The sequence below is a fragment of the Vitis riparia genome, chromosome 9, assembly GCF_004353265.1.
Source record: "Vitis riparia cultivar Riparia Gloire de Montpellier isolate 1030 chromosome 9, EGFV_Vit.rip_1.0, whole genome shotgun sequence".
NCBI classification, from domain to species: Eukaryota; Viridiplantae; Streptophyta; class Magnoliopsida; order Vitales; family Vitaceae; genus Vitis; species Vitis riparia.
Window position 1 is genome coordinate 5,799,627 of NC_048439.1, and position 141,391 is coordinate 5,941,017.

Genomic DNA, 141,391 nt, shown 5'->3' on the forward strand with positions numbered 1-141,391 from the left:
ATACATCATAATAATGGTATGTAAATTCCGTATATGCAGTATTCATGGGCAATGTGCCATAATAATGTTTGACGTCACTGCTCGATTGACCTACAAGAATGTTCCCACATGGCATAGGGATCTCTGCAGGTTCTTTTTTGTGTGCCCTTGTTTATTCATTATATTGTATCATATAGTAAGGATATTTCACTGGTAAATTTAAATTGATTTTCTGTCATAATGTCAGGGTGTGTGAGAATATCCCAATTGTTCTATGCGGAAATAAGGTTGATGTTAAGAACAGGCAGGTGAAAGCGAAGCAGGTCACATTTCACAGGAAGAAGAATCTTCAGTACTATGAGATTTCTGCAAAGAGCAACTACAACTTTGAGAAGCCTTTCTTGTATCTTGCCAGGAAGCTTGCTGGGTAATTGACAAATTGTTAAGAAGTCATTAATTTCCCTTTGTTATTTGTCCTGTTTCATTGTTCTACACTATGTAATTCTTTGTTATTTATGGTTAATCATTCACTACATGCTGCAGGGACGCAAACCTCCACTTTGTTGAGTCACCTGCTCTTGCTCCACCAGAAGTGCAAATTGACATGGCTGCACAACAACAGTAAGTGATAACATTATTTTATATATTGATTTGTGATACTTGTGATCATTGCACTCTCTTTGCAATATTTACCATATCCTTGCTTCTGTTGTTAGGTGTTTCGGAATAGAGTTCACTGTTCTTAGAATTACAAGAACATCTGTGATCAATTAAAACTAAATGTTTATATTCTTTTAAACTGAAGTGAGAAACCATTACCTCATTTTACTTAATGATGCCAATGCCAATGAAGTCTTTTTAGTTTTTCCTTATCTTATCTCTATTTCTATAGAATATATAATCATATAATTTAAGCTTTTAATCTCTACTGGCTCATATTTGTCTATAAACGACCTTGGTTCTGTAGTTCACAATTAGAATTCTGTAATTTATTCTGATTCACAATACTAGAAAGAGGTATTTGTATATTGAACAAAAGCTTACATGTAGTTAAATCAGATATTTGCCGTCAATTATTTGATTAGTCGGTAAGTTAGCACCCTGTGATGGATGTTTTCAGTGCTGTTTACATTGATTGTTATAGGGTAGTTGTGTATTGTGTATTCTTCGAATACAAATGTGATGGTACAAACATTTATTTATTTGTTTTTCTATAATATTAAATTGATTGAGAAAAAAAGGTTGTTTTTCAGAATTGATACAGGATTTTGATTATATGTGCAAACAATATTTGTGGAAGAACATATTTTGAATATACAAAGATGAGAAATCACATTGAACTGTATTTCCTCCAAGATAATTAGTTGTAACATTTGGTATTTTTTGCAGGCATGAAGCTGAATTAATGGCAGCTGCAGCACAGCCCCTTCCTGATGATGATGATGATGCATTTGATTAAGTGACTGTAGAGAAGCTTTATCCAAATTGATTCTTTCAGAAAGTTAGAAGTAGGTTTTGGTCCTGGGGAATTCTCTACAATGTATGCTGCCTGCTGCTGTTGCTTATTGTTTGGATTGGTTGGCCTTTGGTGGTTCAGAACACTGGGGAATAGTGCCTCTGCTTTGGTCCCTTAGAGTGTTGTGTTTTACAGATTGATATATAAGTATCTTTGCTTCTTTCATGTCCCTTCTACTTGGAGGGAACCATTTGATTAAAAAATTTTGCTCTGATTATATTTACCTTTTTATTTTAGCCAAATTTGTTCAAAGCTAAAAATTATGTTGCTACGAGTTACTTGACTAAAATCACCAAAAACACTTGGGAGAGGTTAATATTTCCTGCAATTCTCAATTTTGGGGAAGTTCTTAGATAAGCTGATAGTGGAAAGACAGCAACCTTATATGGCGTTCATTTGAGGCAACCCGAATGAGTGTCCATAATGGGTGCTCATTTTTTAACCGGACGAGTGGGGTTTGGTTTGGTGACTGTTCTTGAAAATTCAAGAGAATACTTTTTTAACTCGGAAACATACTGGGCAGATCTTTGACAAAATATTTTTCAGAATTATTCCTTAATAAAGTTTTGTTTTCAATTTTTTTGAAAACAATTGAAGATTATGTTTAAGAATTAAAAACTGTTTTAGAAAAACGTTGTGAAACAGGCTCTTGGGTGTCCGAGGCAAACTATTTGTTTAAGCACTTGAGTTAGGTACTTTCGGCCTTTTTTTCAGACAAACGGAATCAGGTATTAGGAAAAGCAGCTTGAGTGATTCATCATTCATCCCCATATCAACCCTTTTTGAGTCAATAGGCACAAACAAGAGTTCATTAGAAGTCACCAAGAGGGCCCTAAACAAACCAGGCTATGGATCAGAAGATTCACAACTTCATTCCAATTTTACTAAATGCATCAGAAGATTCACAACTCCACTAAGAATATACTTATCCTTCACTCGTCTTGCTTAATTTTTTCTTTTTAAAATAATAATAATAACCCAAAGACCAACCCCTTACTCATACATGGACAAAGTTGTAAAGGCGTATACCCCTTCAAATAATTGCAACCCTCAGACTGCCCCTTCAATTCCAGTAGAGTTTTCAGGGAAAGGATCATACATACAGCAAGTACCCAGATCATTGAGATACTTGCCAAATCAATAGTGAGAAGAATCCTTGGTAATTGCCAGTTAAACCCATGTCAAGATTTTGGGCAAAAGGGGCTCTGCTACAGAGCCTACGATTGAGAACACCCATTGCATTGCCTCGACTACACAACTTTCTTGGAGCACGTAGTGAGACAAATTATTGAGACAGCAAATATGCTGTAAGCACTGCCAAGACCGCCTGGTAACAGAACCTCCGCTGCCACCTACTACACCATCAATACCACTCAACCCACCACACCATCAATACCACTCAACCCACCCTACTCCTCAACCCCACCACCACCCCACCCCCCCCCCCCCCCCCCCCCCCCCCACACACACATTACTCTTGTCGCTTCTCCAAGGAAGCGCTTTTCATATGCTTAACTAATTGCTGCACATGGTGGATGAAAGGATGAACTGACTTTTGTGATGGCAACTAGTTAAAAGAGATGATGACCCAGATAAATCAAAGTGACATAGAATCTACCTTTGTTATTTGCTTTAATCTGGTAAGAGAGCAGCTTCTGGTAGGAATAAAACCTTAGAGATAAGCATCTTCTCTAAAATTAAGAATTCAAGCAAAGATTTGGGTCAAAATTTCAAAATATTTTCAGGACTACCAATATTTCACATATGGCAGCAACTTCTTCTTTCCTCAAAAAGTATTAGTTGCAGCAGAAACTAATTTCCATAGCCATTCACTGTCTAGATCATTTTAACTTGAATGAAAAATAAAAACCTAGATCATCTACTAGAGTCATTATTACAAATTCCAATTCTCTCAAATACATACATAAATTAAACAAAATAGAGAGGAGATCAGTTGACAACATCGACAATCAGCTTACGGGACTTGAAGATTGACCATTTTAGGCGTCGGTAGTAAGCTGCTTGGAGAAGTGCAAGTGACAACACAAATATCCATTTAAATCCCATCTGCATTTTTTAAAAGCCAAATTTGGTTAGAAATAGTTATTGTTACTTGGAAAAAAATGCTCTTTTTCACAAATAATCCATCTCGATTCCCATTTCTAATAATTGATAGATGGCAACTCCAAGATTATGTTACCATTTTTCTTGGAGATAAGGAAAGTGATAAGTCACACAGTTTGAGATGGATGGTTAGGGATGCATAAATAGAACAGCTCTTTTATTTGAAGAATGTCTTGAGTCCAAGACATGGACCTGAAAAGTTGGCCTAAGAAAATATAAAGTGCATCTAATGGTCTGACCTACTTTTCTAAGGGACCCTTTCTCTGAGGATCCAATTAAGATCATTGGAGTAACTCATTTGATGACTGCAAAACTTTTGTAACATCCTTTTTTTTTTTTTTTTTTTACCTTTTTTGGAAAGGTTAATACTTTTATAACATCTTAACCAAACCAAAAAAAAGAAAAGGAAATGAAAACCAGGTGAACCAAAATCATAATATTCTCTTATCTCTATATATGAGAGGTTTCAGGTTCAATTCCTAACAGAGACAAAAAGGAGAAAATAGTCCCCCTATATATATATATATTATTGTGTACAAATATTTTTTAGTATAATGTACTAGTAAAAATAAGAATTCAGATATAAGATCTTTTCTTTGTGCATAAACTGTTGATTGATAGAGATATAACATTACCAGTTTTCTCTCTTCCATTTCTGGCTCTGCAGCCCATGATAAAAATGTGACAACATCTTTCCCCATCTGTGCCAACGTTAAGATGAGAATATCAGTTTTTCCATACCTTCAGTATGAAATTTGCAAAATAAAATACATTGAAAGCACAGGATGTTACTTGTGCTTCTGTGGCAGGGGTACCATCTTCATACTCAACAGCACCATCGATGAGCATTTTGGGCATAGCTATTGCCCCACCAGGGAAATAAGGATTATAGTGCAGCCCGTCTCGAATCTACAGAAAGAGTTCAATGACATCAGGATGGAACATTCATTAAAAGAATGCAGAAAGAGCAATCAAATGATGACAAAACCCAAGTCAAGATGATTATCAGTTAGAAATAAAATAATTCCTCGCCCTTTTGCAAAGTTAGAAGTTAATGTTGCTTACCATAAGAAGCTACAAGATTATTTTACATTCAATAGCATGCAATAACATTTGTATGTTGCTCTCTGTTGTAGCAATAGAATAGATATTGATTAACATCTAATGCAAAAATCTTACAAGTGATCTTGTATGGCATTTGGTGTGTTTGCTTCTCAGCTATAGTGCAGTTTCAGGATTAAAAAATCAAATATATTTTCTTTTTCCTTTTCCTTCATTGCTATCTCCTGAACTACAGGACCAACCAGGCGTGGTTTTAAGTGTTTCAGTGCCATCCAGAAACTAACAGATGACAGCTGATATGAAGAGAGCCATTTTCTTAACTCCACTGTTTAAGTTCTTCAGTGACTCGAGATTTTCAAGAGACCAAAGAAACCAAAAGGGAAAAAAAAAAATTTTTAAAAAAATTGTTCCAAAGGGCTGTCTGTAGTTTCTTCTATCAGAATGAATGACATGGGTATACGACTTTCAAATCCATGGCAATATCCATGAACCTGGACATCATCACATAACTGAAAATATGTTCTATTACATGTTTATATATAATCTGAGATAAAGAACTTACTGAAACACCAGCTGGAGGATCACGGTAACCAGTTAAAAGAGCAAATACATAATTCTGACCATTGTGGCGGGCCTGAGAGGACAAAGAGTCAGTTATTGTAGGGGTGGACAGCCATTCACTTCTATCAAGGGATCTATAACAAAATTAATACCTTGGTGATGAGACTTAGATCTGGAGGATATGCTCCTCCATTAGCAAATCTAGCTGCTTGTTCATTTGCATAAGGCTGAGGAAAACGATCACTTAGCTTTCCAGGGCGAGTAAACATCTCACCCTCATCATTAGGCCCATCATCCACTTCAATCTCAGCTGCCATAGCCTTTGTCTCTTCTTCAGTGTATGCCACACCCACAAGATCACGAAATGAAATTAAAGACATTGAATGGCAAGAAGCACAAACTTGCTGGTAAACCTGGTGACCCCGCCGAATCCTGTTCTTGTAAAATCAGCATAAATGTATCAAGTAAAACTGAGAGAATGGGAAAAATTAAGATGGAATTTTTGCATAAATGTGTTCCTCCATAGAGGAACCTGAGCTTAACCACTGAGATCAGGAAATCGGAAGGTTTAGACATTTCCTAGTGACTACTGGGAAAACCAGAAAATCTGGCCAACTGCATCTAGCTTGCACCTGACTCAATGCAATAAGTTCTCCTAAGTCTGAATGTATTATCAGAACCATAGTTCAATTTGTTCACTCCTCAAGACTGAAAAAACTGTATTGGATATATTTTTCCAGAACAAAGTTGATAGGGCAGAGCTAGAAAGCCCAAGGGAAGGCCTTTGAACTGATGTTTAGTTTCTCAAAGTCCTATCAAGACACTTTTCTATAGATTGCGTAATAGATAACATAAGATGTAATCTGCTTACGAAGCATGGTCATATGAACTGAGAATGCCGCTGTGAGGCCATGGATAGTTTGGACATTCCAGGCCATGTTCAGCCTCATCTGAAGAAGCTATTGTTGCAAAGCTCAAAAGGCCTGAAACACCTGCCCCAAGTAGTGCAAGCACTCTTAGGGATTTAATGCCAGCAACTCCAGGTCCATTTTGGTCCTGCTTCAGAATAAGTAATGGTGGGGCTGGAAGAGCCTACAAATGATGCTACAGCCCTGTTAAATAAAAAAAGAAAGAAGGAAAAAAAGAGGAAGAAAGATATATCCAAGAGTAACAAGATTTATAAAATTGTCATATATCAACTGAAATGAAGATCACCATTAGGAACAAAACCAGGGCCAGTTCAACCTAACTAGACCTCGTGCTGGGATGGTTTGGCAAATTTTATTATCCTGACAATGGTTTAACGGCTCATTTAAAGGCAGCAGACGGTCAACCAACTCATGACAGAACCAAGCCAAAACACTAAACTTATTATTTTCCAATGACTAATTGGGAACCCATACATTGTTCAACCACTTCTTCCATCCAAAATATCAAAGCCCTGGCAAGTCCAAGCTATGGCTGGTCAAACACACACCAACCAATTGACATGGATGGTCACCCACACAACAAATGATTGACACACCTAGTCAACCACACACTTGGTGGACCTAATGAACTAAGGTGTCATCTATGTTTACAATAAATAATTTAATATGATTCTACAAATGGAAAATGTATGATAAAACATGGACATGCAACCAACCCAAGTCTGTCAGAACTCAGAAGCATGAAAATATCTCCAAAATTCCATCCTTCTAAATCCAAATCCTCAAGAATGATCCAATAAACTTGTGTCCATCAAATGTGCAGATCTATCTCCCCCATGATGCTTCGAGGAAGATAACACACTCTTCCATGATCAACACTCTAGTCCTATCAATGTCAACATTTTATCACCCTGTACCTTATGAGGACTATTTTCTCATCTAGAGTCTAGACACCCAGTTAAATCACATTTTCTTATCAAATGTTTAATTCTTAGCTCTTTTTATTAATTAAACATAAAGATAATGATCAAGCTATGCAATGCTATCAATAGATATCTGTTGACACCTTGTTGCCTTTCAAAAAGAAGGAAGATATATATATATGTGTATATATATATAGTCCTTTGTCAGATAAGCATGTTTTAAACTTCCCTATTTTTCCCCTTTGAATGGCTACAGTCATTAATAGTTATCTTAACCCAAAATATACCATGAACATGTGCATAAATCCCTTTGTTTTTCAGTCTATATTTCTCTTTCTTTTTCATTTTGCCCCAATTTAAATCCACCAACCATTCCTTTTCCCCCTTTTGTTCAGGATGAACTTGTTATCCTAACATAAAGCCTGCAGAGAGCTCAGGTATCAGTTGATTCCTGAATGTATTATGATTAATTATAAATATCACTAATGTCATTATGGAGCAGAGGTTTTCAAAATGTCCAGCCTTGAGGGCATTACTGTGTTTTTTAATGCTAGTTCCTGCTAAGCATTTTAATATACAGTGTCACCAAGGAATTGATATCAATATCTAATTATCTTCTCCACTTTGAGGATGACTTACAAATTATTATACTTTTAAAGGCTCCTGGCTGGGCAATGGATAAACGAATTTGGGGATCCTTAAATTACACACCTTTTTTTTAATAGGTACCTCAAATTACACACATTTCTCATCCTTTTCCTCTCTTATCACTGATTTCTTCTATCCTTTATCCTTTACAATTAGATGAATCAGGTACACTAATGAGTTGGTTCCCGCAAAGCAAACATCATTCTTTAATATTTCTGAGGGAGCTAACTTTTAGGATGCAGCTTTTTCATCAACCTTAATTGTGAAAAGGAGTAAAGAGTCAATCGGTGCACATTACAAACCCAATAATATCTATATTATCCTATTAAGGGAGCCAGGTAGAGGAAACAATGTCTTGAATAATTGAGAAGGCCTTTCATTCTCCAAGGGTAACCAATAACAAAACATCAATTTTTTTATTTTTATTTTATCAGAAATAACAAAATATCAAAATTATCACTTTAGTTTGCACTTTGTCTATTGATCGCTTTCAAACATACTCTAAGGCTCCATTTGATTCTTGGAAAGTTTGAAGAAAAGTTACGAGAAAGAAAGTAAAGAGGAAAAATGGAAGGAAAGGAAAAGCGAAGGAAAATTAAAAAAGCAAGAAAGTTTTAAAGTTGATAAATTATTTTTGCATGCTTCTCCAAATCCATTTCTCTTATTTTCCCTTCTGTATAAAAAATAAAGAATTTGAGAATGCATAAGTTTTTAACTAATTGCTTGTTTGGATATATCTATATTTTTTCTTATAAAAATAGAAAATGGTGGTAGATTCTATATAAGATATAGAAACTCTTATATAACAAGTATGAATTTACTTTTTGTCCTTAAAAATTACTTTTAAAAACTTAAAAGTTGAGGTAGTAAAAAATTTTTAATACATCAATTTTTTTAAACAGTTTTCATAAGTTACTGTCTTTTCAAAGTAAGTCTCAAAGAGTTCTTGCATTTTTATATAGGAGTTTCTATCATTTTCTGCTTTTAAAACTGGAAAACAAGAAATGCATCCTTACGACACCTAAACTTTATTACATTTGATTTTCACTTATAACCTCCATGGTAAACCAAACATGAGATTTTGGATTCCTTCCTTTTTTTTCTCCTTTACCTAATACTTTCCATGTTCCGAAGAAAACCTAAAAGAATGGCCTGAACTTACTGTACTCCTATTATCTTGGAATCTAAACAAAAATTAAACTGAGAAAGGAGCTCCTAATCATACTTAAAAATGTCAAAGTGGAACTGCCCAATCACATGATTTTTACCTTTCATCACATGGGATATTTGACGTATCATAGTGAACATAACTATACATACAAGTATACAACATAGACCCCAGCTGCCTTCCAGTTATCCATCCACAGCCTCTGACTTTCCCTTATTTTATCATGTCAGCAAGACAAATGATAACAAAATTTGACTTATTAAACTTGCTAATATTAGCTTGTTTTGTTATCAAATTCCTCAAAAAATTGAAATGAAAATTTCTCACTATTAACTCATCCCATCAAACTGACTTTTGGCCAATTTAAAGTACTAAATTGAAGGCATATGTTATAAGGTACCAATCCGTTTTTCACACTGATACGACAATGTCAGAAACCAAACACAACTGGAGACAACAAAACTAAGAGATAACGTGAACCCTAAAGTGCAAATATCAATTCATAAAGCACCAACTGAGATTCAATCATCAAACCAACAACATTAAGATAGGTAGAAAAAAGAAAATTATTTACAGCGGAGACGTCAGAATCATATCTGCGGCGACTGAGCCTCGAGAAAAAACGGTTGATTCCTGAAAAACCTGAATTGGGTCCAATTTTCACATAAAAAAATATTGAAAAAAAGGCCGAATTAAGAAAGCAATCAAATTAGATTTCGAAAAAAGAAAAAAACGAAAAAAAATTAGATGAGTACCATCGCCTCCGATCCTGATCTTCCTCCCAAAACCTGGGATAAAAAGAAAAAAAAAAGTTTAAAATTGGAAATAAAAGATGAAATCGAAGCAACATTCAGAGAGTGAAGAGAGAAAGAACTACTTACCCATGATTCAGATTGAGAGAGAAACGGTGACGGTGATCAGTGAGCAGAGATTAGAGAGAATTTTTGAGAGAGGAAGCAATGAGGGTTGAGTGGATTAATCAACGCCCTCGAAAATGAGCGGCTCTCGATTCGTCCAGTCACTCGGTGGGGCTGCTCCCACTCCCTGCCGCCATTTTTTAATGGAATTTCATTAATATATGTGCCAATATTTATTTATTTAAAATCGTTTTTAATATAAAATTATAGAATTAGTATTAACGTTAAATCCGAAAGCTTCCATGCTGGCAATTCGTAATATTTGACGATGCTAACGTTAATAATTAATTCTATTTATTTCAAAATTTATGATTTTCCCTTTCACTTGGAGTTTTAAAGTAAAATTACAATAATAAATTATTTAGATCAATACTAAATATGAAAAAGTTATGGAAGGCATTGATTGAAATCATTTTTAAGAATAATTTTTTATTTTTTAAAATAAAAAATATTTGATAATCAAAATATATTTTTTATTTTTTATTCTTAAAAATAAAAAATAAAAAATTTTAGATAATATTTTTTAATTATTTTCTACTATTTTTATTTATTTTTTAAGAATTATTTTAAAAGATAATTATATAAACATATAAAATAATTAAAAATAAAACATTAAATATAAAAATTTATTTAAAAAATATTAAAAACATTTTAAATTTTTAAACAAACATTTGTTTTACAAATATCATAAATAATTTTTAAAAATTATTTTTTAGAATTGTTTTTAAAAATAATTACCAAAAAAACCAATTTGTTTTAGAATTTTAAAAACAATCCTAAAAAATAATATTTTAATATGGTTTTAAAAATTATCCTGCAATATTTTATAAAATGAAAGTCAAATTTAAAAAAATGTATTTTTTATATAGTTTTAAATGACTTAAAATAGTTTTTATTTATAGTATTTTTTTTAATCATTCCCAAGATTTTAATAATTATTTTTTTAAACTAAAAATAATTCAAACAAATGTTTTTTGAAAATATTTTGTTTTCTACATATTTTTTTTTTCTGTTTTTTAGTTACTTAATTTATTTTTCTATTTTTTAAAACAATTTTATAGGATCGAGTTTTGTTTAAGAAGATATTTCGATGTGGAAACAAAAGGGCTACTGAAATCTATATAAAAGGTTAAAACTAGCCACGCCTGACGCCCATACCTTGTGCCCAGGCCCTGCTCATGGGAGGGACCTATTATTTGATCTTAGTAAGTGACATTTGTTTTAGGTTATGCTTGGAGCTCCGCCAATAACAATATTTTATTTTTTGAGGAAAAAAAAAAACCTTGGACAAAGGTTATTTTTAAAATAGTTTTTTTTTTATATAATTATTCTCAATATAAGGTATTTTTATATTATAATTTAATTATTTTAAAGTATCTATACTCATTTTCTAAGATTTGAGTTTTTTTTTTTTTTTGTTCAAAAGCAAAGACATTTTGATAAAAACATAAAGTTACGTCCAATAATATTAATTAATTAATTAGGATTTAAGTTGGTTGGATTAAGTAATTTAAGCTCAATTTGGATTTAAGCCCACAAAAAGCCCTATATAAATTACTCTCTTAGTTGTTTAGGGTTCAAACTTTTATCATTTTTTATTTTCTAGGGAGCCACCAAAGATAACCCTAACCACTCTCAAGGAAGAAAAGAAGAGTCTACACTTTTAGTGTACTTATACCCATGTATAAAGAGGTCGTGTGGAAGAACATCGAGTAGATGAGTTATGCGATGTTTAATATCTTCATTGGCTTGGAAATGATCTAGAAACATCCATATTGTAGGTATGTGGTCTAACCTCTAGATTTAATGCTTATTTTGATTTTTGTAGTCATAATTTTCTATTGCATTAGATTTAGAGAACCTAAAGATAGATAGCATATACCTTACAAGATCTAGGACCAAGAAATGGAATAATCCAAAGTTCCTACCAATTGGTATCAGAGCCCTATGGTGGGTTCTAACATGTTGGATCCATATAGGATATGCTCACTTTATTTTGCAAGTTGTGATTATTCATGGCCTAAAGGATGAATGAATGAATTTGATGGTCATATTTGTGATTTAATATTATGAATGTGGTTGTGATTGAAATATTCCTTCTCTAGATGGGTTGTAAGCCACATAAGTGTACACGATTTTTATTTTATTATAAAAATATATTTTTTTAATAGATGGGTTATAAGCTCCTTTATTGGAACATAGAAATTTTTATTATTGTAAAAATTTTATTTTTTATATCTATCTATGGAGAAAAAAGAAGGGTTCTTAAAGTTTTTCTTTTGAAATCCTCTTGTAACTTCAAGAGATAATAAAAATTCTTGAAATTTCTTTTTTGAGATCTTATGGTCACCTAAGAGAAAAGGATCCTTAAAAGTTCTCATTTTTTTAGATCCATGGTTGCACATTAACCTGATTTTTTTTTACTCAAGATCAAGGATGTCTCCCATAAGTTTCTTAGGGCAAACCGTACATGGTTTTGAAGCTTAAAAAGTAAAAAAATTAAATACTTCAAATGGTTTACAAATCAAATTTAAAATGAGGGATGACCAATCAAAGTAAGACTGCGCAAGGGCATGTAGTATTGGGGTTGAGTTTGGGCCAAGATCTTTTTGGTTGTTTGAACTCAGTTTGGGCCTTTTTTTGGGCTCAATTTTTGACAATAATATTGTTTTTTAAGGTTTTTCAATTTTCACTAACTCTAATATTTGGTTGTATAATTATTTTGATTTTATTTAAATTTTAATTGTCAAATATACAACAGAATCCCTTAAGGCCATGGGAAAATTTTAATTATTTCCTTGATTTTATTTTTATGTTATTTTTTGGCACGTATTATAGCATAGAGTAATATATTTTGTTAACATGAAATAATTTTTTTATAGATTTTTCAAAATTGGAAAACTTATTTAAATTGGAATGTGATTAGAAAATTTTATTTTAAGAAAAAAAAATTAGTTGAAAAAATATTAGGAACTCTCTTTCTTTTTAAAATTATTTTTTAGAGATTTTATTTTATTTAAAATCTTCTCTTTTTGAGATCAATAAGAATAATTTTTTTTTAAGAGCTCTTCCTTTTCTAAATCTTTATAAAATAATATTTTTTTCTTTTTACATAAGATTCGAATTAAAGAAAATAAGTTAATTTAGGAAAATTCATGATAGATGATTTATAATTAAGAAGGTTACCAAATAAGTGTTATAAAATAAAGTATTTTGATATTCTTAATAAATTTTCATGAGAAATATCTTTCCAAATATTATTTATTTAGAATTGGATGGTTCAATTTTTAGTTGTTCTTTCCCTTTGGAACTTTCCTTTTGATTTAGGATAGGTGGTACTCCATGTTCTCATAACACCTATGGTGCGTTTTAATTCAAGTAATAAATAAAGATTTTGAAAAATCTCATGATAGAAAATTTATGATAAGAAAAGTTACCAAAATATTTTTTAAAAGTTAAAATAATTTAATGAGAATAAAATATTTTAAAAACTTTCTTGATACCAACTAATGCTTTTTGTACACAAGTGTCTCAGCATAGGAAGAGATTTGTATCCTTTGGATTATGATAAAGTAATGAGTTGTGTTGGTGCTCATTCTCGAAAACGAAATAAAACTAACATGTGTAAATTGATATATAAGAGGAAGAAATGAGTAGATAGAAATGTTGAGTTTTATATTTTGGTAATACCCTTTAAGATCTAATGAAAATTTTTATAATATTTATTTTCTAAATTGGAAACTCTAGTGTTATAAGGAAATTATTAATTTATCGGATTTTGAAAACTTTGAGAGCACCTTATTCAAGAAGGAACTTTAGCTCTCTTATTCAAAATTCCTCATAACATTTACTTTCCTTATTCCTTATACTTTTCCAATTTAATAAATATTATCATGAAATCTAATTTTCATAACAATTTATTCCTTTAAAATTACCAAAATCTTTACTTTTAGTAATTTTTTAATTGATAAAATATTTTATGAAAAACTTTCAAAAAATATTTATTTTTTAAAAGGAATCAAACACTCAATTTTAGAAAGTACCTTCAAAATATTTTATTTTCATTAAATTACTAAAACTTCTAAAAAAATATTGTGGTAACCATTTTTATCATAAATTTTGTATCGTAAGATTTTTCATCCATAATTTTCTTTTCCTGAAGGATCACTATAGGTATGTTTTCTAGGTACTTTTTCTCTCACGATGGGAGAATTTGGAGAACCACCTCTCTCAAATCAAGAAGAAAGCTCTAAAAGAAAATAGCAACCCAAAAATAGCAACATTCAATTCTAAATAAATAATATTTACAAATATATTTATCATGAAAATTTATTAAGAATACTAAAATACTTTATTTTATAACACTTATTTTAGTAACCTTCTTAATTATAAATTATTTATCATGAATTTCCTAAAATCAACTTATTTTTGTATAAAAAGAAAAAAAAATTATAAAGATTTGAAAAAATAACAGCAATTCCAAGAAGAAAATTTTTTACTTTAAGATATTTCAAAAAGAGAAGATTTTAAATAAAATAAAATCTTTAAGAATTAATTTTAAAAAGAAAGAGAGTTCTTAATCTTTTTCCAATTAATATTTTTCTTAAAATAAAATTTTATAACCATGCACATTCTAATTTAAATAAGTTTTTCAATTTTGAAAAATATATGAAAATTTACTTCAAATTAAGAATACCAAAATATATTATTAATTTCTATAAGACATGACAAAATATAGCATAAAAATATAGTCAAGGAAGTAATTAAAATTTTCTCATGACTTTTAGGGATCTTGTTGCATATTTGGAAATTAAAATTTAAATAAAATCAAAATGATCAAAATAGCCCTACAACTAAATATTAATGTTAGTGAAAATTGAAAAACCCTAAAAAAAGCCAACTTGCCACAAAAATTTAAGCCCAACAAAAGGCCCAAAACAAAGCCCAAACAATAAGAAAGAACTTGGCTCAAACTCAATCCCGAAATAACATACCTTTTGTGCAACCTTACTTTAATTGATCATATCTCTCTCATTTCAACTCTAATTTGTGAACCATTTAAAGTTTTGGGTTCCTAACTTCTTAAACTTCAAAACTATACGTGGCTTGCCCTAAGAAACTTATGGGAGGCAACCCCAATTTTTAGTCAAAGTCAGGGTTAATATGCTACCGTGGATCTAAAAAAAAAAAAACTTCCAAGAATCCTTATTTTTTCTTAAGTCATCATAAGATCTTAAAAAAGAAACTCCAATAATTCTTCTTTTCTCTAGGGTCACCATAGGATCTCAAATAAAAAATAAAAAAATTCAAGGATCTTTATTTTCTCTTAGGTCACCATAGATGGATAAAAAACAAAAGTTTTACAACAATAAAAATTTCTACACTCCTATAATGGAGCTTACAACCCATCTATTGAAAAGAAAATATTTTATAATAAAATAAAAATTTTATACCCCTTATGGCCTTACAACCCATCTAAAGAAGAAGTATTTCAATCACAACCATATTTATAATATTAAACAACATATATGGCCATTATATTCATTTATTCAACCCTTTGGACCATGGAATGAATAAACACACCCTATAAAACAATGTGAGCACCCTATAAAGGATCTAACATGCTAGAACTTACCTTAAGGGTCTGATACCAGTTGCTAGGAACCCAAATTACTTTGTTACCTAACTTAGATCTCATACCGTGCATGTTATGTATCCTTAACCTCTCTAGATCTAATGCAATAGAAAACCATTACTATAAAAACTAAAATAAACATTAGATCTAGAGGTTAGAACACATACATGCAATCTATATGTTCTATATCGTTCTCAAGCTAATGTCGAAAAATGCCATAGAACTCATCTACCCAATGTTCTTCCACTTGATCTCTCCTCATATGTTAGACATGAGAAAAGTGTGGGTTTTTCTCTTTTTTCATTGAGGTGGCTAGTTTTTCTCTTTGGTGGTTCTCTAGAAGACATAAAATGACAAAAGTCTAAACCCTAAACCCCTAAAGGTATTATATAAGGCTCCTTGTGGGTTTAAGTGACTTAAGCCTAGATTGGGTTTGGATTACTTAATTATTTATCTTCTCTTTCATTGTATTTCATCATTTTTGTGTGGATAAATTATTCTTTTACTGGAAAGATTAATTTTTGGCTGCTCACATTATTGGACTAAGCTCCTATTGATAGTCCAACTAGTCAAACCAATTGATCCAGTATGGCATTTAAAACAATTGAAACAATGAGGACTATGTGATGATTTCTTTGTGTCAATTTGATCACTTAAGTATAATTTACAAAATAATACATTTATGTGCTACAATTTATGCAAACTATTCATATAAAATTCAATCAAGATGCATTTTTAATCAAATAGTTGACAAAAGTAAAAATTAATGGCAACCAATGTAATAAAATTGTCCAATTATATTGTAATTAAGTCTAATTCCCTCGTAATTCAATGAATCTATCCTCACTAAAGGGTTTGGTGAAAATGATCGCTAATTAATCTGTAATACTTACAAACTCTATCTAATTCCTATACGCTTTCTTTCGAAGTGTTGAATGTTATTTTTAGGTATATTAATGGCTCTAATATTATCATATTTAATAGGAACATGATCATAGAGTATCCCAAAATTTAACAAGGTTTGTTTCATGTATAGAATTTGTGCTTAATGGAAAAAAATTAATGTAATATTTTAAAACCAAATCTTATTCTTATTATGATTTCATTTCAAAATCAAATAATTTGTGCTTTAGATAAATCTTATTCTTATTCTTATTTTAAAAAATTAATGAATGACAATAAAATTGATCAAGCAGGCCCAGTCAACTAGTCCAACCCAGATAAGCTCATTATAGGTTTGGACAAATCCTGACCCAGTTAGGGGGCAGGGAATCTTTGTTTAGGTAAATTGGGCCCCAAAACGATCTAACATTTGGGTCACTGAGCCCAAAATAGGAAGGGTTGTAGAACCCACTGATCAATAGACGCTCCTCCCGTCTAGTAGTTGCGGATCAAGCAGGCCCAGTCAACTAGTCCAACCCAGATAAGTTGATTATAGGTTTGAACAAATCCTGACCCAGTTAGGGGGCACGGAATCTTTGTTTAGGTAAATTGGGCCCCAAAACAATCCAACATTTGGGCCACTGAGCCCAAAATAGGAAGAGTAGTAGAACCCACTCGAAACATTTGGAATCGAGCCACGTGACCAGTGGCTGCATGGAAGTGATGGAAGTGATCATGGTACACGATTATGACTAATTATTACTAAATGTAATTTTAATAGAAAACGTTACAATATTCCACCAATGTTTATTGAAATTTAAAAATATCTCAAATAAATTATATCTTGTAATTTTTCTTTTTTGATTTGGTCAAACCATAATATGGATCTCCTTATTTAAATTCTATCTCAACCCGAAAAAGGTTGAAAAATAAAAATAATTAAGAATTTGTTTGGAAGTGATTCCATTTAAAACATTTTTGTTTATAGTGTTTTTGAAAACATTTTTATTACCCGAACTATTTTTTTTTTAAAATTGATTAGTGTTTGGATATAAATTAAAAAAAAAGAGTATTTTCATAATGTTTTTAATGATACAATATACAACAAAAAATAATTTTTAAAAGAATTACTTATCAGATGATTGCTGAAGAATCATTTTCAATGACGCTTTTAAATTTATTTTTAGAAGTATTTTTAAACATTAGAAAATGTTTTTAATTTCTTTTAAAGTTACTACCAAATTTATTGAAAGCAATGTATATATATATATACTAAACCAAAACTAGACCCAAAGAAAATGAAAAAATGAATCATAAACATAGAAAAGGGGATTGTAATGTGAATGCATCATAAGGTAGCAAGTTGCAGGCAAGGGACCAAAAACTTCTCTTTCTCTGTCACAAAGAATATGGATTCTCTGGTCATTTGGTTAGGTCTTTATCATTCCCATGAGGATAAGGGACATCCCCCTGCAATAACCTACCCTCTCACCCTCTCACAATATCTTTTGCCTAAGAGAATGGAAAAAAGGGAAAAGAATGAGAAAGAGCAAGGGAAGTAGCAGCATATATGTTGAGAGAAACAAAAGATGGGGAATTTTGAGTAGTTTGGTTGCTTGGAAACCAACCATTTAGTAGATACATAAGAGGATGTTTTATCAACCTACCAAGACACATGACATGTGGGGAGGAATCTTTGGGATATATAAAGATTAGGGCACTTCCATAGGGCATGGGGAATAATAATCCATAGATAGAGTCAACTTTATCAAGTGGCAAATTTGTGAACTCAAAATATGGGCACCTTCCAAGATGAACAAGAGTTGGGACCCCACCACCCTCCACCCAAAAAGAGGCCTTTGATTTTGATATTTAGGTATCTCCATATTCTTTTAGTGTTAGTCGCCCCAAATTTGGATTTCAAACATCCATCCAATTGTAGTTAGACTTGGGGTCAAAAAAGTTAAAAAGGGAAAAAGAAAAAAGAGAGATAAATAAAAAAGATTGACTAAGTAGCTTAGCTGGTTAATACTTTGGATTAAGAATCAGATCCCAAGTTTGACATTAAGTTCAGATTTTAGCTTTTCATAATGAGATCTTCTAAAAGCTTTGGACAAAGATTTTCAAGAAATCATGGCTAATAATTAAAATTACTCAACTTATGCTATAACTTTTTGACAACATGATCCAATTAAACTTTGGGAAAAATAACTTTTTGGGCAAAATAATTGCGTTCATACATATATCATAACACGAATTTCACGAGGTCTCCTGAAAAGAAAAAAAAAAAAACCCGATGAGGTAATCATTGGACTTCAAATTTGGTATCATACTTGAAAGTGTACAAAAATAAAATAAAATCTAGGTCGTTGAATAAAAGTATAAATAATGAAATCCAAGTACAAAGAATGACATAAAATACGATTGAATGACAGCAAGACACAAAACAACAAATACATAAAATAATAGAACTTAAATGTATATATGTGACATGAACAATAGGTACGAACGAGAAAATTGATCCAATTTTTTAAAAAAACATTTTGATGCTATAAACAGAAAAGATTGATGAGATGTAATGAGAAGTAAATGATTTAGGGGTTAGCGGAATTCAAGTAACCTAGACATTGAATTCTAAAAGTCATCTCATTATCAGCTCAGAAGGGATGAATATAGAAGGCTAGGCTACAAAGTAGGTTTATAAATCATAGGAAAATGACAAGTTTAGAGCATGGAATTGTGATGAATATGAGAGCTTAGACCATTGAATAGGCCTATAAAATCATGGGAAACAAACAAATTTAGAACATAGACTTGTCAACTTCATTAAAAAAGTGAACCTCCCCATCCTCATTAACTCCCATCAATCTCATGCTCCATACAAGACACTTGGAAAAAAAATAAAAAAGAAGAAACAAAGAAGAAAAAAATCAAACATTACCTTCTAAGCTTCAACAAGTGGGAATTCAACATTTGCTTAACCAAAGATGTAAGTCAATTTTCAAGAAAAAATACTATTTGAAAATGAAAGGAAACCCAATAGTTGTTTTTCATGAGGTTAACAGAAACAGTGAGACAAGAATTGTTTTGAAGAGACAAAACATAGATGCGGCAGCTTCTTGTTTTTACAAATTTATGTCAACTTCAAGCAATTTTAAATATTGAGTGCATGCATGGAGGGTGGTAAAATAGTATTCACATTTAAAAACCAGTGGAAACTCAGCCCATGGATTCATGAGAGGGGCAAAATGGTCACAAAAAATGGTTTTCAACATATTCTAGGGTTTCATAGGCCTCAGTGCCACACGGATTTTCTTAGGGAAATCTAATGTTGGGAAGTCTTAATTTTAATTCGAACACTTTTGATAATTCCACAATTTTCACATGTGAATGCTGAAAATTATTACAAAGCATTGTGAAAACAGCATGGACAGCTTTGAAAATGTCATTGTTTACCTAGTGTTTGGCAGGAGGGATTAATGACAAGAAAATGAAAGAAAATGAAAGGATTTGTCTCTTCTTTTCCCTTGTCTGCCATGCCAAATAAATAAATGAGAGGAAATTGTCCATTGTCATCTTTTGGTCTCCCATTCACCAAAAAAAAAAAAAAAAAAAAGGAAAAAGGAATTAATTGATAAATAATAATTTCTTAAAATTTCTATTTTCTTCTTGAACTGTTGTTGTCACCTCATGATGCCTTCTATTTTAATAAGCTATTTGAGCACATTGAATGAAATGAGAGACCATTGTTAATTATTTTTGCTAAATAATTATTGGGTATTTTTTTTATTTATTTATTTTTTCTTTGAAGCTTTGTATATTAACCCCTAAATAAAATATGAAATTAGCTTCAAACTAGGGCAACTGTCCCTAACCTTAGAGATGATTTGTCACGTCAATAGCTGGCCAATTGGATAAGTTTGCCAAAAATAGAACAATGACATTTTGGATCCATCTCTTATTTTTAAAAATTAAAAAAAAAAAGGAAAAATAAATAAAAATAAATAAAAAAAAAGGTCATATGGAACATAAAAGATGTGGGGCTGGAGCAAACCCTTATTTGTAGGATGAATTTGGGGACAGATGTTCCAGAGGCAATAATCACTGCATTGAAGATTCTGATTAGAGTGTGAATTTGTTGGTTTCTCACATGGGCATGCCTCCCCCCCTTTTTCTTTGGGTTCTTCTCATTTGTCTTGTTATCCCCCTAAACATGCATACATTTTCCCTTTTATCACTTTCCCAATTTTCTTCAATGCCAAACAAGAATTTTGCATTCATATATTGTCAATTCTCAATTATTGCATACCAAATGGGTCAATTTCTATCATTGAATCTGAATAATTTGTTTCCATGATATTGGTCCAATTCCCTTTTGTTTATTCTTTTATTGTTTCTCATAATTAGGTTTAATGAGTTGAAGTTCAATAATACCTATCGAAGTTTGAAGATGAATCGTTCAAATGATTATAATAGTAAATGTCATAAAAAGATATGACATATTCTCATTGTACATTAATTTGTTTTTAAATGAGATGATATAAGTTTTATTCAATAATTGGTGTTAGAGTTTAGGGTTGTCGGCCAAACTTTTTAACTTAAAAGATAGATCATTGATGATGATAATGTTGATTATCTTAAAAACATTTGATCTATCCTTATAGAACTCAAATGATTTATTTTGAAATTATAAAAAATATATAATTTTATGTATCAAATGAAATTATTGAAAAGTGTCTTAAATTCTTAATTAATGTAGATTTTTTTTGTAAAGAATATTTGTATATAATATTTTTTATATTGATGTTGTAATATTAGATTTTCTTATAAAATAAAGAAAATTATTAGGAATATCTTTATAAATATTTTAAGTCATACAGGAAAAAGTTATAAGACGGAGATGTGTTTTGACACTTGATGGAACGATGAGACTTGTGATTCATGATGTGAATACAAAGAGTGAAAAAACATGAAATGTTTCGAGAACCCAATAATTGTATTTGGTTATATCATCTATAATATTCTTTATGATATAATTGATTATTTTATCTTTATATTATTAAATTAACATTATTTACATTAAAACTTCCACTAACGCAACAGATATCATATTAAGATTTTAAACCTTATTAATCGTTTTATTCATGTTTTGATCATATTTTTCATACTTATTTATGTTTTAGTTATTTTTCTATGTATTAACCACATTGTTTTTATCTTACATGTGTTCAACGATACACCAAAAATCAACTATGAAATCAATGTAGTATTGACTAAGACTAGATCTCATAAGAAGTATTGTAAAACCATGTGTTTACATGGTTAACCAAAGTCATCAACTAACATTAGAATTTATGTAAAACGTGACCCGCTACCTTAGGTGCCTCCACCATGTGCATAACAATTATTGATTAAACTAGATTTGATGTAAAAATGTTTTTACTTGTTTTTTTAATATATTTTAAAGCGACATGAAAAATTATTTATATTGTAGTAATAGTCAAAAGTATTGATTAGAAAGTGTCGTTAATTTTTCAAATAACATATTAGTAACTGCTACTGATGCATTTTAAAAATGAGAAAAAAATACTTTCAAATATTAGGAATCGATACTTTTAACTCTTTTCAAAATCATTCTCAAATATGCTCTTACCAATACCATAGAATCAAATAAGATTTGGTATGTTTTGTCATTTACGAGTCATTACATTATAACTATTTAACTGTAATTCCACAATAAGAAAAACACAAAGCATGTATGCTCTTGCTATTATATTTTAATTTTCCAATAATTAAAAAGAAGAAAAATTTTGTAATTCATGAGTCTGGCCAAGTGGAAGACAGACACCAAAATGGTCCAAAACCTAAATCCCAATACCAAAACCAAAGAGTTTGGTGTAAAATTGGAGGACCAATGGCCCCAACATGTCTTGGGATTATTAAGGCAGGATTAGGGATGGTGTCCTAGAGTGGGGCACCTATGGCTGGGACAACAAAAACAAAATCTCTCCTCTTAACAAAGGAAAAGGAGAAATAAAACCCTTGTCCATGTGCAGATATTAAAGGGCAACCTTCAAAAAGACCAACCCTCCAATATAATTTCTTTGGAACCACAACCCTTCTCATCAATTCTATTAATTATTGCCCATCCTCTATACTTCTTGCTGTTAATTATTTCAGTGACTGCTTTTTAGAATTTAACTTTTTCTGTGTCTTCAATTAAATAATTGAAATAAAATCATAAAATAAATATATGGTATGGGATAACTTTATGTGTGTCCAAATTTGTTTCACATGAACATCTCTAGTGGGGTTTTTCTTCTACTACAGTTTGGAGTAGTGTGTGGTGGGACAATGTTTGTGTCTGTGAAAGAGTGAGATTGATGAATGGAAAATGATTATGTCATGAAATGGTAAAAAAAGGAAAAGGAAGAGGAAAAAAAATCCATAGTACAATCTGAATCTTTTGGGATGATGATGGATACATCACCTTCATATAGGCCTATTTCCCACTCCCAAAGGCCCCATACTCAAATTCATGGTTAATTTAAGCCTAATTCGATTACATGGTAAGTATTAAGCTCTAAATATAAATTTTCAATTATTTTCAAATATTTCAATCCAATTGAACTACTGAGCTACACCTCAAGCTTGACCTCATAAATGGATGAGAATTTTAGGCTGATTCTCCATTGACATTCTTGTATGACAAAAATTGTCCAAATAAATATTTTAAAAAATGGTAAAAAAGAATGTACTTTATTGAACATTAATTCACTTACTGCAAACTTGAAAATGGATTTTCTATTTGGCTTGAAGGGGTCAAAGTAGTTAGTTGAGAGTTAGGTTTAATTAAGGGTTTACGTGAGGGATTTCGGAAAATTTTTAGACTTTTTGTCAGAATGCAAATCTTAAATAGGATAAGAAAAAAACAAAACAAAATCTGGGAACATCCTTATGATAAACTAATGAGGGTGTGATACTCTCTTCAAATGATTGAAATTTACTAAGCCCACTTCAAAAGTTGACCCTCAAAACTCCATGGCACCACCCCTATATGGCCTTGTGCATATCTCCTCGCTTCTCTCCCTATATAACAAAGCACAAAGCCACGCCTCTCTCTGTCTATCTCTCTCTCTCTCTCTCTTTCTCATTGAAAGATAAACAAAGAAGCAAGTATGGAGGAATACTTCTTGCAGTGGTTTTGGCCTCTCTTCTCATTCATGGCTCTAGTGTTTGTGTTGAAGGTTGTGGATTATCTTTGGTGGAGACCCAAGAGAATTGAGAAACACTTCTCCAAGCAAGGTATCAGAGGACCCCCATATCAGTTCTTCATAGGCAACATAAAGGAGATTGTGGGGTTGACCTTGAAGACTTCATCTCAGCCCATGCCTCTCTCTGATCACAACATCCTCCCCAGAGTTCTTTCCTTCTATCATCACTGGAAGAAAATCTATGGTATTTTCTGTTACCCTTTTATTATATATGGCTTCTTGGTTTTCAATTTTTAGGCCATTCTGCTACCATCCCCATCATGATTTTCAGAATCTGTGAGCTTCCCTTGACTCTCTGTATTTGAGTTGTTTCAGACTGAAATTAATTCTCCAATATATTCCCAAGTCATTTTCTCAGTGTTATCATCTTTGGATAACTCTAGAGAGGTATTTCTCTAGTTTAAATGATACCTAGCTAGCCTTTTTGTTTTCTTTCTCTCTCTGATTTCAATACCATAGCTTGCTGATGATGGAAGTTGTAGGCTTTTGGTGTCTTTTTCTTCCTTCTTGTTTTTATTTTTCCCTTGTTTTCATCTGGGTTTCAATGCAGATCATTATTATGAAGTTGTAGGGCATTTGGGTGTTGTGTAGTGCCCTAGTTTAGGGCACTGTCCTCTCCTCCATTCCAACAAATCTCTCTACACTTTGCTCCATCCACTGTCCTTTGTAAAGTTGTGGTTCTGATATTGTTTCCTTTTCTCTTTCCTCCCTCAGCAAACTTGTTATGTATCCATTATTTAGGGTTAGCTTCTCTTTCACCAGTTACTTTCTGTTATTTTTTTTTGACATGAGACCATGACCATTTGCAGGTGCAACCTTCCTGGTATGGTTTGGACCGACATCTCGCGTCACCATCTCAGATCCAGTACTCATTCGAGAAATATTTATCTCCAAAGCAGAATTCTATGAGAAAAATGAGTCACACCCTCTTGTCAGAAAGCTTGAAGGCGATGGTTTGTTGACCCTCCAAGGAGAAAAATGGGCTCACCATAGAAAGATCATCTCACCAACCTTTCACATGGAGAATGTCAAAGTAAGCTCCACAAATCAATTCAAAAGAAAAAGAAAAAAAAACAAAAAAGGGTATTTCTCCTTTAAATTATTTTAATTTATTTTACCTTTGCTTTGGATGCTAGCTAATGATTCCAACCATGGGAAAAACCATGGCGGCAATGTTGGACAAGTGGTCAACAATGGCGAATTCAGACGAGGTGGAGATCGAAGTCTCAGAATGGTTTCAAAGATTGACTGAAGAGGTGGTTACCAGAACAGTGTTTGGGACCAGCTATGAAGATGGAAAATCAATTTTCCAGTTGCAAGCCCAACAAATGGTATCTGCCATAGAGTCCTTTCAAAAGGTCTTCATCTCTACGTACAGGTAATAATCATTATTATCCTCCTTTAACCCAAATATGCTCTACTATTAAAAAAAAAAAAGGGAATGACTTTTAATTTTCTATCTTTTTAGATTCCTTCCCACCAAAAAGAACAGAGATTCTTGGAAATTGGATAAAGAAATCTCAAAATCTTTAGTAGAACTCATAGAGAGGAGGAGAAAATATCCAGTGGCAAATTCATGCTCGGAAGATTTGTTGGAGGTGATGATCAGGGCAAGTATAATGGAAGATAATATTGAAACAATAAGTTCGAATTCTTCGGTTTCTTCTTCTTCTTCTTCGTCTTCGTCATCTCGGATCTCAGTTTATGACATTGTTGAAGAATGCAAGAGCTTTTTCTTCGCCGGAAAACATACGACGGCGAATTTGTTGACATGGACAACAATTCTCCTAGCAATGCACCCTCAATGGCAAAAATTGGCTAGGGAAGAGGTCTTGAGAGTGTGTGGGGCACGTGACATCCCAAGCAAAGATGATTTTTCAAAGCTTAAGACGGTACGTTATCTCATTTTGTTTTACCTTTTTGTCTTTACTTGTGGATTATTAAATTATCAAAACAACCCAAAAAAATTTGGAAAAAAAAAAAAAAAAAAAGGAAAATCAATTTTTTTTTTTTTTTTTTAAAGACTATGTGATAGGTATTCAAATAGGTGAGGTAATGGAAGGATTTTTCTGCTGTCGTTTCACTAAGTATAGTACTGTGGCATATCTTTTTGGTCCCACCCACCTATTTGAATTGATAAAAAACGAAATCATTTCATTGAATTTAAGATCATTTCCAATGGTTTTTCATTTTTCAGCTGGGTATGATCCTGAACGAGTCACTGAGACTGTACCCACCAGCAGTGGCCACGATCAGACGGGCCAAAGCTGATGTTCATCTTGGAGGGTGTATGATGATCCCTCGTGGGACCGAGCTCCTCATCCCCATCTTAGCCGTCCATCACGACCCAGGACTGTGGGGCCAAGATGCCAATGAATTCAACCCCGCTCGATTCTCGCAAGGTGTGGCCCACGCTGCCAAGCATCCCATGGCATTCCTACCCTTCGGGCTTGGTGCCCGCAGGTGCATCGGCCAAAACCTAGCCATTTTGCAGACGAAATTGGCCATAGCTATGATCCTGCAACGCTTCTCTTTCAGCCTGGCTCCGACCTACCAACATGCACCAATGGTTCTAATGCTCCTACATCCACAGTCTGGTGCACCCATAATTTTTCGTGAATTATCAGACACCATGAACTATTCATAGCCATGGATCATATATATATATATATTCGTATTAACAAGCTTTTAGATGAAGAATTAATAATTTATGTTTTGATCATGTGAGTGGATAGGATTGTTGAGTGGTTTAATACATTTGGTTTATTTTTACCATAGGATTAAATTTAATGTTATTGTCTCCTTGATTGACCCATGTTTTCATCCTTGGCTACTGACCACAAACCAGGAATTTTAACCAATGGTGGTGTTAAAATTAGGTGGTTTGGTTTTACCTTTGTGCTCTATCCTTCATTTCTTCTCTTTGTATAATGTATGGATTTCCAATTCAATATCCATTTTTGTATAATTTTATATTCAATGTTATATGATAGTTTTATGACTTTTAACTATTGATAGACTTTATTTTTGTTTTTGCAACTATATGATTTGCCGAGTTCTTTAAGATTTTGGTATATTTGATTTAAGATTTAGTGTATAGCGCCAAATTCGGATTAGCTTTCGAGTATAAATTCTAAATATGAACAAATTTTAGGGTTTGAAATTCCATCATCCTAACCAAAAGTTGACTTAAAAAACCACAAATTTAGGTGATTCTTACTTTGACGCAAGGCCAAGCCCCACTTGGGTTAAAGAGTTAATAACCTAAACTCGATTCAAATATTAATTTATTTTTCATATTTTATATATTTTATGTCAATGTAACTTATAGAGTTTAGATTGTTGTATAATTCTAAAAGTAGAAAGTTACAATTTGAATCCACCTACCCCGGCCATAGTTGTCTAAATAGATTTGAAAAACAAATGAAGTTTTGATCCTCTTGCTTAGTCCTCTTTAAAGTCTTAAGAGATGGAAATATAGAGGCATTTTTAATTTATGTCAAACTAAGGTAGGGACCCTTAATATTTATAGACATACTTTATGACTATATCCCATCAAGAAAGTGATTAGATAGTAGTGGACAACAAAATATAGGTAAGATTTTTCAGCCTCCATTAGATGATATTACATTATTTGGTAGTCACCAGGACTTCACCCATCATTTATTTAAAATTTAAATCTAAGTAAAATCTCTTGATATGTGGACCATTAAAAGTATATCACATCACATATTTCTAAACTTCTCCCACTTGATCCGCATATCAAAAGAGTTAGCTTAAGAATGATAAATTATTATAGCCATAAGATATCGAAAGGCAACGGGCTAAATCAATTCATAAAACAACTTCATTTACCCAAATAGAAAATCTCAATGCATGAATCATGGTGGTTATGTCCTTTTCTTGATAGATATTTCCCTCTATATTAAGCACAACATTTTCTAAATGAATACTATATTGCTTTATAAATGAACTTCTATAAGTCGATTTAGGTGCTATTTAAATAATCCCAATGGATTAATAATTAATCATCATAAACTTTTGTGTGCACAAAAATAAATAAAAATTGCTTCACTAATTGAAATAATCAAAATAAATATTTTAAAAAGTTAGAGAATAAAAGCAATATTATTGTGAAGTCATATGAAGTAACAATATCGTAAAACTTCAAATGTCATTGACGGGAAGTTTATAGAAGTTGCAAACCAAGTGATTGTTATCATCATCACTAAACCTTTCATGCTCTTTCATGTATATCTTTTCTTCAAGATTCACATTTAAGAATGACGTTTTCAAATTCATTTAATATAACCCTATATCAAAATAACTACTAAATTCGTAACTATTCTAAAAGAATCTTTCTTGGAAACTAGAGAAAATGTTTTATGATATCGATAATCAAGCTTGGCTTTATATCATTTTATGTTTCCATATGTATTCTTTTGTCTTGTCAACCCATTTACAACCTATGGTTGTACGATCAAATTGCAACCCAATTAGATTACAACCTTGGTTTTTAGGAATAGATCCATCTCTTTTGTCATGGCATCGTACCAAGACAAATAACTTTCTCCATTAATGGCTTGTAAAAATGAACTTGGATCATTATCAAGTCTAACATTAAAGTCAAATTTTTGAAAGTATACAATAACTAGAAATTGTTGATTTCCCTATTCTTAAGAATCTTCTTAATTCTATTGTCTTGTTCTCATCTAGTAGAGTTTGAGTTATAGGTTCTACATGCTCTTGATTTAGTGGTTGTAATTGAATTGGTTGCTCCTCAATAGTTTCTAAAGTATTGATTTGGTAAGAAATAATATCTTCTTGAGGACATGATTCAATAATTTCCCTTTCTCCATGAAGTTCTATGTTAATTTCTAGGATATTCACTTCCACTTGATCTATGGTCCTTTAGAAATTTAGCATATCTAGCTTCAATAATTCTTAGGAGTATGAAAGACAATAGAATGTATACTCCTTGAAGTTCACCTGACAGCCTATGAAATAATCACTAATTATATATTCTTGGGTTAAACTTCTTTAATTGAGGATTATAAACCCTCACTTCAACTAGACAACCTCGTTTGTGTAAATGACTTAAACTTAGTTTCCATCCATTCCAAAATGCAAAAGGTGTTTTAGGAACTACTTCAGAGTGAACTCAATTCAAAATTTATACTCGGCTATTGACCAAAAATCAGGGACTTTAACCAATAGTACTATTAAAATTGGGGGTTTTTACCTTGTACTTTATCCTTGATTTGTTCTCTTTCTAAGGTATGCATTTCCAAACTCAATATATATTTTTGTATAATTTTATATTAGCTTGGTGAATCATGACCACTCGATAGCTAATGTCATGATTCATCCTAGGTCTTATATAATTTATAATCATACGCACTAGTATACTCACAATGGAAAACCATCTTGATGATTAAGATAATTTATCTCTCCAATTAGGAGGTAGTGCACTACTTATCATCTTACAATAAACCTAGAGACCCAAAATATACTCAAAGAAATTAATGTTAGATAGATAGGGAAAACTTTATATGTCATATGCAAATCAGATAATTATGATACAAAGCTAATTCACAAGTATCACCATAGTTCTCATACATACGACAATCAATGGAAAATTGATATCATCATAAAAACATCGATCTCCGTGTTAACTATTCAAAACAATAATATAGTATTGCGAAATAATGGACAACAAGATCTGAAGGTGGTTCTGGTACCACATGTTGTACAATTCTAAAGATTTAGAATAACTCAAATTTACTTTACCTCTAGCCATAATAATCCAAGTAGATTTGAAGAGTAAAAGAACTTTGTATTTTCTACTATATTCGTCTTTAAAACCTTAAGAAATGAAAATATATAAGCAAAACTTATTTTTCATATACATTTGGATAGGTTAAAGAACCTCAATATTTATAAGTAATCACCTAATCAGTTTTCCCCATCAATTAGAGTGGATAACAAAATATCCCTATTTTTCAAGCTCCACTTTGATGTTATGTTATTTAGTAGTTACCACTTCACCAACCATTTATTTAAAATTTAAACTTAAATAAAATCTCATAACACATTAACCTTTAAAATATAAAGTAAGACATTTTCAACATAGATATCAAAATTTGATATTTATTAAATATAATAAAGTTCTTCATTTACAATATTTATTTTGAGATGGTAAGTTCATATTATTAGAAGTTATTAATACATTTAATTTTTATATTAGAATTATATATTTAGTTACTATATATTTATTTTTTCAGTTACTATATTATAATTATTTTCTTTCTTTTTAGAAATAAGGTGTAAATTTGTGTTTATTTCATTTTACTCCATTTATTTAAATTCTAATGGTATTGTACCTATTTTTAAAAGAATTCATAATAAGAAATCTTAGATTTTCTTTTCTCTTTTTCTCTTTGAATCCTTTTTTTAATTTCAGCATGGTATTAGAGCAAAATTGATCTTTAATGGGACTTTTGATTTGTGATCTCATGGAATAGAGTTTAATCTCATACACTGCCCTTGTATCGATTTGATTGGGGAATTCTTATATATATATAGTGGGATATTATAGTAGGTGATCATATTGTTCAATCTTTTTTTTTTTTTTTATCCTAGTATTTGATTTTGTATTTGTTTTCTTCAATTCTATATACTTTCTTTTGTTTAATGGTTATTTGTTGTTTATTCATCATGATTGGTGAACAAGATGATTCTCTTCAATGTATTAGTGTGAGATTGAATGGAAAAAATTATTCCTATTAAAGTTATGTGATGAAAAATTTTATAAAGGGTAAAAAGATGTGGAGTTATATTATTAGCACTCTGCATAAACTTATGAATTAAAAAAATGTAGAATAGTTAGATGTTTAGGTAGTAAGTAATTCGAAAATTAACATTTGGATCAACAACTTCATTGATAATTTGATAAACATACAGTTGGTGAAATATGAAACGACTAAGGAGATCTATAAACATTTGGAAAAATTGTATATGCAATCTAATTTTGCATTTCCTCTATTTGTTTGCTGGATATAAATCCAAATTTTATATATTTCTATTTGTTTGATATAAATCCAAATTCTATTTGTCTATGTCTATTGGATATGAATCCAAATTCTGTTTATCTCTTCTTTTTCTATGGTTTTATGGCTTCTTTTGTCTATCTCATTTGATATTTCATTCCTTAATTGATAGTTTTATGTCAACTTTCATCTCTCTTTCATTTATGACTTTAGTTTTATGTCTTCTTTTTTTCTTTTCCTTTTTTTGCTCTATTTCCTTGATAATTACTTCTTCTTTTTCTATGGTTTCTGCTAGCTTGTACTCCAAACCTTTCTTTTCTAGTTATATTTTCTTCCTTGAGTATATACCTTTTTCATTTCTATTGAGTCTCATAATGTCTCTAAGTCTAAACTTGTTCATTTAGATCATTTCTTAGATGATATATATATATATATATATATATATATATATATATATATATATATATATATATATATATATATATATATATATAATTTTTCTACAAATACTAGTACTTTGGTTCTTGATTATAATGTTTCTTCCTCTCCTCCTACGACTACTTTTATATCTTCTGAGACTATGGATCCTCTTCTCTCACATTTTTCTCAGCATCTTCCAAGCTATGATTGAGAAATTTCTTGCTTTGTATAAGATTAATACTTAGGATTTGGTAACTTTACCATCTGTATGGTATGGATTATAATGAGACTTTTGCTTTTATTATCAAGATGACTATTGCTTGTACTCTTATTGTAATTGTTTTTTTTTTTTCTTCTCCCACTCATATGTATTGTGACAACATGAGTGCTATTCAATTGCTCACAACTCTATATTTTATGAAAGGACCAAGCATATTAAGATTGACTGTTACAACCAATGTTTTTAGAATCAGATCGATCATTGAACCAGAAAAACTACCAGTTCACGGTTCACTGGTCGGATTGACAATCGAACTAATAACGTCATAAATATATATTTTATATATTATTAAAATTAAAAATAATTTTAAAAATAAAAATGATAAATTATGAGTAACCGAATATTTTCATAAATTTATTTAAAATCATAATATTTTCATTAATTTGAATTAAAATTATAATTTTAGAAACCATAAAGTTAAAAAAATCACAATTGTAAATTAAAATAAATAATAATGGAAATAAACTAATAAAATAAATAAAATATATATATAAAGAAAATATGAAAATGTGAGTAAAGACTCATAATCTTGTGTTTTTATATTTAAATATTATGTTTTGACATTTTTATTTTATAATTCATATTTAACAACACATATGAAATGTTAAGATTGAAATATTGATATGTTATTGAATCATTAATTCACTATTTTTTTAAAATTTAATTATAATACCAAAAAAAAGTAAAATTCTATCACATCTAATTTTCATCAAATGACAAACTTCTATGTATATAATTGGTATTTTCAACCAATAACAGATTTATATGTATATAATGGATATTTTAAAAAATTTCTCTTTGAAGATAATCAATTCAAATATCAAGATTTTTTTACTTATTTAATAATTAAATTTAAAATTTACTAAATTAGTAAATTAGAGCCACAAATTAAGTCATTTTGACATTTCTATATTAAAACTTTAAAATTTTCAAAATTTATTGAATTATTACTTATGGAATGAGTCAATGTTATGACTGTTTGAATGCGTCATCGTGGAGATGGTGTTCAATATTACTTCGCAGTCGGGATGGTGCGATTGTTGGGTCGGGGGGGGGGGGGGGGCGGGCGGGCGGGCGGCGACAGTGACACAGAGCGCTTCACAGTCATGATAGGTCACCGTCAGGATGGTATCACCATCAAGATGGGTCATCGTTAGGATGACATCCCCATCATGATGGTGCAGTTGTCAGGCCGATGACAACGTTGGACTAGAGTTAGGGGGTAACAACGACACAAAGCAGAAAGTAAAGGGAATGAATTTGAAGGACAAAACAACGTCGTTTTAAAATAGAGAGAAAGGGAGAGAGAGAGAAAAAAAAAAAAAAAAAAAAACCTTTTGAACCGTTTAGTTCGCCCAAAATCGGTCAGGTTAGTAGGTTCACCAGTCTGACCGTTGCTTCTAACTATTTGAGGTAGATTCAAAAATTGTTCGGCTCAAAGGTGCGAATCGTACTGGAACGGTGATTGACCGATCCGGTTTGGTTTTAAAATCATGGTCACCGCACTCGTCATCACCTTAAGTATAAGACTCTTACTTTGCCTTTTGTTCCTTCTTTCAAACATATTGCAGTTATTTACCAAGTCCTACCTACTTCCGTGTTTCCAATTTTTGGTTGGCAAACTCTCAATGCTTCTTACAATTTATAAGAAGATGTTAGAAGTTATTAATATATTTAGTTACTATATTAGAATTATTTTCTTTCGTTTTAGAAATAAGGGTAAATTAGTGTTTATTTCCTTTTATCGGGTCTATTTAAATTCTAATGATTTTATGCTTATAATTTTCAAAAGAAATCATAATAAGAAATTCTAGATTTTTTTTTTCTCTTTTTTTCTCTTTGAATCTTTTTTAGATTTCATCACATATCATCTTCAAATTCTATCATGTCAAAACAAAATAAATAGAGCTAAATATGAAGCAAAAATAAAAAATTGACGCTCTCCGTAATAATTATGTATGATATGAATCATGTAGATGTTATTTATTTATTTGTAAGATCATAATTTTGTTAATTTTATATCCATTGCAAATTTTATCTTCTCCTATAACATATTTATTCTAAGTATAATTGCACCATTTTGTAAAAAAAAAAAAAATATTATCTATATTTAGTTAAATGGCTGCCTAATTGATATTTATAATGAAATATATACAACCATCCACTTGGTCAGCTAAGAGAACTTGCTTTAAATCTAATCAAATAATACTTCAGTGGAAAATTCCCAATGGAATGTGACATTAGGTTGACTTCTAAATCAACCATGCCACCAAAGTCTACCCTCGATTCAAATTGGTCTACTAAATTAGAACCAATAAGAAGTCAGTGGGAATTTTTCTTGAGCAAACATTTTAAGTGTATAGGATCAGACTATACGATTTCTGGGCCTTGGTTGCAACTTAACTTTGGGCTGGGCCCAAACGTGAATCACAACTGGCCCATTCAGTTTGGGTTCAATCAGGCCCGGCCCGGGCCTGTTCTCTCAACTACTGATCCCAACGGCTCCTACGTCGTGCCTACGTGGCTTCTTATGGGACCAATCATATCACTTCCCCGACTTGACATCTCTAACATATGCCATTTGCGCACTGCGCAGTGTAGCAGCTCATCCCACGACTAAAAACTTGAGATGTCACCCCAACTCGCCCCTTCCGCGCACGTTAGACAGTACCCCTTCGACCCATTTAACGCGGGAAACACGTAAACCACCTGAAAACCATCACATGCGAGTCTCACTCTGTCTCTCCTCACCCAACCGTTTTCTCCAATTTTGTCATCGACCCAATTCTCCGAACCCGTCAATGGCATCAGGGTCGGGCTCTCTGATGTGGTTCCGGAAAGGGCTTCGAATCCACGACAACCCGGCTCTGCAGCACGCAGCTAAGGAGTCGAATTGCGTGTACCCTGTGTTTGTGATAGACCCCTATTTCATGGAGCCTGACCCGAATGCATTCTCTCCGGGGTCGTCGCGGGCTGGCCTGAACCGAATCCGGTTCTTACTGGAGAGTTTGGTGGATCTTGATTCTAGTCTCCGGCAGCTGGGTTCGCGCTTGTTGGTTCTGAAGGGAGACCCCGGCGAGGTTATAATTCGGTGTTTGAAGGAGGTAAGCCTTTCTCAGTAAGCCTTTCTCTCCCCCTCCCTATACATATATAATTGTATAATTGTATTTTCTCACAACGTTTAGTTTGATTTTCTTGATATAATGAAAAAAGACTTTGGCTTAATCGCCTCAAGTTACCCAGCTTGATATACAGAAAAGCAAGTGTGGTGGTTTACCATGATTGTTCATGAAGTTGTTTGGACCTCTTTCTTTCTTTGTTCCCCTACTTGATGAACCCTTGTGCAAGAGGAGGTGATTGGCTAAAGCCCAAATTTAGTAATGAGATTCCTTAGATTTGATTGATGGGTTTTTTTTTCCACCATGGGGAAATTTGACCAAACTTGGATAAAATTAATCACTAGAATCTTAGAGTTGGTTTAATTTTTGTTAAAAATAATGTAATAAACGAGACCTATAATATGTATAAATGTATATTTGGAACAGAGTGGATTCAATTTCAAATTAATATTTCAGCTTAAACTTGGAATACCTTACACAAAGTTATGGTTAAACTCCAAAATTGTCAATTCAAGCATTTTGAATGCTTGTTTATGGTTTTTTTTGGTTGTAATGTTGTTAAGTGAGTGCATTTTAATTGCAATCATCTTATTAGTAAAGCTTATGGATATTCACCTATATATTTTCATGACTTTTGGCTCTGCAGTGGGAGGTGAAAAGGCTTTGCTTTGAGTATGACACAGATCCGTACTACCAAGCTTTAGACATTAAAGTTAAGGTAAGAATTTTCTTTAAGAATCAGAAGTAATTGTCTTCCAATGGCCAAAAAATGATACGAATTTGTGAATTTGGTTGGTTTGTGGTAGTGTCTCAAAAGGTAATTTAGTACTGTACTGATGTGCATCAATTGTAGATATTAGGTGACAAACTTTTATGCTTGTTTCATCAGAATTATGCTTCTGCAGCTGGAATTGAGGTTTTCTCTCCTGTGAGTCATACTCTCTTCGATTCTGCAGATATCATACAAAAGGTAAGCTTGCACTACAATATTGCTTGGGTTTTTTGGTTAGACCTGCAAAGTTCTTTTAATGATAATTCTTTCAAGTGGAATTATGCTGTATGACTGAAAGCTTGTGTTTGATTTGTTTGGGTTCTCTACTAACGCAAGGTTATTTTCTGTCTGCTCTGACTAATTTATGAAAAGAATGGGGGAAGGCCACCATTGAGTTATCAATCATTTTTGAAGCTTGCCGGGCAACCCTCATGGGCATCATCCCCACTCTCAACCACACTTTCCTGGCTTCCACCAGTAGGAGATGTTGGAACTTGTGAAATTTCAAATGTTCCAACAGTTAAAGAACTTGGCTATGAAGAGATTGGACAGGTTTGAAGTTACTAATTTGTTAAGCAAGTGCCATCTCTAAGAAATCTTCATGAGAAGAATTTTTTTTTTGCAGGATGAATTGACTCCTTTCAAAGGTGGTGAATCAGAAGCATTGAAGAGATTGAGAGAGTCAATCCGTGACAAGGTATATTTAATGTATTGTAAAGAATCCCTATTTAACCTTGCACATCTTGCTTAAGAGAAAAGTTAAAGTGACATACCCGGGGATAATATGGTAGACAAAATTAAGATCATTTCAGAAACTAGCTAAATTCTTAAGGGGATTTTTTTTTTTTCTATATTTGATGCTTGATCTACATATTGAAGCCTTCTGACATCAAGTCACAGGGTGCTTACGTGATTGAAGTAAATTTATTGGAAATTTTTTATTAATTCAGTATCAACTTTATATTCTTTAACATTAAATTTTACCAATGAAAAGTTTTTCAAATTTATTGAAGTTGTTTATATCTGAGTATTGGCTCTGAATATAATGCAATTTACCAGATTTGATTGAAAAGAATAGGCATCCAAACAATGGTTGTGCGTGTTTCAGTAATAGAAAATATTTTGACCTTTGTCAATCCTCAGAATGAAGTCTCCACTTATGCATTATTTTCAAAACCCTACATGCTTGGAAACCATTCAGCTCACATTCAATCAATAGTGTTTGGAATATCCTTTTGTTGCTCATAAATATATAATGGTATGTTGAGTGAAAGTAAAAATGCAAATAATGGGATTACTCACGTTGCACTTTTTGGTAGCTCAACTAATGATTAATATAAGTTGGCTGATAATGTTAACCTCACTGTAGACAGTCTTTCTGGCTTTCTGGCCTAAAGAGGCACAAAGCTGATAGTGTCTCATTACTCCAAGAGCATCTACATAATTTCCTTTTACAGTTTCAATTACTATGTAAAAGCTTTTTGGAACCTATGAATTTCCCTTGATTTTTCATTGAGTTAACCTTATTTTTGACTAAATACATTACTTTTGTTATCATAAACATAATGTTCATGTGATGTTTCAAATCAGATAGAGGAGAAAGTTTCATGTGTTATGTATGTAGAGGTTTTTCTTAACCCTGTAGACGCGTTTTAAAGTAGTGAGGGCCCGTTTTTGTCTAGAGCAAACAATATCTACATGGTTGGGTGCAGGTCATTACAAATGGTATCAAAGTTAATCCCCAACCCTGGTGTAGGGGTATGTTTGGCTCCATAGGGGATGTTTGTCTGTTTGGCCCTACAATCCCATAGAACATAACGAGGACGTTGTGTTTGCATGGGGTGGGAGGGGGGTGGTTGTTTATGATGTCTCACATTGGATAGAAGAGAAGGTTCCTAACTCTATATATGTAAAGGCTCCTCTTAACTCTATAGATGCGTTTTAAAGTCATAAGGGCCCTTTTGGTTTTAAAGCGAACAATATCTACATGGTTGGGTGCGGGTCATTACAGTTCAAGTTTTTGCCTCTCATTTTCTACTAAGAAGCATGTAGTAGTGACACTGATATGACTTTGTCTCATCTTTCTAATATAGGAATGGGTGGCCAACTTTGAGAAACCAAAGGGCGACCCATCTGCATTTTTGAAACCGGCTACAACTGTTCTATCACCTTATCTGAAAGTGAGTTATAAATAGAAAGAGTTATCTTGATGATTGTCATTTCTTTTTCTTCTCACTAGGATCATAATTTTGAGACCCAAAAGAATTCAAAAGAAATTCATAGTTTCACTCGCATTTCTTTCCTTTTCTCCCACCTTTTTCATCTATTTGGCAGTTTGGTTGTCTATCTTCCAGATACTTTTATCAGTGCCTTACAGATGTTTACAAGAATGTGAAACGGCAGACATCACCTCCAGTTTCACTTGTTGGACAGGTAAGTTACCATCAATTCAGTATTCCTGGTTTCTGATGCAGCAATCTAAAAGCACCTTCAACCGGTATAGTTGTTATGGCGAGATTTCTTCTACACCGTGGGTTTTGGTACTCCTAATTTTGATCACATGAAGGGCAACAGAATATGCAAGCAGGTAATTACAACACACTTTACACTAAAGTTCCTCTGTGCTAGGTGCTAAATATGCATGGATTTTTGTTACTTTTCTCATATCTTAATCTTAAGTGTGTCCTCAGTTGTAATTATAATTTTCCAATTGGTTATGAGTTATCCTGGGTTGTTACATTAGACTAGGTAAGGTTCAAAAGAAAAATATCTTCTTGTAATCATAGCATAGGATGAGTAAGATACTTATAATTGAAACAAAATCTCTTCAAGAAAAAATTCTCCTTAATCAGGAGGACAAAGGGTAACTTGAAGCTTGCTAACAGAATTAATTGTAATTGTTTAGTTTGAACAAATTTTGATATCTTTCTAGAATCTTCTACAATTCAGCTCCCTATCTCAATGAGTTTTTTTACAAGAATCATAATCTCTTACCTATTAGCAGGAAAAAAAAAATGCTTTCTTTTAAGATTCTTGAACATTATGCATTTGTGAGATTCCATATTTAGCACAAAGTCTTGATGAACAACTATATGGAAATGTAGATACCTTGGAATGATGATGATGAACTGCTGGCAGCATGGAGAGAAGCCAGGACAGGATATCCTTGGATTGATGCTATCATGGTCCAGGTTAGGTCTGTTGCATCCCTTTGAAATGTAAAGTTAGTAGTTTGAATGATCGTCCAACCAAGGTATACGCTTCCTTTATATCACAATTGCCATGTTCTGGCATTGTTTGAAGTCAATTGTGTGTTTGCTGTTGCAGCTGAGGAAGTGGGGTTGGATGCACCATCTTGCACGGCATTGTGTTGCATGTTTTCTAACTCGTGGGGACCTGGTGAATGACTTTTACTCTCGTCACATCATTTTCATATTCTCCTTCTATTTCCTGACATGAATTATTTTGTTGTTAGTTCGTTCATTGGGAAAAAGGACGAGATGTTTTTGAGAGGCTCCTGATTGATTCAGATTGGGCGATTAATAATGGGAACTGGCTATGGCTATCATGCTCCTCATTTTTCTACCAGGTGCCAAACATATTTTATATTACATCATTTACAAGTGCTCATGATAGTGTTTCTCATTAATAAGTAGTGACTTGCACCTGAACCTCAGATCCAAAACATGGATTCTTAGCCCTTGTTGTGGGATTCTTGAAGCATATTTAGCGGTACATGTCAATGCAAAATGAACCCCTATGAGCATAAATGCTAAAAATGAATGTGATTGGATGACTTTGGATAATCTGATTCAGAAACTTTCTGTGGCATTTTCCAAAACTAAATAAAGTTTCATGTTAAAAACCCTAAATCTTGTTATGTCCTTTCTTTTACCATGAATAATGTTCAAGGCAGAAGTAGTTTATCGAGTTTACAGTCCTTCAGTTGGGAGCCACATGTACAAAAAGTAAAGCGTCTGGGACCATATATGTGCTTAAATTCACGATTTTCCCTTATGGATTTTATTGTTTATATTATGCAATCAAATGAAGATGTTCTGAAGTTTTTCATATTTCAATGATTTCCATGTCAACCAGTATAATCGTATCTACTCCCCAATCTCTTTTGGAAAGAAATATGATCCCAATGGTAATTATATAAGGCATTTTCTCCCCATTCTGAAAGGTATGTTGAAGTTCCTTTTGCTTCCATCACATTCATCTGGCTGTCATCATCTACTGTAAGGAATTCATAATTGAAAATCAATAACCAGATATGCCAAAGGAGTATATTTATGAGCCGTGGACAGCTCCACCAAGCATCCAAGCCAAAGCAAAGTGCATAATTGGAAAAGATTATCCAAAACCAGGTCAGTTATCATGGTGGTCTTTGTTAAATGCTTCCTATACCCTATATTTAGGCTCAACTGCAGTTCATTTCAAAACAAACTATACATGGATTATGAATTATGTAACTGTGATATGCTCACTCATAAAGCTAATTTCAAAGGAAATAGTGGTGTCATTCTGCATGTTTTGCAGGGATTTTTGTAAAAAAGGTAAAAGAAATAAAATAAAGTCGTGATCCCTTACTGTTATCACACCTTTCGGGTCATTCAGGGACATAGATGAAATCCTTATTTGGTTTGAAATTCCAGCAATTTGAATGCCGCTCATGCTAAAGCAAGTCTGTTCTTGAGAATTGGGCATGGAAATCTTCTTGTTTGTTTAAAGCTTGATGCTAGTTGTTGTTTTATTGTGATGAATCTCAAAGAGATGCCCACTATATAGTCATATATTTTAGTTATTCATCTAGAACTGTTTAGTGTTTACTAATTCTCTTTATGCCTTAAAGACTTCTTCTCCCCATTTGATCCTGGTTGGACTCCACTTATTCTGTAGATGTGATCTTTGTGCTTACCGTCTCTATATTCTGTTTCAGTGGTTTGCCATGATTCTGCAATCAAAGAGTGCAAGAGAAAGTTGGCAGAAGCCTATGCATTGAACAAAAGGTTAGACGGCTCGGTGACCGAAGAAGATCTGAAAAAGTTGAGGAGAAAATTGGGGGACGATGAGAACCCAGAATCCAACACTAGCAGGACAAGACAAAAGTTAATTGGCTGAACTCCTGGTTATTGTTTTCTCAGCTGGCAAGCCTGACACAATGCGGGACGGACTATGACATGCACCATCACTAGAGTGGGAACAATGGGTAATAACCATCTGACTTACGAACTTAGCAACAGACTCAAGGTACCTTCTCTCCATGAGAAACCCTCACTTGACTCAGTCGTCCATTTTGTCATGAAAATGCTCTCTATGCGGTATATACAGAGCCCTGTGTCGGTAAGAACAGTTGTTTAGCATCAATTTTATGGTTTTTGGGACTTGGTTAGTGTAGATTCAGCGAACAGCTAAAAGAAAATTCAGTGTTTGCATCATGTGACTTTTGATATCTTCTTGATCAGAAAAGAAAAACAAGTTGATATTTCTAAGAAGAAATGTTTCTGCTATGAAATGATATCGGCAACAATAATTTGAAAATAAAATAATAAAACAGTAGATAAAACAATGGGCAAAATTACTTACGTGTTAAAACCTCTTAATTTAAAACCCTCTTAATTACGGGGGATTTCAACACTTAAGACAAAATTTCAACCTTTCTCTCAATTATGAGGAGAGAACATAAAAACCTATAAAATGATGAAAGCTTTTAGTATAAATAGTGTAGAGGGTGGAGGCTTTATTTTATAACACAAGGAAGTTCCCTCTTTTTGTCTCCTTTCGATGTGGGATGACTTCAACATTAACAACTTACACTTGGGGATGTTTGCACTTTCATTCATTGTAATGATCTGTTCTCGCTCATGTATATAGTGTTTGCTCAAAGTATAAAGGATTCCCATTATTTTAAAAGGAGAAGTTTACTACTTCCCCTAATCAATGAGAAATATCATACAATCACCTTTACCCATAATGTCATCGTTATATCCCTTAAAATTGTAACCCTGAGGGATAGCTTAGTTGGTTCGGCCTTAGGTTTGTTCCCCAATGGTCACCAGTTCGAGTCCCCTCAAGGCCACTGAAGGTTTACCCGATCGTTAACTTTAGAGCCCCATGGGATTAGTCTGGCTCAGACATCCATGGTTATAAAAATAAAAAATAAAAATCTCTTAGAATTGTAGACAACCCTCAAATGTCAAATAGGATCAAGGTTGGTTATAGTAACATTTTGTAATAACTCACTCCTTTTTGTATAGATGTTAGCTACCCAGCCCTATAGGGTTTGTTTATCTTTAGAAAATGTCTACCACCATTTAAAAACTCCTTTCCTTTATTGACATAATATGACATCTATTTAAATTTTCTTATTTGTCTTTTAGAAAAAAATTGAATAATAAAAATTAATTAAGATTTTGTACATTTTTTAGTTTTTCATTGAAGAATAAATTGAGGATGAAAAAAAAACAATATATATGGAGTTTAGACTTATTTTTAATTTCCTTAAATATCTAATTTAGACTTATTTTTAATATCCAATTTTTCTCTTCGTCTTGTTGAATTTGTCATTTCCATTCATTTTTCTAAGATTCAATGGATGGTTGGACATGGATTTACTTTAAACCGTGAAATTTTTTTGAAAGAAAGCAAAGAGTGGAACAAAGTGCGACAGAGTAAATTAAGATTTTAAATAGTCTTCATATTTTAAATTTTCTTTATAGTTCATGAAAAATCAATATATATGAGGATGTGCTTGTGAATTATTTTTCAGAATAGTTTTTTGTTCCAAAAAAAATACACATGAAATATGTTTAGAAATAAAAAACTAGTTTCTATTTTTTGTTTTTAAGAATAAAAAACAAGATATTTTCAAATAATATATTTTAATTATTTATATTGTTTTCTAAGAACTGTTTTAAGAAGTAATTATACAAACAAGTAGAATAATTAAAAAAAAACACTACATATAAAAAAATATTTTTAAAACATATTTAAAAAAATTAAAAATAAGTAAAAAAACATTTTAGGTTATCCAACTTTTGTTCTAAAACTATTTTCAAAAGCTATTTTTAAGAATTGTTTTTTAAAACATTCACCAAATGAACTCTGTTTTTTTTTTTTTTTTTTTTTTTTTTTTTAATTCAAGCAATAATTTTGTATTTACAATATGAAACTTTTTGTAATGAAAAGTTAAAGAGGTTAATTTGAAGAACAATTCTAAACCAACTTCTTGGGATATTTTGGCTTTAAAACAGTTATCTTATTTTTAAATATTATATTACAAGGGTTAGAAAAAAAAAAAAAACCTTGAGACTCTTTTTGAAGGGAGTATTGGGATAAAATGATGTTTGATAGAAGTGACAAAATAATTATAAGCGAAAAAAATTAACTCATATTTTGTTGAGAGACTTTAGACAATAATTATGACACTTTTTGTTTTTACAAAAATATTCTTCTTTCTATTTTAATTATTTAAGAAATGATAAAAAAGTAAAATACGATGATGAAAACATTTATATTTGATGGATATTATTTTAGGATAGAAGGTCATTTTTAGAATGGATGATTGTTATCCCTTTTTAACCAAATATTTTAAAAAAAAATTAAAAATTTTGAATTTTTAAGAAAGAGAATAAATTAAAGCTATTTCAAAATCTTCGAAGAGAATAAATTTCTAGAGAATTCTTTTTTAATAAAATATTTTTAAAATTAAATAAATTATAAAAATGTATAATTTTATAAAAACCTGAGGTGTCATTAAATGTATATAAAAAAAATTCAAATCTTAATTATTTTATGATTACTCAATCAAAAAGCTCATTAAAAACCCAGTTTTAAAAATCTAACATTTTATCCGTATTTTTTTTATTATGATAAAAATATCCTTATTTTTTTCTCATAATAATAATAATTTTTTTTAAGAAAAACCTACATGTAAATTCTTGAAATAATTAAAAAAATTTATATTAAAATCGAGTCTTTCTTTTAAATAAAAACATAAAATGAGTTAAATTTACAGGGATTATTTCATACTTTTAAATAATTGAGTCTTAATTTTAATAAATAAAATATTTTTGAACATACCTGATTTAAAAATTATGGATTTATTTTGTTTTAAGGAATAACATGATGAAATTCAGTTTTTGAAAAATACTTTATTTAAAAATTATGAATTTATTTTGAAAAGAAAATAAAAAGGGTAAAAACTCTCATTTTCTGTCCTTGGCACGTGGGAACGCTAGGTCAACCCCAGACTTGGCTCCACCCCTAGCCATCAGCCACCACACTAGTTCTCCATCACGCCTCGCTCTCCAAAACATTTCACATTCCCGTTTTGCCATTCCCAAACACAATCAATAGAGTCCGAGAAAGTGTGGAAATAGTAGTGAGAACGTCTGATTCTTCCTCATCTCCAAGGGGGCGACCTGAGATCAATCCATACACTACCGCTCAAAACACCATGTGGAGGGGAAGGCTCTCTGCTCAGCTCCAAACCCTAGCTCGTTCCCGATCCGCTGCCAATCTCACCCGCTTGGTCACCGGGGACATCAACCGATCCTTCATTTCTCCGTCTCCCGCGCCGTTTCGGCGAACCGCTTCTCTCTTTTCTCGCCAGTTCAGCGCCGAATCCGGTAATTTCTCATCTCAAATCCCGAATTGGTCCGGTCGGTTGCCGAGAAATCGCAGGAAAACTTCTGGAAAAGAAAATTTTAAATCTGAGAACGATTTCTTGGCAGCTGAACTGAGTGTGAATTTTTCGCAGATGTTTGGATTGTCATGTGATTTATTTCTTATCATGATTTGTAGCTGACAATGCTGTTTCCAAGGAAAAGAAGAGAGTTGAAGATGTAATGCCTATTGCGACCGGGCATGAGCGTGAAGAACTTGAAGCTGCGCTTGATGTGATTTTCTTTTTTGTGTTATTGCTTTTTCTTGATCTTGGATTTTTTTTATTTGTTTGGTTGTGATGGAGAGATGATTATGGTTTTGATTGGCTTGTTTCATTTAGGGAAAGGACATTCTGGATGCAGACCATCCTGTTGGTCCGTTTGGTACAAAGGTTAGTATTATTTGCATTTTTCAGGATTCATCCAATTGCTTTAACTGACTCAAGGTCAAAGTCAAATCTGTTATTATTGATTCTCAATGTGTGGCTTCACATTTGATTCCTTGAGTACTATTTGGATGGGAAATAAATGCTTAATGGTTTTTATTATGATCGATTCCTATATTGGATTGCTAGCGCGGAATTAGATCATAAAATATACCGGTTTACTAAGGTGTCATTTGGATACACTTACTGAAATTTTAAAAAGAAAAATTAGTAGGAACTTCTATATGAAATGTAGGAAATCTTTTACAAAAAGTATAAACTTATTTTATGTTCTTAAAAGTTATTTTGAAAAATTAATATCTCAATTTTCTTAAATAGTTTTTAGAAACCACTGTCTTTTTAAACTGAGTTCCTATGTTTTAGATAGGAGTTACTACTATTTCCTATCTTTAGAAACAAAAAACAGGAAGTGTATTCAAACGACACCTAAATTATTGATTGGATATGAAATGATTTTATTTCTTTTGGTTACTGCCATTGACATGCATGTATTTGTTATTCTTTATGAGTGTTCAAGAAAAGACCATTTTAGGATTTCAATATGTGGCCTCATCTTTTAAGTTATTGGGTTAGTATGTTAAGTCTTATGTTGTCAAAAGAAAAAGGCAATGTTAAGGTGATAGGGACTTCTATTAGTCTAAGGCAAAATGCGAAAAACAAGGTGATATCTAGATTATAGTAGGTTATAAAGAGTATACATATGTTTACTTATTCGATACTTAATTGGTATAAACGTGGTCTTCAACCGTCAACACTATTAAATTTCCATCCCTTATTTTTTGATGAGTAAAGCAAGCATGTATTATGAACAAAAAGCACCAAAACAACGTTCTGAAGTACACAAGAAGTATACAACAACCCGCTCAAAAGCGAAAACAAGAGGAGAGGGACCAAGAAAAAACTACGCCTCCCTGAAAAAGAACCCACCCAATCCACAAAATCTAAAATCGAAGAAGGACCAGAACTTAAAAACAACCTAGACCAATTCCATAGGTTACAAAGAAAAACGTATTTTAGACGTTGAATGGATTGTTCCTCATTCTTGAAAGCTCTTCTATTTCTTTCCTTCCATATGGTCCAAAATAAACAAAGAGGAGCTGTCCGCCACACATTTTTTCGCCTTTTACCCACAAAAGAACTATGTCATCCTAAGAGCGTGTCTCCAACTGAAAAAGAAAGAACCCAAAGCACACCAAACAAGGAGAACAAAAAATTTCATAACACTCTTGTCTTGACACAGTGGATAAGAATGTGGTCAATGGTTTCTTCCTCTTCAAGTCAAAAGAAACATCTATTTGCCAAAAACCACCCTATCCTCTTTACACAGTCCAACATTAACACATTTGCCCAAGAAGCCTGCCAAGCGAAAAAAAAAACCCACCTTTGGGGGAACCCATGATTTCCAAATCATCGTAGCTTGAAATGGCATTGTACTTTCTGTCTCCAAAGTTGAGTATAGGGCTTTAATAGAGAACTTATCATCCTTCGATCGTAGTCAAATCACTTTATCTTCCTTTTCCCCACACACGCTACTCCCTTGCAAACTCGGAAGAAACCACTCCTCCAATACCCCCCAATCATTTAAGGCCCTAGAAAAATGAAGGGCCCAACATCCCCCCTTCAATTGGCAAGTAGGAGAGCGGAGTCTTTCCTACACAATACAATGTGGAATTCTTGGGCCCCTATAAGAGCTAGCTTTTTTGTTTGGGAGGCAACTTGGGCTAAAATATTGACACATGACCAACTTAGAAGGAGGGGATGGAGGATGCTAAATAGATGCTACACGTGTAAGGCTGCAGAGGGAATGAGAGATCATATTATGTTGCACTGTCCGAAGGCAAGCCTATTGTGGCAATTGGTCTTTGCTCTATTTCATGTACAATGGGTGATGCATTCATTTGTGAGATGGGTTCTCTTAAGTTGGAATAATTGCTCAATTTGTAAAAAAAGGAAAAAGGCTTGGAAAGTTGCTCCACTTTGCATTTTTTGGTCTATTTGGAAGGAAAGGAGTTTTGAGGATAAAGAAAGTTCAAATCAAACAATCAAAAGTTCTTTTTTGTATATAACCCTGAGGGGTAGCTTAGTTGGTCCAGCCTTGGGTTTGCTCCCCAATGGTCACCAGTTCGAGTCCCCTTAGGGCCACTGGAGGTTTACTCGGTTGTTAACTTCAGGGCCTCGTGGGATTAGTCGAGGTGCGCATAAGCTCGCCCGGACATCCACGGTTATAAAAAAAAAAAAGTTCTTTTTTGTATATCTTTTGGGATTGGGTTAGAGTGTACATGGGGTATAGTGTTATTTCTTTGTTAGAATTTGTGGATTGGTTAGGCTCACTGTAGGATGCGGTCGGCGTTCTTGCTCCTATTGGTTTTTTGTATATGTATACATCGTGTATACTTTTTTTAATCCATTGCTCCTTTACTTTAAAAAAAAAAAATCCCCTTTCAACTATTGGGTGCCAAACATCCGCCACCCAATCCTCCTTAGAATTAGAAATAGCATAAAAATTAAATTTTCATCCCTTATGGTGTGATAAAATTAACACCATTGAGGCTTGACTTAAGCGGTGATGGGTTGACAAGGTATGTGGGGACAAAAATTTAACTATAAAAAAAATAGTGTCTTATAAAATTAACAAATGGTAGTAATTATTCAAAAGTGTTAAATATTATACCGCACATCATAAGAAACATCATTTTGTTTAGAGAAATTCATCGTTTCTATTCTAAATTCCCAAACATTTAAAAATCAAAATAAAAAAAATAAATAACAGAATAAACATCCTAGAGAAGCTTTAGGCATCATAAACATGGTCATCATTGAAATTAAAAAAATTGTCATCACTCCCATCAAGACTAGATTGATAGCCATCCATCTCATTAGCACTACAATTGAATTAAATTATAATCTAAGTATGTTTACAAAGGCAGTTGGCTCTACTCCTTGAGCCTTATGGGCATTCGCTATGCCAACTCTGATGTGGAACCTAGGATATTTCATCATAGCTTTGGATTCTACAACTAGCTAGGACTTTACGAAGATGTTGCACAAGCACAAGTGATGTCAAGTTTTTTTGGTTTGAAAACAAACTATTTGAAGTGGTCTAACAACTTTGTCTAAGAAGGTAAGGTGATGGCCTAGGCCTCATCACCTTGCCTAGGTCTTCAAGAGGCAATTTTTATTTTTCGGGTCTCGCATGGTGGCCTAGGTGATCTAGGAGGCTGCCTTTGATAACTTTGGTTAAGTCTTGGTACAACCAAGCCAACTATGTTTAAATTGATATGTAAAATGTAAAATTGAATCTTCACCATGTCTCCAACTTCTTTGGGGATATAACAAGATTGGTAAAACAAAGGATGTCTCAAAGTGATTTAAATGTTTTTGGACATGTCAATATATTCATTGATAGACATGATGATGGGCTAAGGAGTAAAGATAGACCATTGAAGTGATGTTTTAAAATACCAAAATGTTTGTTCACGCAATGGATGCACACACACAATCACAGGAAAACATGTGTAAGAGTGTGCTTGGTGGTTGATACTATTTTCAATATCCTTGATATGTCTTTTGACATGTCTTATTGTTCATTGATATGATTGTTGCTACTATGATTTGATTTGCTATGTTATATAGTTGTTGCTATTAGTGTTTTAAAAGGCTATCGAGGCTTATGCCTTGAGGCTCGCCTAGAATTATTAATGTCACTTTTTAGTTCTTTTTGGGGCATCAGTATTACTTTCTTATTTTGGTATAGCTCTTTATCTGAATTTCTGCTGCCTAATTTATTATTTTGTCACTCGTGTTTTGTTACTTTATTGAAATTAGAGTTAAGTATAGATGTTAACTATAATTAGGATAATTGTGATGGAAAATTAATATTTTATTTTAAATGTTCATGTCTATGCTGAATTATCTTATTTTAACCCATAGAATCAATCAACTTATCAAAAACTTGGAAAGAATTTCATAGTTTTATTTATATCAAGAATCTTAAAAGCTTTTGCTCAGGTATTAAACAGAATGTGTTGAATCTGTGTATTATCTGTATCCCTTTGTCAAAATTCAATTGTTAAAAACAACATATATAAAGATTGATGGGTCTCTAACTTGGAAACATGTTCCATAAGCTTGTCAGTGGGTTGCTTTTCCTTTTAAAAAAGGTAGATGTACATGATTGAATTTTCATACCCAATAATTTGGGCCTTTCTATAAATTTTTAACATGTAGGAAACTTGGAAATTTTTTTGCAAAAGTACATATTTTCACAAATTCAAGATCAGTATTCAGTTCAATTTTATACTTCCTGTATGTTGAAGATTTTACCCCTTTTTTTCCTTGGTGCCTATTTTGCCCATTAAAAAAATGGAAGTAAACTTTAATGCATGAAGATAAAAAAAAACTATATTTTGGTATCTTGATATGTTGGTAGATGCCAAAATTCAAAGGGGTTTGTGTGTGTGTGTGCGTGTATAGATATTAAGAAAAATCAAGATGCAAGATTTGCATGTTATGCTTCATTGAAATTTTTTTGCAAAGTCACCAATTTCCCCAGTCAAGATTGATATTTGGTTCACTTTGTATATTTCCCATATACTAAGATTATCCCCCCTTATTTCCTTGGCACCTATTAATATGGATCACTAACTTGCCTGTAAAAGATTTTTTGATGTATCAAAGTGATAATGCTATGTGCTGGTATCTCTAAATGTTGGTGAATGCCAAAATTTAATGTGTATATTTTTAAATATTGTATTTAAAGGAAGATACAAGATTTGGATGAAATGCTTCATTTGCGGATACCAGCTTAGATTAGTTTTATTTATTTATTTATTTTAATAGGCAAATAAGAATAGATATGTATATAAATATGTAAGAAAAGCGTTAATCTAAAGTGGCAAACACAGTACACAGGAAGCATACATGTAACACAAAACATTCAAACTACAGCAGCTACAACCCTCACTTTAGAACTTGGAAGACAACCATTCTATAAAATCTAACAAAGAACATGGACCGGCTTGACCGTCAACTAAAAGATATCCATGAGACCACATGTACAGATTAGTATCACTCTGTTAGTATCATTTCCCATCTTAGGTTAGTATCACTGTTATCCTGAACCAAGCCTCATCTTGATCTCCATTTTCTCTCCTTGCACAAAGTTTTAAAAATTGACTCAGACCCATTTTAGTTTGATTTAGTTCCATTTCATACCGGCCGAATATAATCTTCCTATTAGTTGATATAATTTTGTTGATAACAATTAAGTAACCAACATCAGCTCCCATGGCTGGTTTCATGGCAGTCCCATAGCCATCTCTTCTCTCACTAACACACTCATTTTGAATTCAATCTTTTCTTTATGCTCATTTTCTGGTTTTTTCACTTCGACAATCCCATGGGTGGTCCCTCACTCCCCCCCCCCTCTTCTCTCTCTAACACACTCATTTTTTATTCAATCTTTACACTCATTTTCTGGTTTCTCACCATGACAATCCCATGGGTAGTTTCTCTGAAGTCCCTTTGCAATTGTCTGAGCTTATAAAACCATCTTACGCAACAGTCCAAAATTTTGTCCATTATCATTAACACATTAATTTTTGTTTCAATCTTGTCCTTATGCTCATTTGTTGTTCATTATCTCTCCCTCCCTTTTCTCTCTGGTTTCTCACCATGCAGATCCATGGGCATTGCTCTTCTACTGTTTTATGCTCAACACACACACACACACACAATCTTCTAAGATCTTGTCAATTACCACAAACACATTGATTTTTCTTCAATCTTTCCTTTATGTTCATTTTCTGTTCATTGTTTTTCTCGATTGTCTAAAAATATAAACCATGCAGCACAGTTCACCTATGCCATTTAATAAAATAAAATTTTGCATTCAGTATCATAGTTATTCCTCCACCTTTTGGATTACTGATCCAAGATAATGAAGGTGATCGCTTTTTGGTATCTCAGCCTTCAAATTTCCATGTTATGCTATTTTTCACTTCTAGCTTTCCTAAGGTTGCATTTTGGAACATTGGATTTTAGTAGATTCTTGAATCATTCTCTCTACTAGGGGATAAGGAAAGATATTTTATACTTCTAACTTAGGGATTTCTGGATCATTCTTTTGTAATAAAAGAATAGCCTATTTTGGTTTTTTCAATTAAATATATATTATCAGAAGCCACATTTTCGGTGGTCCACTCTTTAAATATGCAAACTGTCACTTGTAGGCTCATAGCTAGTGGAAATAGTGAAGGTCCAGTGCCCAACACTCCAGCAACATTGTTCATGCTAAAATTCTTTTGGCCTTTGTTCATGTTTGCTTGTAGGTACATAATTTACTTTTGGTCTTTGGTCATGTTTAGTCTTAATTTCCCAAAAATTTATAGTTTTGACATATATGTTTGATGCCCTGATTGTTAGTGCAACTTCAATACCATGCTTGAATATAATAAGTTTTCCTCTATATATTAGGATGCTTCTAATAATCATTTTCTGATAAGCATATGTTCTTTATTTATCTTCTAAAAATAATGGGTTTTGGCAGAGGTGAAGGTAGATTGAGTGGTATATTTCAGCAGCATCCTAATCCATTATGATGAACAGAACTCGATGGGATTTCGTTCAACACTAAAGATGGCTTAGGCAATCCCATCACCCCATTATCTATCATGACAGTGGAAGCTCTTTGTATGCTAATTCATGGGGTGTCTGAAAATGCATTGTTTAAGGGTTTAAGGTGGAAGGAGGGTGGAAGTGATGATTTATGAAAGGATTTTTTTCCCCCTAACAGCACCGGGAGGGAGGAATTACTTCACCTAGGAACCATCTTACTTTTCTTTGGAGTGGTTTTTTGGTTGAAAGTTAATTTGAGTAAGGCAGACTTGATTTCATGGGTATAGGGGTTAATCGATTTTGTGGGGGATCTTGATTATGGGGAAGACAAATCCATAACTGGGAGCTTAGTGAAATGGAGACTTTTTTATAAACACTGCAAACAAAGGCAACATGAAGGGATGAAGGATAGTATTAAGTGAAAGGAGGAGGTTAGGGGAGTAGGGTGGGGGGAAGGTGGTGATGGTGATTATTGGGGTAGGTAGATCCATAACTAGGAGCTTAATGGGATGGAGGCCTTCTTTTGAAGATTCCAAGCGAAGGCAACATGAAGAGATGAAGAGAGAATGGTTTAGTTGGAATAGAAGTGTGGTAAATTCATAGTTAAATCTTTTTACTTCTCTTTGTCCATGAGAAGAATAGAGACTTTCCCAACAAGCACATCTAAAACCCATGGATATCAACAAGGGTTGGCTTCTTTGCATGGGAAGCAGTCTGGGGGAAGATCTTGATATTAGATCAACTTAGAAAGAGGGGATGGATATTATTGAACAGATGTTATATGTGTAAAGGAGAAGTAATGATTAATCATATGTCCCATCGTTGCTCAATGGCAATAATCCTGTAGTTGGTTAATTCTTTGGTATGGTTTGGGTGACGCACTCTTTAGTAAGTGTAGCTCTCTTGAGTTGACATGGTTCGTTTGTTGATAAAAAGCAGAAGAAAGCTTGGATAGATAGTCGCTCCTTTGTGCTTATCTTGAATTATTTGGAAAACATGGGTCATTTGACAATATTGAATAGATGGATCAAGCAACCAAATTGTCCTTTGTATATAATTTTTTAGAGTGGGTTAGGATATATATGAGTTTTTTCAATGTCCATAGTAAACTTTGTTGATTGAATAAGCTTTAAGGGGAGAGTTTTGTTTTTTGTTTCTCTCCTTTTTGTTTGCCTTTGGCTCCTTTGTATACACTGTATATATTTTAATGCGCTTGTTTGCTAGGCACTATTAATATTTTTGTTTTTTGCCAATAAAAAAAGTGAATAAATAACTTTTGCAGCTTGGGGATACAACGGACCTTTTTGTTCAAAGGTTAGTTATGCTAGACTGGTTCAGAAATGAAGTGTATTGGCTCTCTAAAAAGATGCAGAACTAGGGGTTCCCTTTCTAGGTGAATTTCCATAATACGAATGGTACTTCTTCATAACTCTCTGATGAAGGATTTGATTAGTAGAAATTGGTACTTTCATAAGCTTCTGATGTGTGAAAAGAGATGAGGAACCGATATATCTTCTTATGCATGGTGGGGCCTCTTTGGAGTTTCAGGCTTTTGTCTTCTCTCTGGTCAGGATTGTGTGGATGATACGTTGGTGTACTAGAAGAGAGATGATACTGGGTTGGCTTGTTATGGGAAAGGGCAAGAGGAAGAAAAAGTTGTAAATTAGGCTTCTGTCTTCTATCTGGTCAGGATCATGTGGATGATACACTGGTGTATTAAAAGAGAGATGATGCTGGGTTGGCATGTTATGGGAAAGAGCAAGAGGAAGAAAAAGTTGTAAATTAGTGTTTCATATTATGTTCCATGGGTTTGGGAGGGAGAGAAAAAAGAAGAATATTTTTAAGATGAGAAAAGGTTGGACTTGAAGTTGATAATTGCGAGGTTCCTATTCCTGTGGCTTAGTAATGGTGGGATTGGATCTAATTATTTTCTTCCCTCTTCCCTTTTTGCTCAGGGTATACCTCTGTGTACAGGACCTTTACCTTCTTTTGTTTCTTTTCTATAAATGGTTTGTTCATCAACGTACAAAACTCTTGGGTAATACTTGCAAATTTTACAAGTTAAATTTTTAGGCTCTAAGCCTTAATCTGTAAAAGAAAATGGTCTGCCTTAGCCCCTCCGACTCTCACCTTCAATGCATTTAATCCAATTTGAGTCTTGTATTTCCCTTAACTCCTCTAATTCTCACCATCAATGCATTTAACAACTTCCTATCTTCTAAAGCTTCCCTCTTACCAGGATTTGTGATTAGGGTAAAACTCTTAATGTATGTCGTTAGAACCTTATATTCCCCCTCCACATGGTTGAACTTGCTCTACTGCGTTTCTTTTGGTGTTTCATCTGAGTTGTTTCTCAGCTTCCTTTGTACTTGTATTCATTATTCATTGTCTTGGTGCAAAATTGATGGAATTCTATGGTCATATCTTCCAGATTGGATGCAGATTGACTAATTTATTCTTGTAAGTTACTGCTGACTAGGGGATCCTGTTTATACGGTATTTATATTTTAATTTGGTCTAAACTCTTCACTTCACTTCACTTAAAAACTTCCTGAACTTGTTCAAACCATGCCTCTTGAATGGTATGATTCTTTTTGCTAGCTGATGATTAAGATGATGCCTGTTCTTTTTAGTTCATGCCTTGGTGCCAATGATTTTGGAAGTAGTATTTTGTTAGTCCATAATTTATTCATTTTGTTTGCTTACAGGAAGCACCTGCTGTGGTTCAGTCTTACTATGATAAAAGAATAGTTGGGTGCCCTGGAGGTGAAGGAGGTAAGCCTCTGTCACTTACTCTCTTTAATTATTATTTTCCATTTATTTATTTCTTACAATTAATTAATTTGCATCCCATTAAATTCTTTCTAATTTTGGTTGCTCTGTTATTTATTTATTTGTTTTTCGTCTGCAGAGGATGAGCATGATGTTGTCTGGTTTTGGCTGGAGAAAGGCAAGTCACATGAATGCCCTGTGTGCTCACAGTATTTCACGGTAAGTTGAGGATAACACCTGAACTGATCACTAATTATTTAGTCCTGTTCTGGCATAGATGAAGGTGACTCTGGATTTGGATATGAAGCTTTATGTCTATGCTAGCATCCAAATTTGTTTATGTAACCCGGACCTCTATATGAAATATATAGGATTAGATTTGAGCAAGGATTCATATAATGATATGAATTGAATCCAGTCAAACTTGAGCTGAATTTTAAAACTATTTTGCAACTATTAAGCTATTTTTCCAGTCCTTGGGAAATGAATTATTGAGATAACGAGTTTAATTCTGACAGTATCTGAATCTAACCTCATTCAGTTCTTAGTTTTAATATATCCTTTCTGGACCTGTAAGATACTGATTTACATTCAAATGTTCTCTGATATCCTCTAGGTGTGCAATAAGTTGACTAGAGAACCAAAGTAAATTCTTGTCTCATTTCTTGTTCTTTGAATATGGGATAAGAAAAGACCAGAAAACTTGTGTCACAAGGCTGTATTTAACACTGTACAGTACAAATACCCAGCTTTTTAACTTTAGTGAGAAATTTCCTAATTATTTCATTCATGTTTCACAGCTGGAAGTCATAGGCCCAGGAGGACCACCACCACATTGGGATGGTGATGATGATGATCATCACTGATCACTGCTTTTGCCATTTTCATACCAGAATAAAATCTGGTGAGATGTTGAGACGGTTTCTAGTATACTCTGCAGCTTCAGAATTGGAAAGCATTGTGTTTTGTTTGTTTTTGGTTGGCCCCTAATTCTCATGGCAGTTGCTTTGGCAACAATTGGATCATTTTTGTGGTTTTTAGACATGAGGTAGTCATCTATTAGAACTATGAATACTCTTAGTGTTCTTGGATGCATTACCAAAATAATCGATGGCTACTCCTTAATTCTTTTATGGAGCTTCTTGATGTAGAGCAAGCAAGGGAACTATAAAATCTTTTGCCCTGTGTTCTTCATGTTACTCTTTATCTCCCCCCTCATGTTTTGCCACCTGAGCAATGGTTCCGTACATCATGAGTACTGACAGCTCTATTCCACATTTAGCAAAATCCCATTGGTTCTACCAAACATATATGCGTTACATCTGAGCATGACACCTGAAATATTGGTCTGGTAGTACACCATGAGTGAGAACCGAGTCATGATCCATGTGCCGTGTCTGGTGAAGTACACTCCTTGCTAGCTGGCCATCTTGTTGGAGATTCCATTGCAATACCTGAGGGATGAATAATGGATGTACCATAGGCACGAGCATGGAATGAGATGGTCAGAAACCATTGTAGGTTGGAACATTTAGTCATGTAGATCCACGGAGTGTCCGGCTGCTAACTGCCAGGCCAAGTGTGCAAGAGAAATAAGTACCTGTGGAATTCCCAGTATTTGGAATTTTATCATATCCCCATCCCTCTCTGGCACGTTCCATTACCACAGTCCTGAACTTGTGTCAGGAATTTATCTTGGTTTTCTGTGCGAACAGATGTAGAGAGTGTAGAAGACAAAACTATAGTCTGAACTCGGTATTTCCAAGTTGGTCTGTGAGGGTCCGCTTGAGTTCATCAAGGTTGTAGAGTGTAAGGCTTGATCTAATCTGATTAGCTCAGCCAATGAGGCTGGTTAGGAGATTGTCTTCATAAAATGAGCTCTTAAAAAGGAAATGGAATTTCATGGTTTGTTGAAGCAAGAGAGAAACAGTTGAAAATGACTCTTTGCCAAATGTGGCTTACAAAATGGGAAATCAGTGGGGTTTGTATCCTCTCTCAGAAAAGAAAGATAAAATAAAATAAAAACAAAAGCAATGACATGGTGTCGGCATAAGTTCCAAAGAGAGGAAGAAAGTTTAAAAATGAAGCAAGCGAAGAGGATGATGGAGGTAATTGTTGAAGAATGTGATGGGAATGAAAGCGGAATTGATTCAAAGCTACCATCACAATCTTACCAATAATGAGAAAGGAACAATATTTACTTTTTATATGGGAATAATGGAGAGAGACAAATGCATGGAGATGTAATGCCACACATGCCCACCATTATTCCCTCTTTCTGGAGTTTCCTCCATCAAGATTTGCCACATTTTCTTTCAGTCTCCAGTATCATTCTCTCTCTCACCAAACACCCCTCTCCCCACACCCATTAGATTTATGACTCATGTAGGGAAAAGCTTCTTTCAAGAAACTCCTAGGGTTTAAACAAAAGATAATTGGTGGGTAAAAGTTGGTATGATTTTGATTCCCCTCAGGATCAGTGGACAGGGAAATGGGAACAGACGTAGAGATTTTGTTCTTTTCATATATTTTTAAGCCTTTTTTTTCTTTTTTCCATCTATGTCTTTTCGGCATTTGTTCCTCTTCCTTCCTACTTCCTACTTCACCCTTCCCAAGCGGGAGGGGGAATTTCATTAATAAATTAATGGATTCTTTCTTATTCAAGTATTCAATACATTAAAATTAACGAATCTACCAGGGTTTCAACTCCCAAGGTTTGGTCTCTGAAATATGTTGGAAGAACTCCACATTACCCAATACATTTTGCCTTAAATCTAGCCAGTTTCTGCCCCTTTTTTTACAGGATTTTAGGGTTAAGTCACTCTCAAAATGCTGTTTTTTCTATGTGCCCAAACAGACCTTACAACCAAGAAAATGACTCTACCTCTCTCTCTCTTTCAAGGAAGGGAAATTTCCTCATAAGATCACCAGTCTCTGCTCACCCACTTTCATCCAAAATTTTCTTCTGTCTAAAAGGACCACCCTACCCCTATGTTCTCCCATCATATAGCCCCCATCTTTTAAATTACCATACATCATTATTAATCCCTGATATGACCAGATTCTCTTTACATTTATTTTTGTTAAAAAAAATACATCTATACTCTGCCCTCAAAAATTCCAAAAACAGGGCCATCACTTTACAAACTGAAGTTGACAGATGAATCATCATGTCTTCCAAAATATTTTGAAAATCTAACCCTTCATTTATTTTTACTTTCATTTTTTATTTAAAAATAAATATAAATACTTGAAATAATTAAGGGTATTTATGTCAAAAATAAATTAATTTCATAAATATAAAAATTATTTAGAAAAAAAAGATATAAAAATATTACCCAAACTTCATGTTTATAAATTATTTTAAAATAAACATATTCAAAAATAAAAAGTAAAAAAACATTTAAATTTATATATATGTAAAAAATGAAATGCTTTTGGTTTAGGGTATGGGAAAGAGATGGCTGCCTTGCTCCACTAACAAAAGGGTAGCTGTTTGATCAAAAGATGAAGTAAAAAATAAGAGCAAATAGGAAATGTGAAGACAAAATGATTATGGAATTGAAAAATGGCTCCAATTTCTTGAACAAGTAATGAAAGCCACATTGAAATTTTATAATCTCCAAAAGCAAAGTAGTGCCAACAGCATATCATGTCTCTCTTAAACAAACCACCACAATTGCAGAATCAACCATTTTTCTTACTTACATTTGATTCTTGTCTTTGCTTGTGGGGTAGGGGGTTTGGGAAAGGGGTTGACAAACCCTACATTTCTTCCAAATTTTAATTTTTCCCTCCCCCCAAAAGGAGGGAAAAAAGAGCCCTAAAGTTGACCTAGGAAGGAAGTAGTATGCGATTCCAAGCAGGATGGAATAATAATGTACCACATTTGTGTTTTAGTCAAACACTTAAAATATACACTTACACTTTTGGAACAATATAAGGATGATACATAAAGTTTTTTTTTTCTAAAAAAAAAAAACCCTAAAAATATTATTGGTAAATTAGGAACTTTAACACTCTTGTTCGCATTAGGGTTATGTTATAAACTTAAAATATTTAAGTGGATGTGTCCCTGAGGTCGGGTTCAAGTGGTGAAGGGATGATGAGGGTTTGTGGGAGATTCCAAGTTCAAGTCTTCGATCGGAACAAAAAATTACTTATGAATAAAAGATTGAAGAGGATATTGTGTGTTATGTAGAATTTTTCTTGTGGGGTAAGACCAATTTTCACAAATCGTAGAAAGAGAAAAAGGGAGGAAAAAAACCTAATTACACTATGGTGCATAAAGGACTAAAGCTCACCGACCCATCTGAAATGGGGCCACTGATTGGTAAGATTGCACTTCAAAATCCAACTTGTTGATGGAAGGATTTTTATCAATGGGCATGTTCCATTGTGGCTATTGACTAGAACTATGGTGATTATCACATATATCTGGTGAAATTAGGATCATATGTTCTGACCAATTTGAGTTGACTTCAACTTTAAGTTGATCTTCTTTTTAAGTAGCATTTTTGAAAATTGTGTTCAAAGAACAATTATTAACAACAATTCTCAATTATTTTGAGGAACGAAAAATTGTCGGGAACTCAAATGTGAAATAAGTTTATCAATTCTTTCTCAATAAAAGTATTACATATTTAGATACAATATAAAAGTTTTTAAAGTATTCTTCATATTTTCAAAGTATTACTCAGAATAATACACAAAAGAAAAAACTTAAAATTTTATTTTAAAAAATAGTTTATTTTATAAAAAAATTTCAAACACATTTTCTTAATTAAAAAATTATATTTTTTTTAGTTCTACAAAACATAATTAATTGTTTTGGAGAACAGTTTTCAAACCATTCTAAGTATATTAAACAACATTTCATTGAGGTTTTTCCTAATTCTTTTTCAAAATTTTAAATTCATTAACTATTTAAATAGTCATCTCTTAAAATCAAGTCCTATCAATAAAATCAAAGAAAATCTAATTGGATCATGACTGATAGTCCACTAAAATGGATAAATTCTACAAGTTCATCTGCTTATAAGAAAGATATTGACTAAATCCTCTTTACCAAAACTAAGTTGGGTGGTCCATGCCCTCTGCAATCACCAAGAAGATCTTTTCACATTCATCATTTGGAGGAAAGGACTAAACTTGAATTTTTGTGGATGCAGAAAATGCATGAGTAAGTGGTATTGAAGTTATTGGTGGAAATGATGAATGGAGGAAAGGTGGTGGCTTATTCAGACTCCCATGAATCTAGTTTTTGAATCATTTGTATTGTAAATGGAAAATATTTAATATTGGGGGCCTAGAATGATTGCCAATCATGCATCCAATAAAGGCAACATGGTGCATCATTATTTGGCAAATTTAGATGATTTGATCAACACAAAGTAAAAATTTTGTAGATTGATTTCCATGCAAAGTTGTTGAGAATAATTGGAATGGGTTTTGCCTAATTTTATCACCTTCATTCGTAAACCAAACAAGTAAATTAAGTTGGTAAGACCCCTACAGTATTATTAAAAATCGAAAAACTGCTAAAATTGATCCAACTCAACTAAAACTAATTATATCAGTTCGATTTAGTTTACGAATTTTAAATTTTGACTTTATCGATTTGGTTTTTGGATTTTTGTGAATTTTTTAACAAATAAAAACTAAGTCAGACTACCACTTCAAAACTTTCGTCTCTTTTAATTTACTAATTTTTAATATTAGATAAGTGTTTTATATTTATTGTTATATATATATGGTTGGTTTTATTAAAATAATCATTATTGTAAGACTATGATTAAATTAATTTTTAAATACTTTCATTATATTATGGGTTAGAGATTCTAAATAATTTTGAAATTTAAATGAGATTAATTTTAATTACTTTTAAAGACAAGTTGAATTTAAAAACTAAATTAACTTGTATTCAATCAATCATCTCAATCAAATCGATGTTAATTTGATTTGATTTGATTTTCCATCACTAAAAAGATTCATTCTATTTTTATTTAAAAATAAATAGATTATACCAATTTAATTAATTTTTCTTCAAAAGATCAATTAAATAATAGAAAATCTATACTTTGAATCCTTGAGTTGATTGTATCTCCTACATGTTTTATTTTATTTTTAAAAGAAAAATAGTAAGAAGTGGAAAAAGGGTTTTTGGACAAGTTTCAAATATAACTTTTATTTTGATTATAAAAAAAAAAATCAGAGAAAGGGCAATTTAGGGTTAAAAATTTGTTCACATTATGAAAGGATGGAAAGGGTAGTATAGTCAATGAAAAATATTGGAAGAGAAAGGGGAAGTTTCGGACTCACCCTCGGCTCAGCATATTAGAGATGTCTGTGAGGAGTAATTAGTAATGAGCATTAGCGAACAGAGCAGGAGGGGAGAGGAGAGGGAAGGAGGGTATAGAAGAACCATATAAACAAAGGAAGTGGGAAGCCAGAAAGCATGAAAGGAAGGGAAGCAGAGAAAAGTTGATATGCTTTTTATTGTGTCCTTACCACATTAGAAATCAAGGTTGGTGGCCCAAATGATGATTTCAGTATTAATGAGAATTTATCCATTAATTTCTGGTGTTGGTGCAAAGTTTTATGCCATTTCTCATTGAAAAATTGGAACTTTCTGGTTAATGGGTATCCATCAATCATCACAAATGCATAAACAAATGATTGAAACACGATATTTTTATTTTCCTTTTACAAATTGGATTATTCTTGCTTGTTTTGAGTAATATTCTTGAGTTGCTGTTGGGGTTGCTTTAGTTTTTGGCCATTGCCCACAAGCATAGATTCGCTCTATGTTGCAAATCCAAGAGCCTTCCTAGCTGGTGGCTCAGGAATGCATGAATGTGCTCTGCTCTGCTTTGATTCTCTCTGCTCAAAAGATTGTCTGCTTTTGTCCTTGTCTTTACCTCTCCTTTTCATGGATGCTCTCTCTTTTTGAGTTTCTAGGCGGTTTCAGGCACAATGTGTAGCTGGTGCACACAAGCATAGTGTTGCATATTCATATGTTTTATTCCATTTTCACCCTACCCATTTGTGTATAAATACAGTTTCTCATTTTGGGTTTTCTCCATTGCAGTACCTCTTCATATTCATTACAATAGGTGGCCTCTTTACTGCACTTGCCCGGTCCGTGAGGATGAGCTACTCTAATCATTCTATGGGTTCTGGTTTGTTCCTTTTCCTCCTTCCATTCCAAATCTTTTCATCTCAATTATGCATGTGGTTTTGCTATTATTAATGGGAGCCCTTGTGTGGGTTCTGTTTGGTTGTCCTTTTTCTTTCATTGTGTTTTCTTTTATATGGTATGTATCAGATATGATGAATGATGATTTTTTTTCCCCTTTTTGGGATCATCTGTGGAATTTGAATTATTTTTCTCTTATTTAAAAATTATTATGGTTTTGAGCTGACTTTCTTGCTAAAAATTTCAGGTAGTAGAACTGCAAGAAGGACCTTTGAGTTTGGAAGGACACATGTGGTGAGGCCCAAGGGAAAACACCAGGCCACAATAGTTTGGCTACATGGCCTTGGTGACAATGGCTCAAGGTATTGTTGCTGTTTTTTACCATTGCTTGCATTCTTTCGAACATTTTCTATGATTTCTTTGTAGCATTCTTGTAATTAGAAGTTCAATGGGTACCATATTTATTTTCATATTTTGTTTATCTTCTCTATTTTTTCGTTTCTTTCTTAAGCGGCATGTATCTAAGAATCCTGCTGAAAATTCAGTTGCTGCATCCCTCCCTTTAAAATCCTTGTTTGAGCTTCTAAAGCCCTTCTTCCAATGACGCATGGAAAGACTTGGTTCCGTTTATTTTTCTCTAATAAGATGGATTTCATACCAAATTGGTTGACAGTATCGGTCTTCATCATTGAATTCATCTTGCTATTTGTCTGTGACTCCAAAATTTGTTAATACAACCACCATGTTCTCTGCTTATAGTTTCTGTGAACTTGCATGAATGAAAAGAAGTCTAAGATGAGAACTAAGATTTTTTTTTTTTTTTCTGTATTTATTGTTTATTCCCCAAAGTATCATAATATAGTTGAAGCACTTCTATGGTTTTATTCCCTTTCCTTTCATACTTAGTATGCATCTCATATTTGAAGGGTGGACTTTTTTGTCCCAAAGACAAGAATAAAAAGGAGTTTGAGAATGTCAATATCTTGGCATGTTTTTTGTGTGGGTTCCATGTGATGTTAAACTTTTTTAAATCTTGAGCTCTGCATTCTTTTCTTTGAGATTCTCATTCTGAATGATACAATGGGAGAAAGCAGCAGCGCCGTGAAATAGGAAAAAACCTGATCTTTTGGCCTGTCTTTTTCTTGTCTCATTTGATGCTGAGCTTAATTGGGGAAGGCTTAAATAGGAAAAAGAATATATGCCAGATGCTTCATCGAGGGACCCCTAATTCACTAACTCTGTTTTCCTACCAACTGATCAACCAGAGATAACCTTTTGATACAGGATATCCATACATGTATTTTTATACAACCTTTTTTAAAATCCCTAAGTATGTCATGCTTACATAAATTCAAGGTACTACTAGCTCTGATCCATTGTTGAGCACTTTGTGTTTATTAACTTGACCGTATTTGTGATTTTCTGCCGATGGGATTCTCTCTTGGCGCAACTAGCATGGTCCTAATGTTATTTTATATTTAACATGATGAAGTGTGTATTTCTTAAATTTTTCCATATCGATTATCTACCTGTTGAGAATTTGAAAAGCTTCATCTGCAATTGGACTTGTCATGCTTTATGGATTGATTTTCTAAGTCTTATGACTAGCTTAAGAATGTTTCACAAATGTACATGCTTCCTCACTTTGTGCTGTGTTTACTCTTTCAGTTGGTCCCAGCTCTTGGAAAACCTTCCACTTCCAAATGTAAGGATTTGTTTTTTTAAATTGCTTTTGGGCTTATAAAACCACAAATCTTACTGTTCAAATTCTATGATGCAGATAAAATGGATTTGTCCAACTGCTCCTACTCGTCCAGTTGCAGTACTCGGTGGATTTCCTTGCACTGCATGTAAGATTAATTTCCATTTGCTTTTAGATGAAGGGTTGATACTAATTCTTTTTTATCCATCTCAAAGCCATAATTACAGCCAGCTTCTTTTGCTTACTATAATACTGTGAATTGATAAGCATCATCTCAACTGCTCATGTGATGATATCAGGGTTTGATGTGGGAGAGCTTTCAGATGATGGTCCAGACGATTTGGATGGTTTAGATGCATCAGCAGCACACATTGCAAACTTGTTGTCAACTGAACCTGCTGATGGTAGGCCATTCCCTAGTTACTCCCAAGTCTAATCTTAATACACAATGAAGATCTTCTTGTGTAAAAACTTCCTTCAATTTTTGTAAAATAATTTCAAAAATCATTTTGATTTCCACAATTTAATTCCATTTTTATGACTGCAGTTTAACCCAAAGAAATAGTTCAAAACCTAAGTCCATAGTTTAGAACCTTGGTCTTAGTGGAGTAGGTGATGCCATTTTTAGGGTGAACTTCTTTAATCTTTTGTCATTTTCGTAATTATGTATATCATGTTATAGAATATCCTGTTGTGTGGTAAATTTGTTGACTTTTAGGTTGTTTAGGGCATTATAATGGATTTGTCTTCTTACAACAACTTCAGCATCATTACTTATCAAAAAAAAAAAACAACTTCAGCATCATTAAATTATATTCTTTGACAGTTAAACTTGGTGTTGGGGGCTTCAGTATGGGTGCTGCAACTGCCCTCTACTCTGCCACTTGTTATGCACAGGGGAAATACGGAAATAACAGCCCATACCCTGTCAATTTAAAGGCAGTTGTTGGCTTAAGTGGCTGGCTTCCAGGTTCAAGGTATGACTTCATTCAGCACATTCCTTCTCAAGCCAAACCCATCTATGCTCCCTCTCTCATATGATTCCAAATAATTTTGTTGCTAGTGGATGGTTCAAAATAATCTAACCACTGAAGTTTTCTGACTTATAATATAATTTTGATGGACATTTTCATGGTCAGGACCCAATGTTTTCTTTCTTTTGTTTATTTTAAACCACATTTAGTACAGAAAGGATGGCAATAGGGATGAGGAATCAGATTTTAAATATTCCCATATTTAACAATTAATGGTTATTATAATCCAGGAGCTTGAGGAATAAGATAGAAGGATCACATGAGGCTGCAAGGCGTGCTGCATCTTTGCCAATTATGCTCTGTCATGGAATGAGTATGTTTTCTTACGGTCTTCACTTTTAAGTCTTTACTTTGCTGATTGTATGGCCTCAGAATCAACCTCTAACATTAGAAAGCCTGCATCAGGCATTAGATGACACTATATTTCCCCTTTCATGACTGGTAATTCGTAGCAATTTGACTTTTATATTTAGTTTCATGCTAAATTCCTGAAGCTGACCTTGGCTTATCCCAAAAAAAAAAAAAATAGTATCTGAATAAACGGGACCAAGCTGCTTCCATCATCATTACTATACCTGTGATTGGGATAGGCTACCCCATCCTGTTCCACTGTCTACTCTGCCAGTGGCCTCATAATATTCATGAAAATGAGCTACACAATAGGCTTGGTACTGCACCTTGGTGATCCAGCTAGCAGTATTGGCATGTAGTCATGCACTATCACACATGTGTTCAACTTGTCCAATTATAGTGCATAGGGGCCTACTTCTAGGAAAAATCAAGTGCAAGCATTCATGCACCTCGAGCTTGTTGCGTCTGGTAGATTTTGCCTCTGATGATAGAAATGGGGATCCAATGTTAAAGGGGTCCCACCAAGGCACTAAAAACACTAGGCTAGTCATCTTTCATTGATTTTGTTGGAGATAATCCATTGCTAATTCATTGCACCTGACATCAATTGATGAGTTCATAAAACTGTTACTTCAATCATTACAAGATACATTGCATAAATAACTTATAAAGCATGTTTCGTTGTCAAAGAACCTTACGTCAGAAATGAAGTTCTCCATTACTTCATTATGAGTTGTCTTCAAAGTCCAGATTACATCCCATAAAATCTTTTAGAAAATTGTTATATTCTTTCTTTTTACTTCTATTTGGTGAAATGTTCATCTATCCCCATTCTAAAAAGATCATATTAAATTAAATAAAAATAATAAATAAATAAATAAATAAATAATTCCATTAAGAAGCAAACGTTTGTTTTAAAAGCAAAAGAATGCAAATAAGAGCGAAGGATAAGCAAAATAAAAGATCCTTCAATGAAAAACAGAAAAGAGAAGAATAGAAAGGAGAGACATACACCAAAACTCAGGACATAAAACAAACAAACAACAAGCCCAATAACACCAAGAACAACTTAACAAGTATAGTGACCTTAAAATACGGGCAGCACTGCTACAACAATAAAATATGGCAAGAAAAAAAAAACACAGGTCCTCTTGTGGTTAATTTACAATCCATGTTTGTATACTACCTTATCAAAATGTTATGATGTGTATGCCCCAATAGTAATAGGTGTTTGGGAATTCTATCTGCTACAAAGAACAGATTAACTGTTTTAAAGTCTTTGCTAGCAAAGTGAAGAGGGAATCTCAATGGCCACGTATTTGTGAAGATCATGTTACGGATCTACCATAGAATAGGGCTTTCCTAAAATTTTTGGAGAACAAGATTGTCATTTGTACAACTATATATCCTGTTAGTCTAAGCATTCTTACTCTTTCCTTCAATCTACCTTGCAGATGATGATGTAGTGGCCTATAATTATGGAGAGAGATCCGCCCACTGCTTAAGTTCTGCTGGATTTCGATATCTTACATTCAAAGCCTATGATGGGTATCTAATTGACTTCCTCCATTGGCAAGATCTAACTTGTTTTGATGATTGGTAAATTGAAGATGAAGTGTTTTCTAAATGTTTGGTTTGACCGTGCAGACTTGGTCATTATACAGTTCCCAAAGAGATGGATGAGGTCTGCACTTGGCTAACTGCAAGGCTGGGGCTTGAGGGGTGCCACTCATAATCACAATTATGACATGGAATGAAATTTTCAAACTGCAGCTAGCAAGGAGAAAGAACGGGGAAACAATAACAGGGAAAAAGCATACACATCAGCGGAGTAGTTACAGATGCGGGGTGTGGGGGTATATGGTATAGTTACATTGACCTTAATTCCCTTTGGTCATGTCTATCATAAAATAAAGTTTTGGATATGCATTTTCATTTGGCTTGTAGGCACCTAGATGGGTTTTTCTGTTCATTAATGTTATTCAATCTAGTGGGTTGTGGTTTCTGATTCTTATGTGAATAGAGCTGTGAGGTGCTATTATGGATCCAAAAATCAAATGAACCTTTTTGCTGCTTGACCTCCTTACTAAATTACCATGCAAGTTGGTAGGAATGCCCTAAAATGGGTTGATATACCCTAGCAATCATACTGGCATTTACTAGGGATACCCATCATTGATGTTAGCAGTTAGAGGATACTGAAAATTGACCCATTACTAGCACAACATAGAAGATTATTTACCTAATAGCAACTGTATCCTTAAGGAAATTTGCTTCCTTTTTTGAGCGTGGTGGAGGAAACTTGAGGAAGTGATTAAAACTTGGGGAAAAATAAAACAGAATTATTCTCCAAAAAAACAATGTAAAAACTGCAAGTTAATTTTATGCCCATTTCAAGAAGTCCCTGACTTGGTGCTGAACCTATGAGCTACAAAGTAGTAGAAGCCAGCTTCATGTTCCAAGGGAAAGAGCTTGCCAACTGGGTATGTTAAGGTAACTTAAAAATTGGTAACAGATTGTCTACTTGAATACTGATGAGCATAAAAACATCCTCCAGTCAAGAGACTTAAACAAAAGTACGTTTAGTTTTGTGAGATTTCAACATCCATTTTCTGAATATAATCTACCAAAAGTGTCAATATTATTCGTTTCAATAAGATGTCTACCCACTTGTTATTCACTTTCTATATCCTCAACACACAATCCTCTTCAACAAGAGCACTCCCATACTAAGAGGCTCATTGGTTCAAGGATTGCTCCGAGTTTCCATTCTTCTTACTGTTCCCTCTCTTTTATATGAAACCGGTTTATAAGATCAAGAAAACTTTCTTCAAATGGCTTGTATTGTATAACAATTAACAACCAGGACCCAGCTGCAAATCAAGTATAAGTCTAAAAGGACTAGCTCTTGAGGGACTGAACCATCAAAGGAGCTGAAAAATGCCATTCACTTTTATTTGAGAGAAGTAATAGAATTCCATTATATAGAAAGGTAAGCTGGGATCAAAGCACCAGCAAACGTTATTAACAAGTCCAATCTCCTTGTCAGATGAGTAAATTAGAAAACCGTCAATGACTATAAATCTGTAGTATCCACATGAAATAACAGATGAAGTGAATTGATGATACTAATGACTACCAAGAAATGGTACCAAATTAGTCTGCCAAGTTTGCACCTGCCCCATCAGAGAAGGTTCCTATTCTGACTTTCCAACTCCCACCAAAAACGGGATGATCCTAAGAGCCATAAAAGCACTGATAGGTACTTCAATTATGCACAGAATTGTGGTTGGCCACAATTACATAAACCTGGAAAATTGTTATTGAGCTGTAAGTCCATATTGTTTGTAAACATCCTATCCATGTAGGCCAACCGCATATCATTAGCCCTACAATAGTAACAGAAAAAGAACCAAAAATTAGGACCTTCATTGGCAATGATGCTTAAGAGCCATGTGTGTTGATTTCTGTGGAATATCAGAACTGTTTTTAGCCTACCTCATGATAAGTCGTAATCAGCTTAACATACTCATGTTCCCCAGAAAGCACTTTCCAGCATAGAATATCTAGTGCAATTTGGGGAAGAAGCATGTAAGCTTCTTATCAATTGCAACATTAAACCAAAGTTAGTATTGTCGCTAATTACCTCACTCCATGCACGCAGTCACTGATTGCTGGTGCTGTCATTGGGATGACTTTTGACTTGAGGAATACCATATGTAGAATTACTACACCAGCTAAAAGGACGGACAGAAGGTGTACCCAGCCTTATGATTGTCTGTTCATTTGTCAAGCTTGGTGAAGGTCTTAAACTCATATCCTTCAATTGAATTTGTGGAGGAGACAAGCACTTCTGATTTGATGAGCAAGCTTGCATTGGTCCGTTGGGGGAAGAGCTGAGTATCTTTGGTGTATCATCCTTTGTCAAGGCATGTTGCGCACTGTCAGAACTGAGTTCTTGTGGGGCCTCATTCCCATGTCGCAGAGGCACAAGAGTGTTGGATGAACTGCTCCAATGAAGGGCACCAGCTGATGTCTGACTGTTATTTCCTCGATATAATTCAGCATGCAGAACTTCAGGGAAGTCTCTTGGATTGGGTGAAGCTGAGGAAGCTCCTGCCCCTGAGTGAGGATGAGACAATGGAGTAATTTGGTTGATATCAGTAATTCCTTCCCATTCTGGGGAGAATTGATCTGCTCCCCTCATGTTCAGCTCCCCATGACTTTGAACCCCCCATCTTTCAGCCCTTCTATCTGTGATTCAAACATTATAGATAGTAGGTCTGTTACTAACTTCAAAGGAAACTAAGAAGATGAAGAAAAATATTCCCATTTCCATTCAAATTTGAATTTTTAGTTTACTCCTAAATAACAAATTCCATCTTAAAGTTCATGTGCATCCAGTTCCAGTGACAACTGTTAGCCATCATTTACATATATGAAGACGGCCAAAACTGGTAGCATGTAATTCAACCATCCAGATAAAATTCCATGGTATCAAAGCATGTGGGTCTAATCAGAACTTCTGCTAGAAAATTCCAATATTAAGATCTACATTTATCACAACCTGGTTTTCAGGAAAAAAAAAATGTCGAGTGATCTAACTTTACCCAGTTAATATGAGGTTCCTCATGACATAGATATCAAGAATGATACCAAGCCAGTATCATCTGCACCTACATTTTTTAGCAAGAAATTAAATTAACAAGCATGTCCTCTCAGCCACCATAGCCGAAGGTCATCCATCAATAATGCCCAATTACAGACAAAAACAAAGATGAGCTTAAATTCACTATACGCCCTCATATAGACTTCGGCTATCTCCGAAATCTGAACTATATCTACTTCATATTTCAAAGGCCAGCATTTTTTAATTAATTAGAATTTTTTCATTTTATCTGATGAATTTCATTATATGAGCAATAATCTAAAAGAAATTGGAGAATAGAGAGATGAGTCTAATTCTAACCTGCCTTTATGCCGAAGGAATTTCTACAATCCTCACATCGGCATCCATCAGAGCATCCAACTCCAGCCTTGAAGTAGAGGGAAAGACAAAAATTTCCAGTCAGAATGGATCAAAGCAATCTGATTTCAATTGATTTCTTACATGGCCTTCACATCATCCTTCCCTTTCATTTGAAAACAAAATGACTATATTATGGGACTAGTTTAAAAAATGTCATGCCACAACTTTGGGATGAGGAGCCAGTAGAACTGAGTCTGCAATAACATCATACTTCTGGGTTTAAAAGCTTGAGACTTCAATCAACAGAAATATAAACCTGATAGCATTCACAATATTTTTTCTGACACATTGACTTCTTGCAATTGCATCCTCTCTTATGCCTGGCTGATGATGGGGTCGTCCAGTTCACATCTTCCTGCAGGACATTGTCAGCTCATGAGATTTCCAATTCCTCAAGTCAAAAGAACAACACAGAAACTTAGAGAAAGGGGCTTGCCACACTAGTGTCAGTGTCAGGGTTTACAATCCTTGGAGCAAATGCAAGTGGATCACGGGATTCAATTTTCTCCCGAATGAGTTGTACCACGCCTTCATTTGCAGACTTGTTCAAGCAGTTAGAGCATGCACAAGAATCTGTACAATACACTCCTGCTGCAAGGCAGTCACAGTAACTGCTAAGAACAAAAACTAGGGTTGGCACAAACTATAACAATATAAAAATAGTTGGATGTACCATTTTCTAACCTGTTACTTTAGGAATTAATTTAATTTTCATGTGAAATAAGATATATGTTATATTACAGAATAATGTTTGTTTAACAGAAATTGAAGTAGAGGCATATTTCATTAGTTTATGGTCACCTAACATTAATGACACTGAAATTTTTCCTAGCATCAAGATGACAAGAATAGAAGGTTCCCTGGGGCTTTTTTCAAATTGCATAACCACATCTGTTGTTGGAAGAACATTAGATCAAAAAAGAATGCAGCATGCAATACTATTATTTATACAAGAAGAGAAATTCTAAGATGCAATCCATACACGAATCTTACTTACAGTTTCAAGCATTGGGTCCTCTTACAATTGCAATGCTTGCGATCACTCTCAGTGGTGTGTGTTGCTGTCTTCCTGGACATATCACAAATCCTATGTTCAGCAAGCAATATGAAAAAGATAATGAGATATCAAAATATATAATAAGATGAACACTAGCCTCATCTTTCTTGGACTAATTTGGTTTAAATCCTCGGTCATATCATTAACTTCTGAAGTAAACAAGTTCCCTGCACATAGAGCCATCCACTGTTCAGTAAATTTCATCAAAAGAGACCAGTCTGGAGTTCTCATACCAATCAATGGTTGAAAAATGACAGAACTAGATGCCACTACAGCTTTTCTTTCGTGCCAACATTCATTGGCCCGAACTAAGATTTCCCTAGATTCACTAGATGAACAAGAGCCACTAACTGAGTCATCTGGTAAATCATGGCTCCCTAACTTCTCATGTACTCAGAAATCCAGGCAGCTTTCACATCTGCAATCATATCAGAGCCTACTAATGCAGTTCTTCCAATGCTATTTAAGTGCAGGCCAAAATTACCTGGAGCTAAAATGGCTGAGTTTCCAGCCATTCCAGTGAGAATTTCTGGTATTCTTGCCGGGCATAGAGACCAGTGGGAAAGCAATGGTGTGCGACTAACTGGTGTCTGGTTTCTGAAGATTCCTCCTTGTTGAGATGAAAGCAGACTCTCAGGTAACCTTGAACTAGCATAATTATTTTCCAGTCTCCAAGAATTGTGACTGTTACCAGTCGTGACAGAATTGCAAGCACCTGCAATCTCAAACTCAAGATGTCTATGCATGCCTTGGTGCTGACCAGCCTCCTGCATTTAACAACAGCAATTATTCCACTAAATGAAATCTAATGGGTGGTGTACAGAAACATATGAAGTAATAATTCTTTTTTTACAATTGTATTCTTTACTGAAGCTTCAAAAAGTAAGTGATATGCATTTGTCCAATACCATAGACAGGATTCCTTAACAAAGTAAAAACAATATACTAGAAAAAGAGTGCCCCATACTCTATAGAGCCTGTAGAATTTTCCTCTTAAATAAACCTTTCAAGGGTAAAGTCACATCTTCCTCCAAAGTTATGCATACTAAGCCATTGAAATTTGAATGGAATGCTTTCAAAATGAGGGTCTTTCCATATGCACAACAACTTTTTAAGGTGGAACACTTCAGTTACAAAACTTGAAATCTAGAGATACTAAGAATGGTAAACTAATACACTTCATCTTGAGAACTTCACAAATTGTAGATTAGGAGAAAAAATTATCATAGTCACATTGTACCTCAAAAGATCCTTTGAATACTACTCTTGAACTTCTGAGACAATCTTCATATGCCACAAAAGTCTGCAAAGGTTTAACAAATGACTGATAAGTACAATAACATTTATCCTGCTGTTCCCCTGCATTCTGCAACATATTGTGATTAACAATGTAAAAACTCTCAACATAAACACACCTCTACTATCAAAATCAACTATGATAATCATATTCTATTTAGAGAAACAGAGGACAAAACCCGTCTTAACCTGAGACCCATATTGTTCACAATGTTGTAGTCCTGAAGAAGGGTCCCAAAAGTTATCAGAAGCAACAAGTCCATTTACTTTTCTAGTTGGTACATCTGGTAGATTATTCAACCTTCCATCAACCCCCTGATGACCTGTGGGTGCAACCAGTGTATTCAAAACCCCATCTGCTGCAATTATGTTTCCACTGCCAACACACATGAAGAACTTTCAATAGATGCTTGAAACATTAGGACATATGATCTGTTGCTGAATTATATACCCAAGTAATAGCCATTGAAAATCAAGTGGTTTACAAAAATTTAAGATATAAAACACCTTGTCAGAAGACTGCTTTCCCACTGCATATCTATATGGGGTGATGCAAACACAGGTGGTGGAGGTGGCAAATTAGATTCGGAAAACTTTTGTGGGTGCCACACTCTGTTGGTTGAATTTTTTGGAGGAAGACTGCTGATGAAATTGAAATTGACAAAGGCCTCCTACAATTGAACAAGAACAGGAGACATGTCAATCGAAAGTTGCATTCTTGCATTAAAACATGAGCCTTCAGTATCATTTATTCTAAAATTCTATACTCATATTTCCATGATCAAGTCTGCAACACATTCAATTATAAGAACCAAACCTCAAATGCCATTGATGCACTATAAACCCTAGACCTTCTTCTCCAATCAATCTTCCAAAATAAAATTCAAAACCATGCATTTTGTCAAGGAAAAAATAATTCTTAACACACTCAACTGTCAACACTCCCTAAAGCAATATCCTTTAAGAAAAGCACACAAACAAAGATTCAGAATTTTCATAAAAAAAACACTCGACAAAGAAATTCACTTATAATCACAAATCAAAACTTAAAAATGAAAGAAAAAAAAAAAAAAAAAAAGTTACTCCGGGGGGACGAGACGAAGGTGGGGAAGGAATTGGACGACGTCTAGGAGGAGAGTCCATGAAAGGCAGGTGAAAAGTGAAACCCTGCAGTGATCTGGGAAACAAATTCTTGAATTTTCTTGGGAGAAAGAAAATGAGAGAAAATTCGAAGAAACTGTGACGCAGTTGTATAGTTTTTAAACTAAGCGGGAAGTGCCGCGCCGTACTATGCTGTGATCTTGCGGTTATAACGTATATCACATATGCCACGTGCGTTAGTTTCTTTCATTTCTTTAGATTTGATTTGGGTTGAAACATGATTAGAGATTTTTATTTTTTTTACTTGGATTAATAACAGATTTTATCTTTTATTTGGATATCAAAATTTCTCATCTGGAATATCGGAAAAAAATTATCATTTAAATTATAGGATGTCTAAGATGAAATTTAGGTAGTTGGATGAGAGTTATCTAATCGGACAAAGTTTCTTATCTATATTATCGGATGCATGTGATAAAATTTAGTCATTGAATAAAAATACAAATGAATAGAATTAGAATAATATTACAAATTTACATAAGGTTAACCCTGGAGGAAATAAATGAAACTGAAATATATACGTGAGATATCACTTGATTATGACTCATTGTTAATCTTCGAAAATATCGGATTTTATGACTTATTGTTAATCTTCGAAAATATCGGGTTTTGAGCCAAAACAACGCTTTTATAGGAAATAAATAAATAAATTTAATAACTTTGCTCCACTTATGTCTAAAATGACCCTTTTTTGTCATGTACAAATCACATCATTAATATATATATTAAATTTAAGTTAAAGTCTATCAATTGAGGTTTCATTTTTATGAGAAAATGATGTGGCACTCACCTAAAAGAAATCACATTGAGTATAAAATTTAAAAGGAGCCTAAGAGTTATACTTTTATGGTCAAATTATTTTGACCCAAAATTTAAAAATATCTTTCATTAAGTTTGATTATTTTATAAACTATAAGAATATATTTGAATGTTACAATGATTATATAAAAAATATTTTTCAAGAAGAATAAAAAATCAAGATTAATGTTTTGGTATTTTCTATTTATATTTTTGGAATGATTTATGTATTTATTTATTTATTTCAAAAGTGAAAGAATAGCTCTTATTTTTATCGGAGAGAAGCATTTTTTTTTTAATTTATTGAAGGTTCAATTGTCAATTGATACTTTATTTTTGTGGAAAGATGACTTGGCACTCACGTGACTAAAAAGAGGTTATATTGAATATAAGTTTTGAAAGGGATCTAAGAGGTATATTTTTGTGGTCAATTAAACCATTTTGACTCAAAATTCAAAATTATCTTTCATCAAGTTTGATTATTTTATAAACTATAAGAGTATATTTAAATGTTACAATGATTATATAAAAAATATTTTTCAAGAAGAATAAAAAATCAAGATTAATGTTTTGGTATTTTCTATTTATATTTTTGGAATGATTTATTTATTTATTTTATTTCAAAAGTGAAAGAATATCTCTTATTTTTAGTGCAAGAGAAGCATATAAAGATTTTTTTTTTTTAAATTTATTGATTTTGTTATATATTTTTTTTTCATATCTAATTTTATTATGAAAAATAGTAAATAAAATAAAATAAAATATAATTAAATTATTAGAAACTTGTACATTCTCACCTTATTTAACTTATTACTTTTAAATCTTTTTTTCATTCGAATACAATTTTTTTAAACCATAATTTTTAATGAATTAAATTATGGGATAAAATTTCTCATTTAGATCATAGGATGTCTAAGATGAAATTTAGGTCGTTGGATGAGAATGATCTAATTCAACAAAATTTTTTATCTAGATCTTTAGATATATATGATAAAATTTGAGTTGTTAAATAAAGGTATAAATGTACATAAACTTTGGTAGAATCAAATAGAAGTGAAATGCACACGTGCTATCACTTCATTGATGACTCATGGTTAATGTTTGATATTTACAACAAAAATATCCAGTTTTGGGCCAAAATAGGGAAAAAAATTTGAATTTAACCACTTTGTTAGGCATATGTTTAAAATGACTTTTTTAGTTTCATGTAGGAGCCTTATCATTAAAAAAAATATATTTTTAAAAAAAATTGAAGCTTCAATTGCTGATTAAGGCTTCATTTTTGTGGAAGGACGATGTGACCAAAATAGACCACATTGAATATAAGTTTTAAAATGAACCTAAAAAGTATATTTTTGTAACCAAATGACTCAAAATTCAAAAATATCTTTCATCAGGTTTGATTATTTTATAAACTATAAGAGTATATTTGAATGTTACAATGATTATATAAAAAATATTTGTCAAGAAGAATAAAAAATTTCTATTTATATTTTTGGAATGATTTATTTATTTATTTATTTCAAAAATGAAATAACAACTCTTATTTTTACCGCCAGAGAAGAGTTTAAAGATTTTTTTTTAATTTATTGATTTTGTTTATATTAAAAAATTAATTTTTTCATGTTTAATTTTATTATGAAAAATAGTAAATAAAATCAAATATAATTAAAATTATTAGAAACTTATACCATCTCAACTTATTTAATCTTTATATTAAAAAATTAAAATAAATCAAATAAATTTCAAGTCATATATAAAAATAACTTATTAATTTTAAATATATATTTTTCGTTCAAATACAATTTTTTAAAACCATTATTCTTAATGAATTAAACTAATTGACCCAATGATACGTAGGAATATACAATTATGACATAAACATTGAATCACACAATGGACACAAGACATACCTAGGAAGCCTCCTACAAAGTTTCAATCAAAATATTTATAGAAGCAAAACCTAGGAACCTATCAATGACAAATATAACCTACTAAATATGAAAGAGTTATATAGTATGAATGTTATCTACTCCCATGAAACTTATAGATAAAATAGCATACTCTCAAGTTCTCATTTTTTTAAAGGTTTATTGAAAAGTTATTTTTATTTTTATTTTTATTTTTTACACCCAAACCTTAATTTTTAGTCACTTCATATTAAGAATTTTTTTTACAAATTTTAGAAAAATTTAAGAGCAAATATATATTGGGGCTTAAACGCCCTTTAACACGATGCTTGAGCATCCTCTTTTGGACATTTGGACATCTTACTGTATTTTTTCTTATTTTATTGACAAATTGCACCCTGTTAATCATAATTGTTTTTAAGCTTCACTTTTTGTTTTTTTTTACTCAAATGTGATTAAATTACGTGCACTTTTGAAATTATTATTACTAGCAAAATTGTTAACTTAATTGTTACATTAACAATAAATAATACAAATAGCTACTATGATATACTTTCTTTAGTTTTTTTTTTTTTTTTTTTTTAACGAAAATCATAACATAATTCGGTTATTTAAAATCTTAAAACGGTATTGTTTGTTGGAAAGTGTTTTAAATGAAATAGGTTATGAGATGGAGAATAAAAAAAACAATATATGTATTTGTAGACCACAAAAATTGTGGTGACCTCATTTTTAACTTTGATTTGAGTCTAGTTCATCTTCCATATTTTTTGGGCCTTTTTTAATTTAAATTTGAGCCTAAATTCCAAGCTTATTTCTTACTCATTCTAATCTGAATAAATTCTAACCCTTCATTTTCACTTTGATATCTATCATCCATTTCAAAGTGAATATCAATGACTTCATTTTCACCTTTACAATCGCCTAAGCCATTTCTTCTTCTTCTTCTTTTATATTTCTTTTTTATTCATTTCTTCTTCCTTTTGTTTCTCATACCCATGGTCGCCTCACACACACACACACACACACCATTCTCACTATTGATTATACATTTATACCATTCCCACTGGCATCACTCCCCCATGACCCCTCATCTTTTTTTTCTTTTTTTTCTTTTTCTCTCTCTCTCTCTCTCTTTTTCTCTCTTTTGCCCCTTCTTCTCTATCCCTCTCATTCTCACCCATACTATCCCTTACTACTACCATCGTCTCTCCTTGCTGGCACGACCCACTACTGGTGGCCACTATCCCCCCAACGAGATGTCCCCACTCCGATTGACACCTCTCTCTCTCCCTTCCCTCTCCTTTCCCTTTATTCCTCTTTTTTCTCCTTCTATTTCTCTTTTCCTTTCTTTCTTTTTTCATCTCTTTCTTCATCTTACCCACCATACCCATTTTTTCTCTAATTTCCCATGTCACCAAGACCCACACTCCCATAGTTGTCATCACACTGCAAACCATATCGTCTTCATGCGCCACTCCATTCCACCACTCTTCTCCCACATCGATCACCATAGGTAGAAAACCTCACCACCGCATGGATTACCACCATCTTCATGCTCATAGTTGCTTCATTACAACATTTCATCTTAGGCTTGGTTCAAAGTTACAGTATTGGTCACTAACTCAGAGGGTCCTAAGGTATATATGTCGTCATATATGGGCTCGGACAATATGTAAAATAAGATAATTAGAAAGTTCAACAAATTATAAAAATATTATGTAAATTATAAATAAATAAATAAATAAAATAGGTACAATTAAATAAGGTCAAAAAATTTAACAAAACAAAATTAACTCATATTTAACACTATTTAAATAGTTATAAAGACATCTATTGAAAGTTATTTGTGATAATGCTAAGAATATAAATTATTTTATTTCAAATATAATAATATATTTACCAAATTAGGTACTTAATTCTCATTTTACCAATAAATGTATTTTATATTTTATTTCATAAATGATATAACCATTAATCATATCATATCAACCACCCAAATGTATAAAATATAACCATATAAAATCATACCAGCCACCAACATAACCATTAAATATAAATATAAAGGCATTTGACATTAATTTTTTTTTTTTTTACTTTACCAATTTCTCTTCCCACCCATAGTCCACAATACCCACGCAATACCCATGACTGCAAAATTCTAACTCCACAACCCATATTAGACAGGAGAAATGGAGATGAATCTGATTGTGAGGGAAGATTGCCAGATCAATGAAAGACCAAAGGTTTCAATCCACTTGATGAGCACCATTGCGACACTATCAACACCACATCAAATATTAGGATAGAGCCTTAAAAATATGATATGATGTAATAGGCTCTTGAACTTTATTATTCATTTAATAAAGTCCCAATTCACTTTTATCTATCATATTTCCATGCACTATACCTTATAAGCACTCTAGCTTGCATTTTTTGCATTATATGTAACTTGGGTGCATTAGAGGTTTCATGGAAGATCCAAGTCATAAGTTACTTGCAAATAGATGACTTATTCACAATCAATTCGTGGGTCTAAGCAACCCATTAGAGGTTGTAGTGCACCATATCCTAATTGGAAAGATAACTAGTCTTAGTTATTAAGATAGGTTTCCCATGGTAAGTGCACTAATGTGTATGGTTACACATTAGACAATATTTATGGTAAGTCATGACTTAAGACTATCAAGAAGTCATAACCTCGCCAAGTTGGTTCATTGTATTATCTCTCAAACTTAAGAGAATATTGACTTTGTGCAAAAGTTAGTAGTGGTTTTGACCTATGGGTGAGATCGTAAGTTGATCATATATTCCCTATGGATTAGGTTACTATTATTGAAAATTGATAGCAATAGGTTTTCTCAATAGAAACATCATGATATCTCTTGAGATTAAGATAGTGTGTCTCATTGGGTGACTCTAAGGAAGTTTGTTCATAGAAACTATGGTCGTAATAGTTCCTTAAGTGGAACTTGACATAGGTTCTTTAAGAGCTAAGTGAGAAAACAAAGGTTATGCTTAATTAAGAAAAACACTCAAAAGAGGGGGGAGGGGGGTTGAATTGGGTTTTTCAAAACTTTTTAATCACAACAAATTCAAACACGATATAAGCAAAATAAAGAGATAGAGTTAGAGAATTCAAACTCGGGTTTATAGTGGTTCGACACTTCCTTGCCTATGTCCACTCTCCTCAATTTCCTAACCAAGTGAGAGTTCCACTAACTTGAAGCTTCAACCAAGCTTCCAATCTTCTTACACTTGGATTCCGGCTCCAATGGGCTCTTACACAATCTCTTCAAGATTCAAATCTCTTGAAGGTTTTAACACTAAAAATTTTACAAGAAATAATCCCTCAACCTAGCTTAAGAATAGCTCAAATACAAGACAAGACTAGGATAACACACAAGAGTGCACTAAAGGATATGCAAGTGGTGATTTAATGCACTATGAAGGAAATGAGAGCTTTTTGATCAAGAACAAGTAGGTAGACTATTGAATGCAAGTGTTCTCTTATCAATAAATGAAGTGGAGCTCTCAATTTATAAGCTTCTAAGCTTGGGAGGCAAAAACAATAAAAGGTAACCTCGTCCGGTCGAGCTAAGGGTCGACCGGTTCACTAGCCGTTGGAGCATTTAATGCTTGACAGGTTACCATTGCCTCGACCAGACCTCGATCGGAAAAAGAAGACTAATGTGAGAAAGAGAAACTTTTTGGCATCCCTCGACCGGTCCTCGACCGAACGAGTACAACCGGTCGACCAGTTCCTCAATCAGTTGAGCCGATTGGCCATAACCTCGACCAGTTGAGCTTTTTTTGCCCTGAAAACCTATTTTTTTAATTCCTTTCTTTTCTAACACTTAGGCAAGGTCTTTAGGTGAATTATTAAGCCAATTATAAAACATTTTGCCTAAGGTACATTAGTTAAAAACTCGGGTTTTAATGAAATCAAAGTTTTAAAGAATAAACCGAGTTTTTTAAGATGCATGAAACGTATGAAAATCCTAAGTGCACTCATGCACTCATGCATTCATCTTACATTAGTTTCCTATGATCACAAGTCTTCCAAGCGTCTCGATCTTATATCAATTTGGTCCTTTGATGAATTTTCGAGTTTATGCTTGAGATTCTTAATCATTAAACCAATTAGTCACTTAATCATGGTTTGTTATCATCAAAACCCGATTAGGATAACCCTTGGGCTAATACTAAGATATGTCATTGAACACATAATAAGATTATTTATAACTCAAGGACAGTAGAGATAGTCTTGAAAGGCTACTAGCTTTCACCTTATTAGACTACAAACACCAATTCACGGAGATACTAGATGCAATGAATAGTAGGTCATGAACTTGAGCACATGGTGTCTCACTATTATTTACATAAGATACTATGAGTTCAGTTGTTTTTTTGTAGTGGGATGTTGAATCAACTTCAAAATTGAATTATGAAGGAATCGGTACTCATATGGGTCTTACTGATCCCCACTCTGAGCTTATATATCTTATTGGCATGAGTTATGAGGGTCAGATTGACTCAAGGTTCACTTTTTGTGCATAATGTCATTTTGGTAATTAGGTAAGGTTGCATAGGAGTAAATGAACAAGGTTTTTGAATTTAGCTAATTGATTAATTAGTAAGTCATGTTGGGTTAATTAATCAATCAGGACCGGTTTTAATCTAAATTAAGTGACCTAAGCCCTTAGTTGGCTCAAGTCATTTAAATCAAGTGAGGAACCTTATAAATACCCCCATAAGGGTTAGGGTTTCTATATTTTTTTTTTCTTTCTAAATAGTCATTTTCCACTTCTAAAAAAGAGAGAAAGAGTTATAGTCTCTACCCTCCCTTTTATCATCATCGAAAGTATGATAAGATTAAGGTTCAAGACATCAGGTGGAAAACTCCAGATTAACGAGACTTACTATGACTTCGTTCTTCATTTTCATTTCGTGGAATCGATTCAGAAGCATCTGAATCTCAAGTATGGTTTTCGTTATCATATTATAAATCTATATAAAGCTTTTAAAATGTTTTTTTTTTTTTCGTTGTGCATAGGATTTAGAAAAGCCTAGGATGGTTATACATGTTCCTAACTTGATCCAAGCTTAAAAACTAGAGAGATCCAAGATTTTCCCATCACCAAAGCTCCTACACTCTAGCAATGCTCGATTTTCAAAAAATCAGGTAAGTCCTAAATCGTTTGTGTTTTCATCATTTGGTTGATTCTCTTCTTATAGTCTTCCAAAAGGGTCACATGTTGGGTTAAATTTGTTTTTTCTTCTTTTTCTTCTTTCATTTTCTCATTAATGCATTGAAAGATTCAATTTCAGAATCATGGGTATTTGATTTTGGGGAATCCCTGGTTTTTATTAAAAATTTCTAAATTTTTCTTATGATTGAAAAGAAAGGAGAATCTTCGTATTATGTTAGAAAATTTTGTGTAACTTAACCGAGTCGACCGAGTTAACTCAAAATCTTAGTCGAGTCAATCGAGTCACACTGAGTCTCACCAGTTCAATGTCAAGTTCATGCATTATATGGTATCTAGTATCAAATTCATAATGGTAGTTATCGAGGCATATACGACTCGGCTGAGTCTTACCAGACTCGACTAGTACTTTAAACCCTCATCTTAGGGTTTCAAAATGGGTGAGTTTCCTTGATCTTAATAGTGTATGTATGTGAATTTGGATATTGTTTCAAGGCTTTGAATTGAGTTTCTTTTTATTTATTTGTATTTTAGCCTTTGTATGTTTGGATATCTATTTGGGTTTGGATATTTCTATTGGGCCTTTTGGTATTAGATTTAAGGTAATTTTTTTAGATGTTGTCTTGGCATATTGATTTTAGGCTCTGGTTTGGGCTTCATTTAGTGAGTTTAGGCTTGAGACATTAATTAGTTTCTTGGGGATTTTTAATTTGGGCTTGCATATGTGTTTTGGGCCTAATTAAATTTTTTTGGCATTGTGTTGGGATTGGATTATGGGATATTTTTGTTGGGCTATTGATTTATTGGTTCGGACCCTTAGATATTTGATTCACTATTTTGGGCTTGATCATGTTATTGCCTTCTCATTTTGGGCCTTATTTTCTATTATGCATGAGCCTATCTTTGGACACTTCTGCTGGAGCATGGATGCTGAGCATGTGGAGGCCAGATTTTGCTAAAGAAAATGAGGCTTGGGAAGCTTATAAAAGGCCACAAAAACCCTAGGCTAGTAAATTTTTTGTTTATTATATATATATATATATATATATATTAAAAAATCTAACTAAAAATTATTAAAATTTTTATTACCAATCTATTTTTTTTTTATTAAAATTATCATAAATTCCTTTAATATATATTTATATTCATTTGTTTAAAAAAAATCGGAAATAACTACTAAAATTATTAATTTTATTGAAATATTTTTATCACATTTTGATAAAAAAAAAATGAAATAAAATAGATCATTCAAAAATTTTAAATAAGTTTTCATATAAAATATTTTATTTGAAAGTTTATATGGAAAGTTTCATTAACAAATTTGTTTGAAATTTTTTGGGTTTAGAATATATTTAAATTATTAAAATTATTTTATTTATCTTGTAAAATTAATTTTGTTTGATATTTATATTTTATGAAATATTAAAAAACCTAAATTTTTAATTCTTTAAATATTTTAGTGATTTTTCTATGTATGAGATGTAAATTGATTAGTAAAAGATTTTAATGAAATGGATATTAAATTTATATCATAATTATTATTTTTTTAGGTGAATTATAATATATTTTCAATGAATTTTTATTATCCATTTTTTCAGAAAATTTATTTATTAACTTCAAATGATTTCGTCTTAATGCATCTTAGATTCTTAAACCAAGGCCTTCAAAATTTGGAAGAAACGTGACTAGGGAGAGCTATTTCCAGGATTATTTCCTATCCGAGCCATGTCGGGACTAGCACGGATTTGCAGCCAAACAAGGACCTTAGGGTTTTACAAGGGTTTTACTCACAGGATGCGCCATTGCTACTGCCGGTGACCTCTTCTACCAAAAACCATGAATTTCAGGTTTCAAAACCTCCTGGGAGCTCCGTACAGAGGTGGAAACGTCGTCGTTTCGAACAACACTCTCCTCATCTCTTCCGTTGGCAACCGTATCTCCGTCACCGATCTCCTAAAATCCCAAACCCAAACTCTCCCTACACAGTCCTCCTCCAACATCGCCCGCATCGCCGTCTCTCCTGACGGCAATTTCCTCCTCGCCGTCGACGACCGCAACCGCTGCCTGTTCATCAACCTCCCCCGCCGCATCGTCCTGCACCGCATCTCCTTTAAAAAGCCCGTCTCCGCCATCCGGTTCAGCCCCGACGCTGCCCTCATCGCCGTCGCCACCGGAAAATTGCTCCAAATTTGGCGCTCTCCCGGGTTCAAGAAGGACTTTTTCGCATTTGAATTGGTTCGGACTTTTGCTGACTGTGATGATAAGGTCACTGCGCTGGATTGGAGCCCTGATTCGAATTACGTGCTCGCTGGCTCGAAAGATTTGACAGTGAGGTTATTTTGTTTGAAGAAATTTGATAAAGAATTGACTGCTTTGAATAAGCCTTTCTTGTTTTTAGGGCATAGAGATTCAATAGTTGGTGCATTTTTTGGCGTGGATAATAAAACGAATAGGGTTTGTAAGGCTTATACGATTACAAGAGATTGCTATATATTTAGTTGGGGTTATAGCGACAATGAAGGTAAGGTTGAGGAATTGGGTGGGGAAGATTCAGAGCCCCCCTCTCCAGGTACCCCGGAGAAGGGGTCGGATAGGGATGGGAAAGGTGGTTTGGTGCCAAATGTTGGAATGAGGGTGAAGAAAAGGAAGGGTTTTGATGATATTGGTGGTGATTTGGTAGAAGAGTGTGGTAATTTGTTGCATAAAGGAAAATGGGAGCTGTTGAGGAAGGATAATTTTAGTCAGGCGCCTGCTAAGTTGACCACCTGTGATTATCATCGGGGGCTTGATCTTGTGGTTGTGGGGTTCTCAAATGGTGTGTTTGGGCTGTATCAGATGCCTGATTTTGTGTGCATTCATTTGTTGTCAATATCCAGAGAGAAGATCACAACGGCAGTTTTTAATGACCTTGGAAATTGGTTGACATTTGGATGTGCAAAGCTTGGGCAATTGCTTGTGTGGGAATGGCGATCAGAGAGTTATATACTAAAACAGCAAGGACATTACTTTGATGTGAATTGTCTTGCATATTCTCCGGATTCGCAGCTCTTGGCAACCGGAGCAGATGATAATAAAGTCAAGGTGAAACAAATATGGGGGATGCTTAAGGACATTAATCTTGTTTTTATATCATATGGGTTATTTGTCTTGTTTGTACCTCAAAATGTCATTTTCAGCTATTTGCTTTTGCTGTCACATTTGCATATGATTTTTTAAATCAAGATGTGTGTTATTTGCCAACTACCAAAGTGATTTTAGCTTATAGTTTTTTTTTTTCAAATCATCCTTGATTTTTCTAAGTGCCTTATCTCATTCCCATAGCCAGTCAGTTGGAAGCATACATATGCTTCTTTATCGGTTTATTCAATCTTCCATGGTTTGGATCCTTGTTCTCTGGTTGATTGCTGTTAAAAGAGGAGGAAAAAAAAGGAAATACGATTTTGAGTCTAATCTCTATGTTGATTTGATTTGAAAAAGGCAAAAGTTATTAACTTAGTGTAAAGTAATATTGAGATTGATTGTGTGGGGCCTTTTGTTTTCTGTGTTCCGCGTTCAAGAAAATTAATTTCTTTTATTTTCTCTACATTTTCTCCATAACCAAACGGACAATTATTAATCACAGATAGGAAATCTCATATCAAAATACCCTCAAATATTGTTTTCTGATGTTGCATGCTTGCTTTTCTCCAGGTGTGGACTGTTTCCTCTGGTTTTTGCTTCGTAACATTCTCTGAGCACACAAATGCAGTCACTGCATTACATTTTATGTCTAATAACAATTGTCTGTTAAGTGCGTCTCTGGATGGGACTGTTCGTGCTTGGGATTTATTTCGATATCGGAATTTTAGGACATTTACAACCCCTTCTTCCAGGCAATTTGTTTCTTTGGCTTCTGATCAGAGTGGTGAAGTTATCTGTGCTGGAACTTTAGATTCATTTGAGGTACTTTCATTATGAATTTTCACACTGCACTCCTATAGCTATATTTTTATTTTTTCTAACACAGTATTTTTAATACATATATTTTAGATTTTTGTTTGGTCAATGAAGACGGGCCGCTTGTTGGATATTCTTAGCGGTCATGAAGGTCCTGTTCATGGGTTGATGTTTTCTCCTACAAATGTGAGTTGACTTACACTGCCAGTTTGTCTGCTCTGGCTGTATTTTACCTATACATTCAAATTAAAGTGGTTATTGTATGTATATTTCTAGTGATGATGTTAAGTTTGGTATCTACACTTCCAGTGATGTTCTTTAGTTTCTAGGAAGCATTAATTTCACAAATACTGACTATTTTAGATTCTTTCCTCATTTGGAACTTAAATGGGATGTAATGTTTCCAAATCTAGGCAATCTTAGCTTCATCTTCATGGGACAAGACTGTTCGATTGTGGGATGTTTTTGAAGGAAAGGGTGCTGTTGAAACATTTAACCACACACATGATGTTCTTACAGTTGTTTACCGTCCGGATGGAAAGCAATTAGCTTGCAGCACATTAGATGGGCAAATCCATTTCTGGGATCCAATTGATGGTTTGTTAATGTACACAATAGAAGGCCGTAGAGACATTGCTGGAGGACGTCTCATGACTGACCGTAGATCTGCAGCCAACTCCAGTTCAGGGAAGTGCTTCACAAGCTTATGTTATTCTGCTGATGGGAGTTACATATTAGCTGGAGGAAGTAGCAAATTCATTTGTATGTATGATATTGCTGATCAGGTGAGTTTGCTGAATGTTTTTGTATGAAAATAACTTTTTTCCTCTTCCAGAGGCCTTGTGCTTTTGTTTTCACACTTCTTAATTACTAAGTATTTGATGCAAACTGTTTCTAGACTATCATAACCATTTCATTTTGTCTGTGATTAAACATCATTAATGTGATAGTGCATCAATTTCTGATTTTTTCCTTGGACATTTGTGCACTCTATGAATTTCCTAAATGTTTATAATTGTGTAGATTAAGTCTCCAACCAAGATGTGAAATAATATTACAGCTAACACATGGTTGGGGCTTCTTAATAATATCTATGCTCACTATGTACAATGTTGAACCTCCTTTTCCATGTTCATATTTTCTTTCATGTTTGTATTGTGAGAAGTTACTATGTCTATTTGTTTCCTCATTTAATCATATTCTTTGGTTTATGAATGAGCAGCAAGACAATAATATGAAATAAGGAGTGAGTGAGTTTAAAGTGGCACCTTTTGGGGACTAGATGAGGGAAAGTAGTCCAAGATAGGTTATCCATGTGCAATATAGGTCAAGTAATTGACTGGCACAGATGAATGATCTGATTCAAAAGGAGCCAAAGGGACGGGAGGAAGCACTAAAATAATGTGGATTTAGGGATTGAGAATGGACATAACTGCTGAGGATTTGAAAGGAAGAGTACACTCTAGATTGAGCTAAATGGTATAAAAAAAAAAAATCTAACTCATGCAAATGGCCTTGTATTTGTTGAGATTAAAGCTCCATTGATTGAGTTGAGTTGAGTTGTGCTTGGTAAACCATTAACTTCTGTTCTGAGAAAACCATCAGTGCCTCTTATAGATTTTAAAATGAGCATCTGAGCTCTTCGGTACACTCTAGATGGAGCTAAATGGTATTAAAAAAAAAAATCCAACTCATGCAAATGGCCTGTATTTGTTGAGATTAAAGCTCCCTTGATTGAGTTGAGTTGAGTTGTGCTTGGTAAATCATTAACTTCTGTTCTAAGATAATCATCAATGCCTCTAATAGATTTTACTTGTCTAGATTTTATAGGATCTGTTGCAAAAGTCTCTTTTAAACTACAGCTGTCCAATGTTTTACACAGAATGTTAGTATTTTTCTCCTTCTTCTTCTTCTTATTATTACTATTATTATTATTTTCCCTTTAATAGGCAAATGAGAAATTAGATTAAGTGGAAGAGATGAGCAGCAACCCCTCTGTCCTCTCTTTCTTTCATTCCATTCACCAAGGAAAAGCTTAGAAGCTTCTCAATGTTTAAGTATGTCTTACTCAAAGTAGTAGGTTAAGTGGTTTTATAATTCAATTTTGGAAACCTTGTGTTAACTTTTTTGTTTTTTATGGAACTATTATGGAAGAAATTTTTATATTCCTCAGAAATTTTTCTCACCTGCTTGCTATTTTCAATTGGTTATCTGTGTCCGTGGTTGATTGTTCACATATAATATTTGTCAGCCTCACTGGGATTTGTAGGCTCTTAATTTCTCTTTCTTTTTAATGCATCCACTTCTATTCTAACTTGTCCAAAATAGTAAATAGATACTGAATTGAGTTAATTTATGTATTTCACAGGTATTGCTGCGTAGGTTTCAAATAACCCACAATCTCTCTTTGGATGGAGTTCTTGATGTCTTGAACTCAAAGAATATGACAGAAGCTGGGCCTCTGGATTTAATTGATGATGATAATAGCGATGTAGAAGAAGGCATTGATAAACAAACACGGGGAAAGTTAGGTTATGATTTACCTGGATCCATGCCTAATCATGGTCGGCCTGTTATCCGAACAAAATGCCTGAGAATTGCACCGACTGGCCGGGGTTGGGCAGCTGCAACAACAGAGGGTGTTCTAGTTTATTCAATGGATGAATCATTTATCTTTGATCCTACTGATCTTGATATAGATGTTACACCAGAGGTAATTTTAAAAAAGAAAAAAAAAATGGAATTTTACAACCAACACCCATTTCCTGTGTTGACTATAGTTTAATTCTGGGAATTTAGATCATAATAGGGCAAAGTACTTATCAAAAAAAAAAAAATATCATAATAGGGCAAAGTGTTTTTTTCTCCATCAAATATGGCTTACTGACAGAAATTTAGATCATAATGAAGCATACAGTTTATTTCACGATTAATTAGTGTGTAACTTAGTGAATCTTGTTGTACAGGCAGTTGATGCAGCTCTAAGTGAAGGTCAACCCAGCAGAGCTTTAATTCTCAGCCTCCGTTTAAATGAAGATACTCTAATTAAAAAATGCATTTTTGCTGTCAGTCCTGTAGATATACCAGCTGTTGCTTCATCGGTTCCTTTGAGATATTTGCAGAGGTTGATTGAGGCATTCGCGGATCTTCTAGAAAGCTGCCCCTACTTGGAATTTATCCTTCGATGGTGTCAGGTATTTTACATCACTTCAATTTTTTAAAACTTTATATCATCTTAGATGCAACCAGGGGAAAACATATTTTAGTGTAGCCTGATCTCATCCTTGGGTTGTCATTATTTTGCAGGAACTCTGTAAAGCCCATGGTCACTCCATTCAACAGAATTCCAGAAATCTGCTTCCTTCTCTAAAATCCTTGCAGAAGGCCATGGCCAGATTGCATCAGGATTTGGCAGATACATGTTCTTCCAATGAATATTTACTAAGATATTTATGTACTACTGGCACCAAAAAATGATGGGCAAGGCATCAATTCATAGCACTTTTATAAGGTTTGCTAGCTATATCAAATCTGCATTGAAAGTTTTCTATCATTCACTTAGGCGAATAGCTGCATTTATGACACTTTTGAATAATAATTATTTGCTGTCTTTCTGCATTTACCTTCTGTGTCTCGGGAGAAAATAGTAATTTGAAGAGTCAAAAAGTTATTAGTGCAACATGAAGTGGCTGTATAGTAGCAGATGTCTTTTGGAGAATGTTAAATATTGCATCAGAAGCTGTTGCTTCTACATGAGAACTAGGTAGTTTATTTGTACAAGATGAACATGGTTCAATCTCTGTGGTTTGTGAATGTCAAATTTTGCATGAAAAGATGGTTCTGTACAGGAACTGGTGAATGTATTTCTACAAGATGAATATGGGTCAAAATTTGGGTGTTTGAGTGAATATGGGGCTACTTAGGGCCTGACAAGACGAGCAGATTGTTCTGCTCGATAGGATGCATCAGCTGAAGTTTAAGGTACTCAGTCCAAGCCTACCCTTGGGAATTGTTTCTTAAGGCTAGCTGAAGTAATTTTTATTTTTTTATGCTTCTTTATATACTCTTCGCAAGTAAAGTCAAAATTCGCAGAAGTGAACAGTGTCTATGTCGCCATGCAAAACAAAACTTTGTGCATCATTGTAGGAGCCCAATGTGAAGTAAAGATGCAATCCACTTAAGCCAGTTTGGTCCAGGCACTGTATTGGTTCTAAGTAGCCCGGAAATTGCACTTCAGTGTCCTTACTTGGCTTGATGGCTTCAAAGCTATTCAATGAACTTTTCTATCATATTGAGTGATGTTTCTCAATACAGATGAGATGGGGCAAGATTTAAGAGTATTATTTTTCAGTAATTATCTAGAGATATAATCCTTGGATATCTAGGCCTTCCATTATCTCAAGACTCATGCCCTAATTAGCGAGATGTTATATAGATTAGGCAGGTCTTTAAGACTGTCATATCATGCATAATTCTTGGAATCTTGTTTTTGTCTATTTTCTTTATCTCAATATTTTGAAGATTTCCTTTTGTATTGTATTTTAAGTCACAAGATATACATGTATTTTTCAAATTGAAAATGTATGAAATATATGCAAAAACTCTCTTATGTTTAAGGGAATGAAACATGTCAAATGCTGCAGTATCACACTCAGGAAATTATTCAATTCATTCATTGTATTGTATCTTGTTAAACATATTGTCTGTCAAAATCTGTTAATTCATAGAATGTATGCAAGATCCAAAATGATCTGAAATCATTACTTTTCCAACATTTGGTCTGCTATGTTCTGAACTGTTGTATTATTAAATATAATAAGCATAATAGTAGTTTGAAAGAAATGATTCGGCACTGTTCAAATTAATTTAGAAAATGGTTAACAGCAACGTGGCATGCGTGTGATGACATCTAGTATTCTTCTGTTGTTATTCATGACTTATTAGCATAGAAGTGCCCCTGAGTTTTACCAGTAATAAATGTTACAATGAACCAGTATTTCTCAGATAGTGTTTTTTGTGCAGGATGTGGCCTTACAGCACAACTGGTGGGTGATATCGGTTTATACTTGCATAATCTTCAAGTCTTGCATGTATTGCAGCCTGGACAATGGTATCAGCAGGAGTTTGAGATGTTGTATAAGTCACAACAAGAGTCTGAGACTTAAGATCAATGGCTGCTAAAGTGGTGGGCAATCAGGTGGAAACTGTTATCCAGGTTCATTTTTGTTTCGAGGGCATCTCCTGGTTGGAAAAGGCGGGCATCATCTTCCTGTGCTGTTTGTTATTTTACACCCTTGTTTTTAAAAATCAAGGTTAAGAGGTATTGCACATGCCTGACAATGGCAAATTTTGCTTTCTGACCTCTCATAGCACATGTATGCCTGAAAGTGGCAAATTTTGTTTTGAGTGTAACATTAATAGTGTTGCTAATTTATTTTATTCAGAATTGATTGTGTAGGGATGATTTGAAACTAAACGAAGAAATACTTTAATTTAAATTGCATTTTAGGTCACATGTTTGTTCAATCAACTCCAAGCAAAATCTGGCTTTAGCGCTTTAGTTGGTTATTGAGCAAACTATGAATTGGAATGGAGCTCTGTTGAAGCTCTCTACTTTCTTGGTATTGTTGAGGGCCACAAAGCAGGTGCACATGGGGGTAGGCTGGGCATATTTTTTTAATCATCCCACCTCTTAGAAAAGAGTGACACCCTGTGTGACTGTAACTGGGGGAAAACTGCATCATGCTCTCTACCAGTTATTGTGGTACCACTGTTCATTATTCAAAGATGACAAGCCAGAAAATTTCCACATAACTTTGTAACTAAAACCATGACTGCTTAATAATACATTTATTATTGTAAACTGTTTTGACATTTCAAAGCTCATCAACCCCATTTAGAATTTAGCACAAAACCCTTGTGTCTCACCATTTTGCAGCACCAAGAACAAAAGACAAAAAGAATTTAACAATCTCATTAATCAGTATCCAACAACAGTAACTCATTCGGACTTTTCCTGGGGTGCCGAGACGTCTTTGAGCTTTTCCTTCAGTTCTCCAGTCTACACAGGACAGACCACAGTGTTAGAGCAATATATTATTGCATTGAAAACAAGAAACAGATACTGATATAGAAATTAACCTGGTGCATGTTGAGAATAATATCAGATCCCCCTATGAACTCCCCCTTTATGAATATTTGTGGAAATGTGGGCCAGTGGCTGCAGAGACGGAGAGAGAGTTCGGTTAGTGAAACATGCAGGCATCACAAATCATCTATTTTTTAATAATTTGGTGTTTTATGAAGCCAACGATGGTGTTATTTAGCCAATCAAAGGATCTATTTTTTTATTCATCTGATTATATCATCCATGATATGAAACTGGGAAAAAGAAATTGCATTTAAAGCTGATTTTTTTTATATTCAAAAGCATCGCCCATGACCTTGAACACCAAATCCCCTAGTGAATAAAAGTCGCTTCTATGAGCAATGAAATCAATGAAACATGAACACCTGACACATTTGACAAATGGTATCAAAAGATGCAAAAACTATCAGCAGAGGTTGAACATTCTGAGAATTTGAAACAATGGAAAGGGTGTTAAAAGTTAGAGAGGAAAGAGAATTTATTAGTAACAAGTTGTCATAACAAGTATTCACTTGTACCTGACATGGTCAGATGCAGGTGTACCAATTTACAGTACAAAATTGAAGTCATTGATTCCTACAGGCTAAAAGATTAGTCTTCAGAGTGTATTACACTCTGCACTGATGGTTCAAAAGAAACTAATATTACCTTGCACAAAAAGCAAACCGGAATTCGTTAATGCTTTTCAGTTTTGTACTTTTCTTGACTCTGTTTTGCAAAATGCAACAAAAAAATCCTACAAGAAACTTGTTTGTTTCAAGTTATATATGAATAACATGATGTTTTTTCTTGGAAAAGCCGAATGGCCACCAATATTCTACTAGATATCCTCTGCTAAAATTCATAAGTTCTTAAATATGACCAAACAAAATTTAAAAGACATGCATTTTCATAATAACAAAACGCACATTCAAACACCCGAGATGAGACAGACAACTCCAGATGTAACATGTCAAAAACCACCAAATCACTTCTATGATGGCTCATAGTTCAACCATAATCAGTACATGAATGGTGATGGTTAACTTCTTAATTACCACTATACTTTATTCGCATCTTGAATTAATAGAGAAATTAGCAGAAAGTGGAATCTAGATTATTAAGTCAGGTTGGCTTTAAATAATCCAAGTATAAGATTCTTAGGCCCCGTCTAAAATAGCTTCTTGCTTTGCTTTGACTATAAACTGATACTGAAGCAGTGAAGTCATGATTTCAGAGGGGCAATTTTAGTATTATAAAAATTCCATTAATCATGAAACAACTTTCTAAATAAGCTAAAGAAGAGCTTCTATAAGAAGCAGTATTGTCCTCACTTTCATGTTAAGCTCATTTTAAGCATAAAAAGCACTTCTATTAAAATTACTCCAACACTAATGGAAACTTCTTATACGGCTTGAAATAGAGATTTTGACCTTCAAGAAGCCATTCCAAACAGGGTCTTGTAGTTCTTTAGCTGGTTATCAATAAGCAATAAACGCACTTCGGTTGTAGAGAGAACTTACCTGAATTTTTTTACAGCAATCTTCAGCTCAGGGTCTTCCAAAATATTTCTAGCACTCAAAGGAACATCTGCAAGGGCCATGTCCATGGTAAGATGCTATAAACAACTTAATACAATAATTTTCCACGAAGTTAAAAAAGCACAGCCCTGAAAGTTATAAAGAAATGATTAAATATGAAGAATCCACTGGATCAACACCAATGAAAAAAATCATCAAATAGCTGATAAACATTACAGATTGCCCCCTTTGTAAAGATACATTTGTTTCAAAATCAAAAGGTCTACCCGGGATCAGTGACCAGGCAGAGTAATTATCTCCAAACATAGTACCTTCCCACCAGGACATACATATGGAAAGTGAACTACACAAAAATGACACTCCTGTTTCTAATCTAGGTTTGGTACAGGAAGCTGTCTCTGACATTCTGAATCACTAAAACAAATATACAACATAAAGCCCAGTACCAGAATAATTTCCTCAATTAACTTGACTTATATCGCATAAGCCTATAGGTGAAAGAAATTAACCATGGGTATGGATGAAAATTTAGATTATTTTTTTTTGACAAGTAAAGATAATTTCATATATAAAGAGACGCCAAAAAAGTGACTCAAGGTATACAAACCTATACACCCACCACCAGAAAGGTCAAAAAAGGAAAAAGACCCAAAAACCAACTGACCCAAAAAAACAGCCTTAAAAGGATCCCAACCAATCAATAAAATTAACCATAGTTAGAAGGCATTCAACTATAAACAGCTTAGCCTCAGACCAAAGAGAAAGAACAAAGGATTATTTCAATCTCTGGATTGACAACTCATCATCCTTGAATGTCAACTTATTTCTCGCCTTCCAAACCGTCCAAAATTTAGATTATGGATGCAGTGAGCTGAAAATTTAGATTATACAACCCAATATGTGAATACTTACTGTATTCTTTCAACACTCTTACTGCTAGTGAGCTGAATCCACATCGAGGCACATCAGGCACCCCTTTCATGTAGATCATCACAGGGTTGTCTTTAACATCCTACACCAGTTTCTACAATCAATAAATGCAGATCTTACAGAATGAAAAACTTACACTAGTTAGCCAGGGACAATAAAAAGTTCAATGTGTTTCATACATCAGATGATGACAACCTACCTGCTCAACAATATCTTGTAAAGCAAGCCCTGAACTTTCAAGCTTATTAGTGGATTTGAAATCATCATGTGTGTCAGGATCATTGGGCACACTAGTTGAGTACCTCATTCCATTTTGGAAAATGGATCCAGAAACCTACTAACAATTTAATGCAAATCATTAACAAATATTATCACTGGGAAGAAAGCATCAAGCAATCATCTCCAATTAGAGCAAAGTAAGATGACTTCAAGCAAACATAAACTGAGGGGGAGAAAATGATAAAGCATTCAGGACAAGCACCAGTATGAAACTGGCAACACATGTAGATGATAATGGAACACATTGGAAGTTTAGAACTCATTGTTCAAAAGTGCATATAGAAGACAACTTTGAAATTCGTCAAGAAAAAGTAATTTTTAAGGATTTCACTCCATTTTGGAACAACGAAAGAAAATATTTGTTCACCAAGATAATGAAAATTTAATGTGGAAAAATGAAGAAACCGGTTCTAACTCTTCAAATAGATTGAAATTTGAAGAAAAATCAACTCTAAAAGCTTAGCTAATAGAAATTCACAAACATAATCAAAGTAATTCTTTCATTCCATAGTTATGCAACTACAAGAACACCAGTCCCCAACAAGGTAGCCACTTGAGGCCACATATTTGATTTTTATACATCATTAAAGCACTAGGTGCATCCAAGCGTATTCTAAATTTTTTTCTAGCATTGTACACCCATAGTCACAGAAAAATAAATAAATAAATAAATAAATAAAATTCACTGAAGTCTGAAGGGAGAAAAGCCCAAAAGTACTTAAAGAACATTGTGTTTCCTATAGTGTGTGTATTGAAACCAATTCTAGTTGTAAGTCATCAAACTACTTGATTGAAGAACTGAATTACAGTCCCATAGATCTTAGTTCTCACCATTGTACCGAATCGAGCAGATGGAAAACTGGAGATGCCCTTCAAGAGTGCGTTAGATAGTGACCTTGCCATGATGTTAGAATCCGCCTAAAACCTGCAACAAACATCCGTGTGGAACGATTGCAGCTTAAATTATCTGGAAATGAAAACACAAGGCATAAGCAAAATAAGGGTTCTCCTAAAACGGTTTTATTTTCAAATTAAACAAACTAAAACTAAGAAATGATTTAACATTATCATAGACAGAACCCCAAAAGAGAAATGATTTCTTTAAAGCTTGATCCTAGCTCTGTTTGGTTTGAGGGGAAACACTTTCCCGGGAAAATAAAACTAAATTCAGGCTTTAAGAGACAAATATTCCCAAAACCAATTCAAAAGACAGCATCAATCTTCCTGAATATTTTCTTATCTTTCGCCTTGCAAACCCTAAACAATGAAAAACCTGAAAATTCAAAATTTTAATTTTTGTTTTCTTTTCTTTTCTTTTCCCACAACTTCCCAGCAACCAAACGGGTCATGAAATGAGAAAAGAAAAAAAAAATCACTAGATAACTATTGTCCATCAAAACAACAAAGCCTCATATAAGAGTGTGATCGCTTACGACACCGTATTGATGCAATAAAATAGCCACAATTAACCAAACAATCCTAGATTAACACAATTATTCACAATTTTTTTGTTAATTGAAATGGTAATAGGAAGAATAAGAGGAAAAGGAATCGTAGGGCTTACCAGACAAAGGAACGTAGCAATGGCAGAGAACTGACGCACCTGGTTAGGGTTTTGGGCTTTGGCCTTTAACTTGATTCCTACCCTTATTTTTTTATTTGTTATTTCTTATTTATGTATGTGAGTAAAAAGTAATAAATAAAAAATGAAAATAAAGAGAAAAAAATGTAGAAAAAAAGAAAATAATAATAATAATAATTTAAAGTTAATAAACTACTACAACCCTTCCAAAAAATTAAATAATTTAAAGATGTAGGTTTTAATTAATTTTTAATTTTATTTATTTTTTCATATTTTTTTATAGTAAAATCATATATGAAAAAAGTTATTTTATTTAATATTTTTTTTAATGAGTTCGTTTAATTTTGGCTTTAAATATACCTAAAAATTATTATTTTTATTTACATTTAAAACTAAATATTATTTTAAAGTAAGAACTTGTTTGACAATGAATTTAAAAAGCGATCCTAATTTTTTTTATTAGCATTTGAAAACGGTTTTTTTTTTTTTTTCATATCAAATTATTAGAAATATTTCCTATAATTACTATCAATCAATTCTAACTTCTCATGTTTTTAAATTTTTAAATCCATGACCAAACCAAATGATTTTTTTCTCTCAATTTTATGTTTTAAAATTAAGGATTTGAAAATATTTTTAAAAGCAAGATTAATGAACTATTTTTATTTTTATTGTTTATTTTTATAATTTGATAAAATTAAAAAAAAAAAAACTTTTCTTTTAAAAAAGGAGGGAAAGTATTAAAAGAGAATTTTGATTCTTAAACCCTTTTAAACAAATTCTAAAATAGGAAATTTACAAATCACAATCGAACATCATATTGTTCTTCTTTCTTAAACTAATCATTTTATCAAAGATTTATTGAAGATCATTTTTTAACCCTAGCTCAATTTGGGTTGGGTTTGGACTAAGGTTCAAACAACTCAAATCTAACTTGAACCAGATTTAATATTTTTATAATATTTATAATGCATTTTATCCTATATAACACTATTTATTTTATTTTTCTATTTAAAAAAACATATATCAAATCATATTATATCACATATTTTTCCGTTAAATTTAGAAAATATATAAATTTATATTTATTTATTTTTACTATCTTAAAATTTTGTCTTATTTGTTATTTAAATTTTCTTATAAATATATTAAAATATCATAGAGAGATTTTAACTTATGAGACCAACTAATCTAAATTTAACTTGATCAACCGGAATTTATCTTAAACAACTCGAACTTAACCTGAGTTCAAAAAAATAAAGTTTAGTTGGGTTTTGGTTGAGCACTTCGGGTTAGAGTTTGGATTGGGTTTAGTTGAGTTGGGGTTGATTATTTTTTAATGAGGATTAGTCATCAACTCAACCAATCCATCCAAGTTGCATTGTCCAACATAAAAATAAACTAATGATGAATACATTCCACGTAAATTTGACCAAATTCCTATTTCATTTTATATGAAAGAGAGTTATAAAAATAAAAATAAATAAATCATCAACATCGTTATCATTTTTACTTTATTGTCTAGTGGGTAAGGAATGAGGCGAAGAGCAACGTTATAAGACGACAAAATCGCCATAACTAAGCTCCGACTCACTCTCACTCTCAAGCACGTTCAATGCATCCTGAAGGTCCCTTTCACTCACCCTCCTCGCCCACTCACGCACAAGCTGCGGATTCGCCTCCGCAGGCCGAGCAAAAGGGTGTTCTGACCTTGCATGTAGCCGGAGCTGTGAATAATTCCCTCTGAAATCACATCCTTCGCAAGGACAACTCCTTGGTTTAGAGTTCATGAAGCACCGAGCCGGCTGCACCACTTTCCAACCATTAATTTTTCCTCGACACATGGGACATTTAACATGTGTCGCTTTCTTCCCAGAGGGTCGATCGCCTATCTCTACTTTCTTGGAAAATGTCCGATGAAAGTTGTTAAGACAGTTGGAATGGTGGTCGCTGGTATTACACATGTAGGGACGACAACCCTTCTTGTGGGAAGAACAACGTAGGAGGACAGCATTATGGGGGTGTTCCCAACAGATGGGGCACCTAGTTTCTTCCCATTCACTCTCATCCTCCTTTTGCTTCAAAAGGGTTTTACTTCTGGACTTCTTTGTGTGGTCAAAGCCTCGAGGGGAAGGACATTCCCCAACCATATCAGCTTTTCTTGTCTTTGTCATTCTGAAATTTGGACAAGGAAAAAAGGAATTCATCAAAGGATGACCAAAAAAATGTCACTATATCAAAACAAAAGTAATATCATAGGATCAATTTAGATTAGTTAATTAAGTTGCAAGGCTAGAAATACTTCTTATGTTCTTGTCAAATGTTCAAACAAAAGAGCATAAAAACATGTTTATGTTTCATTAAAAACTAATTATACAAATATGGAAAAATAATTTAAAATAATATATTAAAGATAAAAAAATATATTTTTAAAATATATTTAAAAACATAAAATAGATTAAAAACATTTAAGTATTTATTTAATAACGGTTTTAAAAAACAATTATGAAAAATAGTTTTTTATAACGGTTTTTAAAAACTGTTATTTGATTTTTATAAAATAAAAATTTGTTTGGAACATAAAATATTTTTAATATTTTTAAATATATTTTAAAAATAATTTTTATATCTAGTGTTTTATTTTTAATTATTTTACATGTTTATATAATTATTTTTTAAAATAATCTTTAGAAAACAAGTAAAAATAATAAAAAATGACTAAAAGATGTTCTAAAAAAATATTTTATTTTTTTGTTGTTAAATGTATTTTCTACGAATAACAGAAAACTGTTTTAAAAACCAGTTCTCAAATATACCCTAAAGTTTTTAAATATAACTTTATTCTATAAAACATCGTAGTATAATTAGGGACGAAACTAAACGAGGGTGCAAGGGGCAGTAGGATGAAGGTTATTTTGTTCATTAGTTAGTTTAGGTTCAAGCATATGCCCCTCTACTCCAAGCTGAATCCTAAAATAGTTTTCAGAAACCGTTTTTGAAAACTATTAACCAACCATATCATATCTTTGACAAACTTCTATCAAATCAAATCCCAAGCATATAAACATGTTGACAATCAAAAAAACATATAAAAAGCCAAAAGCATCGTGACATCAAAACAGATGAAAAGATTTTGTGGCAACAACAAGACTTTGGAACCCATGAAAGCAACACCCTAATTTTGATATTTGGTTCTTTATTCAAACACCTCGAGGGAGAAACAAATTTGTAATTAATCCTAAATTATTTACTTATAATTTCTTATAAATATGAAATTAATAATGCTCGACCCTTTAAAAGAAAAATTAACTAAAATCTTAAATTAATCTCTTCTATAACAAAAAAAAAAAAAAAAGAGAAAACAAATTTATAAATAAATAAATAAACATCGAAAAACCATTAGAATGAGACTTTGAGAAGAGACCCACGTTACCTTACAAAGAAGACGAGATTGTGAATAGTTTCAAAGCATACGGATGAGACTTGACCTTAGAAAGAGGGCCTGTGTATATAAAAATGTTATAAGTAGAAAATATATAGGCTAGGATTTATATTCCTATAAGGATTATACTACCTTTTATATGAGAGACTAAAATAATAATAATAATAATTTTTTAATACATTATTAGGGATGACAGTGGGATAGGTTTTTTTTGGGTAATTATCCTTTTAAAAGAAGTTATAAAAAATTATAATATTTTAATTATTTATAAAAATATATATATTAATTTTAATGTAATTAATATAATTTTTAAAATAATTTTTTATAAAAAATTAAATTATTTTAAAAAAAAGTTAAATAGAGTGAGACAAGATAGACATGAGAATTTTTCATACTTGCCCTACATTGCACCATCCAATTTAATTTTTTTTAATGAAATAATGATGAGAAATATTTTAAATAAATGGGATAGGGTTGGAACAAGATCGACTCATCCTGAAATCGCCCTATTGTCATCTTTATACATTACCTAATGAATTCTCATTAGCACCTTAATTAAATAAAAGGATTACTTATTGATTTTAGTCATGTAAAAAGTCCTCTATATTTAAAAAATAATTATATAAATATAGACAACTTTTAAAATTAAAGCCCTACAAATAAAAAATATTTTAAAAACAAATAAAATAAATTAAGAAACAATTCAACTTTCAAAATAGGCTTTTATTTTATAAAACATCAATAATAGTTTTAAAAAATTAATCTTAAAAATCTCCTTTTAAAAAACACTATCCGAACAAAGCTTTACTTGCCTTAACTAAAAGGTTTCCATTTTTTTAAAGTAAATAAACAAAATTTGAAAAATAAACGAAAAATTAATAGAAAATTAAATAAAGAAAGTTACCAAAAATTGAGCCAAAGACAAATTTGGCTCAAAAACCAATATGTTAATGATGATTTTTCTCACAATCGAGTTAAAATTGACTTCTAAAAAAATTGCATCGCCCAATTTACTTATTTCTTATTAAATAATAACACATTTGATAAAAATTTTACATTCTATTTTTAGTTTAAAAAGTGTTTTTGAGAAAAAAAAAAAAAAGTGTTTGATAAATTTTAAGAAATACTTTAAAAAATATAAAAAATTATTTATAGTGTTGAAAAATTACTTGTAATATATTTTGGAGAAACACTTGATTGATCATTTTTTTTAAAACACTTGCAAAGTAAGAGTACGTTTGACAGTGATTATAAGAAGTGTTTCTAGTATTTTTTATACTTAAAAGATGAAAATTTTTAAGTGTTACAAATACTATAAATACTTCCTAAAATTACTATCAAACGTATTTTAAGAGTATGTTTGACAATGATTTTGAAAAGTATTTATAGTTTTTTTAATACTTAAAATTTTTTATTTTTCAAATATTAGAAATGTTATAAACACTTCTTAAAATCACTATTAAACACACTCATATTTGCTTAATAATGATTTTAAGAAATGTTTTTAATATTTTTAATACTTAAAAATTTTTATCATTAAAATGTTAAAAATATTAGAAACACTTTTTAGAATCACTCTCAAATACATTTTAAATTAAAAACACGATGAATAAAAATACTGCAAAATCTAAGAAGAAAAATTCCTTAATAAAATATAACTATTATTATTATTATTATTAGTTATTTTTATAGAATTTCACATTTTTTTTAAAATATAATTAAAAGATGTTTTCGGAAAATATTCTATTTTTTTTATTATACGTATTTTCTATGAAGAATAGAAGGATGGAGGTTATTTTAAAAGGGACAAATATAAGCCAAAAAGTAATATTTAGTTTAGTTTAGGTTCAAGCATATGCCCCCTCTACCCCAAGCTGAATCCTAAAATAGTTTTCAGAAACCGTTTTTGAAAACTATTAACCAACCATATCATATCTTTGACAAACTTCTATCAAATCAAATCCCAAGCATATAAACATGCTGACAATCAAAAAAACATATAAAAAGCCAAAAGCATCGCGACATCAAAACAAATGAATAGATTTTGTGGCAACAACAAGACTTTGGAACCCATGAAAGCAACACCCTAATTTTGATATTTGGTTCTTTATTCAAACACCTCGAGGGAGAAACAAATTTGTAATTAATCCTAAATTATTTACTTATAATTTCTTATAAATATGAAATTAATAATACTCGACGCTTTAAAAGAAAAATTAACTAAAATCTTAAATTAATCTCTTCTATATTAATAAAAAAACAAACAAAATTTATAAATAAATAAACATCGAAAAACCATTAGAATGAGACTTTGAGAAGAAACCCACTTTACCTTACGAAGAAGACGAGATTGTGAACAATTTCAAAGCATACAGATGAGACTTGACCGTACAAAGAGGACCTTTATATATAAAAAAATTAAAAAGTAGAAAATATATAGCCTAGGATTTATATTCCTATAAGGATTATACTACCTTTTATATGAGAGATTAAATAATAATAATAATAATAATAATAATAATAGTTTTTTAATACATTAACATTACCTGATGTATTCTCATTAGCACCTTAATTAAATAAGATAATTACTTATTGATTTTAGTCGTGTAAAAGTCCTTTATATTTAAAAAATAATTATATAAATATAGACAATGGTTAAAATTAAAGTCCTACAAATAAAAAATATTTTAAAAACAAATAAAATAAATTAAGAAACAATTCAACTTTCAAAATAGGCTTTTGTTCTACAAAATATCAATAACAGTTTAAAAAATTATTCTTAAAATTCTTTTTTTTTTAAATATTATCTAAACAAAGCTTTATTTTCCTTAACTAAAAGGTTTCCATTTTTTTTTTAAGTAAATAAACAAAATTTGAAAAATAGACGAAATATTAATAGAAAAATAAATAAAGAAAGTTACCAAAAATTGAGCCAAAGACAAATTTGGCTCAAAAACCAATATGTTAATGATGATTTTCCTTAACTAGGAAATATTTTTAAAAATATGAAAAATTATTTATAGTATTAAAAAATTACTTGTAATATATTTTGGAGAAACACTTTATTGATAATTCTTTTTAAAAACACTTGTAAAGTAAGAGTGTTTTTTACAGTGATTATAAGAAGCGTTTTTAGCATTTGTAACACATAAAATATGAAAATTTTCAAAGTATTACAATGGCTAGAAATACTTACTAAAATCTCTACCAAAAGCACTTTAAAAGTGTGTTTGACAATGATTTGAAAAAGTAGTTATAATTTTTTTAATACTTAAAATTTTTTATTTTTCAAGTATTAGAAATGTTAAAAATATTTTTCAAAATCACTACTAAACACATTCTAATAACCCATTTGATAGTAATTTTAGGAAGTCTTTCTAATATTTTTAATACTTAAAATTTTTTATCATTTAAGTGTTAGAAAGACTATAAATATTTTATAAAATCACTATCAAATACACTCTAAGTATTATTAAGAACACATTAAATAAAAATACTGCAAAATCTGAGAAGAAAAATTCCTTAATAAAATATAACTATGATTATTATTAGTAGTTATTTTTTTATTTTTTTTTTATAGAATTTCACATTTAAAAAAAAAATAATAATTTGTCTCCAAGTATTCTTCTCAAACCCATAAACTAATTATTATTATTTTCTAAAAAAATTCCCAATTTTTAAAAATATAATTTTTGTCCCACCACCAGCCACCCTCCTAAAACCTCTAAACCCTTGCTCCGCCTTTCTCTCCGCAGCTCTTCTTTCTCCCTCTTAAACTGTTTGTTTCTCTCTCTACTTTCTCTCTTTAAGCTGCTCTGTAATGGCGAGAGAGAAGAAGTTGAAGCCTGTTGTTTCGTCTTTCACTCCTGATGGGGATTTCCTCGCCATTTTATCTCCCGACGGAACAGTTAAAGTATTATTTTTTCTCTTTCTACATACATTTTTGTTTCAATTTTTTAAATGGTTTGATTTCCTTAACAATCATGGCGAAATTGTTGGAATAAATAATTTTATTTCGAAAATACAGCATTTTTTGACCTAGTTGCTGCAGGAGAGGCACATAATTCCTGAGAGAATTACTGGATTGGGAAATTATATGTTGCGGATTTAGGGTTTTATTGTATGTGTATATGTTTGGGTATTCTTGATAGTTTGAGTTAAAGTATCAGATGGATTTTACATCAAATTAAGGGTTGCTATATGAAAGTGTATATGGGAGTGGGGTTGGGTATGGTTGAGGTTGTAGTGTTTGTCACTCGGTGCAGTTTGTTTTGATTGATGATTTTAACCCTTTACAAGGGAAACCCTAAAAGAACAAACAGACTAAGACTGGAAGAACTGTCATTTTAGCTTCTTTTTCTCTAGTTTATACATAAATCTATCCAGTGGGAGCTCATTACTGAAGAAAAATGCTTGCCATGGTTTCGGAGGAAGGTGACCGTGGTCCGGGCCTAAAAAATGACCCATGCATGCAAGATAAAATTACCTTTATGTGTTTTGCATGAACACCTATTTGCACATGGGGACTGTTGGTAGCATTCTTCCATTAGTAAATGAGTTAATGAATTGATATTATGTGTGTATTTGTTTATGCAAATCATATTGAAACTAATTCACAATTTTCAGATTTGGAACACAAGTTATCAAAGTCTAGTGGCAGAGTGGAAGGGGCCAGATGTGGACTCTGGTATCAGTTATTCTTGTATGACATGTAGTTTTGTTGGAAAAAAGGTAATTTCACATTCCCGGTGAAAGTGCTTTAGATTGTTAGATCTCTTTGGTTTTGGAAACTAAGGTGGAAAGTTCTTTATACTAGATATGTGATAAATTGATTGTTTTCATTTTGGTCCTTTTAGCGTAGAAAAGAACGTGGCGCATGCTTATTATTGGCCCTTGTCACAAATGATGGAAACATTTTGGTGGTCGATATTTTTGCTGGTGAAATGAAGTGGGAATCTTCCAGATACCATCCTGGGTATGTAAATTAACATTACATTCATTAATACTTCCAATTTAACATTGGGTCTTTTATCCATGGATATCAAAGGGAGAGGTTGGTAGGCTGTGAAGATAACAACAGTGAAGAAGAGTCGAGCATGAACTTTGTTAGTATGCATAATATACATTGTGAGCCCAAATCCTGTAAGCTTAAGCTTTTAGAAAAATTGGTTGTTTAAAATGATACCCATGGATCAGTTTCATTTTTGGTTGTTTCAACTTGTCTATAATTATCTTTTGTATGTTTTTTCCTTCAAAATGGTATCACTTCCAGTATACATTCTTAGCTCATCTGTTTCCCACAGAGAAATATGCATATCTTATATTTATGTTCCCTTGTATCTGTCTTTGAAGAGCTTCATTGGCTTTATGAGCATATGGGTTGTTTTATTATTTACTTCTGAAAGAGAATTTTTTTACACATGTATGCATGGTCCTGTATATTTTGACATGCTGAACATATAGATAAGTAATAATGTTGTCTCTCTTCTTTATACAGAGGAATTGTGGGGCTTTCTTTTGCAAATAAAGGGCGTATTCTTCATGTAGTGGGTACTAATGGAATGGTCTCAACATTGAAATCAGAAAATGGAGAACTTATAGGAGAGTTCAAAGCTTCAAAGAAGCCGATCTCTTCCTTAGCTTTTTCTAGCGGTCAGTAATTGAGTCATATTGATCCTTTTGAGTTTCTAACCTATTGTTGACATCATCTATTTTCTTTTTTCCAGACGAGAAAATCTTAGCCATAGCTGGTAGCAAGATACGGGTTCTAAGCTTGGAAAATGGGAAAGAACTTCTGAAGTTCCCTGATGATTTGGTGAGTTCACTAAATTAGGAGTTTGCTTCACATATCTGGAGAGTTCTTTTGTATGCTTGAGGTTTAATTTGGATATTTTGGTATCACAGGAGTCTGTGCAGAGTATTTGGATATCTAATGATGCCAATACCATTGTTACATCTGGGTTTGGTGAGAAACATCTTCAAGTGTGGAACTGTGATTTGAATAGAAAGACTGTCAGTAAAGGGCCTGTTCTTTCCATGAAACATCCTCCAGTAGTATTTGAATGCAAGCATGGTTGGAATGAAGATGATGGTTTAGTCATCCTCTCAGTTTCCAGTTCAGGTATAGCTTATTTGTGGAATTTGAAGACCACATCAGCACAGGAGTATAATCCAACAAAGATAATGGTAAAAACTAAAGAAGCTGAAATAGACCAGAAACACAGTGGAAGTACCAAGAAGAGTCGCACTTCTATCATTACTGCTAGATTAAATGCTTTACAATCAGATGGATGGGTGACAGCTCTTGTTTGTTATGGTTCCATTAATTCTCCTCAGTTTAATCTCTTGGAAATTAGTAACCCAGGGGAGGATATTGTTGTAGCAGCCACAGACAACATTGTGAAAACTGTTGCTGAGGCTGGGAGGGAGAATGGTGTTCTTGCAGGAAAAGGTGTGACTACTTGTTTCCTCACTGATAGATGAAAACAAAAAGTTTCTTTAGTCACATATAATCATTTCTTAATTTTCTTTAGTTTTCATTTTTTATTTCAGTCTCTTTGTGTTTCTGTTTTAAGATTTGGCTGTTCTATTTACTATGGTTCTTCTATATCTGTTTACTCAAACAATGGATGACCATTAAACATGACCCTTTTTTCAGCATTTCTTTCTCATTTATCAGTTTTTAGCTTATTGAAATTTTGTGTCTTCTCTAGGTTAATGATTTTATCTGAAATTTGCCTTTTCTAGGCTAATGTTTTTTTTTTCTTTGCTTTGATTTATTTGAATGTACTTGTAATGTCAATCCTTGCTAAACATCTTTCTTCATGAACTGATCTGTTTGGAAATAAGAATAGTTTTGACTTTCTAGGCCTTTTGGATGATCATAAAGTTATAATTTCATTTCAACCTTTTAGTTTTTATCTTACTGAAGTTACGTGCCTTTTCTAGATTTATTTTTTTATATTTTCCTTCTGATTTTTGGAATCTACTTCGAATGTGTGTCCTTGCTGAATATGATTTTTTAACTGGTTTGTTTGGTAATAGAAGTGGTTTTGCTTTTCTTAGCCTTTTTCTATGATTCAAGGTTCTAATTTCTTCTCATTGTGTATACTCTGTGGGCAATGGCTTGAACACCCTTTCTTTCTTTTAATAATTTTCTTATTCATCTAAGAAAGAAAATTTACTTAAGAAGTGCATAAGTAAATGTTAGCTTAAACATTGTGACATATCATTTAATCAAAATCATCACATCTGACTTTCAATTATATACGGAATACAAGCAGGACATCATATAACAGCGTATATATAGGATACAAAGTTTGCACCTATAAAATTCCTTAGCTGTTACTTTTTGGAACACTTCAGAGGTTTCTTTTAAAGTATTCTTCTAGATGCCAGAAATTATCTTCACAAGCATAATTTTGGATTACATTTTTCCTTGAAAGAGATGCATTAAAGATTACTCGTGAAGTTTCTTTTGTTAATCTCTTTTCAAATGCTTGTCAGACAAGGATTTTATATATGACAAGAGTTGTAATTATATTTTAAAATCTCTTTGCATTTTTTTATGATTTGATGTTTACCAGGCTAAGAATGTTTTGTCCTGTGCAATTTGTTTCTAAGAACTCCCTAGTTTGTCAAACCTCACCAGCTACCCTCCAGTTAAGAAGTGAAAGTGAAAAGGTTCAATATTTCAGCGAGTTACTATTATGAGTTCCAAGTGCCAACTATAATTCTTTACATGTGATATTCATCTTATAAATCGTGGCTCTTGGAGTGACTTTCTAATGGTTCTGTTGTATAAATTTTGAAGATTTGGAATTAGAGGCAGCAGCAGAACCAATCCAAAACAAGAAGTCAAATAAAAAGCGAGCAGCATCTGATCCTGATCTTGCTGCTGCAGAAAATATGGTTGATATTGGTAAGTGTTATTACATAATATCTTCTTCCTTTTTCTTTCATTCTTTCCCCCTATTTGTTTTTTCCAGAAGCCTTAAACTTATAATTAAGTGATAATAACTTCATCGAGTTGATCTCCATCTAGTATGTTCTTGTTACTCACTAAGAACCATGGTTGTTTAGGAGACCAAAAAATAGTCAAACGCATGTTGACTACAACCTGACTTGTTTTTAGTTTTGTGTTTGTGGTAGGGATTTTGCTGATTTTTAACAGTTCAAAAAGTCATGCCCTAATTTGTTGCCCAAATTGAGACCATCATAATTGGTTTCTACTTAAACCGAGTAAACAGATGCATGTGGACCCAGTCTGGTCCACTTTTGATTTCCCAGGCAGCCTGTCATTGCATCACATACCTTACTATGTAAAATAGAGATGTAAATGACTGCTTCTTGTGTATAACAACTGCAGAAAGGCTAATGCCATGACTTGCCTGTGTTTTTTCAATTTCAGATCAAACAATAACTTGATGGATATTTAAGTTTTAAACATCAATCTAACTTCTATAAAAATTATGAAACACACTGAATCATGTCTATAAAATAAATGCATGAGTTGTTGTGAAAAAACCTAACCTAGTGAACAGAAGAAACACCCCCAAATCTCTATTGCTTCTTTAGGTGAAGTGATGAGATTAACCAGTGTTATGGAAATTTATAAGTTGGATTGTTGTTACCATCTGGTGGAATCCAGTTTAAGCTCTATTTTATGGCAAACTATCAATTGTGGAATTGGTGTTTATGTTAGTCTGTCATTGTGGTTTGCTTTCCGGTATTAGTAAATACAATCTTCACACTTTCACATTAATTCAAATTATACCCTGGTTGTGGTATTGGATATATAGGCCATGGAGAGGCTGTGGATGGAGTCCAAATTGATGATGATTGGGATGAGCCGACCATGGGCGAGAAACTTGAGAGTTTAAATCTAATAGATAATGCTGATAATGGCAAGACCCATGAAAATCAAGAATCTTCTCTTCACACAATGCCTCCAAGCGCAGACTCAGTTCATGTTTTGCTTAAGCAAGCATTAAATGCAGATGATCGTGCACTTCTGTTAGATTGCTTATACACCCAAGATGAGAAGGTCCTTTTCTCTCCCTAATTTAATTAATGACAGTACAACATTTCTAAATATTTTATCTTCTAAGAAACCTGATATATTATATGTTTGCAGGTTATTGCAAATTCAGTCTCACTGCTAAATCCATCTCATGTTCTCAAGCTTTTAGGCTCTCTCATATCCATGATTGAGTCAAGGTAAATACTGATGTATAATTGGGATATATACATTTCTTTTTTATGGGCAAGTAGAACAAAATTTATCAAAAAAAAATGCTTAACAAAAAGGCATATATAATTGGGCTGTATGATATCTACATATGTAAATGCATATATATGACTGATACATCAAGGTATCTTTTGGTACATTATAAATGAGTTTTCTATGACTAGCTGGCATTGCTATTGGAACACTCTGTCCCCCGGATAGATAAGAGGTTCTGAACAAGGACAAAAGAAAAATGTTAGGACCAGAAGCTTTATTAGGAAAATCACCAATTTAACAAGGTGTTTTTGTTTCTTACCTTGTGTAGTTCTTTGTGTTCCTTTAGGTAGATTTAATACTAGCCAAAAGCAACTAGAGTGAGGAATTAGTAATTCGATTTGAGGCAGGTGACAACATTGCTTCAATGGGGCTTGCTTATCCAGAAAAGGAAGAAAAGAAAAAAAAAAAGAAAAAAGAAAAAAGGAAAAAGAATATTGCTCAAAATGGTTATTGGCTGTTTGTTACAAATTTAATGTGGGTTTCTGGGGGTGATTCCAGCTTGAGACTCCCTAAACTGGTGATCACACATCATGAACCTGAAGAAGGATTTTCCTTCAGTGTTTGAAAAGAATTTGATGCGTGGGGTTTCTTTTTTTGTCAGTGTTTGAAAATTGAATGTGTGGATATTGTTGTTCAAACTTTCACGCACAAGATTATTGAGATTAATGGGTTTTTGTGTTGCATTTGCTTTATAGGGGTGCAATATTGGTATGTGCCCTTCCATGGCTAAGAAGTTTACTCCTTCAACATGCGAGCGGAATAATCTCTCAGGAATCATCTTTACATGCCCTCAACTCTTTATTTCAGGTCAGAACCAAGACTACATTATTTCGAGTAAAACAAATAGATTTTTTCTCTCTTTTTTGGTATAAATTGACTGATTCTATGAATGCCACTGCCCAGTCATAGTGATATCTATTCTATTAACCTTTCCAAACATATAGTTTTTCCAGGGATACCAAAACAATTTCTTGCTTTTAATAACATTTGAGATGATTTGATTTTTTTTTTTTCTTTTCTGACAGCATAAAGTGTGTTTATTCCATCTTTGTTTTCAACAGCATATGGTGTGTTCATTCATATCATGACTGGGTTCATCTGTAGGAGTTCCATTTACAACATAACATTATCTATCTTTTAATTGCTGTGATGATTCCAAGTTTTGCAACCCTAATTTTTGTTTGGAACTTAATACTATATTAGTGAGGAATGTTGGTATCAAGTGCCATCAGATGTCCAAATCGTATTAAGTTATTCTAATTACACATTGCCATTAAATAACCAATGCCAGTGGATTAATTGTTATAGCTAGACACTGTATTCCATGGATTAGAGGGCAAGTTATTTAACTCCATTTTTTTCTTTGTGATGGATATACAGCTCATAGAATCAAGAGTTTCAACTTTCCGTCCAGCTCTTCAGCTACAAAGTTGCTTAGACTTCCTTTATGCAGGGGTGAGCGTGCTTTTCAATAAATCTTAGGTGTGGATTCCGGTGTGTCCTTTTCATTCATGTGATTTGTTTTCTGCACAGGTTGGTGATGATGGGTTAGATGAGAATGAGACCGTAACGCCAATTATTTATGAGGACAAGGATGATGAAAGTGATGAAGGGGAGGAATCTGGAGATGCCATGGAAACAAATGAAGATAGCGAGGAACTTGAAGGCTTCAGTGGTTTAAGTGATATTGAAGGAAGTGAAGGAATGAGCGACTGACTTTTGATGATTAAAGGCTGGGTTAGTCGGAGTTTGAAGAAAAGATTCTGGGCCTAAACTGGTACTTGAGTTATAATCTGATCGGAAGAAAAACCAATATGATCTATGGACATTCTATTTAATTGTTTTTTGTTTGTCTGGGAAACAGAAATCTCAGTGAAACACAGCCCAATATAGTACTGGAGATGGTGAAACCCTTCCAGAGTTGAGGAGTTAGTGATAGTGAACAAAAACTTGAGAGCAGTTCCATGCCCTTGTTGCACAAGATGAAGACTAAGAAGGAAAGAAAGGAAGAAAGAAAAAGGCCATGAGCATAGCTTGGTGAGCCACGGAGATGCACTGTGTTTTCTTGTTTTTAGGGTTCTTTTGTTCCCTTTTTGTAGGAGTGTCTGTGATGGGGTTGTAGCATTCCACACGTTGTAATGTGTTGGGGTGCAAAATTTTGATGCAACAATTTAAAGTGGATCGAGGAGAAACACAAATATTGCTTTTCATTTTTATATGCTGTGCCAAAGAGATCGAGGAGTATGATTTTACGGTTTGATTCGGGTTAATTGATTGATTAAAAGGATGAGAAACCCATTCTCTCCCTACCATAGTTTCTCCCATCACTTCCAATCTTCCAATTTTTATATGAAGTCTTACCCTCTCCTCCACCCTCTTCAACCGGATCCTTTTCATCTCTAGGGTTGTTGAGAATTGGCTAAGGAACCCAACCAGGCAGCCATCTCGTTTTCCCCCTACACAATATACACACGACACACAAACGGATATAATCCTAAACGACGTCGTACAGGGAATCAAGAAAAAATCAATATGGAATGAGAAGAGAAGATTGCAGCTTGCATTTATATCGAGGTGAAATTACAATTCCATCCCTTCTAAGTTACGAAGCCAACAACAAACGACACTGACCCTGACACTGACAGTTGAAAAAACATAACAAATATTGGGCCGAGCCCAACAGCCCAATAGCAAACACACTCTTTTCAAACTACTCTTTGGGCCTGTCCTCATTGCCGGCCATTCCGAAGGTTTGCTTCACAGCATCTGCAGCGCCTTGGGCCATGCCCTTCACTCTCTCTCCAGTGGTCTGCAGGATCCCGCCAGTCTTATCTTTGCCTGCTTCGGCCGTCTCACGGCCCGACTCGACCATCTCCGAGGCCTTCTCTTTCGTAGCCTCAGTGGCCCCCAGGGCCTTCTCCTTGGCCGCCCCTGCCTTCTCTGAGAGGTAGCCTCCGCTCTGGTCCTTGGACTCCTGGGTCCTGCCTTTCGCTTGCTGGGCCGTATCAGCTGTCTTGTCTTTAGCATGCTCGGCTGTTTCTGCCGTTTTGTCTTTGGCCCCTTGGGCCTTCTCCTTCACCACCTCCGATGCTTCCCTTCCCTTTGCCATGGCTTGATCGGTCTTCTCCTGTGTAAAACAGGGAACTATTACGCTTATGCAATAGGACTTGAAAATGGGCCGTGCCTTAATGAGAGATGATTAAGTAGGGATTTACGTATCATAGTGTTAAGGTGTTTGAAAATGTGATTAATAAATAGCCAAGCATGAGAGAAGAGAGAAGAGGGAAAAGAGAAACGAGAGACACCTGAGCATGGGCTTTGGTTTCACCAGCCTTGTAGCTCTGATCAGGGGATGCCATCTTTATCTTCTTCAACCAAACTCGAACTCACTCAACTCACTGCTAATACTCAAAAGAACTCCGGAGACTTGTATTAGAAACTGAACCCGAGGATAGGGGGTAGGCTGTGGTTCCATGCATACATATAGAATTTCATACACAGTTATTGGTCGACGCGTGTCCTGCTTTATGACACGTACGTGGCACGTGCCATCTCATCGTCATACGCCTTTGTTTATAATGGGATTGGGTTTGTGACGCTGATTCTTTAGTTTCAAGACACGTGGCGCTATGCCCTCTACCGGATGATGCGCGATACTGTGATTTTGGCTGTTAGTATTCTTTTCGTTTGTTTTCAAAATCGAACCCCACCGAATCGGAAAAATTACGATGGAACCCTTAATGTCAAAATTATATAATTTATGTATTATATAAAATAAAAAAATAATTACAAGAAATTTAAAATGTATATAATTAAAATTTTTAATAATATTTTAATTTATATTAGATATATCAAATTAAATTATAAAGATAAATATAAATATATTAATATTTTAAACTGAGTATATATAATATTTAAATATAAAAATATGTTTAAGATGAAAAAAAATTATAGTATTTAATCTTATCTCTTTGTGTTTGTATTTTATTATTTGAAAATTATTGTATTAATTATATACATTATTTTCATAATTATTATTATAAAAATCAAGATGAATGTAAATATTTGGATGAAAAAAAATTGAAAAAAAAAACATTAATCTTGCTATATATTTAGTTTACCGGCACTAATTATACATGGATAGCATATAACTCAATGAACTTACCCTTGCTTTTAAAGTTGGAGGTTAGTGATTCAATCAAATCCCACATCGTAAAGGCATCCCACATTGTAAGGGCTTTAACTAAATGCGAGGTACAAGTACCTTGCATCACTAGCAACAACCAAACCTTGAGATTGAATCACGCTTTGGCTTTTAGCAATAGGTGAAAGTTTGGTCCAATTTTGTTCGACCATCCAACCATAACCTTGAGAGCGATTCAAACTAATTTTCAAAACATTGGTTTTTTTTTTTTTTTAACTTGAATTTTTAAAAAGAAAATGGAAAATTTCTTTCTCTTTCTAACCTTCCATATTGGTCAACTAAATGCAAGATACAAATACCTTGCAACACCAATAAGAATCAAGCCTTGAGATTGGATTGGACTTTGGTGCTCATTAACCCTATTGGGCTCAATCGAGTTAGGTTTTTAATGGGTGTTTGGCGGTAGTGCTTATTGGGTTTCTATAATAAGTTTAGCCCAATTTTGAGCTTGATCGGTTCTTAGGAAGCCAAACACTTTATCTGGTTTGATGGTTGAATGACTGATTTGAACGGTTCAAGATCAGTTAAACATGAAAATGGTTCCTTATAGAAAATTGGACCAAATATATGACCAATTAATTGTCCAATTGATTAGATCGACCGATCTAGTCTAATTTTCAAAATATTGAGTCTTTTGGCTCAAATTATTAAAAAGAAAATGTCAAATTTCTTCTCTTTCTTACCTTTGATATTGTTCACTTTGATTTTAATTGCACATCATAAAAATACTATAAATAAGATTTTCGTTTGATAATTTAATTTAAAAAAGAAAAAGAAAAAAAAAGGAAGCATAACTTCTACATATTGGATCGGGCCAACCCGGATCAAGCTCTCTAATTTGAAGCCGAGGTCTGTCCAACCTAAACATTTAGTGGGTTAGGTTAGGATGTACAGTTGTACACTGTTTAAACCCTTATTAGGCCTTTTGCACAAATATAATCGTCTCAAAAAAAAAAAAATAAATAAAAATCTTTCTTTCAAAAATAGTAATGAAATATGAGTTGATCTTCAACCTAAGACAACCTATCTGATTTGCAAAACCAGGTCAAGCTCTCTCCGGAACCTATGCAGAAGGATCCAATGAATTCCAAGTTTGAAACATTCCTGTCCAAACCCCCATTTTCCTTTCGGAAGGACCAACCATTACCACATCTTCCAAAACCCACTGCCTAGGCTTACACTTGGCAACATAAGGATTATTCAGCAAACCTATAAATTCCCATTTCAAACATCATCTTTGGCTATCCTCTCAAGCATTCATTTCATCTCATTCTGTCTTTCAAGATTTTTGAGTAAGACAATGGCAAGCCAACAACAGTCAAGCAACCTGGTCAGTCAATCCATCTCTCTTAAGCCCCTCCTCTCTCTCTCTCTCTCTCCATCTTTTTGGGTATGTGTTATTTTGATTTATTTTCAACTTGATTTTTTTTATTATTCTTTTTCCTATTTGTGTGTTTTTATAGTCCAAGAGCGGCCAAATAAGCCAAGATGGCCCATGTGAGCAGAACGCTTCTTATACTCAGCAAGCCTCCAACTTCCTTCAACAGGTATATATACATATCCTTCCTCCTCTGGGTTTATATTTTTCAAAGACCATTTTTGGGATTGGTTGAGGAATATTATTCATGATTTGAGCATACCCATTGATGATGGGATTTGGAATTTGATGATAAAGCAAAACTTTTGCGCTATTCTGAGTAAGTCTTGTAGCTGAAATTAGCTTGATATTAATGCATTGGAATTGGGGATGCAGACTGGGGAGCAAGTGAAGAACATGGCGCAGGGAGCAGCAGAAGCAGTGAAGAGCACTCTGGGGATGAACAATGAAAACGCAGACAACAGTGCCACCGCTAACATCCCAAGCAACACCAGCAAACCCAGCAACCCCAGCAACCCCAGCAACCTCAGCAACCCCAGCAACCTCAGCAACCCAACCACCAGGATTTGAAGAGTGTCTTTAACTAATTTTGCCATTGTAATTGCTTCTATTTTTTAATTTTTATTTATTTATTTAAAGGTTTGTAATGGGCATGGCTTTGTGCTCTGCTCTCTCTCCTTGTCTGTTGTGAGGAGCTTTGTCATTGAGAATCTGTTGTGATCTCTCCTCTGGCATTAATTGATTTTTTTTTTACTTTTATCCCTTTCTATGGACACATCTGCAGAAAGGCCAAATATCAGGATGGTTATTGTTTGAAGTGGTAATCATGAGATTGATTTCATGTGGTGATTGAAAATTGAGAATATGTCTTTGTGCGTGTCGTTCAATTTTCAGGTGGGGGAGGCCTTGTTCTTCTCAGCTCTCTCCCTCTCTCTCTTCTTCTCTCTCTTCCCCCCGTCTCTCTCTCTTCCTCTCTCCCCTCTCTCTCTCTCTCTCTCTCTCTCTCTCTCTCTCTCTCTCTCTCTCTCTCTCTCCCCCATGCTAGAATGCCATTGTTCTTTTTGAGAAAGTGAACTAAAGAAACATAAAAAAAGCAACTTATGGGTTTCTCCGATACTACAAATTGTTATCAAAACTTCAAATTTATTTCACTAATTTTAATTTTTATATAAAAATTAAATAATTTAAAAATATATAATTTTTTATATAAAAATATAAATATTATTTCTAATATTTTATATTATGCCAAGTTGCATATTTCTAATATTTTTAATACAATAGCAAATCCAAGGATGAAATAAAAGTAGATGGTTGGTAAATTTTCTCAAAAAACAAAATTTAAGAGAAAAAATTCTCTAATATTTTTTAAAATACAAAATTTGTTTAAAAACTTGGAATGTGTTGAACCCATTTTCCCTATTTTCAAATATATATATTTTTTAAAATAATTTTTATCTATAATGTTTTATTTTATCATTTTCTATATTTTCATAATTATTTTTAAAATAATTCTTAAAAAAACAAGTGAAAAAAATTAAAACAATTAAAATATGATCTAAAAAATATTATATTTTCATAACAAATTCTAAAAAATATATATTTGCATTAAAATTTATTAAATATATTTTTGAATGTAGAAATAGTTTTTTTTTTTATAAAAAGAAAACCTAACATTCTAAAAATATAATTATTGAAGGTGATTCCATTGCCCTAGTTAAAAATATATTATTGATAATTATTAAATTAGATATTATTAAAAAATAAATAAGTTAACTAATTTTATTGCTTATCTTAACCATAATATTGATGAGGAATGTAACTTAATTGATTCACTTTGAGAAACGTGTTGAATGGTATATAATATTGAATGGTAAATCCCATTGTATATGCCTTATAATCTAACTCTTCTATAAGCCCCAAAGGATACACAAGCAACAAGCATATAGGCGACATAATATACTTATAAGGAAAAACCATTAACTTGTATAACCTTTTCAAGCATTTATAAGAAAATGATCAAATACTTCTATGTTTCATGCCATATGTCATTTCCTCATCTCCTTGATGCACTAATAGCATTTTACTTGAGCTTTTGCCAATGCTAATCTATCATATTCTTATTCCTTTAGGTGCTATGTTCTTGTTGTGCTAATGACACTTAGTGATGTTTCACTAACACCAATTAGTGTACCATATTGAGCCACATGTGCCATTTAAACCATTGATTGTATCGACACCAATATATGGCAAACTTTCTCTTAACCCACATCCTTGCTACAAGGAGATTTATAGTGCCTAGTTTTCTCCACAACTATAACTTATGTTTATGGCATTATTGTGGGGGCTGCCTTCCACATGTCCTCCCTCAATCAAAAACCCTTGGTCCGTTCAAGGTAAGTAGATGATTCATCTAGATCCATCCGCCTGAACCAAAACAAACTCTGTCTGGTGTAAGAGGAAATAAATTTCCTTCTTTCTGGATGTCAGACGAAATGGACATACCAAGTCAATTGAGATTTCCAGACAGATTAACCAATACAATCGGAGACTCCATGCATTGAATAGATGGACAATCACATCCAGTGCCTGAGTAATGGTTTAAACGACATTTACATATGAAAGTCAATGTTTACTAATTGCTACGCACAATCTATGACATTGACAAATGTAAATGCATAGTCAACTACATGGTCTGAGACTCTTACTCAACAACCAACAAATGACACCAGTTAGCGGATTTTGTTTGGTATGATAGCCCAATCCACACAGAGATGATAACGTTAACCCTCTTGCTAAGGCTTGATTTCCACCCTGATGACAATCATTATCACAAAAAAGGCATGAATGATCCTCATTGCTATGGTGAGGGTGTCATCCGCTCTATAAAACCCCCAGGAAAAGCCTGAAAAAGGGACGCGCGTATAGAACCACTTGAAAGAATTAGACCCCTTCGGAGGGGTGTGCCCAGACCACCTCTTCGGACATCTTTTTGTGCAGGGAAGAAGCCCATCTGACTCCAGAGAAGCTAGACAGACTCAATCTGGTTGGCATCACACCAACAATTATTGGTCTATGCATGGCAATATTGTTGATTCTTTTTTTTTTTTCCTAAGACATAAATAGCTCATATCATGTGTCACATAGTAGCATCCCATAGCATTATGTTGATGGGTTGCTTCACACTCATGTTAACAAGACTCACTGTCACACATTGCCATGTCCAAGGTTTCATTTTGTACATTTGAAGTAGCATGCCCGTTGACACTTATATTCTATCACCATTCTTGGACAATGTCACAATCTCCATTTTCCCACTTTAAAGAGTTTTTTAAGCGTTTTCCATTATGATGATATGTGGAGATATCATAATTGTTTTGACAACAAATAAAATCTTGTACTTGAATTTTTGTCAAGTTAAGCCATCCACAGGTGCTCTACATGCACACGATCGATCTACCACCAATAAGTCACCACCAAACCAATGTTTAATACCCATAACACTTATTCCCACACACTTATAGGCTTTGCTAAGTCTTTCAAGTAGTCTTCTTTTTCGCATTGTCTTAATTATTATGACATGCCATCCAACCTTACCTTATACGCTCATGGCCGTAAAGTGTCTATGTAATGCCCCAAACCCAATTTAGGGGTAAAATTGTAATTTAAAAATTATTAATTAATTAAAGTAATTTAATAAGGGTAAAAATGTTTTTTCGTATTTTAAACTCCTAGATATAAATTAGATTTTTCCTACCTTCTCTATTTAGAAAACAGATCAGAGAGTATAGAGCTGAATATTTGGAGGTTTAGGGTTTGAAGTTCAATTTTTCAAGTAAGATTTTTAATCCTTAAATTAATATTTTATATTCGTTAATTAATTTTGAACATTTTAGATATTCTTTGGAATATCACAATTTTGATTAGAGTTCGTTTAGTTAATTTATAGGTCAAAAAGATTTAAAAATTATGAACATAGTTTGATTTATTAATGGAGATCGATATATTTCGATTACTCAAATGAATAGATATAGAAAAATAATAATAAATAAATAAAATAAGAGTAGTGTGATTTTCTAGAACGGTGAAAAGAAAAAATAATAATAATAATGTAGATGTGTGTCGTGTAGTAGAGGGTTTTAAAAAAAAAAAGATGTGTGTGGATGTCCATGAAGGAAGAAACAAAATAAGAAAAAAAAGTGTTATTATTATTACAATAATAATGAGTGTAGTTGGTGGCTTGGAGTAATGGTGTTGCAGGATCTTTGAAAGTAATAATATGTATATAAAATGGGGTGTGGGGGTGGAATTGTGGTTAAATGACAGTTGGATTATGGGAATAATAATAATAATAATAATAATAGTTTCTTGTATAGGTATTAATTTAATTTAAGTATATAAAGAAATAAATAGTAAGGGTAAGATTAGGAAAGAAAATGAATTTTACAATAATTTAGAAACTCAGTAAATTAATTTATTATTGTTTAGTAAGTTGAAAATAATATTGGGTAGTAATAATATTAGCATGAAAAATTAATTAAGATCCCTAATACTAAATAAAATATTTTTAGGATAGTCAAATTTTTACCTTTAGATAATTGTGTATGATATTATGTTAGGCGATGAATAAATTCGTCAAGTTAAATACTTCAAGTTTTTGAGCGCTTTTTTAAGGTAAGGGAAATTAATACAGATTTTTATAAAATAAAATAATTTCTTTTTTATATTATATTTTGAAATGTGTAAAAATATTATTTTTATCTTTATGCATGGATCAAATATGTGTTTTGTATGAAAAATATATTTGAGAATTTTCTTTGTTTATGAAAAATGAAAAATTGAGGAGATATAATATTTTGTTTTGTAAGTTTGAATTAATTAAATAAAGTGTTTGACTTTGGATTATATGACATTAGTCAACGGGTTATAATTGTTGACATATTCGGCCTTAATAAATGAATTATAATAGTTGATAGTATATGACCCTAGTCAACGGACTATAATTATTGACCTTATGACCCTAGTCAACGGGTTATAATAGTTGACTTATGACCCTAATCAATGAGTTATAATTGTTGACATTTGGTTTTGTTTACCTTAATTAGAATAAATTTGAAATTAGTCACTTATTTGTGAAGTCTCACCTAATTGGCCACCATTTGTTATTTGATAACCAGAGTAAAGATATTTTGAATGGATTTAATTTGGTTTTGATGAGAAATTGTTTTGAAAGGGATATGAAAATTTTTTGTTGAAAAGTTTGAATGTATTAGTATTTTAAATTCAAAAGTTTTTATGAAAATAAATATATGTTATATTTCCTATTTGCAAATATGATTGAAAATGTTTGATCCATGAAACCGTATTAATGTTCCTTATTGAGTTTTAAGTTCATGCCCCTTTGTTGATAATTTTTCAAGTACTTTCAGCTCGAGCGAGGAGTGATGGCTAGGCTGAAGAATTTTTCTTTGTTAGGATTTTGGTTCAAACTTAATTTTGGATATTGTTTAGATGTTAAAATTTAATTCCTATTTAAATTATTTGAATTTTGAGTTATTTGGATAATCACATTTCGGTTGATGTGTTAGTTTTTAAAGTTGAAAATTGGGGATCATAAAATTTATTTATTTTACTACTCTGAACATGAATTTGGTAATTGGTAAATTTCCAATTACAATATGAATGTTGTATCGTTTCCACTTTGAGCCTTTGGGTTTGAGGTGTGAAATGATCATTATGCCCTTGGAGTGGATTTTGGGGCGTGACAGTCTACACATGAGATATTTGTTTCATATCATCATAGTCAAGTAATGACACTAAGGTGGTGTTTGTTTTTTTACTTAATTCTAAATAGAACCTTAATACTTAATAGTATTAAATATTAGGTTGTTTGTTTTTATAGTATTTTATTTCTATTAAGTATTAAAAAGTAAAAAAAACCATTGTGTTATTTTTTCTATTTAGAAAAAGCCACATATTTTGGCTTTTTCTATTTAGTAAAAAGTTTATAATAAGTCATGAAAAAGTAAAAAAACAAACAACCTAAATTCTAAAACTAAATGGTTTTCAGTAAAAAGCCAAAAAAACAAACACCACCTAAGTCTATATGTATAGCAAAATAACTTTAAGTAAACTCATCAAGAGATAATAGTAGCCAATCGAAGAACACTCCTAATCAAGTCTACATAGATCATTAGATTGAATCAAACACATTAGGTGTTGTGAAAGTTGTAACCTTAGATAAGCTCTAGAAAAGAGAGAACTTAGTCACTTCTTATTAAATGAAGATGTTTGGCAGAAAAATCTTATCTTAAAAGGATTCCAACCCAATCTTTAAATGCATTCCCTCTTTCACATATATTTGACAAAATCATCGAAGGGGTATTGAGGGGAAATTTTAGAAATGGTGTGTGAAAGCAAAATATCGAGGGAGTGGGGGATTCTCTTTTAAGAAAGGAAGGTCTACTAGATAAAGAACAACAATTAAAGAGTTCTAAAGAAAAAGTAGGTTTGTATAATAAAATAAAAAGATTATGAGGAGGAAAGAGAATGGGAAAAGATATCATCAATTTTAAATCAATTATTTGATTTATAACAAATAGTCAAATGAAAGAGTATTTGGTAAATGAGTACATCAATAAAAAAGTAAGAAAATTGGTAGGTTGTTTTTTAATTTATTTGTCTTTTTATAATAATCACTTAAAAATAGATGTTAAGAGTGATTACATCTAAAAAGTAACACAAAAGCACTTTAAGGATAATTTTTTTTTATTAAAATCATTCATAAATAAAAGACATGAAATATAGAGCAACTTTATTGACAAGCAATCTTTTAATTTTTTTTATATTTTTTTATATTCTAATTTCTAATTTTCGATTATAATAAAATTATAAGAAATATGGAAAGCATAAGAACATGCTTTCAAGTCTAATAATTAAAGGAAAATTATAAATGACATAATTAACCTTACTTAAAAAGAGCATTTCAAAAGTCATTTAGTATCTGATTATATATATAGAAACATAGACATAGGGCGTTAAATGTAATTTCCTCAAACAGTGAACCCACAAGGCGGCAGGATCAAGGGTTAAGATTGAACCCATCGTATCATAATAAACTACGGCCCGTCACACTAGATCACCTGAAGGCCTGAGAATTGAGATCCATCGCCCAGAAGGCTTTCTTCCCTGCCAACACACGCAAGGGATTATAGAGGAGAAGAGAAGACGCCCAACCCCTCGAAGATCTCGGTCATCTGTCTTCATCTTCCCGATTGCTAGATATAGAAACCCAAGATTTCTAGAGACGAAGGAGAGCAAAATCAGAGGGAGAATGTCTCTGACGTGCGTGAAGATGAGCGAAGATGTGTGGTTGACATGTACGACTCATGCATTGTCTACTGAGACTGAAGAGATCATGGGACTTCTTCTTGGTGATATTGAGGTCTCTCTTCTGATTCTTCGAATCCCAAGTTTTTTGTTTTTTCACTTCTTTGCATAGATATATGTGTTTGTTTCGATTGGTTGGTGGGTTGGGAACTTTAGGTTCTATTTGGTTGCTGGGAAAATTGGAGGGCGGGGAGAACGGGAAAATTTTGGATTTTGGAACTAAGCCCAGCTGTGTCATTAGGCAGAGTTGGGGTGGGTGGGGGAGCAGGGGGGGCGCGGTGGTGGTAATGGGTTTCGGATAATGGGATGTGCAATGTTGAGAATTTTGATTTTTTGGTTTGGTTTCCTTGGTTTTCTCAGCAGCCAAATGAAGGGTTAGTGTTAGTTGAGATGAAATCTGTTTGTATTTGTGGGTTTTGATTTGGATTGCTTCTTGAAATGGATTCTTCAAATTATTGTTCTCTTTCTGTTTTGATATGGACTTACATTAGATTGGATTGTTGGATGTTGTTCTTTCGAAAAATCAGAAGTGGATGTTTATAATTATTTTCTGTTTGGCTCTCTTTGACTAGTTTTACTTGGGTTTTGTGCATTTCTACGTGAGAATGCGACACAATTTTAGTTGATAGACTTGACTATTGTGCTGAGATGGAGTTGGAATATTTCAAACTTTATGGGCTTGATTATTTTCTGAATTGGGTTTTTAAGATTTTGGTTCCGTTTCATTTATTTAGTGAAAGTTCGTATTTTTTCTTTTTTTGATAGGAAAACAGAGATTCCCATAGAAAGTGCCTAACAAAAGGGAGTGCACCTTCTGTACACAGGCGGTATGCAAGAGACACCAAAGAAAGAAGAAGATGCACACCACTCCAATAATAGCGAACCTGTAACCTTTTACCCACAATTTTTTGACTATCAATGAAGTTCAACAATGTTGAATTAGCCAACCCAAGTGGAACCTTAGATTATTTCAAAAGGGACTTAATGAGGTTCTCCTTTCGAATGCTCTGCCTCATTATGAATTTGATCATTGTGCTCTCTACAAATGCACCAAAGTGGGTAAGGGGTGGGGGGGCACTCACAAAACCTTCCTCTTTTTGCTTATCCAAGCCTTGCACCTTCCAGCACAATAGAAGCTCCCTAGTCGACTCTAGAAATACCCACTGCAACCCTGAGATATTCAACAACAACAACTCTTGCCACTGTCTAATGCTATTTAGTCAATAGAGTGTGGTTTACTAATTCCTGACCAATTTTACTAAGGTTGGACCTGTTTGCATTGACCTCCCTGTCCTCATGAGAAGGTCTATTGTTAAGGTTTTTCCCTTTCGCTATCTTCCATGCAAAAAAAGAAAAAGGAAAAAAAGTTTCTTATGGAAGCACAAGTTCCTCAAACGCCATGAACAGAGAACAAAATCATGTCCTCACAACATAAATAGTTATGAAAAGATTTCACCTTAGAACTCCTCTTTTTATCCGCCCTCCACCATTTTTTTTGATCAATTTTATCCTCCCTCCACCATAAATTGTTCTCATCTGCTGCTTGTAAACCCTCAGAATTAATGATATCAAGAACTGCCCCACTTCCTCTAATTCCCAATTCTAAAATTGCCTTAGAAACTGCAAGGCCTAGTGACTACCACCTCTCTCCTCCTCCACCTTCCTCATGTCCTTGACCCTAGTATTTCTGGAGGAAGCTAGACTGAACAGAATTGGAAAGCATCTTTTAGAGGTTGCTCTTTCACTGGTCTGTACCTCAAAAAATTAGTCCTCACCCTGACCACAATAGAAGTCATGGGGTTGAACTCTTCCCACCCAATTTGAATATCTTTATACAACCCCACACCAAAAAGCCTCTCTCAATCTTGTGATCACCACCCCCTCTCGACCTCTCTGAATTTTCCAAAAATGATCCTTCTCCACAAATTGTCATGTTCAGCAGCATATTGCTCAGTAGTACATTGTTCAAAGGGCTCCAGATTGCTTACTCCTCATTGTCCATACTTTTCGTCCTTGCAAATTGTTGCCATTCAGTAGGTGGGTTTTTCTTCCTTCTAGATGATTTCCTCACAAAAACTCTTTTTGGATGTTATCAAGTTTAATCTTCACTTTTTTGGGGATTACAAATAAAGATATAAAATACATTTGGAGGCTTGAAAGGGTGCTCTTGATAAGGGTAAATATCTCCCTCTTAGACAAAGACTACTTCTTCTAAGAGCTTAACCTTCTTTTAAATCTTTCCTTCACTGAATCTCAAATTACACAAGATCTATGAAAAGTAACCAAGGGCAACCATAGGTAAGTCGAAAGAAGACGACTGCCTTACAACCAAACAAATAGGACAAACTCTCTACCCCCACCATCTCATCAAAGTTCTGTTTTGGTTTCAGTGTTTTGTAGGCAAATAAGAATTAAACAAAAAGGTTGCACCAAAGTACACAGAGGGTATAAAAAAGGCACCAAAATGACAGAAATACAAGAGAGAAAGAAAAACAACTCCTTCCCACTAAGTAGTATCCAACCAATCAACAAGGTCTAATACAAGCATAGAGGTAGAATCTCATAACTTCCTAATCCAAAGCCAAAAAGAATTCAGTAGAGAATTGGTCAAGATCTTAGATTTTATTTGTTACTTTTTAGGAAAGGAAGGAAGAGTATTTATAAATGAGGAGGATATATACACCCTACGCTGAAGAAAGAGTGAAAAGTAATAAAAGGCACAAACAGAAAGGCCAACTACCTTTATGGAGTTAGTCGCTTAGGAAAAATCTCCTAAGTAGGTGCTCCCCTCTTAGCTAGAAAATCGACATTACAGTTTGCATTCCCAACATAAGCACAATTACATAGGTTAACAAAATGAATGATTGCTCTGGATAAATGCCGCTATCTTTAAGAACCTTTTCACCTTGTTTTAGCCCATGAGATAACATTGGAATAACCTACTTCAATAAAAAAGTTAGAGCTTTTCTAGATTTGAATTCCTTAAAGATATGTAAGAAAGCGAGGAGCTTAGCTTTAGCGAGTCATTATGAGGCAGGTTTAGATAAGGTGGTCGGGAACAACATTGGAAATATCATTTCAAGACTTACAAGAGAAGGGAATAGGTTGATTCCAATGCCTAAGCTTTGATTTGGGATACTAATGATGATTTAAAAATTCATTTCTCTTGGGATTTATCATGGTAGTGAGAGAGGAGTATTGGGTTGAGTTGTGGAAAGCAATAAGGATTGTTTGATCTTGTGAGAACTAGGAGTCTTTATCTTCTTTAGTTGCTTTAGCTAGACCTTTTAATGATTAGGAGGTGGATTGTGTGGGAACATTTCTAGCATGTTTGCATGGGAAGAGGGTGTGTAGGGACGTGACAACTACTATGCTTTGGACGGTGAGAAAGAGTGACAAGCTTATAGTTAAGTCTCTTTACAACGCTTTGGAGCCAAACAATTTCGGGTCTTTTCCAATGAGAGGAATTTGACTTTTGTGGGTATAACTTGGAGTTAGCCTTTTTACAGGGGAGGCAACATGGGGTAAGGTTCTAACCTTAGATCAAATTTAGGGATGAGGATGTTCTTTAGAAAATAGGTGTTATTTTTGCCATTTGCATGAAGAATCCATAGATCACTTGCTTCTCCAATATGAAAAGACAAGGGTTTTATGGGAGTTGCTTTTTGCGCTTTTTAGGGTGTCTTGGGTGCTTCCCTCGTCAGTTAGAAAGATACTTTTGGGGTGACATGGTTCTTTTGTGGGCAAAAAACGCAAGAAGGTTTAGAGTGTAGGCCCCTTATGCATATTTTGAATGGTTTGGAAGGCAAGGAACAAAATTGTGTTTGATGATTAGGTGTTTTTAATCCAAAGGCTAACAAATACTTTTGTTTGTTTTCTTTGGTCAGAGACTAAGTTGTTTATAGATGATTGTCCTTTGAGTTTAGTGAGTTTATTTGATTTGTTGGGCACTTATTAAGGCTCTAATACTTTTGGTAATTTTTTCTCCTATTTAAGCCTTGGTGGCGGTGGGAGGTTTGTTTCTCGTATGCCTTGGGTCTTTTTTTTTTGGTGACTCTTTTTAATACAATTTGTTTCTTTATCTATATATATATATATAAGTTTCTGTTTTTTTTTTTTTTTTAGGTTTTTATTTTAATTAGTGGTTGACTTTTTGTCAAGTTTTTGTTTCTTTTAGTGTTCTTATTATATTAGAAAATTTTGTATTTCTTTTAATTTTTAGATAATTTTTCTTTCCTATATCTTTTCCTATTCTTGCAAGGAAGGATCAGGAATTAGAAAAAAGTTTTATTAGGCAAGAGTCTACTATGCTTCCTTTGAGGGTGTGATTGCCTTGGAACCTTGGTGTGATTGCTTTTGGCTTCTTTCTTCTTTTCCATCCATATTTTATTTTATTTTATTTTTAAAATTTTTCACCTCATTCTATGACCTAAGATAATCCTATAGTGCTGAAAATTTTAATATCTTTCATTGTAAAGTAAAGCTAAGCATGAGACTGTTAGGTGAGGAGGACTTGACAAGGTCGAGTGGTCTGATTCTATCTCTTTACCATGTCTTTGCAAATTTGATTTGCTTGGTTTTTTGTTAATATCATGAACAATCCAGCTATTTTGCAAAGTGGGCAGGGACTGTAGAGATGTGAATGTTGAATCCAAAGTTTTTAATATCTGGGATTAATAGAAAGTTGTTTAAATTATTATATTTTATCCGGACTATTATACTCATTACTTGCATATATGAGTCTTTTACTGCCTTGGTTACTAAATCTCAGATTGCACAGTTATTCAAATGCTGTGATTGGCTATTTTAGGTTACCAATAACTGTTTGTTTTGTTTTGTTAACCTTGTTTCTTTGTAGTGATGGTTTGATTTAGCTTTGTCAATTTCAGTACTCAAAAAATGGGAGTGTGACTGCACTGATTTGGGGAGCATCACCACAAACGAGGTCTGATCGGCGGAAAGACCGAGTAGAGACCAATCCTGAACAGTTGGCGGCTGCATCTGCTCAGGCTGAGATATCCTTAATATGTTTCCTTTTCAATGCTGATTTAATTTGAAAATTGGCATTTTTACATCCTCTGGACATCCATATTTACTCAATTATTAAGATTTAAGGGACTTTGAGTTTTTGGCAAATAAACTATCTTGAACTTTCCTACAATGCCACTATCATGAGATTAAATTTAATGATGTCTAATTGTCATATCAAAGAAAGTGGTTTCATATTTCTTGCTATAGGCACAGTTTTTGTTGTATGACTTGTTTGTCTAGTGAATTTTGGTCTGGTCAATCAATAATATGCAATGTGCTAAATGAACATTAGAGTGATCAGCTCAAACCTTTTATACCAGCAAGGGATTTTTGGATTGGCCATGCAAACCATTCACATGTCCCTAATGAACTGATGGCTGATTGCCTAGGAAAGACTGGTTTTCGGTCCAACAACCAAATCCCCTTGGTTAATTTTTATTCTAAGGAAATTGTTATACAGCTGCCAATGGTTCTGATGTGCAATGGGATTTGTGTGTTGCATGTGCATTGCCAATGTGCTGAGCTTGTGTAATTAACTGTATAGCACAGAATGACTGTGGCAACAGGAAAAACTACAAGAGTGATTGGGTGGTACCATTCACATCCTCATATTACAGTGCTTCCTTCCCATGTTGGTAAGCCTTGACGGGTTACACTTGCTTCCGCCTTCCTTTTTTCCTTTCTGTATGGTTGATTGATTTCATCCTTCTCCTGTTAGCCATTTTGCTGTCTAGTTTTTGGTGGTAAATGTGAATCCTCTGTCTTCTACCAGCTATCATCACTTTCAAATGATAAATAATAAGAAAAAAAAGAAGAAAAGAAACCAAAGACAAACAGAAAGAAGATATGAAACAAACGAGAAAATTAAAACCTCAGTCCCCTTACTGGGCATTGCACTTCTACGCCCATTATACAAGATGATAATAAGTGGATAAATCTATCTTTCATTAATTTGTAATAGTAAGTATGATGTTACTTTTGTGGTCTGATTTAATATGAGCTAGATTACCTCCCTATGGAAGCAAATTATCTCTAGAAAGTACGACCTTCAAGAGGGGGGATGGTGCTCCAAAGGTGTAAGAAACTGTTATGGGGTGAGGGTTTGGAAGGCCATCAGAAATGGTTGGGAGAACTTTCGAACTCACTCCCGCTTCATCGTAGGGGATGGCACTAGAGTGAAGTTTTGGAAGGACTTGTGGTGTGAAAATCAATTGCTGGAAGATGCTTTCCCCATCTTGTTTAATCTAACCGTCAACAAAGAAGGTTGGGTTGCTGAGGCTTGGGAGGAGGACGGAGTTGGGGGTAGCTGGGGGCTTCGTTTCAATAGACCCCTAAATGATTGGGAGGTGGGGGAAGTTGAAAGTTTGTTAAGCAAGCTTCATCCTTTGACTATTAGAAGAGGTGTGGATGACTTGCTCCGGTGGAGAGAGAACAGGAATGAGACCTTTTCAGTCAAGTCTTTTTATAGCTCACTCTCAAGGGGCAGTAGACCTCCCTTCATGGCTAGAATTATTTGGACGCCTTGGGTTCCAATTAGGGCTAGCTTCTTTGGTTGGAAGGTGGCTTGGAGCAGGCTGCTCACCATTGACCGCATGAAGAGATTTGGATGGAGCATCCCCAACATATGCTATCTGTGTAAAAATGAGAAGGAAACCACATATCATCTTCTTTTGTTTTGTGAGAAGGCCATAATATTATGACTTCTAATCTTCTCCCTTTTTGGGGTGCAATGGGTGATGCACTCCTCTATGAGAAGGAACCTCTTGGGATGGCATGGTTCCTTTGTGGGCAAGAAAAGGGAGAAAGCTTGGAGAGCTGCCCCCCTTTGCTTGATGTGGACCATTTAGAAAAAAAGGAATAGGAGGGCCTTCGATGATGTTGAGAGGAATGACCAAGAAATTAAATCCTTTTTTTTTGTACACTTTTGTGAATTGGGCTGGGGTGTATATAGAGGAACACACTTTCTCTTTGATAGATTTTGTAGACTGGTTAACTACCAAGTAAGGGTTAGGTTTGTTTGCCTTTTTGTCTTTTGCACTTATGTATTTTGGTATACTCTGTGTATACTCTTTCTTTAGCCTCTTTGGCTTTTAATGAATTTTCCTTTACCTATAAAAATAAAAATAAAAATGAGCTAGATTACCTGATTGATTCCTCCTGTCCTGCAATCTAATTCCTAAATTATGCATTGATTGAGGCACATGAGTTGCTTGGGTTGATTGAGTAAAAGGAAATGGAGTCCTTATCTGAACCAATATTGCAACTTGTATGATTTAACTAACAAAAATATTTTGGTTAGCCAATAAAAGCAAAAAATGTGGAAAATTTGAAATTAACTTCATCAGGCAACAAGATAGGATACTATAAATATGTTTCATAAAAAAATTTGAAATCTAGAGAACAAGCCTACTGTTTTTTTTTTTGCTTATTTTTTTTCCTTCCTTTCAATCCTCATTTGCATCATTTGTTACTGGTCTCTAGTGCTGAATTTTATTAGCATTCTTTTATTGATAAGCAAGCAGAAGTATATTAACAATGTCTATCAAAAAGGCACACGAAGTACATGGGTTGTATACAAGGGCATCAAAAGGCCAAAAAAGAAAAAAAGAAAAAAAGAGAGAGAGAGAGAGAGAACAAAGCTGAAACTCCCCTTGTGAAGATCCTAACCAATCAACCCAGTGTACCATCACTCAAGCCCACCCTTGCCCACTCCAAAGATGAACTTTGACAATGAGATTGGATGATAATTGATACATTCATGAAGGAAAGACAAACATAAAGGGTTTTTAGTGCTTGATCTGTTTGTTCTACATCTCCAAAGACCTTCAATTTCTCTCCTTTGAGACAATCCAAAATAAGCATGAGGGGTAGCCTTCCAAGCTTTCTTTCTCTTCTTCCTGAGAAAGGATCTATGCCAAACTAGGGTATCTTTAACCAATGATGACATCACCCAAATTAACCCAAACAAGGAGAAAACTAACTTTCACAAGATTATTCCTTTGGTGCAATTAAGTGAGAGGTGGTCTTCCTCATCTTTGCTCATGAAACATCTATTCACAAGGTCCAACCCTTCTTTTTTAACTGATCCATAATGAAATTCTCACCCTAGTCTGCATTCCATACAAAGAATCTCGTTTTTTGTTTGCACCTAGGATTCCAAACAGCAGTCTTCAGAAAATGATCAGATCTACCCGACAACAAAAAAAAGTAAAGGGATTTAACTGAGAACTTTCTGCACTTTGTTTCCAGCCAGAACACCCTATTCTCCCCAACCCTGCTTACTGCATTCCTCTACAATCTTAAAAGAAATTGCTTGATTTTTTCAATCTCTTAGTCAGGGAGCTATCTTACAAGATAGGGGCTCCAATGTTCCATTTCACCTTACTGCTCCTACACATCCGCTATCTAAGCATCCTTTTGGGTAGCTATAGCAAATAAAGAGGGAAAATAACTACTCAGAGACCACTCACTACGCTACCGATTGTTTGAAACCTTTACCCTCTTTCCATCACCTACTATGAAGCTAGATCTACTTTTTAACACATTGCATCCTCTTCAAATTGCCTTTCACAGCCCCTCCCCATAACTATTACTTACATCATAAGAGTGTCAATTCCCTTATTTTTCCCTAAACGTTACTCTTATAAACCATTTCTATGGGGCTTCCTTTTTGAGGCGAATCTCCAACTCCACTTGCCAAGCAAGGCCATGTTGAGAACAAACGGATTCTTGGTACCAAGGCTCTCATTTTTCTTATCCATTCTAACAATTGACCAGTCTATAAGTTGAAGTTTTTTCTCAAGAGCTCTCCCCACCCCTTATAGGAAGTCTCTTTCAATCTCCTCTAGTCCTAGTCCCACTCTTCTTGGAATAACGAATAAGGACATGAAGTATTCATAATTAATACATCTCTAGTTTTTTATCAAAAAAGAGGGACATGAAGCAAAGTAGCAAACTAGAAAAAGTACTTTTAACCAAAGTGGATTCCAATTCCTTCAAAATCTCCCGTCTACCACATTCCACATTGTTGCCAATTCATATGGAGACCCAAATATGTAGTGGGGAGCTCCACTACCCTCCAACTTGAGCTAAAGACCAACTCTTCCACTAGATGAGACACCTCTTCCCCTCAGTGCCTCTCCCTCCCACCTTGAATCCCAAGATGAAGGCCCCCTTCTTGCCTTCCTCAATAGACAACTAAGAGCCTTCGTAGCCAAGGTGAATCCGTAGGGAGAGAGAGGATCCCTTTGCCTTAAAGCCTTTGAGCTCATATTGCTTAGGCTTAGAGGGTGGTCCCTTTTCTTGCGTAAAAGCGATCATAATTCAAACTCACCGTGTTTTACAGGGAAGGATTGAACCATGGGAATGAACCTACAGGGCTATTAACTTCTTTGGCCACATCTTCCAACCTTTTCACAATTATGGTTCACTATGCCTTTTAATAATAGAATACCAAATAAAGGGGCTTGAAAGCTTACCTTATTATTCAAATTATAGTTACAGTGAAAGAAGGCTACACAATAGGCTAAGCGAAGCGACTAGTTTACTTGCTTGAAAAGGTGGCTAGTTAGGAATTAAATAGAATCATGAGTTGAGTGATGAACCAAAGCAAGGTACTGAAACTAGGAACAATCTTTGCTTGTTAGAGCTGGGCTGTTGAGTGTGTATATATATATATAAAGCCTTAGGCTTTGGGTATTATGAGTAATGTGGATTTTGAGTTCTAAGTTGGAAATTTACATTATTGGTTCAATTCATTTTATTTTCCTTGGCTGTTCTTGTTTGAAATTTATACTGACTTATTTATAATGTTTTTTGATCTCAACCTATACTATGAGTTTGTTGAATTGATGTTTCAGTTGGTCACTTGAAAAAAAGATTCACTTCTGCCCTCTACCTTCTGCAGATGTACGAACTCAAGCAATGTATCAACTTTTAGATTCTGGGTTCATTGGGCTAATATTTTCCTGTTTTAGTGAAGATGCTCAAAAGGTCTGTGTTAAATGCATATTATTCAGAAATGTTCTTGTAAAAGGTTTGTCAGTCCAGCTAGTTTGAGGCTGTATTTGGCATAATTTCAGGTTGGAAGGATCCAAGTTATAGCCTTCCAGTCCACAGATGGGAAGCAGAGCAACATGTCAAGACCTATTTCTCTTTCCCCTGTACACAGAAGTTCAATTATAGATGTTGAATCATCTTTTAGTTCCTCAGAGAATGCACCTGCAAAATCTGGCCCTGCAAGGGTGGAAAGCTCTGAACAAGACACTGGTGATTCAAGAACAATGGCTTTGGTTAACAAGGTATGGATTTGTCATCCCTGATCCTGAAATTGAACATATTTCTTGATCTTGCCAATGAGGTTCTAAAAACTGCATATGGTTTAGGAAGACTACATTTGTTCTAGATATATGATGTTACAGATATATTTATGCTGATCATGGCGCCTTGTTGGATGTGTGAGTTTGGAGTGAAGGACTCACCTCTGGGTTACAGTACTTCTGATTGTGTGCACTGCATTTCATCTTATTCCAAATACATATTTTATAGCTTTCTTAATTTCTCATAAGTTTCTCATCATTGATTTCTTTTAGAACTTAAAGCTTGTGTCTTGAGGCAGATGCCTTTTGCTGCCTGTAGTCCTGTGCTGTCTCATGATTTTACCTTTTAGAATACTGCTGCTTAGTGGCAATCTCTGTTTCAGTGGTGCTGCTCCATTTCATGTTGATGAATCTCTTGTGTATTATAACTGATAGATTGAGGGAACTTGGCTACTTAGTATAATTAGAATGATAGTGCTTTCCTGTGCCAACACAAGTGCAACCTCCAAATATTCACAATCAGATAAGTTTCTAAAAGTTAGGTTCTGTAGAAACTTGCATTTGATTCATTTGCCTGCTTACCCTTTTCTAAACTGCTGTATCTAAAATGGCTCAGCCAATAGGTGTCTTAGCCATTTTAATTTAATGCTGTGTATAAAAAACTTATCCAAAAGGAAAAATTTGGACTTGGTTTGAGAATCACACTAGTGCCTCTTTTAACTAGAAGGTGGTTGGACTAGATTAAAGGAGCAACTGCTTGTCCTGTTTGTTTTCACCTTTAACCATTAAATCAAACCATATTAGTGGAAACTTAATATTATTTGGGATCAAAAGCTTGCTTTTCGGTCAATACCATACCAGTTTAGATGTAGCATCAGTGAATGAGTTCCAGTTTTAAGTTTCTGTGCTGTGGCAAGGAAACAGAACACTGTAAATAAACCTTTTTAGTATGATTCTCATCTTCTTTTTTATCCAACATCTGAAGTATCGTCTTAGGTATGTGAAACTGAATGTGAGGGTTTTTGGAACGGGAGTTGGCTCCTTTCAGTGAGATATTTCCTCAAAATTCAGATGCTTACTGAAATCTTCAGTATCAAAAGAGGGGTTACATTTTCAACTTAGTAGATCAATATGTAAAGCAATGTAATGGTTAACTATTTGTGAAAATGTTTTCTCAAAATGTTTTTATGCAGAGGAGCATATAATGAGATAATTATTGAATCCGATGCTCCTAAAAAGCTGAGTAGCATTCTTTACACTGGAGATTTGATTAAAATTTAGTATGGGAAGAACAGAAACTCATCTGATAAGCATCAGATTAGTTTTTATACTGTTGTTCCACTGACCAGGACCTTTCAAACATTGGGTTGTGGTTGCTTTTTTATTTTTATCTTTCATTTTTATTTTTTATTTTGGTGCAAGAATGTAATGGTGCCCATTTGAATTCACATCCTGTTTCTTATTGTGAGGAAACCAAATCTCATTAGTTTACAATATGTTGTCTATCAAAAAAAGAAAAAGAAAAAAGTTTACAATATGAAATTATGGGTAATATTTTGTTCTCTTGGTGCTTTACTTGTTAGGCTGATAATATTTCCACTTCGGTTTTCATTAATGCTTGTAATTACATATGATTGGCTAGGGTGGGGGAAGATCTTCAGACTTGGGGGGTTTCTTCGCTAATGCTGATGCCAACTATCTAGGGCGAGATAAAATGGGAGGAAACTATCATACCAACAACTCTGAGAATGCCGTTGTTGATATAGACCCCATGGATATGTCAGAAAGTATGCAAGAAGCAATGCATCGCTCAAATTTGGACATGAGGTATACATGAGTATGTACTTGATCACTTGGTACTTTTTCTTTCTCTATTCAGACTACTTCTATATCTGCTTTTACTGCAAACAAGATATCGGTGTCCATTTGATCCAGGGAACATAAAGCCTCTCTTCTTAAAGCTGTGAGAGGAAGTTTCTTTATCCAGAAATATCTATTTCTGGATTAGTCTTTTGATGGGGAAGGAATGTTGGAGGCATCCTTTGGCCTTACAGTGCTGGAAAATTAATGATCCTGCATAGCTTTACTTCATGACAAATATTTTCTTAATCATTATTTCTTGTCAATTTTCATCTTTTATCTGTGCATTTACTTATCCAAAAAAATTATTTCTTGTCAATTTTCATCATGGTAGAGGTCTGTGTTTTGCTTTTTGGCTGCACTGTGGAACCTGGCCTTCTCATAACCTTTCACTTGCTGATTTTTTCGCCTCTGCTTGATTGGTTTGACCCCTAAATTTTAATGTTTTCAAACCTATAGTGATGCAGTGGAAACCTGGTGCAACATCTTCATTTTTTTGATAGGTCTGGTGCAACATCTTCATTCTAACTCTAGGTTTCCACTCCCTCTCTAAAGATTTTTCCCAATGGGTAGAAAAGACATTTTCTGATGCCACTGAGCCACTCTGGACTAGCTTAGTGGTTGAGGTGGTTTGAATTGATCCCTGGTAGGTTCAGTTGCTTGTATCACTTGTCTGATTCTTAAAGCATTGATTTAGGTGTTGGATTTTGCTTATTATCTCTAATCTGAGAAGATGCACTAAACTTTGTCCTTGCAAATCTGAGACTGCCTTATTATTATGTCATGGCTCCAGAAACCTTACCCTCCATTTTCTTTGTTCTTTGTATCTCATGTCGACACTCCAATATGCAAGTTGCAATACTGACCTAAAGCCTTAAAACATGGAACTGCTTCCTAGTTAACCTGTTCTGTCTTTGCTCGTGATTAGTTTTCCTCTTAACTACTTTAAAGCTTTTTCTGAGTGTTTTTTTTTTCTTTCTATTCCACTGTCCAAAAACTTGTTCAACTCTACCAAATCCTTGAATTTAAAAAAACACTACTTTGTTTGGGGACTTTATTATTTTAAAGTCTAGTAGGCTTTCATTTGTATTCCTTTCTTTTGCAAGCCTCAGGTCCTTGACAAATTGTTCAAACCAGTGGTGCAGCTCTATTTGCAGGCCAGAATTTAGGTCATTCTAATATGTTGGTTTATTATATTTGCAGTGGGGCCCATGGTTATCAGTCTTTGCTTAACCCATCCCACTAGTCACATCTAGTATTCTAGTTAATCAGCCCATGAATTACTATATGCCTTGGCTTGGTGAAGTTTTGGACTTGAGTTTTTGTAGTTCTTTTGTTAAACTTCATTAGATGCATGGAACATGATTGACTGAGGATTCTATGAGTACCCTCTGTCATATAGGCTAATGTTGTGAGTGGAAAAATTTCACGAACAGAAGACAATGGATGATGTTTCTTCAGTGGCTTCAGTCCTGCCACTTCTGGTCCTGAACAAGTTATGAATTTCTTTCAAATTGCTTTTCTTGTTAAATATTATTTTTTGATCCCATCATCATGTTTTGATGAATGCTCCCAATGCCCTGTTAATCACTCCTTTTTTTTTTCTGATAGGTAAATGGAAATTGTATTAAAAAAGTATACATGATGTATACAAAGCAACAAAAACCATAAGGGGCGAATAAACAAAAAACAACCCTGGGAAACCTAGCCAATCCACAAATTCTAACAATGATATAGATCCATCCCCAATGTATAGTCTAATCCAATCTCAAAACAGATACAAAAAAGAACTTTTAAATGCTTTGTCCAAACTTTCACAATTCTCAAAGGCTCTCCTATTCCTCTTTCACAACATGCGGGCTTTCGGACAGGGCAAGAGAACAGGATCACCTGTCTCTTCTTCTGCTTTGCACATATGCATCTGTTAGGCATCCTCCATCCCCTCTTCCTGAGCTGATCCTGAGTCAATATTTGAGCATCTGTTAATCACTCCTATTTGACAATTTTTAGTCATTATAGCTGCATGGCCTTCTTCAGTTGATTTTGCAGCAAGTTGCATCCCACTGTATGGACTAATTGGTCCTTTATACATGCTTCAATATAGAAGATTGAAAAAATTATTCCATGCTAGTTTGTAAATTGTATTCTCAAAGTTGAAAGGATACCCTTAAATCTAGGTTAGGGCTGGGATATTTGTGCACGCACGCTGAGTTTGGATTAGATTTGGTTGAGTTGTGTTTTTAATGTTCAGTTCCAAGCTAAATTTTACTAAATTTTCTGCATTTTGACCTAATAGATTAACTTTCAAATATTTGATTGGAGGATAGGTGTGCCTGCTATATTTTTCTTCTATCGGTTCACAACTTGTTTGTAAGTTGGGTCCTTATGTCAAGGTTTGAAGTTTTCATGTGATCCTACACTTTGTTAGGAACAAGTCTACATTTGTCAAAATTGGCTTAATAAGTGAAGAGAGAGAAAGAAAAATAAGCTGTGGGGAAAGAAATGGAAAAGAAAAGCAAAATCCATTACCTATTACAGGTCCCAATTTTTGGGGGGTTTGGATGGGTGGATTGGTAAGCAATCAACCTTTGGATTTGAACCTCTACTTGCATGCTTGACAGCCGGAGAAAGTTCCATGGCATAAAGAATGTTCATAAAAATGCAAGAACTCAAATAAACTGAAGAATATTCAACAGGCAGTTTGAATTAGGCCTTGTTTAGTTCAGCTTTTAACATTTAAGATATTCCAGCTGGTTTGCAAATATAATGTTGCCTTTAACTTTTCCTGTTCCTCCCAAAGGGATATACTGTCAGTTTATGAGAGAGTTTCTTTGGCTAGGACTTGAGGTGGGTGCCTGGGCAATCTGAGTATGGATCATGTATGCCTGGTGGAAATTTCATTGGCTTTATTCATTTATTGGTTCTTTTTTTTTAAAAAAAAAAGAAAAAGAAAAGAAAAATGAAACATGGCTTAGGGTATTTGATCTCCATGGGGAGGTTATGATATTTTCTTTTGTTTATGACAACCACAGCTTCTGGGATGTTTGATTGATTACCTTTTTTAGGATCCTGTATCAGTCATTTTTTTTTTTCACATTGTAGATTTATCCTGTAGTCCATACATGCTTTTATATTTATTTTTATTTTTATTTTTACTATCCATTTACAGTATCTTTTCCCATCTAGGATTGCCCCCCCCCCAACAAAAAAAAAGGGTTTTCATTATTATCAACATGCTGTTTTGTATTTGGACAGTGGTGCGGAGTATGTGAGAAAAGAAGTCCCTCTCCTTGTTTTCCCAACCTTGTCTCTTCTCAAGCTCGATTCACCTTTAACTTCTTTTACGGATTTGCAACGTGTACTATATGAAGAGGAGAGAGCAGCATACAACCAAGCCATTGTACAGAATACGAGGTGATCACCATATACCAACTCTTAGTTAACTTGGTGCTACTTTTTTAATGTTCATATAATAATTTTGGTCATTCTTTCTTTTTTTGTTAATTCTTCTTTTGCTTGTCCTTATTTGCTGCATTACTCAGGGATGGGAAAGTTCATCCACTGGCTTTCATTCATCATACATCCACATATCAGGCTTCGATGTGCAAATTGATGGAGTATTGGTTAGAAGCAAACACTCACCTTGTTTAATGTTTATTTATGCTTAGATATTTGTTTGTACTCACTTTCTCTTGAATTATTTGCAGTTTAAGTCCTGCCATAAATGCCCTCCAGGACCGTTTGAAAGAAAATGAAATACGGGTATGGTACAAAACCAAATATGGAAGACTCTAATGATGGTTTATCGACTTCATAGCAGAGTTTTAAATATCAGCAAAGATAAAAGATATGAAATTTGACTTTAAGCTTGAGCCATTTTGAAATTCCAGCTGCCCCTTTATTTAATTTCCAACATTTTGTTTTCTGTCCTCGATTCTAAACCAAGTTTCAAATTGATGCTCTAAGTGGAGAATTGAAACCTTCCCTCACAGTTGTGGTTCTGGCGTATACTTAAGGGGTTCTACCTTTGAATGACTATTTTCTATGTGGGGCATACTCGATGATCCAACTGTGGTGTGTCCATCCTTTTAATTTGTTGGGGACACAGGAAAATATTTCTGATAAATCATCCTAGTGGTTCTTGATTATAATATCGATTGTTTTTTATGATCTTAACTATTGCAGTAGACTGACCTGCTTGTGTTGAAGCAGCTAGCAATTCTGACTGATGAAGCCAGAACTTTGGAGACTGAGGCCTTCAAAGGAAGCGAGTCAAGCTCTGGATCCCCTCGTAACTTTCAATCTCATGGCATCCGAGGAAGTGCTTCATTTGGTCATAGAGACTTATATCCTGCTGAATCCATTAATTTAAGGAGTGTTGCTGGTCCTGGTAGCCGGAGCAGAAGAGGGTCTTAATTATCCAAGACAAATCTCTTCTGGAAATTGCTTTAGTGCTATGTGTGCTGTTGCACCCTGCCATGGTTATGTTCTTTTGTTTTCTGCCTTTTGTATCCTGCAGATGTTGGTGCCATTTTTAAGATTGTATGATATGAGGATGACCTGTTATCTAGTGATTGTAAATGACAACCGACGTCAGTTATTATATTGTACACAAATGGTTTATTAGGATTCCGAATTCAAGTCCTTGTTCATCTTGGGTACCTGAATTCTGTAAGGCTTCAAAGAAATCAAAACTTTGTTTCTTTAATGAAGTTATAGATCATAATCCAAAACAAGTCTGTGCCTGAATTTAGTCTTGAAGGAATCAGGGTTACCGTACGAGTCCTATACTCCTATGCTTTGTAATCACTTCTTGATATATATGGGTATTTATTTCTCTTGATTTCACATGGGCTGAGATTGTCCTTAAAATGAGCTGCCAAACATGTTTGGCAGTTGTTTCAGTATATCTTCTTACAAAAAAAGGAAGTGATTCTGGGTTTGGAGCTTCTTGAACTGGTTCTCTAGAGTATTAAAAACATTATAGAAAGGTCATAAATTAGTAGGAGATAATGCCAAAACTTCTCATCAGGTTTTGGAAGTCTTTGGAGTGTCGATTGCTCCTACGATAAAGGAACAAGAAGCGCACCTAAATGATAGGTTCGTTGTCCTCAGGAAGGGATCTCTTGATGTCGAAGAGTATGGAAGGAAACTCAAATCAGATATGTGACAATCTAGCAGCCATCAACAAACCCGCCTCTAACCTTGATAAAGTTTTTCAATTTCGGTAGAGGACTTGAGCTGAAATATCAAGATTTCCAAGTAGCTATGTTGACAATACCTTAGCATTGGAATGGCACATTAGGGTCATGATCAATTTCTATGATGAAAAAAAAAATGTTTATATGGCCAACATGAAAATTTTGCACTATTAAACCTCAAAACTTTGAAGAGACAGTAAAAAATGAAGATTGAAGGTGAGCAATAGAAAAAGAAATTGATGTCATTGAGAAAAATTAAACATGGTAGCTAGTTGAAAAGCCAAAAGACAAAGAAATCATTCGGTGCTACTCACAATTATTGGGTATTGATTTCCATGAGACCTTTACTCCAATTCCTCCCTTTGATACTAATATTAGAATTATTATTGTTGTGGTTGCTCAAAAAGCTTGGTTGTTGTACCAACTGGGCATAAAATTTTTTATTTTTGAATTAAGAGTTGGAAGAAGAGATTTATGTTAAACAACCTTAAAGCTTTGTTGTTGATGGTGAAGAAAATGAAGTTTATAAGTTGAAAAAGGCCTTGTATGGTTTGAAACAAGCTTCTCATGTCGTACACTCAAATTGACAACTATTTTATTGAAAATGATTTCAATAGAAGTAAGAGTGAGCCAACCCTCTATGTGAAGAGCAGAGGTAATTATGAGATTCATATTGTTGCTCTTAGTGTTGATGATTTTATTTTTATTGGAAATAATGATAAGATGGTTGAAAAATTCACAAAGGAAATAATGAAAAAAATATGAAATGAGTGACATGGGATTGTTGCATTATTTTTTGGGAATTGAAGTCTATCAAGAAAAAAAGAGTGATTATTTTCCAAAAGAGGTATTCTAAACATATCCTCAAAAAGATGAAGGAAAGAATGTTCGATGAAACACACTTTAAAAACTTAGTCGGAAATCTCCTATATCTCACCACAACAAGACTAGAAATGAAGTTTGCACTAATCTTACTTTCAAGATTCATGCACTCTCCTAGTCATGTACATCTAAGAACAACAAAAATAGTTATGGGATATTTGCAAGGCACATTGAAGCTTGGAACAATATATTTTAGGAATATTGAAATGAAGTTCAATATTAGCTATTATGATAGTGATTGGGGCGAATATGTTGATGACATGAAAAGCACCTTGGGTTATGCATCCTCCCTTGGTTCAAGTTTAATATCTTGGGTCTAAAAAAGAAAGGATTAGTGGTTAATCCTCTACAAAAGTAGAGTATATTTCAACTTAGAAATTTCTCAAATCGTATAGTTGAGAAGAATTTTGAAAGACATTAATAAGAAGGAAAATGAAGTAACAAAGTTACTTTGTAGTAAAGTACCGTTTTTTCACATAAGTTATTATAGATAGTGAGAATCAACTAATGTATTGTAAATTTGAGGAGCAAGTAGTTGATATATATCTTCACTAAACCCTTATCCTTGGAGAAGTTTGGTCACTTTAGAAAGCTTTTGGGAATAGAAGAATATCACATTAGGAGGGAAATTGCTCTGTAATATGTCTATGTCGTGTTTGAGTTACAATTATGTAAAAATCAAATTTTAATTTTTTTGTTTTGAGTGGATATTATGCTTCCACGTGAACAGATTTACTTGAGTAATTCTCTTGTCATTTGAATAGTAACATGTAGAAAATTACAAAGCAAAAAAGAATAGAAATATACAAAGAAAGCACTACTCTATTTTGACTCTTCTAGTATCTCTTCAATACCCATCCTCTATTTTTTGGTTGAGACTACAACCAACACAGTTTAAGATTTTAATTTTTAAAAAAAACTAGTTTTATCACTTTTTGTCCAAATATTTTTAAGAAGCCATGGAGGTTAGATTTATATCAGCAACATTTACAACCCTTAATTTGTTGTTGGATTTCCTTTATTTGATTGTTATTGTTTTTGGTTTTGTTCATTATATTTATTTACTTATTAATAGTTTGGTTTTTTTTGAAAAGGGGCAAACTTTTTCAATAATTGGGATTAGGGTTTTTAATAAGAACAAGTAGAGAAGAAGAGAAGAAAAAAAGGAAATACTAAAGAAATATAGAAAAAAAATGAAGGTAAGGAAATGACAATAAGTAAACAAGGTTAAAAAGTCAAGATATATTGTCAATATATTCTCGATATTTTAAATGTCTGTGGAGTTTGACATAAAATCTTTGAAGATATATATACATGTATAGGGAGTATCAATATTTTCAGAAATGACAATAAGTAAACAAGGTTAAAATATCAAGATATATTATCGATATATTCTCAATATTTTGGATGTCTATGTAGTTTGATATGAAATCTTTGAAGATATATATATATATATATATATATATATATATATATATATATAGGGAGTACCAATATTTTCAGATTTTTTCTTTTTGTATTATTGGGATATTTTCCTATTTCCATCAATTTTTCTATCAGTTAAACGGGATTAACCTAGGTCTTCCAAATGTAAAAAAACAACATTTATACCACTAGTGCAAACATTTTGTTATTAAATATGATAACCTACATCTTATATATTCTATGTTCATACATAATTTTATATATATTTTAAAAATAAATTATTAAAATAAATTTTCATAAATTTATTAATTTTAATTATTTATTTTCAAATTCTATTTAATTTATTATTGAAAGCACAAAAATCATAAATAAAATACAAAACATGTATAAATTTGTAAATAAAATCATAGATATTTTTAAAAAGAAATACATATATTGTAAAGTATACAAATATTATAAAGTATATAAATTATCATTTTTATATTAAATTTATTTTCAAATTCTACCTATTATTATAAGTATCATAAACCATATTTTTCATATATTAATTTCTTCATACATCAATTCTAATATATTTTTTTATTAATTTTTATATTATTTTTTAGAAAAATTTTCAACATTTCACATAATAAAAAAATACAAATAAAAATAAAAATGATAACCATTAATGTAAAGCAAAGAGCTTGATTGCTTCACGTAATAAAGTACAAAAAAGTGGGCATCCCAAACATGTTCACAAGACAGAGACTGGTCCTTTCAACTGTTTTCCACTTATGTCTCTCACATTAGCATGTGTTCATCCAACAATTTAAGGCAGGAATTTCCTTCCCTTTCCCATATACCCAACGGAGACAAGAGTGTTCTTGTGGTGCGGCATTACAGAATATCCTTTATTAAAATATATAGAGGGGATAGCCCAAAGTTGATTTTGTAACCAGAGAGGAGAGAGAGAGAGAGAGAGAGAGAGAGAGAGAGAGAGAATGAATGAAGGGAGAGAGTTGGTGACAGTGATGGGCATGCATGGAAAGCGATTCCCAAGGAGAATCGAATCAGCCCACTTCTCTTTGTTCTTCTTCT

At 33.3% G+C, this 141,391-nt stretch overlaps 14 protein-coding genes across 21 annotated transcripts in view; 9 read left to right on the forward strand and 5 right to left on the reverse strand.

Moving 5' to 3' along the window:
• The window catches only part of LOC117922712 (GTP-binding nuclear protein Ran-3-like), a 3,278-nt gene extending 1,547 nt beyond the window's left edge, over window positions 1-1,731 (forward strand). Inside the window, exons 5-8 of the mRNA XM_034840906.1 lie at window positions 40-129; window positions 227-406; window positions 523-600; window positions 1,369-1,731. Coding sequence (XP_034696797.1) covers window positions 40-129; window positions 227-406; window positions 523-600; window positions 1,369-1,438 — 418 coding nt within the window. The 3' untranslated portion in view covers window positions 1,439-1,731. The remainder of the gene's footprint in view (window positions 1-39; window positions 130-226; window positions 407-522; window positions 601-1,368) is intronic.
• Window positions 1,732-3,223: 1,492 nt separating this feature from the next.
• LOC117922092 (cytochrome c1-2, heme protein, mitochondrial-like) lies at window positions 3,224-9,923 on the reverse strand. 2 transcript variants are annotated; one of them, XM_034840111.1, is made up of 9 exons: window positions 9,792-9,923; window positions 9,666-9,698; window positions 9,494-9,552; window positions 6,114-6,334; window positions 5,395-5,674; window positions 5,244-5,315; window positions 4,412-4,528; window positions 4,255-4,320; window positions 3,224-3,562 (listed from the first exon to the last, which is right to left on the reverse strand). In XM_034840111.1, the coding sequence occupies exons 1-9, from the start codon at window positions 9,793-9,795 to the stop codon at window positions 3,446-3,448; spliced, it is 969 nt and encodes a 322-aa protein (XP_034696002.1). In that variant the 5' UTR covers window positions 9,796-9,923; the 3' UTR covers window positions 3,224-3,445. The 2 variants fall into 2 exon arrangements, with proteins under 2 accessions (XP_034696002.1, XP_034696001.1); XM_034840110.1 differs by having other exon boundaries at window positions 9,485-9,552.
• A 13,488-nt stretch (window positions 9,924-23,411) lies between these two features.
• LOC117921711 (cytochrome P450 734A1-like) lies at window positions 23,412-26,569 on the forward strand. The gene is made up of 5 exons (XM_034839671.1): window positions 23,412-23,802; window positions 24,428-24,651; window positions 24,755-24,996; window positions 25,087-25,510; window positions 25,816-26,569. Exons 1-5 carry the CDS (start codon window positions 23,523-23,525, stop codon window positions 26,263-26,265), a joined length of 1,620 nt encoding a protein of 539 aa, XP_034695562.1. The 5' UTR covers window positions 23,412-23,522; the 3' UTR covers window positions 26,266-26,569.
• A 7,426-nt stretch (window positions 26,570-33,995) lies between these two features.
• Window positions 33,996-40,699, forward strand: LOC117921556 ((6-4)DNA photolyase). Of its 2 annotated transcripts, none has more exons than XM_034839465.1 (14): window positions 33,996-34,471; window positions 35,133-35,204; window positions 35,340-35,456; window positions 35,631-35,810; window positions 35,884-35,955; window positions 37,352-37,438; window positions 37,593-37,691; window positions 37,762-37,845; window positions 38,363-38,449; window positions 38,586-38,657; window positions 38,734-38,847; window positions 39,357-39,444; window positions 39,533-39,628; window positions 40,201-40,699. In XM_034839465.1, the coding sequence occupies exons 1-14, from the start codon at window positions 34,091-34,093 to the stop codon at window positions 40,380-40,382; spliced, it is 1,731 nt and encodes a 576-aa protein (XP_034695356.1). In that variant the 5' UTR covers window positions 33,996-34,090; the 3' UTR covers window positions 40,383-40,699. The 2 variants fall into 2 exon arrangements, with proteins under 2 accessions (XP_034695356.1, XP_034695357.1); XM_034839466.1 differs by having other exon boundaries at window positions 33,997-34,471; window positions 35,376-35,456.
• A 2,838-nt stretch (window positions 40,700-43,537) lies between these two features.
• Window positions 43,538-54,910, forward strand: LOC117922380 (cytochrome c oxidase subunit 5b-2, mitochondrial). Its single transcript, XM_034840519.1, has 6 exons — window positions 43,538-43,891; window positions 44,067-44,161; window positions 44,269-44,319; window positions 53,697-53,763; window positions 53,900-53,979; window positions 54,561-54,910. The coding sequence occupies exons 1-6, from the start codon at window positions 43,720-43,722 to the stop codon at window positions 54,624-54,626; spliced, it is 531 nt and encodes a 176-aa protein (XP_034696410.1). The 5' UTR covers window positions 43,538-43,719; the 3' UTR covers window positions 54,627-54,910.
• A 5,206-nt stretch (window positions 54,911-60,116) lies between these two features.
• Window positions 60,117-66,127, forward strand: LOC117921478 (acyl-protein thioesterase 2). Of its 2 annotated transcripts, none has more exons than XM_034839351.1 (10): window positions 60,117-60,286; window positions 60,851-60,941; window positions 61,206-61,320; window positions 62,627-62,663; window positions 62,739-62,808; window positions 62,960-63,064; window positions 63,487-63,637; window positions 63,925-64,007; window positions 65,500-65,593; window positions 65,693-66,127. In XM_034839351.1, exons 2-10 carry the CDS (start codon window positions 60,911-60,913, stop codon window positions 65,778-65,780), a joined length of 774 nt encoding a protein of 257 aa, XP_034695242.1. In that variant the 5' UTR covers window positions 60,117-60,286; window positions 60,851-60,910; the 3' UTR covers window positions 65,781-66,127. The 2 variants fall into 2 exon arrangements, with proteins under 2 accessions (XP_034695242.1, XP_034695243.1); XM_034839352.1 differs by lacking the exon at window positions 60,117-60,286 and adding an exon at window positions 60,549-60,746.
• An 852-nt stretch (window positions 66,128-66,979) lies between these two features.
• On the reverse strand, window positions 66,980-72,603 carry LOC117922580 (protein tesmin/TSO1-like CXC 3). Of its 2 annotated transcripts, none has more exons than XM_034840734.1 (12): window positions 72,511-72,603; window positions 71,935-72,098; window positions 71,617-71,803; window positions 71,372-71,434; window positions 70,616-70,898; window positions 70,229-70,298; window positions 70,072-70,143; window positions 69,511-69,685; window positions 69,331-69,429; window positions 69,015-69,081; window positions 67,692-68,299; window positions 66,980-67,354 (listed from the first exon to the last, which is right to left on the reverse strand). In XM_034840734.1, the coding sequence occupies exons 1-11, from the start codon at window positions 72,568-72,570 to the stop codon at window positions 67,710-67,712; spliced, it is 1,830 nt and encodes a 609-aa protein (XP_034696625.1). In that variant the 5' UTR covers window positions 72,571-72,603; the 3' UTR covers window positions 66,980-67,354; window positions 67,692-67,709. The 2 variants fall into 2 exon arrangements, with proteins under 2 accessions (XP_034696625.1, XP_034696624.1); XM_034840733.1 differs by having other exon boundaries at window positions 66,980-67,434.
• A 9,696-nt stretch (window positions 72,604-82,299) lies between these two features.
• On the forward strand, window positions 82,300-89,955 carry LOC117922312 (periodic tryptophan protein 2). The gene is made up of 8 exons (XM_034840420.1): window positions 82,300-83,587; window positions 84,197-84,448; window positions 84,536-84,628; window positions 84,856-85,227; window positions 86,811-87,155; window positions 87,409-87,636; window positions 87,749-87,953; window positions 89,465-89,955. Exons 1-7 carry the CDS (start codon window positions 82,343-82,345, stop codon window positions 87,917-87,919), a joined length of 2,706 nt encoding a protein of 901 aa, XP_034696311.1. The 5' UTR covers window positions 82,300-82,342; the 3' UTR covers window positions 87,920-87,953; window positions 89,465-89,955.
• A 290-nt stretch (window positions 89,956-90,245) lies between these two features.
• Window positions 90,246-94,963, reverse strand: LOC117921573 (monothiol glutaredoxin-S15, mitochondrial). Of its 2 annotated transcripts, none has more exons than XM_034839489.1 (7): window positions 94,884-94,963; window positions 94,151-94,244; window positions 93,240-93,374; window positions 93,023-93,122; window positions 92,093-92,159; window positions 90,584-90,662; window positions 90,246-90,503 (listed from the first exon to the last, which is right to left on the reverse strand). In XM_034839489.1, exons 2-7 carry the CDS (start codon window positions 94,220-94,222, stop codon window positions 90,444-90,446), a joined length of 513 nt encoding a protein of 170 aa, XP_034695380.1. In that variant the 5' UTR covers window positions 94,223-94,244; window positions 94,884-94,963; the 3' UTR covers window positions 90,246-90,443. The 2 variants fall into 2 exon arrangements, with proteins under 2 accessions (XP_034695380.1, XP_034695381.1); XM_034839490.1 differs by having other exon boundaries at window positions 94,151-94,286; window positions 94,884-94,929.
• Window positions 94,964-96,454: 1,491 nt separating this feature from the next.
• LOC117921730 lies at window positions 96,455-97,051 on the reverse strand. The gene has a single exon (XM_034839695.1). The coding sequence runs from the start codon at window positions 97,049-97,051 to the stop codon at window positions 96,455-96,457; it is 597 nt and encodes a 198-aa protein (XP_034695586.1).
• A 5,015-nt stretch (window positions 97,052-102,066) lies between these two features.
• On the forward strand, window positions 102,067-109,886 carry LOC117922351 (WD repeat-containing protein 43). 3 transcript variants are annotated; one of them, XR_004652481.1, is made up of 13 exons: window positions 102,067-102,256; window positions 102,970-103,074; window positions 103,200-103,318; window positions 103,841-103,995; window positions 104,070-104,158; window positions 104,248-104,794; window positions 106,157-106,264; window positions 107,145-107,389; window positions 107,480-107,562; window positions 108,325-108,436; window positions 109,010-109,084; window positions 109,163-109,406; window positions 109,494-109,886. XR_004652481.1 is itself a non-coding variant. In XM_034840477.1 (12 exons), exons 1-12 carry the CDS (start codon window positions 102,164-102,166, stop codon window positions 109,343-109,345), a joined length of 1,914 nt encoding a protein of 637 aa, XP_034696368.1. In that variant the 5' UTR covers window positions 102,067-102,163; the 3' UTR covers window positions 109,346-109,886. The 3 variants fall into 3 exon arrangements, 2 of the variants coding, with proteins under 2 accessions (XP_034696368.1, XP_034696369.1); XM_034840477.1 differs by having other exon boundaries at window positions 109,163-109,886; XM_034840478.1 differs by lacking the exon at window positions 102,067-102,256 and having other exon boundaries at window positions 102,987-103,074; window positions 103,205-103,318; window positions 109,163-109,886.
• A 276-nt stretch (window positions 109,887-110,162) lies between these two features.
• LOC117922352 (late embryogenesis abundant protein 1) lies at window positions 110,163-111,045 on the reverse strand. Its single transcript, XM_034840479.1, has 2 exons — window positions 110,935-111,045; window positions 110,163-110,756 (listed from the first exon to the last, which is right to left on the reverse strand). The coding sequence occupies exons 1-2, from the start codon at window positions 110,986-110,988 to the stop codon at window positions 110,340-110,342; spliced, it is 471 nt and encodes a 156-aa protein (XP_034696370.1). The 5' UTR covers window positions 110,989-111,045; the 3' UTR covers window positions 110,163-110,339.
• Window positions 111,046-113,052: 2,007 nt separating this feature from the next.
• Window positions 113,053-114,052, forward strand: LOC117922663 (late embryogenesis abundant protein 2). The gene is made up of 3 exons (XM_034840836.1): window positions 113,053-113,163; window positions 113,297-113,380; window positions 113,587-114,052. Exons 1-3 carry the CDS (start codon window positions 113,134-113,136, stop codon window positions 113,779-113,781), a joined length of 309 nt encoding a protein of 102 aa, XP_034696727.1. The 5' UTR covers window positions 113,053-113,133; the 3' UTR covers window positions 113,782-114,052.
• A 6,289-nt stretch (window positions 114,053-120,341) lies between these two features.
• On the forward strand, window positions 120,342-137,532 carry LOC117922065. The gene is made up of 10 exons (XM_034840065.1): window positions 120,342-120,652; window positions 125,487-125,612; window positions 126,176-126,263; window positions 130,535-130,620; window positions 130,710-130,928; window positions 132,589-132,773; window positions 136,062-136,220; window positions 136,349-136,429; window positions 136,514-136,568; window positions 137,019-137,532. Exons 1-10 carry the CDS (start codon window positions 120,542-120,544, stop codon window positions 137,220-137,222), a joined length of 1,314 nt encoding a protein of 437 aa, XP_034695956.1. The 5' UTR covers window positions 120,342-120,541; the 3' UTR covers window positions 137,223-137,532.
• Window positions 137,533-141,391: the final 3,859 nt, after the last annotated feature.

Coding starts and splice junctions, on each gene's coding strand:
- LOC117922092 (XM_034840110.1), bottom strand. Junction 9,553..9,665: donor GATCAGGATCGGAGGCGATG/GTACTCATCTAA, acceptor GACCCAATTCAG/GTTTTTCAGGAATCAACCGT. Junction 4,321..4,411: donor CCCCTGCCACAGAAGCACAA/GTAACATCCTGT, acceptor ACGTTGGCACAG/ATGGGGAAAGATGTTGTCAC.
- LOC117921711 (XM_034839671.1), top strand. CDS start 23,523: ATGGAGGAATACTTCTTGCAGTGGTTTTGGCCTCTCTTCTCATTCATG. Junction 24,652..24,754: donor TTCACATGGAGAATGTCAAA/GTAAGCTCCACA, acceptor TTTGGATGCTAG/CTAATGATTCCAACCATGGG. Junction 24,997..25,086: donor GTCTTCATCTCTACGTACAG/GTAATAATCATT, acceptor CTATCTTTTTAG/ATTCCTTCCCACCAAAAAGA.
- LOC117921556 (XM_034839465.1), top strand. CDS start 34,091: ATGCGAGTCTCACTCTGTCTCTCCTCACCCAACCGTTTTCTCCAATTT. Junction 35,956..37,351: donor GAGAGTCAATCCGTGACAAG/GTATATTTAATG, acceptor TTTCTAATATAG/GAATGGGTGGCCAACTTTGA. Junction 39,629..40,200: donor AAAAGATTATCCAAAACCAG/GTCAGTTATCAT, acceptor ATTCTGTTTCAG/TGGTTTGCCATGATTCTGCA.
- LOC117922380 (XM_034840519.1), top strand. CDS start 43,720: ATGTGGAGGGGAAGGCTCTCTGCTCAGCTCCAAACCCTAGCTCGTTCC. Junction 44,162..44,268: donor AACTTGAAGCTGCGCTTGAT/GTGATTTTCTTT, acceptor TGTTTCATTTAG/GGAAAGGACATTCTGGATGC. Junction 53,764..53,899: donor GTGCCCTGGAGGTGAAGGAG/GTAAGCCTCTGT, acceptor TTTCGTCTGCAG/AGGATGAGCATGATGTTGTC.
- LOC117921478 (XM_034839351.1), top strand. CDS start 60,911: ATGAGCTACTCTAATCATTCTATGGGTTCTG. Junction 61,321..62,626: donor CTTGGTGACAATGGCTCAAG/GTATTGTTGCTG, acceptor TTACTCTTTCAG/TTGGTCCCAGCTCTTGGAAA. Junction 63,638..63,924: donor GGCTGGCTTCCAGGTTCAAG/GTATGACTTCAT, acceptor ATTATAATCCAG/GAGCTTGAGGAATAAGATAG.
- LOC117922580 (XM_034840734.1), bottom strand. CDS start 72,570: ATGGACTCTCCTCCTAGACGTCGTCCAATTCCTTCCCCACCTTCGTCT. Junction 71,804..71,934: donor GAAAGCAGTCTTCTGACAAG/GTGTTTTATATC, acceptor GTGTGTTGGCAG/TGGAAACATAATTGCAGCAG. Junction 71,435..71,616: donor GTGAACAATATGGGTCTCAG/GTTAAGACGGGT, acceptor AAACCTTTGCAG/ACTTTTGTGGCATATGAAGA.
- LOC117922312 (XM_034840420.1), top strand. CDS start 82,343: ATGAATTTCAGGTTTCAAAACCTCCTGGGAGCTCCGTACAGAGGTGGA. Junction 84,629..84,855: donor TGATGTTTTCTCCTACAAAT/GTGAGTTGACTT, acceptor TTCCAAATCTAG/GCAATCTTAGCTTCATCTTC. Junction 87,156..87,408: donor ATATAGATGTTACACCAGAG/GTAATTTTAAAA, acceptor CTTGTTGTACAG/GCAGTTGATGCAGCTCTAAG.
- LOC117921573 (XM_034839489.1), bottom strand. CDS start 94,222: ATGGCAAGGTCACTATCTAACGCACTCTTGAAGGGCATCTCCAGTTTT. Junction 92,160..93,022: donor AAGAGTGTTGAAAGAATACA/GTAAGTATTCAC, acceptor TGGCCCTTGCAG/ATGTTCCTTTGAGTGCTAGA. Junction 90,663..92,092: donor ATTGCTGTAAAAAAATTCAG/GTAAGTTCTCTC, acceptor CCGTCTCTGCAG/CCACTGGCCCACATTTCCAC.
- LOC117921730 (XM_034839695.1), bottom strand. CDS start 97,051: ATGGTTGGGGAATGTCCTTCCCCTCGAGGCTTTGACCACACAAAGAAG.
- LOC117922351 (XM_034840477.1), top strand. CDS start 102,164: ATGGCGAGAGAGAAGAAGTTGAAGCCTGTTGTTTCGTCTTTCACTCCT. Junction 103,075..103,199: donor GTAGTTTTGTTGGAAAAAAG/GTAATTTCACAT, acceptor TGGTCCTTTTAG/CGTAGAAAAGAACGTGGCGC. Junction 107,390..107,479: donor TATACACCCAAGATGAGAAG/GTCCTTTTCTCT, acceptor ATATGTTTGCAG/GTTATTGCAAATTCAGTCTC.
- LOC117922352 (XM_034840479.1), bottom strand. CDS start 110,988: ATGGCATCCCCTGATCAGAGCTACAAGGCTGGTGAAACCAAAGCCCAT. Junction 110,757..110,934: donor AAACCAAAGCCCATGCTCAG/GTGTCTCTCGTT, acceptor TGTTTTACACAG/GAGAAGACCGATCAAGCCAT.
- LOC117922663 (XM_034840836.1), top strand. CDS start 113,134: ATGGCAAGCCAACAACAGTCAAGCAACCTG. Junction 113,164..113,296: donor AACAACAGTCAAGCAACCTG/GTCAGTCAATCC, acceptor GTGTTTTTATAG/TCCAAGAGCGGCCAAATAAG. Junction 113,381..113,586: donor CCTCCAACTTCCTTCAACAG/GTATATATACAT, acceptor TTGGGGATGCAG/ACTGGGGAGCAAGTGAAGAA.
- LOC117922065 (XM_034840065.1), top strand. CDS start 120,542: ATGTCTCTGACGTGCGTGAAGATGAGCGAAGATGTGTGGTTGACATGT. Junction 120,653..125,486: donor TTCTTCTTGGTGATATTGAG/GTCTCTCTTCTG, acceptor TGTCAATTTCAG/TACTCAAAAAATGGGAGTGT. Junction 126,264..130,534: donor AGTGCTTCCTTCCCATGTTG/GTAAGCCTTGAC, acceptor TACCTTCTGCAG/ATGTACGAACTCAAGCAATG.